At 37.7% G+C, this 114,390-nt stretch overlaps 5 protein-coding genes and 1 gene segment (V, D, J or C); 3 read left to right on the plus strand and 3 right to left on the minus strand.

Annotated features, from left to right (window-relative positions):
* Positions 1-9,898: 9,898 nt before the first annotated feature.
* On the plus strand, positions 9,899-10,523 carry LOC135744867 (immunoglobulin lambda variable 5-52-like). The segment is given in 2 exon segments: positions 9,899-10,040; positions 10,125-10,523. Coding segments are annotated over 2 exon segments (477 nt in total).
* Positions 10,524-14,472: 3,949 nt separating this feature from the next.
* LOC135744897 (immunoglobulin lambda-1 light chain-like) lies at positions 14,473-25,414 on the minus strand. Its single transcript, XM_073814162.1, has 4 exons — positions 25,258-25,414; positions 24,851-25,173; positions 15,903-15,939; positions 14,473-15,232 (listed from the first exon to the last, which is right to left on the minus strand). The coding sequence occupies exons 1-4, from the start codon at positions 25,394-25,396 to the stop codon at positions 14,913-14,915; spliced, it is 819 nt and encodes a 272-aa protein (XP_073670263.1). The 5' UTR covers positions 25,397-25,414; the 3' UTR covers positions 14,473-14,912.
* A 44,257-nt stretch (positions 25,415-69,671) lies between these two features.
* On the minus strand, positions 69,672-72,518 carry LOC135744904 (immunoglobulin lambda-1 light chain-like). The gene is made up of 4 exons (XM_065263291.2): positions 72,398-72,518; positions 71,993-72,321; positions 70,799-70,832; positions 69,672-70,157 (listed from the first exon to the last, which is right to left on the minus strand). Exons 1-4 carry the CDS (start codon positions 72,477-72,479, stop codon positions 69,835-69,837), a joined length of 768 nt encoding a protein of 255 aa, XP_065119363.1. The 5' UTR covers positions 72,480-72,518; the 3' UTR covers positions 69,672-69,834.
* Positions 72,519-78,840: 6,322 nt separating this feature from the next.
* Positions 78,841-83,590, plus strand: LOC135785294 (immunoglobulin lambda-1 light chain-like). The gene is made up of 4 exons (XM_073814076.1): positions 78,841-78,974; positions 79,051-79,379; positions 82,155-82,188; positions 83,087-83,590. The coding sequence occupies exons 1-4, from the start codon at positions 78,893-78,895 to the stop codon at positions 83,404-83,406; spliced, it is 765 nt and encodes a 254-aa protein (XP_073670177.1). The 5' UTR covers positions 78,841-78,892; the 3' UTR covers positions 83,407-83,590.
* A 1,502-nt stretch (positions 83,591-85,092) lies between these two features.
* gsg1l2a (gsg1-like 2a) lies at positions 85,093-100,321 on the minus strand. The gene is made up of 5 exons (XM_065263374.1): positions 100,021-100,321; positions 99,814-99,861; positions 97,394-97,546; positions 85,705-85,816; positions 85,093-85,376 (listed from the first exon to the last, which is right to left on the minus strand). The coding sequence occupies exons 1-5, from the start codon at positions 100,319-100,321 to the stop codon at positions 85,118-85,120; spliced, it is 873 nt and encodes a 290-aa protein (XP_065119446.1). The 3' UTR covers positions 85,093-85,117.
* An 11,726-nt stretch (positions 100,322-112,047) lies between these two features.
* rcvrna (recoverin a) lies at positions 112,048-114,084 on the plus strand. The gene is made up of 3 exons (XM_065298118.2): positions 112,048-112,704; positions 112,984-113,095; positions 113,189-114,084. The coding sequence occupies exons 1-3, from the start codon at positions 112,324-112,326 to the stop codon at positions 113,305-113,307; spliced, it is 612 nt and encodes a 203-aa protein (XP_065154190.2). The 5' UTR covers positions 112,048-112,323; the 3' UTR covers positions 113,308-114,084.
* The last annotated feature ends 306 nt before the right edge of the window (positions 114,085-114,390 follow it).

Raw genomic sequence — 114,390 nt, forward strand, 5'->3', positions numbered from 1 at the left:
ATATTCTGATCATATATCTGGTATTTTGGTGTTTGTAATTAACAATCATTGTACATAATGAAATAAATGAAATATAACCTGACTTTAATCTATAGTAAACTCAAATGACACACAAGATGTTATGTTAAGATCTCAAGAGACAGTTATGATCCTTACACACTTCAGTCTGTTAGATTCATCTGCTCAGTACACACTTGATGTAAACTGTGAAGTTTCTCACTCAAGATGAAAACAAACCGACTCAAACCCACCCAGCTAAAGCTTCACATGACAAACATCTAAACAACATTAAGATTTCCAGACCTCTAGCCAACAAGGAGTGAAGGGGTGGGCAGCAGGGTGGGACAGGACAGGATCATCTCAAATACTCACAGTAACAGGGTGAGTGAGTTCAAGGGTGAGGATATGGGTGACAGCTCCACAGTAAAGTCTATAATCCAGCGCTCCTCAGCTTGTGTGTGGACAGACCAGCAGGTATTTGCTCAATGATTGAAGGTTTCTGGTTCTGGGACAGATATTGTGGCTGATTCAGGCTGTGGGACAGACACTGTAGGAGGCTTCTGGTCTCTGTTTATTTAATCGTCTGGTTAACTTTAGTGTCCACTGGCCCAAGACTATACGAAACACCGATTTGTGGCAAATGACTTACCGGTGTCCCGTTGAAGGGGAGATTGTGAGACGGAGATGGACCTGTTTAAACCGATAGATAACATCACCAAACAAGCACTCACCTGGAATCCACAAGAGAAAAGAAAACGAGGAAGGCCAAGAAACACCTGGCGCTGTGACCTTGAAGTAGACATCAAAGTGACTGTCCTGTCCTGGGGTGAACTGGTCAGATTAGCACAGAATTGAAAGAGCTGGAGGGAAGTAATCAATGGCCTATGCAGGTACAATGGGCCTAAGTAAGTAACTTTAGTGGCTTAACTGAACTCTGTACAAATACCTCATTAAAACAAATAAAAAAACTTTGATTTGAACTAAGGCCATCTACTTGTTGGGAGACATTTATGAGAAGAGCACAGCAAGCGGAGTGAGAGAGACTTTAAATTGCAATATTTAAATGTCTTCCTAAAGTAAATGTGATGTTTCCTGACAATATTCTTTAAAATACCAAAGGGGGATGTAAATGATGTATGTTCATTTAAAGTGGTTATTTTATTTCACTGTGTGCAATGTGTTCATCTTAGGTCACACCATGCAGTATAGGCCAGTATTATAGGATGCTTTACAAAATGTATACGTGATTTGTAATATATGTGAATGTTTTTACATCTGAGAGTGTGAATGGTTGTCTAAGAGCTCATCTTAATGTGAGTGATTTCAGTTTTTGCTTCCTGTGCTCTGTTTTTATTTGAAACCAACAAAACTTTGTGTCCATACAGTGGAAACAAAATAAATGAACCAAAAGGTTTTTTTATATCAACAAGCCACCTTCCTGCCCAGTACGTTCACCCAGTCTACACAAGCCCACGTGAGTGCAGTTGTACTCATGAAAGTTGGTGGTTTTTCAATAGAGATGAGTCTTTGGATCACATGTGCCTTGCCAACCAATCATATAATGGCCCTGAGGTCTACTGACCTGACTCAACTATTACCAGATACCACAGATTTGGGGTGCGTTCCACTCCAGTTTTAGACACACACTCGCGAACTTCCCTAAGCACTTCCCCTCGGGGGAATCCCTGTCGCCATTTTGAAGTGCGTTCCACTTCGTCAAGTGGACGAGGGAAGTTTGTATGGACAGACCCTCGCTCCCTCGATTTTGACCGAGGGAGCGAGTCTGCTTCATATGTACACTTCATGCAGCTTCATATCCCACAATCCAACACGATTGTGACGTCACTTCAGCAACTCGCGCTTTGCACATGGAGGGGGCGGTCTCCACTTTTCATGTGATCAAGGGCTTAGGGCGATCCATTTGAACCCACTTCAAGTGTTCTAGCAGTAGTGGGCACTCGTACAACGTAAGCAATGACGTACATCCGAGTGAACGAGACTGAGGGAAGTTAGCGAGGGAAGTTCATAAAAAACCGAACTGGAACGCAGGGTTAGTTAGGTATTAAGCCCGAGTGTTGGGTCGGCTCACATTGGCTTTGTCTCCAGATTTGCCCTGACACACCAAGCTGACGGTTGACCAAGTAGTATGTGAATATAGTTGGTATTCATTACTTAAAATGGGAAACCAGAAGAGCTAGTGAGTGACTAATGAAATACAAAACATAAACAAAGCGACGCTCGCTTAGCAGTTTCACACAAATCTTACTCATCACAGATGGATTCGTCATGACTGTAATGTCTGGTAAGTTGCAAGTGGCACTGCCGTTGTCAGCCCACAAAAGAGATATCCAAAAATAAAAATGAGATCCTCTTGACTTTGTTGTTTGCTTCATCACTTTATTTTTCTTCTTGTGCACTGGCTGGCTAAGTCGAACAGCCAATCAGAATAATCGGACTCTTCTAACCACACCAATAAAACTATGTTAGACAGCTGACCATTGGCTTGGTGTGTACTTAGCATTACCTGTGATTTCTCAAATAAAACAGCTGTTTTTGATGTAGTATACTGTAGTCTTCCTCTTTTCGTGGTTTTCCTGTACGCTTTCCCTAGAGGAGCGACTCTGACCACAGTGACCATCAGCAATGCGTTGTAGGTGTGTCCAGTGATGCAACAAAGTTGCGAGAAGTTGAACTTTATGCAAATGAGCAGCGACACAGCGTAGCGACTACCAGTAGGATTGAAGACACTGGATGTGATTCGTCTTCTGTGAGATACTGTAGTTAAGAACGTTAATACAACGACCTGGACAATGACCCGTCTATTAATCGCTGTATGTGTGAACCCCCACTATTACAAGGCAATACAGAAAGACCCAGGACTAAATAAAATGTTTAAAGGTTCAGAATGAAATATTTAATCCTATTCCCACAGAAATGATCTCACATTTAAACACACCTCATGCTCACAGTATTGTTGTAGTTATTTTAAGAAGATGAAACACTTCATAGCATAGAAATCATGAGCATCTCAAATCCAGATCATCTGTGTTTCATTCATTTATTAGTCTGGTGATCTGATGACTTCTTGAAATGCTCTCCGTTCATTTTCTTGTGACGTCTGATGAACTGAAATCTGAGTAGATGAGACAAACACATACAGATCATGGATCTACTCTCAACAGTACTGTGTGTCCCATAAAAGGGAAGAAGATTTTGGGGCCAATAATATAAAGAGCAAAATGTAATGTATGATTTAATAAAATGGGCATTGACTGTTGAATGAATAGACTTCTGTTAAGTGAATGTATTTACTGTGACATTCATGAATGAATCAACGTCACAAACTAAAAGAATGTAAGAATGTTGCATATGACGTGATGCTCTTCAAATACAAGGATAAAGATACAAAACTAACATGTCTGCTTTTATTCTTGCTCTCAGAGTGTCCATATTTCCTCATACTGTATAATATTAGGGTATATCAAAACTATCATATATTTTAGCTAATTCTTAGTACCCTGACCATTATCTTAACCAACTTCAGGAGGTGCGTGGTTTTAATAGGACAAAAACACTACTGCACTCTCAGAAATAAAGGTACAAAATTTGTCACTGGAACAGTACCTTTCTAAAAGGTACATATTTGTACCCAAAAAGTGCATATTAGTACTTCAAAAATACACACTGGCAGTTCAAAGATACAAATTTGTACCTAAACATTGCATCCCTCCACTCAAAAGGGGGAGAGGTGTGACAGTCAAGTTATTAAATAAAAATTAAACAGATTGAACTAAAAGAAAAATGGGTCCGTGTACCTTTTGATAGTTTGTTTTTCAACTTCAAATGAAGTAAGCAGAAACGAGAAAACGGCCCCTTTTTTCGTTTTTTCGTTTTTTACCGAAAGTCAAAAAACGAGATTTCGGGTTGATTTTTCGGTTTTTTGTTTTTTGGTAAAAAACGAATAAACCACTCTAAAATTCGTTGTGACGTGTGGGCGGTCGCTAGACGCACCTCTCCGCCAATTGGTCAACCAAAATGTGAATATGTGACATCATCCGTCGTTCCTCAAGTCTGTTCAACAAAATAAAAGTCATCCGCTGCTGTAGCAATAGGCTAATCTTTAAACTTTACAGGTCAGGTCTTAAATTGTGCTTTCTTCTCTGTAACTTAACGGGTTTCGGACCATTTTTTTTTTTCATAAATATTAATCTTCACCTGCATGGTTTTATTTTATTATTTTATTTTAGATATTTGGTGAAGCCGCGCTACCCTTTATAAACAGCGCAGATAGGATAGGGTTTCCCAAAAGCATCATAAGGCTAATTTGATCGTAAAAACCATTACGAAAATTAAGCATGGTTTTATTGTGGTAAAACTGTAGTAACCATGTTTTTGGTAAATGGATTCCTATCAGCAAAACTATGGTTTTACTACACTAACCATGGTTTATGGTTTTTAAAAACCATAGTTGTCAAAACCATGCTATTTTGTGGTTACCATGGTTTTACTACAGTAACCATGGTTTTTTAGTTTTAACTGTCGTAAAACCATGGAGTATTTTCGTAAGGGAACGATCGTACGAATCATCTTAGAATTTCCCAAAAGCTTCGTAACAAGCACTTGAAAATCATCGAAGATCTACGAGTGGTCTGGAGTAATCGTTAATTCTTAAGTGCATCGTAAGACAACAGAGTTACAAGGACACCTGCAGGACAACCAGCAAATTGCACTCCTGCAATGACGATAATGTAATGTTTTAAATGTAGGCTATATTTATTTATTGGGTTCTTATTTGTTTATTTTATATTAAATATATAATATAATCTATTAAAAATTCAAATGAGAAATCAAATTTAAACGACAAAACATAAATTAATAAAGAAGTAAAACGTATTTGGCTCAAGTTGGTAAAAGTTTTTTTTTTGTATAAATATTTATTATATTTAATATATTAAATAAAGATGCGAGCGATCGTTACGTGCATCTTTGGGAAACGCAAATGAACCACAAATGTTCGTTAAGTAGCTCGTAGAAAGCGCTCTTAAGTGCAATGTTCAACCAAGTGTAAATACGTACCTTTCTTCAGTTTTGGACAAGAGATAAAGTTTGATTTATACGACAGATATGAAAAGTTATTAAAAATACAATGTCATGTGGTAATTTTGTTGAAGTGATGATTTCGGTTTGTCTTCGGTTGATTTCTGTGTGCGCGCTTTTGTTTTTTAATAATGAACCACAAATCGCGTTCTTGTGAAGAGGAAATTATCTTATTTTTAACCTGTTTATTACAACTAAAATAATATTTTTTTGTTAAATTTTTACTTCATGAATGTAAAAGCAAGTAATTTGGTGGATGCTTCAACACAGTGCAACAGAAAGCTTTGGCACATTTTTGCCGGATTTATTTGTTTTATGAAGAATTGATGTTGAATCAAATCAATATTGGATTGATTCAATCTCTTACAGTACACGTGATTTAATAAACACACGATGATATTTGCTGTGTGGTGAATAACAAGATCTAACAGTAAATAATAATCAATATCTAAAAAATAGAGAAACTCAAAATAAGAGGACAGAATACGACAAGCAAGTTCTGCCTAATGCAGAAATGCTGATTGAGCTTCATGTTTCTTTATTGAGATAACGCGCATTGGCTTGGCTTATAATGATCGAACTAAGCTCATTGCTGGTAAGAATGATGATAATTATTAAGACATTATTAATTAAATAGATTTGTAATAATTGTTCATTTATATTTATATTAATATTGAATGTTAGACCTATTTATAAAAAATATATATAATAATAATTAATTAATAAATAAATATAATAATTTTAGATAAATTTATTTGTATGTCTCTAATTTTAGTGTTAGCACCAACAAAAAAAACATGAATGAAAGATACATTTGCAAATTACATGGTACATTAACAAGCGGAATTCACGCGGTACAATATTTGCCATGGCTATACTCATGAGTACTTTTTAAATGGCTTCTTTTTAGTCAAAGATTTGTATTTAGTACAGTCACACTGCATGTTTGGGAAGTTTGACAGTACTTTTCAGTCGTTAGATTTTTTTAGTATTCCCACTCATGCAAATATGACTATTGCACAAGTAGCCTATCTTTTTAGATTTCCCCATAAACCTTCGAATACTAACAAAAAAATCTGCTATGATTTCAATACATAAAATTACATCCTAACCCAAACCCCAAATCTAACCCCAACACCAAGCAATAATTTAAAAATAAAATAAACAGGAAAAACAATACTTAAAATAACATTAAAAATAAAGTCGTGCGAGCCGGGCGGGACACGAAAAACTATTTATAGAAATAAATGTGGTCACACGAAAAAAGCAGAAAAGCGTGTCCATGAATACGAATAAATATAAAATATTTCGTAATTATACCACATAATGCCTTGAGGTAGGGTTGCAACACCAACTGATAAGGAATATAATGAATAGTTTGACATTACTTATAAAATGTATTACAATAAATCTTTATAATCTTTTCTCTGGAAATTATGTTTTGAATGTTTTAGGTAGCCTAATTGGCTTCGTTTATTGACTATTTATTTATATATTTATTAAGGCATTCTAACATCTCTGAGTATATTCATGGCAAGAACCGGTTAATCTATACACAAGTTACAAGGTGATCTACACACAGTCGAGAACAATTTTGCAAAAATGTTTCTTATTTAGGCCTGTGTTTTATTGCTCTGAGTTTGGGAAATAGAATTTGTGGAATTATATGAAAAATATTAAAATATATTTCAATAATAAATATATCATATATACGTTTATTTTAAAAAAATTGTTATTATTCGAAGGTTTATGGAGAAATATAAAAATGTTGGCCTACTCTCTATTATATCTGCAAGAGTCATGTTTGCAGGGGTGGAAATACTGAAAAATCTACTTACGTAAAAGCATTGTTACTTCCCAAACATGCGTGACTGTCCTCAATACAAACATGTGACTAAAAACAAGCCATTTTAGTCATGTACTCATACACCCAGTAGCAAATATTGCACTGTGAATATTATTCTGCCTTGCTAAAAACTTGAGATCTGCCCGAAGCCGAATGCGTTATATAGGCCTATATAATATAAAATAGATAAAGAGCTTAAATAGATTAAAAAATATTGAAATTTACAATTTTATGAGCAAAAATGTAAACTGTAGGCAGTTACTATAGATCTATTTCGACGAAATTGTTTTCATGAGGATGTCTTTAGAAATATGTATGCCTCCTTCGTGATAAATTTTAGCCAAGCCAATGCGGGTGATCTCCGACAATAAAGAAACGTGAAGCTCAATCAGGAGAAGTTCCCTCGCAGAACTGTTTCTGTCTGGATATTTTGAGTTTCTCTGTTTTTAGAAATTGATTATTTACTATGAGGTCCTAATTATTTTCTTTGTGTGTTTATTAAATTTGTGTACTGTATAAGAGACGGTAAGATTCTGTACACATCAATTATTTATCTAATAAATAATTCCGGACAATCCTGTATTTTATGTGCTATGTGGCAACGCTAGCTGTTGCTGCAGCATCCAAAAAACTTTTCACTTTTACCTCCATGATTTTAAGAAGTTTAAGAAAAGTTATGACTGTATTACACTTGGCTGAACATTTATCTACCTCCTCTAGTCGCCGCTGTATATGGGAAGCGCGCTTTATCAAACATCTAAAATAAAATAACATAATAACATTAAACAGTCCAGAAATAAATATTTATTCAAAACTTAGGTTACACAGAAGATAGCTCAATCTGTACATTTAACAGATCAGTAGGCTGTAGGCTACAGCAGCGGAGGACTTTTATTTTGTTGAACAGACTTGAGGAACAACGGATGATGTCACATATTCACATTTTGGTTGACCAATTGGCGGAGAGGTGCGTCTAGCGACCGCCCACACGTCACAACGAATTTTAGAGTGGTTTATTCGTTTTTTACCAAAAAACAAAAAAACGAAAAATCAACCCGAAATCTCGTTTTTCGTCTTTCGGTAAAAAACGAAAACACGAACAAAGGGGCCGTTTTCTCGTTTCTGCTTACTTCATTTGAAGTTGAAAAACAAACTATCAAAAGGTACACGGACCAAAATGTCACAATTCTTTACTTTGTGAAATTACACAACTGTTAATCCAGATAAAGAAATCATATTCATATAAACATGACATCATTATTTATTGTAATTATATTAAAACATATCAAAACAAAAACACAATTTATGATTCTGTGATTAAAATGAATGCCTGATGCACGAGTCAGTTTTACATAAACAGATTTTCTGTGTTGCCAAGACAACGATGCTTTTTACAAAGTAAAAGTCGTCTTATACTTCCTGCTACTAATGGACTTCAGTGGTGCATTACTGCCATCTACAGCATTATAACATTATAGCAGTTCATATACAAGGAAGACCGGGGCTAGTTGTCACACTTTTACTCCAAAGAATATTAGAAATGTCTTTACTGTCATTGCTTATGGAAAGTAACTTAAATATAGACTTTACAACAAATGTAAATAATGAACCAATAAACCTGTAAAAAAATGACATTTTCCTTTTAATCATACTGATGTCTAATCAGTGGAAATCTTTATCAAAATAACAAGACGAGATTACAGTTTATAAATGCATAAACTGTCACTGGTCACATTCACTAGTAATGTATTACAGCAGATAATGACTGAAATGATTTTAAAGTTTTATTTAAAAAAATATCAGGGTTAAAACTCACCAATGAATAAAGTAAAATATCTGTGGACATCACTGTGTTTTAATAAAATCACAATGCAATTATAACTTCTGACCAATATGAGTCGCTGTTATCAAACTGATATGAAGCAGACAGGATGTGGTGACATTATGATTACTATGAAATAATTTACTATGAAAACTTAAATAAATTAAATAACATGTCAGTTCTTATGTAAAGTATAATATTAAGAAGAGAACTCATGATATGTGTAGAAGACAAAGACAGAAATATTTCTGTGACTAAAATGTCAGTATCTTTTATGTTTGTTAATATCTTATTACAGTAGTAAGTTAATGATCGTAATGATTTACTAATTGTGTTAATACTCTTATTGAACATTTCATATAAAGGATCTTGTTTAAGTCAAATCTTCATCACATCTTGAATGTCTTGTGTCTACAGTACATTGTGATGATGTGTTTGGGTCTTATAGTGTTTTGTGTTTTTAGCTCCTCCCTTCAGATCTCTTGAGTCTCTTAAAGTTTCTCTGTCTGATCATTTCAGCATTATTCAACATCATCTGCTCATCTTTACACAAAACAAATCACAAAATGATCAGAATATTCTTCACTTTCTTCACTCTTCTCACCTGTGAGTTTCTCAGATCAAGCGTGTCTTCAGTTTGAGATATATGAGATCTTTCATTTCAATCAGATTCAGTGATGTGTGAAGATTTTCTTCAGGACAGAAACTTCTTTAGTGACACGCAGGAAACATCTGCTGTTATAACATTCATTTACTTCAGCTCTATGTAAATCATCACATCTCTTTATTTGATCTTTTTATCTCTTCAGTTGATGTTCACTCAAGCAGACTTTTATTTCCAGGTTTGACTGAAGTATTAAAGAAATATATTTATAAATAAATGAAAAAAATGACATAAAGTGAATGACAAAAACTAGTGACAGACAACAAATACAAATTAAAAATCTCTCCAAATAATAAATAATAAACATAAAAAGGGACAAATAAGAGAGTGAGATGACTCAAAGTGAGTTAATAGTCATCATGAATATCAATTTATTTTTTACAGTATTTAATAATCTCAGATTGAAGAGTTTATATATGAACTAGTGTGATAGTCTCTCATTCACTGATTCTTAACCTGATGTTGAATAATGATGATGATGATGATGTTTGGTGAAGCTCCTCCCTCTTCATCCTCCTCAGTGTCTTATAGCTCCTCTCTCATCTCTCTCCTCACATCACACACTGACATCATGCTGATCATCTTCATCATCTTCATCATCACACCATCATGTAAGATACATCAGATGAACATTTAATATCATCAGATACAGATGTGAGTTATTGTGTATCATTAAATGTGTTTTTATTCATCAGGTGTGAGTGGAGTGACTGTAGTGACCCAACCATCAGAGCTCACGGTGAATAAAGTAAATAAAGCCACAATCAACTGTAATCTGGGATCTGTTACTGATTCAGCTGCTCGATGGTATAAACAGATTTCAGGAGGAGTTCCTCAGTATGTGTTAAGATTTTATCATGGCGATAGCTCACCTTACTATGGATCTGGTTTCTCTGCTCCTAAATTCACATCAACATCTTCATCTAAATCAGATTATAGTTTGATCATCAATAATGTAGATGTGAGAGATTCAGCTGTGTATTACTGTAAGACATGGGACTACTCTGCTAAGGAGTACGTATCACAGTGATTCACATCATGACAAAAACCTCCTCACTGTTCACAGTCACTTCTGCTTTCATATAAACAGAATGAAGGACATGAACACATTTATGACAATCTGACAGTAAATTATGTCTTGTTTCTTTATGAATGTTCACAGTACACAGGAAAATCCCCAGTGTTAAATTAACTCTACCAGTGTTAAATCAACACTATTTGGTGTTTATATAATCCACACCAAGATCGGTGTTAAAATATGGAATGTTTTTTTGGTCTTTTTTAAATTAATTAATTAAATTATAAAATAATTAATTAAATTATAAAATAAAAATAAAATTGCAAAATATGTCCCAAATTTGAAAATTAAATGCTAAAATAAAAATTAAAACATTATTTCATTTTCATTTTTAACGTGATGAAGCATCATTCCGGCCAAATTAAAAAATAAAATTTAATTGATGATTTGACATTTCATTTTCAATATAATCTTGAGTCAAGACTGACAATATTAAAATAAAAAGGCAAGCTTGAAAAGGAATCTGTAAATACATTTTTTAAAAGGCTTTTTATTCATGCCCAAGCAATAATAGGGACAAAATTAAAATGTAAAGTTCAGTTTTAATTTTATGTTTTGTTTAAATTATTTGATTTCATTTTCTTTTTCGTTTTCATTTTCTTTTTCGTTTTCATTTTCATTTTCAACTTGTATGCAAATTCAATGTTAATCAATGGGTGGCGTTTACTTGCTTAAAAAAAGGGGATTGGCTGAAGCAGCGTTGCCAACTCAGCGACTGTGTTGCTAAAATAGCGACTTTATTGCTACATCTAGCGACTTTTAGGCCCATTTAGACAAACTTAGCGAATGTTTGGATGAATCTTAGCTTCACATCTGTACAGATAGGCTACTGTGTCGCTTGTACTGGCCCACGAGTGCCGGGTGGCGCTGTCCCGGTGAAATGTGCGTCTGGTGTCTCTGTGCATGGAGCTGGGCAGTGTAGGAGCTGACCCGTGGATGAGATTCGCGTACATTGTTTACATTTCAAAGGAGTAACAAACTATAAAAAGTGTCTGGTCCGCTGTTATATATGTGCGTATTTTCACACATCTGGTCCGGTGAGGCGTAAGTTTAACGAGCTGATACACCGACCAGTCACTTACTTTTAAATGAACATTATCTGTTTATTTAGCCTATGTGTTGTCTGTACAAGTATCAGAACTTGCGTCCTCTGTGAAATGCGAGTCTCTCGGAGTCTTCTGTGTACACTGCACTGGACACAACATACAGTTCTTCTGACCATAGCTGAAGCGTGGAAGACGAGCTACGCACATAAGGGCTGTGACGATATCACAGTAATACTGCATCACTGCTGTAATAAGATGCCAGCTGCGGTGATGTCACGGCCGCAACCTTATAAAGCGCGTCATGCCCAAGTGCTCTGATTTCTTGAACTGTACCAACTCACTCCCTGGTTTTAAACCCCTGCGCGAATAACAACATCTCTGCAAGGAAATGTCAGAGCCATGCCCATGAAAGTTCATGTGCAAGGAGTCCGAGCCACACGCATGCTTTCTCGTTCAAGGAGAAGCAGGCACTGTGCTGGTGATGATAATGATAGCATAATAATAATTTAAAACTATAATGGGCAAACATGACAACTTATGAAGCCAGGAGCGCGTATACTGACAGCACAACTCGTTATTTGGTTGAATGCTGTGCTTATATCTGGAGCTACTGTAAGCGAATTTCTGAAAGCAATGATTGGAGTATCCATAAGTTTTGTGCAGTTATTTACGTAATGATGCAATTGTCGATTTCGTTTTGTAACCACTTTGAGAAAATCTAATTAAACATACTAACAATAATAACATTAAATGATGTTTATTTTCGATATCTTTTGAGTTTAATATCAATTATGGAACAGTTTTTGTCATTGTTTGTAACCCATTTTTTGTACAATAAATTATTAAGAGTTTCAACATGTTTGGAGAAGTGTGTTTCTATTCACGGAGAGTTTACCGAAAATGAATGTCTAAAGAAATAGGAATCAGGTTTTGCACAACTCATCAGAAACAATCTTAAACTCTGCATGTTCTTTCTGCAGGTTTTCAGGTTGTTATTCTATGAAATGTATTGTATAAAATGGGTTATAAACGATGACATAAAAGGTCTATAAATCATAGTATATTCAAAAGATATAAAAAACAAAAGTTAACATATAGAAATACATATTATTTCACATTGTTATTGCTAATATAATTTGTTGTTTTAATAATATGGGGTGGGTTGTTGTGCTAACAGTCTAACCGCGTGATTCTGTTGCTTCTTCACCACGGTAAAATACAATCCCGTACGGTCACAGCCCTACTCACAAATCAGCGTTACAAATGAGGACCACTTATGCCACAAAGGCTGAAGGTCTGCTCTGCCAGTGTGCCCGCTGCAAAAGTAAGTGACTGGTCACTGTATGTCCATTTTCATGAAATGCATACAAATAACACGCAGTGTGATTATAGTGCTATATATACGCAAATTTTGCGAGCTTATGATACTCCAGTCCTTCACGGATTTTGGCATAATTATGCATTGCACGATAATCACACTGTGCTATGTGTATGCATTTCATGAGAATGGCTGACGCCTCACTGGATCAGATGTGTAAAAATACGCACATATATAACAGCGGACCAGCCACTTTTTATTGTTTGTTCCTCCTTTGAAATGTAAACAATGTACACGAATCTCATCCACGCGTCAGCTCCTACACTGCCCAGCTCCATGCACAGAGACACCAGACGCACATTTCACCGGGACAGCGCCACCCGGCACTCGTGGGCCAGTACAAGCGACACAGTACTATCTGTACAGATGTGAAGCTAAGATTCATCCAAACATTCGCTAAGTTTGTCTAAATGGGCCTAAAAGTCGCTAGATGTAGCAATAAAGTCGCTATTTTAGCAACACAGTCGCTGAGTTGGCAACACTGCTTCAGCCAATCCCCCTTTTTTAAGCAAGTAAACGCCACCCATTGATTAACATTGAATTTGCATACAAGTTGAAAATGAAAATGAAAATGAAAATGAAAATGAAAACGAAAAAGAAAATGAAAACGAAAAAGAAAAAGAAAATGAAAACAAATAATTTAAAGAGAACATAAAATTAAAACTGAACTTTACATTTTAATTTTGTCCCTATTATTGCTTGGGTATGAATAAAAACCCTTTTAAAAATGTATTTACAGATTCCTTTTCAAGCTTGACTTTTTATTTTAATATTGTCAGTCTTGACTCAAGATTATATTGAAAATGAAATGTCAAATCATCAATTTAATTTTCTTTTTTAATTTGGCCAGAATGATGCTTCATCACGTTAAAAATGAAAATGAAATAATTTAATATAATGTTTTAATTTTTATTTTAGCATTTAATTTTCAAATTTGGGACATATTTTGCGCTTTTATTTTTTATTTTATAATTTAATTAATTATTTTATAATTTAATTAATTAATTTAAAAAAGACCAAAAAAACCTTCCATAGTATACCAGATACATAATCATAATATATAAATGCAAAATACAGCTGCATCCACTAGGCTATGAATTAATCAATCTTAACTTTTAAGAAATAAAAAATGAAAATCTTTAGATTGTATAATTCTGTATTTGAATATAATGGAAAGACAACATCATAGACAACAATAAAGTTTATCTGAATGATCTTCACTGGTTGGATAAACATCAAGTGATAATAAAGATAATAGATGATATAATGTATTTACATATGTAGTTAAAATAAATGAGTGTTATAACAGCAGGTGTTTCCTGTGTGTCAGAGCAAAACTTCTTCAAAAATCTCCACACTTTACTGAATCTGCAAGAAGAGAAACTTCAACAATGCCTGATGAACTTTAATGACTTTATTCATCTTTATTCTCAATAATATTCAAGATATTTACACTCAAAGCTTTTTCATGATGTTTTCATTGTAACTTAACTACTTTTTTTTTAATAATTCAGTAAATTAAACATCTTTCATGAACTCTTTATAGTTTATTTTCTGGTCATGAGACTTCATGTGAAATTCAGTTCTGTTAACTACAGTTTACTCTTCTCTTATTTTAAAATGCAGGAAACAGATAAGCAATATATTAATGACAGAGATTTCTGTACTGTATATTTACACTGAAGATGGTTTATTACAATAATTAATTTCTTTCTTTTAGGCTTAAATCATTAACTAATTAATATTTCTTAATTTAATCAGTTTCCCCCAAAATCAATAAGATTAAAATGACAGTTTGTTTGATTATCATGAAGTTTATTCAAATTTATTAAGGATTGAAATAAAAATTACAATAAAATCAAAAGCTGAAATGTTTGCAGAAATTAAATGTCATACTTAAACTATGTTTCTATAATCATTATTTTTGCAGGAAAAAATATAAATGCTTTTATGAAAACAAACAACATAATCTTTGCATTTATTAATTGCATTCAGATATCTTGATCTTTGTGTTTGTGATTTTTCCAGCAGCAGTCACTTTACATGTGATATCTTTGTCTTTCTCCCACTCTGATCTCTCAATGGTTAAATAACTGCTCAACTTGAATTTCTCATTCGGCTGCTGTTCAGCAGATCCGGTGAAGACGCCATCAGTAACTGAGTTTCCACACACAAACCAACTCACATCAGCAAATCCCACAGACATGTCATTGATCAAACACACCAGAGTCACTTTACTGGAGCTCACATCTTGACTGGATGGAGGGAAAATCTTCACAACAGGAGGAGAAACACCTGAATCTACACAACACAAATCATGAAGAAAGATGAAGAAATAAATGCACTTTATCACAAAACAATAAGCGTTGAAACTTTTAAACATTTCACAACATTAAAGTCTCTCAGGATTAAAGATTAAGTTTCATTGGTTAATTTACTGATATGTTTTGTAAACAATATTTAATAACTGTGTTTATGTTAATTTATGTAAATCCATCCCATTCCAAAATCCCATCCAAATGTATTATTAGTCTAGGACTTGACTTATTTAAACAGGTTAGTTGGTTTTGTAAAGGTTTATTTCTAGTGAACTGTAAATTAATATAATCATCTATACAATGTTTTTATCATTTTTGTTATTAAAGTTAATGTTTAACAGGTGATTAAATTGAACAAACATTAACTATCATTCATGTAAATGTAGAGCAGATCAAATTGTGTGCTGTTAAAAACATCTTTTAAGTTACAAAATACATAAATTCTGGATAATTAATAATAAATGAAAAAAGGAAGCACATAAAACATAAATCCAGGAAAAATGCGCATGAAGCCTTTTGAATTGTTGAATAAGCAGTAAAATGTTTCTCCAAAAATGAATTCCCCCAATTATAATTTATTTTATTTTATAAATATCTCTACATACATATAAAATATAAAAACAGCTTAGTATGTGAGTAGAAAGATGACTTACCGGTCACAATGAGTTTTGTTCCTTGTCCGAATACCACAGTGATAGATTTCAGATCTTCAGTTGTACAAAAACCTCCTCAGTCTCTGAAACAGAAGTGAAACAGTCACTCAACTTCAACTTCTCTCTTTCTTTTAGTTTTAATTTTGAAATAATTTTAAAATGATTCAAACACTTTATTTGATAATCATTGAAACTTGAAACTGATGTGCTGAAGAAAATGTATATAATAAACTACAAAACAAACCTGTTCACATTATTTATAATCCACACTTTAAAACTGCCTGGGTTATTTTTTCTTAATTAGTCATGCTGGGTAAATATTGGACACAACGCATGCTGGGTTAAAAATTACCCAATGTTGGGTTGTTGTAATGCAGCCATGCACTGTAAAAAATAAATTGTTGGCTCAATGAATTATTTTTTAGTAACTAGTTCCACAGAAATTTTACATTCACTCAATTTCTGACTCCAAAGTGTTACCTGGATTGTTGTTTTTTAGTTGGCCCAAACTTGACTCAAATATAAAAAAGGATGTTTTCTCAACTAGCTTTATAGTTCATTCAACTAAAATGTTTTAATCAGTTGAATCTTTAAAAACTTACAGCAAAGACTCTGTCAATTAAAATTTAAGTATTTAGTCAATGTTTTATGTGTTACTTCAATTAATATTTATTATTTGGGAATTTTTAATAAACTTTTTAAAATGATTTATCAAATAGTTTATGCTGGTGTTGTTAACAAATAATTAACTTCAGTCACATAAAAACAAAAGCTTTATTCACTTATCATAGAGACTGAACATATAATAAGTCTTCTCTAAATAGAGGGCATAAAACAGTCCAAAAGCCCTCCAAAGTCAGTCAGAACATCTCCAGGGCCATTTAGGAGAACTTCTTTCGCCATGTAACCCTCTGGTCTGCCTCTCCACATCATCACACACACATACATAAATACATGTTTAATATAATAAAGCTTGACGGTGAAAGACTTTATACCCTAAAATTGCCACATTTCCCACAGACATCACACGTAATTGAATTAAACAATATTGGGCTGTTTTCTCAGACAGGACTTATCACTGACTAAAATACTGACATCTCTTAACATATGAGTGCTATTGTTTTGTCTCAAAATGAACGCCAGTACTGTATTTTATAATGTTTGTTTGTAAAAATGTCCCAATTATAATTAAGACGGAGTAAACCCTGTCCGGTAATCTTAACTAAAATAGCTCCACTTTAACTCGGACACATAACATAACACACCTTTATATAACTTATATCTTTACAAAAACGTTGAGTATTTGCGTCTTTGCCAATTAATATAGTAAAAAATTAACATTTATTTACAAACACTTACCTGACGTGAATTGAGGAAACGGCTGATGACTTGTGTCATGTGAATCAGTACTGTAAGTGATTATGGCTGTTAGGTGCGGAGTGATCTCAGATGAAATGACCTCTGATCCAGATCCTTCCGAGTTAAGACATTTTAAATTAAAAACTCACGCACATACTGTACATACACTAACGCGCGCAATGCTGGAATTTGTTTTTTGTAGGACTTCATTAGACAGACGTTTGCCAATCTTTGTTTCCAGTGTAGCCAGAACTAAAGAGGGCAGGGTGTTTGATGGAACTTCAGATGATCCTGAGGCATTGCAAACTTCATATCCACTGCTTTTCTTCTCAGCTTGCTCCCAGCACTGTCTCAGCTGATGTCTTCTAGCAAGTGTTTTGGTGATGTTCTTGAAGTTGCAAACAACAGTGGACACCTTCTTGAAATACTGGTGCTTTGCCTCAAAGCGCATACAAGATAAATGAACTAATGGACCATATTTCAGCAAAAGTGAAGAGTAGTGCACTAAAAAATGCATTTTTGGAGGGAAACCATCAGGAAAGATTGTTTGAAATGTTGATAAAAATGCAGAATTTTTTTCCTGTAGATATGATATCCATGATCTTCTAACCACTGGGGCCATGATAACATCTACCACTTCTCGCAGTAAAATATAGCAGTTCCAGTACTTTAGTGATGTTACGTTCGTGAACGAATCGTTCTTTTTGAACGAATCTTTTATGTGAACGAATCGTTCTCGTTCACGCCATCCATTGACTGATATTTCTCGTTCACTGAAATTTCCCTCCCTTCTTGAGGAGCACGGACAAATGATGCGCGGCTTTCTTTCCGCCTTCAAAGTGTGACAAAACTACGAGCCAATGGCAATCGAGTATAAGCTGTGGCCGAGCATATGATTGGCTCAACGTACTGAATGAATACGCCCTTCACCGACCGAGCCGCTGTTTTGAGTCTGAACGAACGAGAGAGAGATAGAGAGATCGCGTTCTTAAACAAACTGAATGACTGGTACAGGTTACAACCTAATGAATGAGAGAGATCGTATAGATAGCGAGTGCAACGTAAACAATCTTGTGAAAGAATCATGTGGTTTTATTTTAATAAAGTTATAGTAACCATGTTTAGGCGGACTATTTACCTTAATACAAATGATAAGCAAGGTAATTACTGTTGAAAAAATTGGTATTTCTGTTTAATATAGTTTTATATGTCTATATAGTTTAATCCACCCTTTCACCGAACTTAAATCAGTCATCTGCGTCTGAACGAAGTCTGGAACGACATGACCGAAATTATATGATTCGTGAACGAGGATCTGATGACTGACTGAACCAGAGGAGGCATGCACGGGAGTCTTTATTTACAAAAAATCTAGATTAGATGTACTATGAATGTACGTGTGTCTTAATATATTCGGTAACTTGATAAAATTATGCTTAGTATTTCACAATTTGAGCTTTATTAAAAACTAATGAGTTTTTGCAAAAAGTCATTCATTGTCTTATAACACATAATGACACACATCTTCGCCACCTATTGGCGTATTTTTGTAAAATTAAGAAATGGTCACTGAACGAATCAGTGAACGAGTCTGAACGAATCATTTTGGTGAACGAACTGAAAATGAACGAGTCACCTAAATGAACGAAAATTTCCATCACTACAGTACTTATTTGGAGCAGAGGTGTAAAATCCATGTGCCAGGAGTAAAAGTCCTCTCCATTATTTTGTTCCAATCACCTGGATTTGTTAATTAGCAAAAGCCTTCAAGACAGCGCTGCCTGGAAGCCACTCCCCATCCCCCAAGCGTTTCAGCCAATCACAGCACTGATGCTAGATATTGAGCCTTCCGCTAGCTTTGTGAAAATGCGGTAACACGTCCCTTAAACGCTCTAAACATTTCAAGCTAAATTCAAACACAGTCACATTCCTATCTTACCATATCTACACTTCTCACCTGACCAACGGTGAACTCGAACTGCCAGAAGCTGGTGGAAGGCTCAATATCTATCACCAGTGCTGTGATTGGCTAAAACATTAGGGGCACAGGGAGTGCCTTCCAGGCAGCGCTGCCTTGAAGGCTTCGTTGAGGGTTTAAATGGCATGAAAATGAGACTTTTTCCATGTTTAAGTGCTATAATTGGGTCCCCAGTGCTTCTATCAACCTAGAAAATGTGAAAAAGATCAACCCAGTAACTTAGTTTTGGTAAACCATTCTCTACAAGCACATACAAAAATAGGTCGTTGAAATTTGGCCCTCTTTATGATGTCATAAGGAGCTCTTATTAGAATAATACTGCCCCCTTAATCTGCACTATCCAATCACAGCACTGCCATTTAGTGCAGAGAAAAAGAGGGAGAAAAAAATAATTCACAGCACAATTGAGTTTCAATTGCAACAAACCACCATCATTGTGATCAGTGATTTCACTTCATCTGCTCATTTGCATTTTAAAGGACACACCCAAAACGGCACATTTTTGCACACACCAACAAAGTGTCAATTTTAACCTGTTATAATAAATTATCTATTTGGTATTTTGAGCTAAAACTTCACACATGTGCTCTGGGGACACCAAAGATTTATTTGACATCTTAAAAAAGTCTTGTGCCATGTTTCCTTTAAAACACCAACGAGCCAGGAGGTCATCTCCTGCTGAAAAACTGTGCTAATTAGCAAATCCAGGTGATTGGAACAAAATACTGGGGAGGACTTTTACTCCTGGCACATGGATTTTACACCTCTGGTTTGGAGAGACATACGATCCAACCATCAGTGGTAACAGTCGAAACAGTGTCCAGGTTTCTGAAGCTTTACCAGATAAATGGGTTCGCAGCATTCTCTCAGTGAGGGTTTGTGGCTTAGATGATTTGTCATTTACAGAATATGAAAATTTTTCAATTTCAGAAGTTAGGTGATTTGCTTATCTCGAATAAGCTGATAAAGAGTCAACCTCAGAACTTTAGGGATGACTCCCTCCAAAACATCATGGATCACATCAGGTGGAAACAAGTGAGTTATCAATGAAGGGGCATAGTTTAGAGATGAAAAACAGCACTCTCTCAGCACACCATAAACATTAGAGATGAAAAACAGCACTCTCTCAGCACATCATAAACATTTCCCAAATCAGGATGTTCACAGACAGCCTGAAGATGGTATTTGTAGTTGGCGCTGTCTCTTAGAGTAAAGTCTTCTTCCCTGAATTTGACGGTAATGTTGTCTTTTGTAGCCATACAAAACCAGCATATTCTTCCATGTGAAAAGTTTCTTTTCATCCCAATCAAAGAGTGAGCTGAAAGATTATCTGCTGATATGGTGACTATTGTTCCATAGAATCTTCTGCTTTCACCATTACATGACAGAGTCACTCCTTCAGTCTCTAAGTGCCTGACTTCCTCAATCAAGGGCTGGAAAAGATTGTTGTAGTTGGTACGGTCTTCTTCAATAAACCGATGTCTGATTAAAGAAGATAGGTAAATATTCTCAAGTTTTGATGTGTATTTCTTGTCAATGTTTCCAAGTTTAAAATATACAGCCGTCAATTTATGTTTTCCCATTTTAGAGCCTAAAGGGTTAACAATTTCAAATTCATCAATATAGAAATGTAGCCGTAGATTGGATAAGGAAGTAAGATCACTACTTTTGAACTGGTCACCATTAGTGTAGTCCTCCATAATATCCTGATGTTTGGGTGCTACCTCTTGGTTAAGCATCGCCCACACATCCTCATTCTGTACAATCTTACTCAGCAGATCCTGCAGAGGTATGTACTGAAAATGTGCACCATGTTGTTCTGTTTGATTTAGAGGAACTTGCACTGGTGCAATGTATTCAAGTTCATCTTCACAGGGGCGCTCAGTACCACCATTTCCAAATATAGCTGTTGAGCATACCACCACCTCTCCACCCAGCTAACAGAAAAAAGTTCTAAGAACGTTCCCTGAAAGTTCCCAAGGTTCCCAAAAACGTTCTGCCAACGGAAAAAGTGTCCAGTTTTCTTGACGTTCTAAGAACGTTTTTGTGTTGTCTCAACGTTAGAGGAATGTTACATTTTACCATTTTTAAACGTTATGACAATGTCAAGTTTTAATGTTCACACAATGTTTAAAACAACAACTGTTTATTATGCTGACTTGTTTGACTGTTATGTAAATATTAGAGAAACATTGCATTTTATTATTTTATAAAACATTATTTCTGAATGTTCAGTAAATATATTGCTGTAGAAAACACAATTCACTTATTAGGTTTAGATGTTGGTGTTGTGTTGTGTAAGTCACCATTATTGTGATTAGTGTTTGTTATAGTTGGACTCTTGACTCTTGACTTTTTGCTTGCTAGTTTTTTCCCTGGTTGTGTTAACTTTGTGTTAATACACCACATTTGTTATGAACATGTAAAGGTAATAGTTAAATTCTGAGGTAGTTGGTACATAATGGTAAAGATCATCACCTAATTAATTTACTAATCAAAAGTGTATTTTCTGTCAATGATGTCAAGATCCAGTACTTTCAGAGCAGTTTGTCATTAAGGAGTTTTAGAAATTTAACACAAAAAATATCTGCTGTATAATTGGGACACACAAACCTCAAGAATCAGAGTATGAATCTCAACCATGGTGACAAATAAAATTGCAAAAAAAAAAACATTATTTATCCATGCTGCAGTGCATGCTGGGAGTCCTGAATGAGATTTGTAATTTGTTGATACCCAGCATGCATTGCAGCATGAAGGTTTTCATTTATTTGTCACCATGGTTGAGATTCATACTCTGATTCTTGATGTTTGAGCATCCCAATTGTACAGCGGATATTTTTTGTCCAAAGTTTCTAAAACTCCTTATTGACAAACTGCTGTGGAAGTGCTGGATCTTATTTACATTATTGACAGAAAATAAACTTTTGATTAGTAAATTAATTAGGTGATGATCTTTACCATTATGTACCAACTACCACAGAATTACACTATTAACTTTACATGTGCATAACAAATGTGGTGCATTAACACAAAGTTAACACAACCAGGGAAAAAGCTAGCAAGCATCTGGCATACTCCAAACTTGGAGTATGATTTACTTATATTTTCACATTGATATTATTTGAGTAAATGTAGGCAAAAAATAAATTAACAATAAGTAGAACAAATGTCAATTTTAAACAATCACATAGCCAACGGTTTTTAATCAGCAACAAAGAAACTGCGCCTTTTGCCGATGACAAGCACCTCAGAAACTCCTCGAATTTATGAATATTTACACTCACAATATGATTTTATTTCCTTGCTACAAAAGTATAACATATTATACAAATTTTCTGTGAAATTTATTAAACACCATTGCATACTTTTTATCGTGTTTAATTCCATGTAAGGGAAACATGATAATATAAAAAGTAGCAGAAAAGCGCAACACAACCATGTTAAAGCTATTAAAACGTTCAGATGCAAAAATGAACTAAATGTAAAATTAGATAAACTAGTTAATGATATTGCGTAAATGCGCTCGGTCTCTTCAAAGGTCTTCGCAAATTATTATTTATAAATTGTATTTATGATACATCACGTCTCTTCTACTGTAAGTACACAGAAAAAATAAGACAAATGATGCGTGTTTGAGTCGGATTTTTAAGAAGAATATGTGACTGTTTATGTAACTGGCAAAAGAAAACTTCGTCAACTAAATGTTTGCCAAAAAGCATGCATTTGTATGACATCAAAGTCTATCACCTAAACAGAGATAATCCATGTCATGTTACTTCAATATCATACAGTATACGCTCAACATGAAGTTGAGCACACAAATTGACATCAGTATGGCCTACTAGAAACACAACTGCCATCTACAGTTTTTTGTATTACCTGCTTTCCCCCACCAAACCCCCCTTCTGCAGGATCTTGCAGAGTTTCAGAAGTGCTCACGGCATTCTGCTCTCAGAGATACGCATTTTTAAAGGCCACATCTGTAGCTTTCCTTAGATCAAGCTTTTCAAATTTAATTGTTAAATACTTGTTGGAAAGCTTGTTTTTTTTTTTTGCCTCACGTGCAGATATCATGAATCACCCCATTAATCGCCACAATGGTGACATAATTTATGTTGCAATGCATGATGGGAGTCATGAGTTTTATACTATGGTGGATCCCAGCATTCTTTGCAACATTATGTTTGTCACCATGGTTCCGATTAATGGGGTGATTGATGATATCTGCACATGAGGCAAAAAAGTATTACCAGCAAATATTTAACGATAAAATTTGAAAAGCTTGATCAGGGGGAAAGCATGTTACTGAAATCCAGTAGAGAATAATATATACTTGATCAACATCTAATTTTCTATGAATACTGAATTTTTTGACTCTGTAAGCAATTTACTTAAATCTATAGTCACTGTTTTAAATCTTTATAAACTTTGTTTTAACAACCTTTGAAACAAATAATGTGTTCAATAAACACTGTTGCAAAGACCTCAAAGGCAGAAACAAGAGTCAACCCACCCATCTAAAGGAACCACTGATCACCATAATGGTGACCAAACAATTTCAAAGTAGACAAAAGTCAGTCTGTTTTGTAATAAGAGAGATGTCTTTTCAGTTGATTTTATCTAAGGCAGTGACTGGAAGTTGTAGTTGTAGTTCGGCTCATTATCACCAGGTGTCTTCAATAATCAAATAATCACTCAAATGATTGCTAAAGTATCTAATTAACTCTTACACTGCTTCGGTGTTACCCTGCTGGTGGTACCCATATAAACACCGAGCCGGTGTTAATTTAACACCAGGGATTTTGGGATTTTCCTGTGTGGAAATATTTTTCCTCATGGAAGATTTGCATTTAAAGACAGATCATACTGTTACAGGTCTACGAGGAAACGCAGGAGGCCAAACAGCATAGTATAGATAATGTTTGGGACTGTTTGGGTGTTCAGTTCATCTATTATCACGCTTGTGGTACTTGTAGGTTTTGACAAAGACAGTCTGATATTAAAATTAAAAACAGAATGCAAACATATGAACTATCTCTGTTAGCAGTTATTTTCATCATCTAAAACTTGAAACCTAAACTCTTCCAGCAACGCTCTTATTACACTGCCATTATATGTAAAAATGAGTTTACAGTGTTAAAGAAATCTTACATTTGATTTTACATATTTATTTCTTTTAGGTTGTATTTTAATTAATTCATCTTAAATAATTAATCCTGTGAATAACTGAACAAATGTAAAAATAAATCAAAATGATGGCATCTCAGAGACACTAAACTGAAACTCATTACAGTTTTTTCAGTGATTAAATATTATGACAACATACAACTCATACAAACAGAAATATATGCAGTGTTTGTTTATAATTGAATGTGTTTTAGTTTGACTGTATAATAATAAACTTCTTGAATTAATTTAATTATTTTACTATCAATCTGATCACTGAATGCTGAGTTTGTAATTACTGTGAACATTTATAAAGAAACAAAACATCATTTACTGTCAGATTGTCATAAATGTGTTCCTGTCCTTCATTCTGTTTACATGAAAGCAGAAGTGACTGTGAACAGTGAGGAGGTTTTTGTCATGATGTGAATCACTGTGATACCTCCTCCTTAGAGCCGTCATATGCCTGACAGTAATACACAGCTGAATCTCTCACATCTACATTATTGATGATCAAACTATAATCTGAATTAGATGAATGTGTTGATCTGAATTTAGGAGCTGAGAAACCGGATCCATATGTAGGAGAACTGTTTGGATGATAAAAATATAAGACAAACTGAGGCACTCCTCCTGAAATCTGTTTATACCATTTAGCACCTGTATTAGTAACAGATCCCAGATTACAGTTGATTGTGGCTTTATTTCCTTTATTCACTGTGAGCTCTGAAGGATTCTGGGTCACTACATTCACTCCACCCACACCTGATGAATAAAAACACATTTAATGATACACAATAACTCACATCTGTTTCCGAAGATATTAAATGTTCATCTGATGAATCTTACATGATGGTGTGATGATGAAGATGATGAAGATGATCAGCATGATGTCAGTGTGTGATGTGAGGAGAGAGATGAGAGAGGAGCTATAAGACACTGAGGAGGATGAAGAGGGAGGAGCTTCACCAAACATCATCATCATCATAATTCAACATCAGGTTAAGAATCAGTGAGTGAGAGACTATCACACTAGTTCATATATAAACTCTTCAATCTGAGATTATTAAATACTGTAAAAAATAAATTGATATTTATGATGATCATTAACCCACATTGAGTCATCTCACTCTCTTATTTGTCCCTTTTTATGAGTTTTTGTTATCTGTCACCTGTTTTTGTCATTCACTTTATTGCAATTTTTTCATTTATTTATAAATATATTTCTTTAATACTTCAATCAAACCTGAAAGTAAATGAATGTTATAACAGCAGATGTTTCCTGCGTGTCACTACAGAAGTTTCTGTCCTGAAGAAAATCTTCACACATCACTGAATCTGATTGAAGTGAAAGATCTCATATATCTCAAACTAAAAACACACTTGATCTGAGAAACTCACAGGTGAGAAGAGTGAAGAAAGTGAAGAATATTCTCATCATCTTGTGATTTGTTTTGTGTAAAGATGAGCAGATGATGTTGAATAATGCTGAAATGATCAGACAGAGAAACTTTAAAGGGGTCATAGCATGAAAATGTTAGCATTGCCACTTTGTAGGTTTGAGCAAAAATGTGTCGTTTTGGGTGTGTTTTTTAAAATGCAAATGAGCGGATGAAGTGCAAACACTGATCACAATGATGGTGGTTTGTTGTAATTCAAACTCAATTGTGCTGTCAAGTCCTTCTTTTCTCTCTCTTTCTCTCTGCACTAAATAGCAGTGCAGTGGTTGGATAGTGCAGATTAAGGGGGTGGTATTATTCTAATAAGATATCCTTATGACATCATAATGAAAGCCAAATTTCAATGACCTATTTTTGCTCACACCTACAAAGTGGCAATGCTAACATTTTCATGCCATGGCCCCTTTAAGAGACTCAAGAGATCTGGAGGGAGGAGCTAAAAACACAAAACACTATAAGACCCACACACATCATCACAATGTACTGTAGACACATGAGATTCAAGATGTGATGAAGATTTGAGTTAAACAAGATCCTTTATATGAAATGTTCAATAAGAGTATTAACACAATAATTACAATCAGTAAATCATTACGATCATTAACTTACTAATAAAGATACTAACAGCAAATGAAAACTTGACATTTAACTGTTTTATCACACATAATCATTTTAGTCACAGAAATCTTTCTGTCTTTGTCATCTACACACATCAGGAGTTTTCTGGATTTTTAAATGTTTGGCTTTGATTTATATATATATATATATATATATATATATATATATATATATATCATAGTCATTATACAGTACATGAGAATTGACATTTTATTGAACACAGAGAAACTTCATGATTTCTTTCAATTTTATAGTAATTTACATAATCATCATGTCACCACATCCTGACTGCTTCATATCAGTTTGCTGACGGTGACTCATATTGGTCAAAACTTATAACTGCAATTGTGTTTTTCTTAAAACCAACAAATGCTCACAAACTCACACTCTTAGAAGACAATGAACCTTTAGAGTTAAAAAAAGGACTTAAAAGTTCAAATATGAACTTACAGTTATTATAAAGGTTCAAAGTTGAACTTACGGGTTCTATGAATATCCCCTGGTTATTTTAACAGTTCTTTTTAGAACCTTTGTTGTGGCCAAAGGGTTCATTTTAGAACCTGGCCTGTTGTGAAGGTTCCTTTATGAATTTATTATTTTTATTATTTTAACATTTTACAAAAAGGATATTTTTGTTATGTTTACTTTATGCCTTAGTTACATCAGCTATGAATAACACTACAGCATTGATCACTCTTAGTTCATGTTAATAAAATCAAAAGTTGTAACTGTTAAAATGAGTTGATGCACAATGAACTAATGAACAATTGAATTGACATTAGCCTCTTTCACACAGTAATACTGGTAAATTACCATGAATTTGGGACATTATATGATTTGATCAGTATAAAACATTTTTAAAAAATGCATTATTTTTTACATTTAATTAACATTGATATGTAGGCCCCACGTGGGTCCCATATGGGCAACATGGGTTTCATGTGGCCATGGGCTTAACATGGGCAATATATATGGGTCCCATGTGGGTTGGCTATGTGGGACCCATATGGGACCTACCCAGCTAACGGAAAAAGTTCTAAGAACGTTCCCTGAAAATTCCCAAGGTTCCCAAAAACGATCTGCCAACGGAAAAAGTGTCCAGTTTTCTTGACGTTCTAAGAACGTTTTTGTGTTGTCTCTACGTTCGAGGAATGTTACATTTTACCATTTTTAAACGTTATGACAATGTCAAGTTTTAATGTTCACACAATGTTTAAAACAACAACTGTTTATTATGCTGACTTGTTTGACTGTTATGTAAATGATAGAGAAACATTGCATTTTATTATTTTATAAAGCATTATTTCTGAATGTTCAGTAAATATATTGCTGTAGAAAACACAATTCACTTATTAGGTTTAGATGTTGATGTTTTGTTTAATTTTAAGTCATTATTGTGATTAGTGTTTGTTTTAGTTGGACTCTTGACTCTTAACTTTTTGCTTGCTGTTTTTTCCCCTGTTGTGTTAACTTTGTGTTAATACACCACATTTGTTATGAACATGTAAAGTTAATAGTGTAATTCTGTGGTAGTTGGTACATAATGGTAAAGATCATCACCTAATTAATTTACTAATCAAATGTTTATTTTCTGTCAATAATGTAAATGAGATCCAGCACTTTCACAGCAGTTTGTCATTAAGGAGTTTTAGAAACTTTGGAAGAAAATTATTCGCTATATAATTGGGACGCACAAACATCAAGAATCAGAGTATGAATCTCAACCATGGTGACAAATAAATGAAAAACTTCATGCTGCAATGCATGCTGGGTATCAACAAATTACAAATCTCATTCAGGACTCCCAGCATGCACTGCAGCATGGATAAATAATGTTTTTTTTACAATTTTATTTGTCACCATGGTTGAGATTCATACTCTGATTCTTGAGGTTTGTGTGTCCCAATTATACAATGGATATTTTTTGTGTTAAGTTTCTAAAACTTTTTAAAGACAAACTGCTGTGAAATGCTGGATCTCATATACATTATTGACAGAAAATACACTTTTGATTAGTAAATTAATTAGGTGATGAACTTTACCATTATGTCAAGTAGTTTTTATTTTTTATTTTTTATTAATGAACAATTATTGTACATACATATGAATACAACATACAATTGGTCACAGGAACATACAAGGGGAGGGAAGGGGAGGGGAAGGGGAGGGGAAGGGGAGGGGAAGGAGGTGGTATCAATAAGTCAGTTCATATCAAGTTTGTGTAGTAAAGAGTTCATCGTAGAAAGTAAGAAGCATCATGTTTTTTTTGTTGTTAATTCTTCGAAGTGTGGATAAGAGGTACTGGAATTCAATGAGAAACATTTTAAATATAGGTTTTTCTTTTTTGAATTTCTGTTTGTGAATGTAATGTTTGGATACAAGAATAAAAAATTTGGTAACAAATTCAATACATTTCTGTTTGTGTGTAAAATAAAAAACTATATCTCTTTTTGTTAAAGTGTAAGAATTATCAAGAAAACCAAGGTGATTAGATAACATCAACCAGAAATGACGTACATCTTCACATTCATAAAAAATATGCAAAATGGATTCATCATCTTTGTTACACAATGAGCATTTTTGGTCAATGTCTATGTATTTGGAAAGCAATAAATTACAGGGGTATATCTTATGAAGTATTTTAAACTGAGTCTCTATTATCCTGTTGGAGATGCAAAACTTGTATGGTAACAACCAAGTCTTTTTCCAATCAACATCAGGAATCAGATTGTCCCAGAAAAATTTCCCTCGAGGAGAGCTCTTATTCTTACTATGTATCACATTTCTAATGAATTTGTTGTTACATTTTCTATCAGTTAGCAAATATCTATCAATGGTGAGTGTAGGATTATAACAACTCTTTTGTAAATATGAAGAATGACATTTCATAAGTTGTAAAATACCAGAGGGAATGGCTTTACAAACAGTAATAAATTCATGAGCACGTATGGGAAAATTAAAATAAGACATGAAGTTTTCATAAGTCAAAATGTTACCATGCTCATCAAAAAGGTCAAAGATAAAAGAAACACCGTGTGCATGCCAAGTAGGAAAGAAGATGGATTTGTTTTTAACAGTGATGTCTTGGTTATTCCATAAAAGTGATTTGTGGGGAGAAAAGTTATGAACATAGATCAGTTTCCAAGATAATAGAGCTTGTTTGTGGAATTTGGATAAATGGAGAGGAAGTTTAGAAGGGGAGTAGTTACATTTAAGAAGAAATTCTAGACCGCCACATTTTTTAAATATATTGTGAGGAATAAAATACCACAATGATTTTTCACCCATTAGTAAACATCTTTTTAACCAGTTAATTTTAAAAGTGTGGTTTGTATCAATAAAATTAATGATTTCTAGGCCTCCATCTGACCTATTGTTTGACAAGACAGATTTTTTAAGCTTATGTTGCTTGTTTCTCCAGAGGAAGTTTAAAAAGATACGATTTATGTCATTACAAGTGGAATCTGAAACAAAGAGGGATAGAGAAGGATATACAAAACGTGAAAGACCTTCTGCTTTTGATAGAAGGACTCTGCCAATGATAGAAAGGTCCCTTTGGAGCCAGTTGTTAAAAATGCTTTTTGTGATATTCATTCTGGGAATAAAGTTCAGTTCTTGTCGCATTTTAGGATTCTTACATATGTGGACACCTAAATATTTTACAGTGTCTTTTACAGGAATGCCATGTGTAAATTGTTCATTTGTGCTATAAAGGCAGAGGGCCTCATATTTACTTAGATTTAAATTTAGACCAGAAGCCTGAGAGAATGACTGAATATTTTGAAGTACAAGGAATTTGTTGTTATTAATGATCACAGAGCTGTTAATATCTTTGTAGAACATCTTAACAGCAGATATAAACTTAGGACCAAAACCAAAGATGTTTAACCCATTTAAGCCCACCGGCAACTATAGTTGCCACAGTGCATAGTTGTCATTTTCCTTTTTTAAAGAATTTCTTAGATGTTATCCATGTTTTATTTCTCAATGACATGCAAGCTAACAACCAAATAAAGGATTTAAAAAGAAAAGAAAACGTATTTATCTCCTTCCTGTCACATGAGGCTGTCAACTTCTTACCTCTTCTTCCAAGAAACATGGCGAAGGCAAATCCTCCCAAAGAAAGGTAATTTTCATTTTACTAACAAACATTATTGGTTGACATTTATGTATCTACATAATCATGAAGGTCTCTAGAGTCATCTAAACAAAACAAATCTTACAAGAGATCTATAGTTTTTTATATACTTAGTCAAAAGTCCAAGCGGCAACTATAGTATCCGGTGGGCAAATGCCTTGTAAGTACATATATCATGGGGAAATGGTGTATACTGTGTCAATAGGTTAATAATCAAGGTTATTGGTCTTTTTTAGTGCTTTTTTCTTTCATAATATCATATCTAAAACCCTTTAACTAACATCTCTACTGTCCATTAGACCTTAATTTGATAGGGAATAAAATCCATTCATACAGGTCATTTAAAGAGGGAGACAGAGATCTCCTCTTCTTCCAAAGAATGGTTGCCCATTTTATTGATTGATTTTCATATTATTTTCATTAAAAGACAACTCCGGAGAAAAAATGAACCTAGGGGCAATTAACACATGGTTACAGAGTAGATCGTTCTCTGGGATGCGTTTTCATGATAATCGAATGTAAAGAGTTTTTTATCAATAAAAACAGATTAGCGTATAGCGCTATATGTGGGGCAAAGAGTAAGTACAAGTAAATCGCTAGTTAATACCAATAACAAGGCTCAAAATAGCCTCACACTACCACAGTAGCATAATGAGGGTCCTTACATGCAAACCGTAGCATTGAGAACTGTTTAATTGTACAAACAGTTTAATAAGAAGCTACTTTATAAAGACAGCACATTACGCGTATTCAGACAGCAGACATCTTGAAAAACAGACTCGACAAGTCGAGCCACGAAAGATGTGCTAAGTGATATAAACCAGTGTTGGGCAAGTTACTTCCAAAGTGTAATGCATTATAAATTACAAATTACTGTCATTTGAAAGTAATTAGTTACATTACAATATTACTGACTCTGAACTGTAATGAGTTACACTACTTTTGAGTTACTTTCATCAAAATAACAGAAGTATGACTAGGCATTTTAAAATGTTAAAATGTAGTTTATCGATGCTTATAAATCTAGAAGTTATGTGTTGGCCCTCGAGCTTTGAAAAGGCACAGTGAAGACTTATGGCAAAATACAGTAAAAATGACTGTCAGAATCATAAACATAGACAAATGATCTGTTAAAAGTCTGGTAAATGATGGTACACATACCAAACACAATAAAGCTAGAGCCCACTATAATGCAACCTATAGACTAATAACATGGCAAGACACGCAACCTATTTTCATTTCCATTCTTTAATTCACTTTAAATTCAGAATCACAGCACAAACCTGGCATGCACTGGGTTGACACAACTTATCAAAAAGTGCTATTGGAGGATCAGGCCTCAAGGAATACAGCTAATTTCAGTACAATATAAGGATTACATGTAGGTTAACATATAATTGCTTAATAAAACACAGACAAACAGAGGAACACTGCTTTTTGCCAAACAATGAATATAGGCTCCCATACAAAGGCTGGTAAAAACTTTAACCAGTGATGTTTAAATGTACTATTTAAATAACCATGTTTAAGTCTACATTAATGTTATGTTGTAGTTTAGGTTGCTGTTTGTAATAAAACTGTAGATAGCATAGGAATAACCTAGCAATCTATTATGTATATGGACTGTAACCATAGCAACGTTAGCTTACCTTGTCATTGCTGGTGTGGTGAAATGGATTTTACTGGCAAGATTTCTAAAAGTCTCTTTACTTCTGAGGTTCAAGCAGCACAGGAGACCGATAGAAACTTTCTGTTGCTTTTACTTAGTGCTCTCAGTCGAAGAATTTTGCGTGTGCCGCGCTACCGGACCTGATTGCGACCACTTTAGTCAATGCTTATACAGCCGCGGACTTCCCAGATTCGGCAAATACAAAATTAAAGTAAAAATGAACATGCTGCATACAGCACCTGGAAACAGACATACGCTGCGTCCCAAACCGCCTACTTCCATACTATATAGTAGGCAAAGAGTACGATAAGTAGTGCTTTTCGCCTACTATATAGTATGGAAGTATGCTGTTTGGGACGCAGCCATTACTATTTTACCCGCAGCTTTTTCCTGTGTGGATGCTGGTCGCGCGCATTGGTCAAAATGGTCGTCTATTTTTGAAATGCATTGTTGTAACGCGCTCGTTACTAAGACTGTAACGAGTAAAATATTACCAACATTTTATTAGTAATGCGTTATATTACTGCGTTACAGCAAAAACTAATATATTACTGTAATATATTATATTTTGTAATGCGTTACTCCCAACACTGATATAAACTAAGTGATATGAACTGATTTGGAGCTGACATATGGTCCGTTGTTTCTGGAAGAAAGCACTGAATGCAACAGAGAAAATAAATAAATAAAAATAATAATAAAAAACCTGAACAAGTCACAGTTTATATCACTTAGCACGCGTTCGTAAATCTAAACTTAAGACATTATTCTTTAGCAAAGCATTCACATAAAATGTCCAGTAATTGTACTTGTTCCGCAATAGTTATTTTGTCTAGAACAAAGCACTCACATACCTCATATGGGTAATATACTATTGCTGCAATAGGTAGCCTGTCTGGAACCGAGCGTTTTTAAACCACAATACTGCATGACATTTGCGTTACATGCGACCGGCCCCTACGCTAATAGATTTCTGTTTCTCTCTCCCTGTCTCGTCCTCGACCCTGAGGACAATGGGTCAAACAGACCCAGTTCCTGTTGCTGTGAAGGTCATCACACCACTGATCTACTGGCTGTCCTTCAACGTGATGCCCAGCCGATGCACGACCACTGGCTGAACCAGTTTAATCCACTTACCCGCTTCCTATACCTACCCTGTTCATATATATAAATATATATATTAATTTCTACCAAGGGTTTTTGTCCTTCTAGGATGTTTTCCCACAGGGTTTTCTCCTAGGGGGGTTTTCGTCCCCGGGAGAGTCAGCAAACTTTGGCTTAACTTAGCACTTTACTGTATACTTTACATTATTAATACGCTCGCTTGTACGGTTTATCCTTAGCTGCTAAATTCTACTTCTTATATTATCTATTGATTTTCTGTGTTTTCCCCTACATCTACTCATGTAAAGCTGCTTTGCAACAATTAACAATTGTGAAAAGCGTTATATAAATAAAATTGAATTGAACAAGAGATTATAAGATAGATGCATTTTTTTGGGGAGGGGGGGTTCAATGTTCTTTGACTGTTATACATAATAAATGTGTTTATGAATAAAGGTTGATCTGTTGAAAGCCGTTATTTTGAGTAAGATGCCAAATGAATTAAAATTTGACATTAAAGGGGTGCATACAACCTTTTTGCCCACCGGCAACTAAAGTTGCCGCACATTCAAATATGATTTTCAAAAAAATAAAAATACAAATGGGGAAAATAAATGCAGAACATGTTTAAAGAGGGCACTATTAACACAATTATGTGCATGAAACAATTCAGAAAAATTTGGGCACAAATGGGTTAAGGACGCAAAGAGGAATTCATGTTCGACGGTGTCGAAAGCTTTGTAGAAATCTAAGAATAAAATAATGGCATCTGAATTAATAGAGTCTGCGTAATCAATTAAGTCTAACACAAGTCTTATGTTGCAGCTAATATGCCGGCCTTTCATAAATCCAGTCTGTGTCTCATTGATAAGATGGTGTAGTCCTGTTTTGAGTCTGTTTGGCAAGGCAAGGCAAGGCAAGGCAAGTTTATTTGTATAGCACATTTCATACACAGAGGTCATTCAAAGTGCTTTACACAGAAATGAGAAAACAATATATAAAAAAGAAAAAGAAAAAGTAAAAATAAGATTTACACGATAAGATCACAATAAAGACAAAGATACATGAGAATTTAAAATAACAATTAAAGAAAATAAATGTGATTTTAATAAAACAGTTTAAAATGTTAAAAAGAATAAAACAGGAGTAAAAGTGACTTGAGTTAAAGGTGCAGTCAGTGTGAAGCAGCACAGTGCTCATTCAGTAAATGCAGAGTTAAACAGATGTGTTTTTAATCTAGATTTAAAAGTGTTTACTGTTGAAGCACATCTGATCTCTTCTGGAAGTTGATTCCAGCTAGAGGTGGCATAAAAGCTAAATGCTGACGCACCTTGTTTTGAGTGAACCCTTGGTATTTCTAACTGACCTGATCCTAATGATCTGAGTAATCTGTTAGGTTTATATTCAGTTAGCATATCTGTCATGTATTTGGGTCCTAAGCCATGAAGTGATTTATAAACGAGTAACAATACTTTAAAGTCTATTCTAAATGTAACAGGAAGCCAGTGTAAGGACCTGAGGACTGGAGTGATGTGCTCAGATTTTTTGGTTCTGGTCAGAATTCTGGCAGCAGCGTTCTGTATGAGCTGCAGCTGTCTAATGGTCTTTTTGGGGATCCCAGTAAGGAGTCCATTGCAGTAATCCACCCTGCTGGTAATGAAAGCATGAACAAGTTTCTCTAAGTCCTGTCTTGAGACAAAACATCTAAGGGCCAATCCCATTTCTCTGTCTTACCCCTTCCCCTTACCCCTACCCCTTAGTTTTGCACGTTCACGTGAGAGTAAGGGCTATCCCAATTCTCGTTTTGATCAAGGGGTAGGGCTAAGGGCAAGTGGTAGATACCCCTTAAAACCAAGAATTTCCGCGAGCTTACTTGAAACCAAGGGGTACCCAGAATACACTGCGCAACCGGCAAAAATGGCGCCCGGAGCGTCCAGAGAGTCCCATAAATGTAAGTATTTTCGGCTTAATAATTAATTTAAAAATTAGTAACGTCTTGTTTTGTGCTCTACACAGTCGTGTTCATATATATTTGAATTATGTTCTTAATTTAAATGTTTTAAAATTTCGCTAGTTTGCTACGCTAACGTTACGTTGCTGATTTGCACAATTCCCGTATTTGCTGATTTGCACAACATTCCCGTATTTCTCTAACTAGCCATGAATGGACTGCATGCTTGTCTACAGTTTTAACTAAATTCCATTAACGTTAGCAGCGAATTTCGTTTGATATCAGTGCATAACACTACTTGCTTTGGAGACATCGGTACGTGCTTTACGTATACCGTCCTGTATCACACAGGGACGCCAGAAGAAACTCGGCGGCTGATTCACTGATGACGTAACCGTAAATATTAAGCGGTGTCTCATTTCATAGGGGTATGTTTTCACCCCTAGCGCTTAACACTTGGTTTTGAGGGACAAGGGCTAGGGGTAAGACGAAGTGGTAGGGGAAGGGGAAGGGGTAAGACAGAGAAATGGGATTGGCCCTAATTCTGGCAATATTTCTGAGATGGTAGTAAGCTGATTTGCTTATCGCTTTCACGTGACTACTGAAATTAAGGTCAGACTCTAAAATTACACCAAGATTTCTGACTTTATTTTGTGTCTTTAGACCCCTAGAGTCAAGGTATGTGTTAACTTTGAGAGTTTCATCTTTATTTCCAAATACAATGACTTCGGTTTTGTCTTTGTTTAACTGGAGGATGTTTTGACGCATCCAACAGTTAATTTCATCAATGCATTTACATAGAGAGTCAATGGGGCTGTAGTCATTGGGTGACAGGGCTAAGTATATATGGGTGTCATCTGCATAGCTGTGGTAAGCAATTTGGTTCTTTTTCATTATTTGACCAAGTGGGAGCATATACAAATTAAACAGAAGCGGTGCAAGAATTGAACCCTGTGGGACTCCACATGTCATGGATGTCCACTCAGATTTATGGTTACCTATGTTCACATAGTAACCTCTTCCTTGTAGGTATGTTTTAAACCATTTGAGAACCATCCCAGAGAGCCCTACCCATTTTTCCAGTCTATGTATGAGTATGGTGTGATCTACTGTGTCAAAGGCAGCACTAAGATCTAGTAGCACCAGCACTGATATTTTACCTGAATCAGCGTTTAAGCGAATATCATTTATTATCTTTATGAGCACTGTCTCTGTGCTGTGATGCTGACGGAAACCAGATTGAAAGTTGTCCAGATAGCCATTTGAGTTTAAGAATTTGTTCAGCTGATTGAAAACAACCTTTTCAACGATCTTGCTTATAAACGGAAGATTTGAGATAGGTCTGTAGTTGCTAAGTATGGTTTTGTCTAGATTACTCTTTTTTAGGAGAGGCTTAACAACTGCTGTTTTTAATGACTCTGGAAAAGTGCCTGTGATCAGAGAGGTGTTTACTATTTTTAAGAGGTCAGTTTCTAAGCAGTTAAGCACCTTTTTGAGAAAAGATGTGGGGAGAGTGTCAAGGCTGCAAGTTGATGCTTTAAGATGTTGTACTGTTTCTTCCAAGGTTTTTATATCAATTATGTCGAATTCTGAGAGAATGGCTAATTTCTGAGGTTGTTGCAATGATATCTGACTGACCACAGTACAATTTGAGGTCGTATTGATTGCCATTCTGATATTACTGATCTTCTCAGAGAAAAACTTAGCAAACTCATTGCATTTGTTGTCAGAGAGCATTTCACTAGGAACTTGATTTGGGGGGTTTGTTAGTCTCTCTACAGTAGCAAAAAGAGTGCGAGTGTGGTTTATGTTGTTATTTATAATATTGGAGAAGAAGGTCTGTCTAGCTGTGCCTAGTTCTACATTGAAAGCACGAAGACTGTCCTTATAGATGCTATAACGTACTTCAAGTTTTGTTTTCCGCCACATACGTTCAGCTTTTCTGCATGTTCTTTTCATGTGCTGTACTGCTGTTGTGTTTCTCCAGGGTGCTTTACGTCTGCCAGGGATCACCCTGACCTTTACTGGAGCTATATCATCAATAGCATCTTTAACTTTTATGTTAAAGTTTTCAAGGAGAACATCAACAGAGTCAGCGGATATGTTTGGCAACATTGACATAGCATTCATAAATACCTCACTGGTGTTCTCATTTATGAACCTTTTTTTGATATAGACAGATCTAGCATCAGTGGCAGGACAGATCAATAAATCAAAGTAAACACAGAAATGGTCAGATAGCGCTTCATCCTTGATTACAGTGGATGAAATGTTTAGACCCTTGCTAATGAGCAGATCAAGAGTGTGTCCCCGATTGTGTGTAGGACCTTGCACGTGCTGGGTCAGATCAAAAGTGTTTAAAACATTTAACAGTTTAATCGCAGTATTGTTTTCTGAATTGTCTATATGAATATTGAAATCTCCAGCAATAACAAAATAATAAAATTCAGAGGAAATTGTTGATAAAAGTTCTGTGAATTCATCAACAAATGCTGAGGTGTATTTGGGAGGTCTATAAATAATTGTAAACAGAATGCGTGGTGTACCTTTTAGAGCAATACACAAATATTCAAAAGACTGGTAATCGCCAAGTAACACTTGCTTGCATTGAAAGGCATCTTTGAATAAAGCAGCTATTCCTCCACCCCTTCTAACAGCTCTACAGACATTTATAAAGGTAAAGTTGGGTGGGGCTGATTCATTGAGGACTGTAGCACTGCAGCTGTCATCTAACCAAGTTTCATTTAGAAACATAAAGTCCAGGTTGTTAGTGGTGATAAGATCATTAACTAAAAAGGATTTGTTCTTTAGTGAACGGATGTTCAGAAGTGCTAACTTAACAGTAACTGGTTTTGGAACTGTATCAATCTCAGAATGACGTATAATAGGCAGTAGATTAGATAGAATTGCTGTGCGGCTGGAGACGGCCTTCATCTTTCTATCACATGTCAGGACAGAGATAGGGAAAGCTAAAGGGACATCGGGCGCCCGCTTGTTCTTAAAATATTTTTGATTGTTACTGCTGACGTAGCGGGAACCCAACACACATCAGTTACCAGTGCTGTTCGCAGATGAGGGCTGGTGTGATCCCTGACGTTGAGGCAGAGGTCGGAGTGCTCTCTGAGATGGAGGGGGAGGGCGGGCTGGGCCCGAAGGCTTTGGTGGTTGAGGAGCCCGCCGTTTCTTGGTTGATATTTGGGGACTCGCAGCAATAGAGTGGGAGAGCTTTGTTCCAGCAGATACCAGTTTTTCCATTTTCTCTGAAAAGCCCAGAAGTGGTGATGTTGGAGAGAGGGAGAGAGAGTGTGACGACATCAGCTATGATTCTGGTGTTCCTGAAGGCTGGGAGGGAGTGTTATCATTCCTCTGGTCATTATCAACAGAAACGTCCTTGGGTGTTGATTCACAATCCAGCTGTAGCGAGGTCTGTGGGCAGGGCTCAGCCTGAGCTGTGTCTGTGAACAGTAGTTGTGACTGCTGAGTTTTATCCTTGTCATCTGAATGTCCATCCAGATGCTGGTGTAAAATCCTGTGGTCATTTCCGCTGTTCAGTAGTGGACTGGCACACTCAGCTGATGGATGATCCATGGAGAAAAAGATATTGTCTTTAAGCAACCTAGCACCTAGTTTGTTTGGGTGGATACCATCTGTGTTAAAAAGTTGCCTTTGACTCCAGAAGATATTGAAATTGTCAATGAAATTCAGTCCTCTCATGGTGCAGGTTTTTTGCAGCCATGAATTTAAGCTTAGTAGACGAGAAAACATATTTGTTCCTCGGGCTGGAAGAGGTCCACTGATGAAAAATTGAACTTTCAGTCTTGTAAGTGTTTCAAAAAGTTCATTGAAATCCCCCTTAAGGAGCTCAGACTGCTCTTTTCGAATATCATTCTTTCCCACATGTATGACAATCCGACTGACAGACTTATGTTTCATCAGAATGTTGCAAAGTTCCTTGTTAACATCAGAAACCGTTGCCCGAGGAAAACAGTATGTACGGGTAGCCTTGCTTTCAAAGTTTCTGATAATATTGTCACCCACTATCAGCATGTTTGGCTCGGCTGCTGTCTGAGCGGAGCGCCGCTGCCTATATGATGTTGAGCGTCTGTTAGCTCTGTAAGCTACAGGCTGACGTGATCTGTGTCCATTAACATTTGGGGATTCTTCACCCAAACTCATTAGTGCTTCAAATCTATTTTCAAGCCGTACAGGGGGTGGTAGAATACCAATATTGGCTACTCGAGTTGTACCCATATCTGGGGTAGATGATGCTAATGCAGCAATTTGTGACACTCGTGACAGTCTAATGTCTTGAGCACTTTTGGGTCTCGCACCCTGTTTATGCCATCGGTTTGTGTCCTCAATTTCTTTAGGTTTCTCTGAGCTCACTATGACCTGTTTAAAAGCATTAGGTTCACAGGACTCACCAGCTTTATGTTGAGAAGGACCACGATGAAGCTCCGCTGTATGTTCTGGCAGGGTCGGCAGCGCCACTAGTAACTTTGTTTCGAGAACTGCAATCTTTTGTAAAAGTCTGTGGCAATTTGAGCAGCAGGTGGATTTATATCCAGAAGAAGGCATTCTTTCTTCTTTTCTTCTGTTTGAGTGTGGGCAGCTGTGTTGTCCTGTTTTAGGATTGTCAGCTGCCGGCAATAGCAGACTGCTAGACCGCTTTGACAAAATCCCCAAGTTGTTGAATGTTCCAAATATCAATATAGTTCCAGGAATTTGTAGTTTTAGTGTGAGTGCCCAATTATTTAGTTTGAGCACTGTGCTGAACTGCTGGTAGTTGAATCAAAAGATAAAAGCGAAAAAGCAAAAGCGCAAAGCACAGAGCGCAAGTAAAAGCGTCCGAACAGTAGCGAAGCAGGAAGTAAAAATCAAAGCAAAAATCAAAGCATAAATCAAAGTAAGTAACTTGTATTCGGTGGTAAGCAGACTTATTGGACGCCAGTTATCTATAAATAGGGGGTCTTTCCCAGGTTTTGGAATTAGGGAAATCACTGCCTGCTTCATTGTGGCCGGTGATCATTTCTTCATTTTTAACACATTCTTTGAAGAGATTATAGATGGGTTGTTCTAATATGTTCCAGAAATGAAGATAGAATTCCACAGGTAGACCGTCTATACCGGGACATTTGCCCTTTTTCATAGTTTTTAACGCATTGTTTAGTTCAGATATGGACAGCTCTGCATCACATAAAGATTTAAAATCATCGTCAGCTTTAGGTGTGTGCACATGTAACTCTTGTAAGAAGGTTTTACAGTCATCTTCATTTAAGTTTGATTTGTATAGATTTTCATAGAAGGTAGAGACAAAGTCAGATATTGTTTTGGGATCTTTAGAGACAACATTATCAATTCTTATGGAAGACAATGACTTGCGTTTATAATTTCTTTTTTCAAGAGCGAAAAAATAGCTAGTATTTTTTTCGCCCTCCTCTATCCATTTGGCTCTGGATCTTATAAAAGAGCCTTTGGCCATGTCAGAGTATAATTTATCGAGTTCAAGTTGTGTAGCTTTTAATTCAGTCAAATCATTTTCAGAGAGATTGTTTGTTTTCAATAATTTGTCTAATTTACTCATAAGGAAAGACTGTTTTAATAATTTATTCTTTTTTAATTCTATGCTACGTTTGATGGCAAGAGACCTGACGTTATATTTGAAGAATTCCCATTTGTTCCCAATAGAGTTCATAGGAGAGTTTGTGGGGGTGTTAAGGCATTTATCTAGGCATTCTCTAACAGAGGCATTAAACACATGGTCATCTAAAAGAGTAATATTAAGTTTCCAATAGCCACGAGATCCATGCTGTCAGGATATGAGACGGGGAACAAGAGAACCCAAGCGCAGGCGATGTCAGGGAGTGAACAAAGAACATTTATTGACACGACAAGAAAACAAAAGCCCACGAGGGGGCAAAACTCAACATTAAACATGAAATATCAAATACATACACAACTTGATTAACAAGACTAGACTAAACTGAAGTACAACATGGCAAACAGCAACAAGGCACGAATGAACAATGATCCAGCACTAGACAAGAGACAAGAGGAGCTTAAATAGGGAAACTTAACGAGGGTAACACAGGTGCACGGGATGAACTAATAATGAATAATTAACAGGTAGAACAAGGGGGCGGGGACTAGAGACGAGACACCAGAGGCACATGCCACAATAAACAAGGCATGGCCTCCACATGAAACAAGAGACTGTCAGAACTCTGCCATCACAATAAAACATAAATATAAAACCAAACTCTCGTGGCAGAGTCCTGACACATGCAGGTAGTTAGATGTAGATAGTTTCAGAGAAATCATTTTGTGGTCAGTTAATGGGGCATGGGAGTGCTGGACACATATAATATGCTGCAATAGGGAGGGTGAAACAAAAAAAGGTCTATTCTAGATCTTAGTGTTTTGGGACCATTAGACCAAGTAAAGTCTTGTGCATTGTTGTTAAAAAAGCGCCATGCATCTGTCACAGAAAGAGTGTCACATAGGGCGGCAAGCACGCCGTTTAGACTTGACTTTGGGGAACGGGCTGGAAGTCTGTTTATACAATTGTCAGGAGCTTCATTGAAGTCACCACCAAAAATCAGTTTAGCATTAGTGTATTTGTTTTGAATTTCTATAACTTTGTTGGAGAGGTCAGAGAAAATTTCCCTATTGTCACTCTTAGAATTGTAACCATATATATTACACAATAGAAAACAAGTATTATCGAGTTTAAGTATCAGTATTTGCCATCTTCCAAGACCGGAAGAGATGGATTCAACTACCTCTCCTTGGAACTTATGCATTAATATCATAACACCAGCAGAATGATTAGAACCACGGTCAAAGTAAATGGAGTTACCCCATTGAGATTTCCAGAATTTACAATCTGTCTCACAAGAATGAGATTCTTGAAAAAGTACCAGGTCTGCATCAGTTTGTTTACTAAACAAAAAAAGTGCTTTTCTTTTAGTAAAGTCTCTTATACCTCTAACATTTAGGGATATAACATTAAGGGAGTTGAATTCAAAGTTGTGCATAGATACCACGGGGGGAGTATGAGGGGGAAGAGGAGGGGGGAACACAAAAAAGCTTGGTTACCTGTGTTACCTGAGCTTAGAAAGGGGCTGTCCCAGAACATGACAGCAATGATAAAGATTTCCGAACCAGAAATAGATTCAAACATCAGGAATAATATTGCTTACCAATAAAACATCCATATCAAAATCATTTTGTAAACATAGAACTTGTTAAGTGCAATTTCGTTTTCAAACGGAACCATAAGAGAGCAGTTCAGTCAGTCAAGGCTTTAGCTCTTCCAGTGTAATTCTTTGGCCATCGATGTACGCATGGGGGCCTTTGAAAGACGTTTTCTTTCCTTCCTCTTTAGCTTTTTTGACAAGTGACCAGAGCTTAGCTCGAGCTGCTGCATCGTCTGGGGAGAGGGCTTCAGTGATGCGCAGGTTCTTGCTGAGAAGATATGCGTTGTTCTTCGCTGCTTTCCAGACGTGGTCTCGATAGTGCCTCATGGAGAATCGCACGATTGTTGTTCGATGAGAGCCGTCCTTCCTTTTCGCGCCCAAACGATGTACTATGTCGACTGTGCTGGGAATATGGTCGCAGATATGCGGAGCAACTTTAACGAGAACGCCAATGACAAGCTCTCGAATGTTTTCATCGTCTGCCTCCTTTAACCCATGAATTTTCAAATTCCAAAGCCTACTGTGTCGTTGCATCTCATTCATTTTCAATTTCAACTGGGTGTTTTCTTGTTTAAGCTTTTCTGTCTCAGAGTCTATTTTCTGTATTTTTTCACTGTGGATAGATACTTGATTTAAAAGAGACTGTACTGTTGATGTGAGAGTTTCCAAGGCGGTAGCAGTGGCATGCGAAGCCTTCTCGATCGACGATAGTTTCTCGAGGATAATACCAGTAGTTAAGTCATTGTTGTTGATGGCTCTGATTTTAGATGGAGGACTTTTGCTTGGGGTCGGAGGTAAAGGTGATGATTTGATTGAAGAGGTGGCATTTTCGCAAGAGTCCATGTCATCAGGAAACGTTAGCTGCGACATATTCCGCCGTTTGTTGTGATTCTTGCCCATAAGTGGAGGATTACTGCATACAAAGAGTTCCGTGTAATATTAAGTAAGCGTGATGAACTGGTTCGTTAGTAAGGTAAGGATATATGTAAAGTTCACATCATAAACTGCCAAACTCCGGGACGTGTACGAATACATCCGCTCACGCTGTAGCCATCTTGGATTCATTATTATGTCAAGTAGTCCTCGCTGCAGACTGTAGCGCGGTGACATCACGTACTGACGTCACGTATGTCTTCGGTGCACATGCGCAGAGTGACGCATGGTATGTCTTTAATATTCATGTCTTTTAACGACATGTGACACGCCTTTGAGACGCATAAATACAATTATAGGAAATTACAGAGCAAACTCAGCATTATCGGTTGTATTTTAAAATTACTTTGTTTTTTATACGCATGTGTACAGAGCAAAATCTATTTTATATAACAGTGAACATTAATGACACCTTATATATATTTTAATCTTCCCGCTGTCATATGGTTCTTTTATGGGTTTTATATTTTGGGGCATATTTGTTGCCTTCAAAAAAAAGTTAGACATTTATGGTAAAGTACTTTAAAGTTAAATCAACTACGTACAGTATGTTTTCAGTCTCCTTGTCACGGCCAAGGGGCTGGCGCTACTATGCTAAGCCACGCCCCTTCTCAACTTCCACCTCGAGGAGGTCCCCAAAGCCAACCCAATGACCAGACAACACGAGAAACAGGTGAGTATTAAAACAATCTTTATTAAATATTTAAAAAGTAGTAGGGAAATGGGGAAGGGAAATTAAAACTAATGTCTATCTCTGCCCTCCAGGTGGGCCACGGGCAGGGAACAAGGGGGCAACGGAATGTCCAGGACACTGAAGACCAAGGGGGGGGACGTAGGACTCAGGCTCCAACCTGGTCTAGACTACCAGTGGCGCGCTCCTTTGTCCTCCTGGAGGCAGAATCAAAACTAGATGAGTGTTGTAGATCTTTATTTATGCTGCGTACCTGGGTCTCCCTGGTGTGGGCTCTTCCTCGCGTTTTCACAATGTTTCGTCGAGTCACTCAATGTTTCTCCTTTCTTCTTTACAGGTAACAACTTAGGCACAGAGCACAGTTAGTTGGCTTGGAATGGCGCTCACCTCTCAGCTGAACGCAGCGTACCATAAGTACAAGTCTCGTTCCGTTACTCCTCAGAATAATCACTCTCTCTCTCCTCTTCTCTCCACAGGTATCGACTTGGACACAAAGCACAGTTAGTTTGCTTCACAATGGCTCTCACCTCTTGGCTGGACTCAGCGTACCGTAAGTACAGGTCTCGTTCTGTTACTCCTCAGAATAATCACTCTCTCTCCTCTTCTCTCCACAGGTATCGACTTGGACACAAAGCACAGTTAGTTTGCTTCACAATGGCTCTCACCTCTTGGCTGGACTCAGCGTACCGTAAGTACAGGTCTCGTTCTGTTACTCCTCAGAATAATCACTCTCTCTCCTCTTCTCTCCACAGGTATCGACTTGGACACAAAGCACAGTTAGTTTGCTTCACAATGGCTCTCACCTCTTGGCTGGACTCAGCGTACCGTAAGTACAGGTCTCGTTCTGTTACTCCTCAGAAGAATCACTCTCTCTCCTCTTCTCTCCACAGGTATCGACTTGGACACAAAGCACAGTTAGTTTGCTTCACAATGGCTCTCACCTCTTGGGTGGACTCAGCGTACCGTAAGTACAGGTCTCGTTCTGTTACTCCTCAGAATAATCACTCTCTCTCTTCTTCTCTCCCCAAGTATCGACTTGGACACTGAAACACAGTTATTTGACTTTGGTTGATGCTCACCTCTCAGCTAGACACAGCACACCGTAAGTACAGGCTCCTTCGATCTCTCCCCAGGTTATTCACCTTCTCTGTCCTCCCCTCCACAGGTATCCGCTAGCAAAACGCCTGATGGAGTAAGCCGTCCCTACGTGGGGTCGGGGGCGAACCCTCTCGACGGCTGTGCGGTGGCAGGGGGGTGGGAATACTCAACGTCTCACCGGGCCGAGCGCTTCCCTCTCCTCGCTGCCGTCGGCGTTCGAAGTCTGGGCAGGGGCGCCCCTTTGTAGAGGCCACGGGACGATGGAAATCCCTTCACCTCGCTCTCTGCAATAATAAACTCGCACAGGATACAATGTTAGTTGTCACAAATCGTACTCACGATGCTGCTGCTTCTCCAGCTCTTCGTAGGTGCTCACACCACCCACTCAATGTCTAGGCGGGACAGGATCGTCTCGGGCGCCGTGTAAATCTCAAACTCTGAAACACGCTCACAACATATGCAGGATTAAATTCAGCTAGGGCCAACAGCCTCTTGGTCTTTTTTTGGCGAAGTATGTGAAAGCGGGGGTCTGTCAGACAAGACACACAGCAATCCACAGCAACCCACAGCAATATACAACACCACGTCAAACTTAAAGGTTTTCACAGCACAAAAGACTCACCCACCACGCTCAGTGCACAAAAAGGACTCCCGTCTTTCTTCACTTCACTTCAGCCCGAGCGGCGATGGATAATGTGGCCCAGCTGATAATGTCGTCGTTGTGTCTGCTTCAGTAAAAGGAAACCTCCACTCGGCTCACCCACCACGCTCTAATAGGGGTAGGGCCGCTCCTTTTCTCCTGAAGAGAGTTTTAGCATACACCAGGTCAGTATAACAATCACTTGCATTTGCTCTGGTACTCACAGCGTTTGTTGATTTAAATATCCCCTTTCACTTCGTCTCAATCTGTCATGCGTTCGTTCTTCTTGTCACCTTTAAGGTTTGTAATGTCCTCAACATTTACTGTTCAGCCTGTGAGAGAGAGAGAGTTTAACAGCCACAAAACATAACGTGCCAGCGGGCACAACACAGTGCTTACACACACCCAAAAAGAACTCCTGACTGTGAATAAACTCAGCCTTATATACTGCTGTGTTTGGCGTGTCTTCCAATCAGTTCCCGCTGTTTCTAACTAGGCACAGGTGCATCGAATTCCCCAATCTTCTCCGTTACGGCGCTACCGGAAGTCCGGTGTTCGGTTCTTCCGGTCTGGGCGGAAACACTTCCGTGCGGAACCAAACTTTCCCAACTTTGGTTCCGCCCCCTAAAGATCGTCACCTTGTGACATCCTCCCCCGCCAATGCGTTCTAGTCCCTAGAACGTCTTCGAGTCGTCCACTCACCGTAACGGGCGGGAGCTCGACCTCGATTCTCCCGCTGGGACCGCCTTACAGGCGAATCGGGCTCAGCCGGTTCAGGGGCCGCTTCTGGTTCTCTCGGGGCGACCGGAGGTGGTGGGTCGTCCTGGTATCACAGCCCACCCTCCAATCCAGGGGGCCGTCGGTACGGGCTCCGTGGGAGTTTCTTCCACAGCTTCGGGGTAATTTGGGCAGGGGCGGATCATATTGCGGTGTACCACCCGCTCTGGGCCCGGCTTGCCTTCAGGCCGGATGGTATATACCGGCTGTCCCGGTCTCTGCTGCCTACAGACCACATACACAGGAAAATCCCCAGTGTTAAATTAACTCTACCAGTGTTAAATCAACACTATTTGGTGTTTATATTATCCACACCAAGATCGGTGTTAAAAAAGACTGGTGTTAAAAATATAACTCTGAATCAGTGTTAAAGTTAATGAGATAATGAAGTGATGATTAAGACATTAATGGTGAACACCTGCTGGTCATTCAAATCAATTACATTTTGGACATTTTCCTGTCTCTACATTTTTATTTTGATGACTCGTTTTCTGGAGGAAATAATACTAAAATAATGAATAAAGACAAATTATTAAATGCAATAGATGAATACTGTTGGGTGTATGCCTCCAAAAGCTGCAATCTTTCACATTTGCCTCTCTATCAGCATCTCTGTTTAAAAAATTAAAATGATAACTTGCAGAGTAATTTTCTAAATGGATAAGTTTAACTTCTAAACAACTGTCAGAACAAAATACAAGTGCTCAACTATTCCAGCATCCACCCGCGTGATTTAGTAGACAAATCTTTTTTCTGACGTGATGTCTCACAAGTCAAATAGACATTTATCACAAAATGTATCACATTAAATCTTAAGTTTGTGTTTGTTATGAGTTCATTTGAAGTCACCATTATTGTGATTAGTGTTTCCTTTAGTTAGGCATTTGTCCCTTGGCCTTCATTGATCTAACTCTCCTCTTTTAGCAATAGCAACAATGTTTTTTTAAGACCACTTGTTCATTGCTTCATGTAGAGGGAAGCCCTCCCAGACCTTCTCAGATTGTTTATTTTTATTATATTGTACTCTACAAATCATTGAAACGTTTGATCACAAATTAATTAAGAAGAAACAGGCATATAAAAAAGCTCTATACAAATGACATTGTATTGAATAAGACTGCTGTCATGCTTTAGTGTTTTTTTGTTGTTGTTGTTTTTTGCTTAAGAGAGACTTCATGATTTCTGATACAAATCTCAACAATGGTGACAGTTAATGGTAAGAAAGTTGCAAAATTTTTGTCATGTTGCAATGCATGATGGGATTTATGAATGAGTTTTCTACAGTCCTGGTACCCAGCATGCATTGCGGCATGAAGCTTTGTTGTTGATTGTCACCATGATTGTGTTTTATAGGCTGATTGTTGATGTCTCAGTGTGTCTGTCTAACACCACAGATTAGATTTGGGTAAACAATATTTAACTCTTCAGGGTATGTGGATTTTACAGGACTGTTGGATTTCATGGGAGATTCGCAGGGTTGGCAGAACATATATTAAACACTTATATTCAGTGATTACTTTTTTATGATATCATTGAATCCCAAGACTTATACTTTCATAATAATTAACATAGTAACAGTTACAGACTTCATTTCTCTCATCTTCCTCTGCTTTAACAGATGTGTTTAATATACACACTGCCACAATGAGCAGAAGAAAACTAACACCAATCTTCAAGACCCAAGTACCCAACTAATGGAAACACTAATCGGCACAATGGTGACTTACTTTATTAACCAGATTTACAGCAGTTCTTTAAAAGTTAAACTTATCATCCATGTAACTCTGCAAGCAAGTTGTAATTTTAGTTTTCAAACACAGATGATGATAGTGTTCATTAAACTCTAGTCATTTTGTCTATTGCATTTAATATTTTGGCTTTCTTCCTCATTTTAGTATTACTTTCTCCAGAAAAAGAGTCAACAAAATAAGCATTTTAAGACAGGAACAATTCCAAAATTTTGTTGATTTGACATGGAATGACCAGCAGGTGTTCACTATTAATGACTCAATCACTTCATTATCTTATTAACTTTAACACTGATTCAGTGTTTTTTTAACACCAATCTTGGTGTGGATTATATAAACACCGAGCAGTGTTAATTTAACACTGGGGATTTTGCTGTGTAGGGGGTGGACTCCCATCGGTCGCTCAACTTGCCCTTCCCTTGCCGACGATTATCCCGTACCACAACCCTCTCACCTGGCAACAGGGGGGCGTCTCGGGCGGTTCGGTCATACAGTCGCTTATTCTTTTCCCCTGTCGTCCGAATCCTTCTTGACACCTGTTCATAGGCGTAGTGTAGTCGCTGATGGTGGCGTCCCACCCACTCGGTCACATTCCCCTCTTCCTGACCTGCTGCAACTCCTAGGACTAGGTCAATGGGCATACGCACGTGCCTGCCAAACATCAAATAGGTCGGGGCATACCCCGTCGTACTATGTATGCTATTATTGTAAGCTTGGAGAAGGTTTGGTAAGGCACTCACCCAATCACTCTGCTGCCGTTGGTCCAGGGTCCCCAATAACCCCAATAGGGTCTGGTTGAACCTCTCGCAGCCACCGTTGCCTTGGGGATGATATGACGTTGTATGGGTTTTTGTACAACCATACAACTGGCATAATTCCCGGATCACTCTAGATTCGAAGTTGGCTCCCTGGTCAGAATGTAAGAACTCTGGGCACCCAAACGTCTGGAGGACGACCCGCCATAAGGCTGTGGCGGTAGTGTTTGCTGTCTGGTCGAGCGTAGGGACTGCCCAGGCGTACTTGGTGAACAAATCCGTAATTATCAAGATATTCTGGTATCGATCTTGAGGCCGGCCCAGCATCAGGAAGTCCATCGCCATGATGTGCAGGGGAGCCTTTGCGTGGATAGGCACCATGGGTGCTCGAGCCTCTCGCCTAGACTTGAACAGCAGGCACCTAGGGCACGCTTGGATCAGGCCGTGTACCGAGGCTTCCAGCCCTGGCCAGTAGAAGAACCTGCGCAGCAGAGACACAGTTCTTTCTTGGCCTTGATGTCCTGACTGGTCATGGTATGCTGTAACTAGTGCTGTCACCTGGTCTGTCGGTACCACGATCTGGCGCACCTCCTCCCCTAGCTTTGGATCACTGATCTTCCTGCACAACACTCCTTCTTGCAACTCCAGCCTGTCCCATTGTCCCAACAGCCGCCTTCCAACATCAGTCTGGGCCACTCGCTCGGCCGGTGTCGGCCGTCGGCCTCGCTTCACCCACTCTCGCACTTGACAAATGTCCCGGTCCTGGGCCTGTCTCTCCGCCCACCGGCGGGGGTCCCACCCCCAGTTCTCTGGCACGGTTTCTGGTCGACTGCCTGGGGCGTCCACTGCCCCCACCATGTAGCCTTCCTCACAGCGAACTGCAACCGGGTCGGCCCGGTCCCTTGAGCCTTCTGTCTCCTGTAACCTGGAGAGCACATCTGCATTCGTGTGCTCCCACCCAGGGCGATACTGGATCTGGAGGTCATAGTTAGCTAGCTGGGCCACCCACCACTGCTCCACGGCACCTAGTTTCGCCGTCTGCAAATGTACTAAGGGGTTATTGTCAGTAATCACCGTTACCTTGGCACCCCAAAGGTAGTCCTTAAACTTCTCACTTACAGCCCACTTCAACGCCAACAGTTCTAGTTTAAAGGAGCTGTAGTTCCCGTCGTTTCTCTCAGCGGGGTGGAGGCTCCGACTTGCATACGCGATCACTCGTTCCGCTCCTTCCTGCTGTTGGGCTAACACCGCCCCCAGTCCAAGGTTGCTGGCGTCTGTGTATAGAACAAATGGCTTGGAAAAGTCAGCGTATGCTAGGATGGGGGCCTGCAATAGCTCCTGTTTTAGCTTACGGAAAGCAGCCTCGCAGCCCGCGTCCCAGTCAATGGAGGGTGACCCCCGACCTCGGTTCCGACCTGTACCAACTAGTAACTGGTTAAGGGGTTTGGCAATCTTGGAGAAGTCCTTTATAAACCGTCTATAATAACCCACAAACCCTAGAAAGGATCGTACCTGTTCCACTCCTCCACCGTAGACACTTTCCCCGGATCCACGGCCACCCCTGCTGCACTGACCACATGACCCAGGAAATGAACTTCCCGTCGCAGCAGGTGGCATTTGTCGGGCTGCAGCTTCAAGCCATACTTTTCCATAGCCCGAAAAACTTCCTCAAGGTGTCGGAGGTGAGAATCGAAATCTGGGGAGTAAACGATTACATCATCCAAGTATACCAAAACTGACTCCATCAACTGACCTCCAAGGCACCGCTGCATCAGGCGCTGGAAAGTGGCTGGAGCGTTACAAAGCCCGAAGGGCATCCGATCCCACTCGAATAGTCCGAAGGGGGTCGTAAAGGCGGTCTTCTCCCGATCTGCTTCAGCCACCTTCACCTGCCAATAGCCACTGGCCAAGTCCAGGGTGGAATACCAGGCCGACCGCGTGAGGCCAGCCAGAGAGTCTTCAATCCGGGGTAGGGGAAACGCATCCTTCTTTGTCACTAGGTTGAGCTTACGATAATCCACACAAAATCTCCATGCCCCTGTCTTCTTCTGGACGAGCACAATGGGCGCCGCCCACGGGCTACTACTCTCCCGAACGATGCCTCGCCCCAGCATGCCCTGCAGAAGAGTGCGCACTTCGGTGTATAGGGTGGGTGGGATCGGCCGATATCTCTCCCTACTAGGCCCAGCGTCCCCGGTGGGGATGTGATGTTCCACCACCCCGGTGCACCCATAATCTTCATCATGCGTGGCGAACACATGTTGCCACCTTCGGAGGAGTGCCTGTAACTGTTGTGTCTGCGCCTGTTCTAGGCCCTCTCCCTGTAAAGACTCGCCTCCCAGGTGGGTCGGCACACCCTGTCCAGGCCTTCCTGTTGGGACATCTACCTGTGTCAGGGCCACCTCGATGACAGTGGGGCACACCTGACGAAAGCGGACGTCTCTCTCCTCCCTCACCTGCTGGGGCGCTACCACCGTCAACCGGGCCAGCCGTTGGTGTCGATGTAGGTGCACTGCGTATGGGTGTTCGTTCCGCACTCGCACAGGGATCTTCCCACGGTGAACCGTTGCCAGGCCCCGTGCTACCTCCACTTGTGGGCAATCCACGTGGGGTTCGACCAACACCCACTCCTCTGGTCCAGGCCCCGGGGCGGCACTCGGGCCCACACAATGGCCTCACTCCTAGGGGGAATAGACAAAGCAAATCGACAGGTTACTCTTCCTACCTCTTCTCGGCCCTTACGGGCCTGGTTCATCTGCACCCGTCGGCAATCAGCCACTACACGCTCCCACTTGGGCCTCTCAGCAGGCGCGATCCTTGGGCCCGGCCTAGCCCGAAACAACTCTTCCCAACATTCGGACAGGACATTCATGCCCAACAGAGCTCGGTGGCTACCTAAACATTTATCCTGTACAATGATCACACCTTTCTGGGGGACCATCACCCCGTGGATTTCCAGGTCTGCCAGTAAGTAGCCGAGGTAGGGAATTTCCAGGCCGTTTGCGCCCTTCAGGGTCAACCAGGGGGCCTCCGCTCCATGCGTCCCTTGTCTACCAAACACTTCCCGGGACAGACTTTCAGCAAACAGCGTAACTTGCGAGCCTGTATCCACCAGGCACGAAACCGTCTTGCCACACACTCTTACCTCCGCCGTTGGGCTATGCCCGACCATCTGGCTCCTAGAACCATTTTCTCTTCTAGGGTCTTCTCGAGGGGTCCCGGTCACACGACCCACTGTGGCCGGTCGACTTAAAAACCCCCCTCAGATGCCCTGCGGGGCCCACACTGGCGACTATAGTGACCCGGCTTCTTGCAGCGGTTACAAATTGGTCTCCCCTGCTCGTCCCACTCAAAACGGGGCCGATTAACATAGTCTGTCCGTCCGGGGGGCTCTCGGCCCCTCTCGGAGTACACTCGTTCTCTGGGTACCTGCCTGGGCTCCTCTCGCGCTCGTCCCTGGCGCAACTCTCCCAAGAGGGTTCTAGATAACTCCGACATCTGGTCCCTGACATCTTTGAGAAGTTCCGCCTTCAACATTTGTTTCCAGTCAGGGCCCTCCGGCGGTGCCGGCGTCGCTTCACTGACCACCGCACACACTGGGGGCTCACCCAACTCGGTCTCGTCGCCTTCTAGAGCTAACGCCTCTTTCTTCAAATCTTCGAACGTGAGGCCTGGGTCTCTTCTAAACTGCACTCGTAGGCTCTGTCTCACTGGGCCTTCCTTCATGCCCAACAAAAACTGATCGCGCAGCAAGGCTTCCCCGTCTCCCAGCCCATGATCACGTCGGGCTTGTAGTCGTGTAAACTGTTCTCGCAGCCTTAGGGCGAAAGCTCGTATTGGTTGGCGGGGACCTTGCTTGCAATTAAAAAATTGAGAGCGGAGGACGGCTACAGGGGTGTGATCCCCATATTGCTCAGTGAGAAACTGGAATATCGATTGGGCGGTAGCTCGAATAGCTTCGGGGGCGGGCTGTACTTCTCTTCGTGCTTCTCCGTCCAGAGAATTAAGCACGAATTGGAGCCGCTGGGCTGCACTAAGGCCCTGCAAATCGGCCAGGTACTCTAACTGAGCTTTCCATTCCGCTAATCGTACCTCAGACTCGGTGCCTCCGTACTTCTGTATCCATGGGCTACCCATAAAAACGGGCGTGGCCCGGGGTTGGGCTGCCGGTGCGGGCATGGCCCGGGGTTGGGCTGCGGGTTCCGCGTTGTCGGTCATTGGGTGACCCTGGTTACTCAACTCGAGGTGGGGCCCTGCCGACTACGCCAAAATCTGTCACGGCCAAGGGGCTGGCGCTACTATGCTAAGCCACGCCCCTTCTCAACTTCCACCTCGAGGAGGTCCCCAAAGCCAACCCAATGACCAGACAACATGAGAAACAGGTGAGTATTAAAACAATCTTTATTAAATATTTAAAAAGTAGTAGGGAAATGGGGAAGGGAAATTAAAACTAATGTCTATCTCTGCCCTCCAGGTGGGCCACGGGCAGGGAACAAGGGGGCAACGGAATGTCCAGGACACTGAAGACCAAGGGGGGGGGACGTAGGACTCAGGCTCCAACCTGGTCTAGACTACCCGTGGCGCGCTCCTTTGTCCTCCTGGAGGCAGAATCAAAACTGGATGAGTGTTGTAGATCTTTATTTATGCTGCGTACCTGGGTCTCCCTGGTGTGGGCTCTTCCTCGCGTTTTCACAATGTTTCGTCGAGTCACTCAATGTTTCTCCTTTCTTCTTTACAGGTAACAACTTAGGCACAGAGCACAGTTAGTTGGCTTGGAATGGCGCTCACCTCTCAGCTGAACGCAGCGTACCGTAAGTACAGGTCTCGTTCCGTTACTCCTCAGAATAATCACTCTCTCTCCTCTTCTCTCCACAGGTATCGACTTGGACACAAAGCACAGTTAGTTTGCGTCACAATGGCTCTCACCTCTTGGCTGGACTCAGCGTACCGTAAGTACAGGTCTCGTTCTGTTACTCCTCAGAATAATCACTCTCTCTCCTCTTCTCTCCACAGGTATCGACTTGGACACAAAGCACAGTTAGTTTGCTTCACAATGGCTCTCACCTCTTGGCTGGACTCAGCGTACCGTAAGTACAGGTCTCGTTCTGTTACTCCTCAGAATAATCACTCTCTCTCCTCTTCTCTCCACAGGTATCGACTTGGACACAAAGCACAGTTAGTTTGCTTCACAATGGCTCTCACCTCTTGGCTGGACTCAGCGTACTGTAAGTACAGGTCTCGTTCTGTTACTCCTCAGAATAATCACTCTCTCTCTTCTTCTCTCCCCAAGTATCGACTTGGACACTGAAACACAGTTATTTGACTTTGGATGATGCTCACCTCTCAGCTAGACACAGCACACCGTAAGTACAGGCTCCTTCGATCTCTCCCCAGGTTATTCACCTTCTCTGTCCTCCCCTCCACAGGTATCCGCCTAGCGAAACGCCTGATGGAGTAAGCCGTCCCTACGTGGGGTCGGGGGCGAACCCTCTCGACGGCTGTGCGGTGGCAGGGGGGTGGGAATACTCAACGTCTCACCGGGCCGAGCGCTTCCCTCTCCTCGCTGCCGTCGGCGTTCGAACTCTGGGCAGGGGCGCCCCTTTGTAGAGGCCACGGGACGATGGAAATCCCTTCACCTCGCTCTCTGCAATAATAAACTCGCACAGGATACAATGTTAGTTGTCACAAATCATACTCACGATGCTGCTGCTTCTCCAGCTCTTCGTAGGTGCTCACACCACCCACTCAATGTCTAGGCGGGACAGGATCGTCTCGGGCGCCGTGTAAATCTCAAACTCTGAAACACGCTCACAACATATGCAGGATTAAATTCAGCTAGGGCCAACAGCCTCTTGGTCTTCCTTTGGCGAAGTATGTGAAAGCGGGGGTCTGTCAGACAAGACACACAGCAATCCACAGCAACCCACAGCAATATACAACACCACGTCAAACTTAAAGGTTTTCACAGCACAAAAGACTCACCCACCACGCTCAGTGCACAAAAAGGACTCCCGTCTTTCTTCACTTCACTTCAGCCCGAGCGGCGATGGATAATGTGGCCCAGCTGATAATGTCGTCGTTGTGTCTGCTTCAGTAAAAGGAAACCTCCACTCGGCTCACCCACCACGCTCTAATAGGGGTAGGGCCGCTCCTTTTCTCCTGAAGAGAGTTCTAGCATACACCAGGTCAGTATAACAATCACTTGCATTTGCTCTGGTACTCACAGCGTTTGTTGATTTAAATATCCCCTTTCACTTCGTCTCAATCTGTCATGCGTTCGTTCTTCTTGTCACCTTTAAGGTTTGTAATGTCCTCAACATTTACTGTTCAGCCTGTGAGAGAGAGAGAGAGTTTAACAGCCACAAAACATAACGTGCCAGCGGGCACAACACAGTGCTTACACACACCCAAAAAGAACTCCTGACTGTGAATAAACTCAGCCTTATATACTGCTGTGTTTGGCGTGTCTTCCAATCAGTTCCCGCTGTTTCTAACTAGGCACAGGTGCATCGAATTCCCCAATCTTCTCCGTTACGGCGCTACCGGAAGTCCGGTGTTCGGTTCTTCCGGTCTGGGCGGAAACACTTCCGGGCGGAACCAAACTTTCCCAACTTTGGTTCCGCCCCCTAAAGATCGTCACCTTGTGACATCCTCATCCTTTATTTTGGAAAACACATCAAAATCTCCATGATAACACAATGTTGCTTCGTTTTATAAACACGACACATGAAACGATATACAGGATATAATACACCGCGTTCCAAATGATTATGCACATGCCATTTGTGTTTATTTTTCCAATAAAGCCAGTAAGTTTTCAAATTGTATTTCACCCTCAACAGTTATATGACAGTGTGGATGCTGTTATATTTAAATGAAAGAAAAATGTCAAAAGATATTTTAATACTTTGAAAAATATGCAAAATATGCTGTTCCATATTGTAGAGCAAGTTGTGGTCCTCATACAATATGGGTATAAAAAAAGTGTGCATTATCGTAAAAAAGCTAATTATTTCGTATAACAATTTATATTTGGTGGACCTAAACAGAAATCATTGAACTATTATAAGATTCATGAGTGATTCACAGTACAGAAAGATTTGACTATAAGGCTTTTTAAAATATATTTTTAGGAAAATATTAGAAAAAGGCATCATTAAAAAACACAGTTAAGAAGCAAACATGTACTTAACACTCTGGGGTCGGCTGCGGCGCGGGCGCCGCAAACTCTTTATATTTCGATCACTCCCCAAAGAGACTTAGATAACTCTGCTGATTTTTGACATACAGATATGATTTATACATCATTTAAAACGTTAAATTGTCTAGTTTTTTTCTGTCCACTCCCAATAAAAACAGCATGTTGTGCTTTTCGCAAAATTAAGAAAATAAACATGATGCGCGTTTTGTTCTCTCTCCCTCAGTGAAGTCCTTTCAGAAACACGTCAGAAAAATTTACTCTAACTTAACGAATATTTGTCATATAAACAAAAGATAAATGTCTACATAATGCTTGGAATGTCTGCTTTTGGAAGATGTAAGTGAAATCGAAAACAAATATTGTAATTCGTTGTTAACTGTATTAGAAGAGAGAGATGTACCGTCTTTCTTCTGTTTCTTCATTATCTATAATGAGCCACGCCCCGCTCCATTGAAGAAAAGAGCAGAGATCATCCATATTCATTAGGCAACCCCACAGTCAATGGACATTCCATTCCGTCTCTGCAGCCATTCACTGCTGTGAATGAGTTTTAATCCGAGTGCTGGAAACATGACATCTACTTGTTTACTCGTGACTGTAACTAAAGTTATCTCCAGACGCGAGTGTGACTCGATCGACGTCCAAACGCACACACAAACACACAATGCCTCATATTTGAAGCGCTTTGTGGTATCATTATAAAAGATGCGATTACACACATCACATACTTGTTTACTCGCGCCTAAATCTCCAGACAGACGCGAGTGTGTGTGCTTCGTCAGTGTGACGGGATCGATGTCCGACATATAAATCCTTATTTACTTGCGGATGTGTGTATCTCCAGACGCGAGTGTTTTCTTTGTCTTCCGTCAAACAGCTGAGGCGACGGGAACGCACATACACAAACACGCGAGTCAGGAAACTCGACGCGCTTTTTGGTATTCTTATAAAATACGCGATTGCAAACAGTACAATCCTTATTTAGTTGGGTCTAAGCGCATATCTCCGCACAGCAAGTTTATTAAACACAGGATCACTCGCATGTGCACACATTCACTGCTTTCATGATCAACACGTGAGGTAATGGCGGCGGCTGTAAACAAACATTGATAAGTTTATCACGCGTGTCCCTGGTTGTGTTTCTACTATAATGATTACAAAAACACAAATAGGAGTCCAGACAACGATAGGCAGTTGTTCTTTTGAGCTTTTTACTGCACAAAAGTAAACCTCTCGCTGGCCAACCAAACACAAACCCTGTGTTCACTTTATGATGGCCAAACAGTACCTTTACCATGATTAGGCTACTATGGTTTTTAAAAGGTAACTTATAATTGTGATATTAATAGAAAATATTTCAATAGAAATATATATATATATATATATATATATATATATATATATATATATATATATATACAGTGTGTGTGTGTGTGTGTGTGTGTGTGTTTACATTGTATTGAAAAGTAAACCTTATCATGGTTTTACTGAGGGTTACATTCCTGTTGAACATCCCCACAAGGCTCATTAGTGGCTCATTATTCAACTCTTTTGTCTCTCAGCTGTCAATCACTGATTATTCAGGAGCTTTCCCGCCTCCACGCATACAGCCTTTACCAAGCAAAAGTGTCTTAGAAATTGTAAATCAATGCATTGCTTTATGTGATTGAGTAGGCCATATGATTTTCACATCATTTTGAAGAATAAACTCTAGACTACTAGATCCTGTTTGGAAAGTCTTGGGAAAACATGTTTAGAATGAGTTTTGTGGAGTTATATCAGTGACTTAAAAATTTTGCTTTTTCAAAAACCACGCATAAACATTTTTCTCTCAAAAATACAAACATGTACATACATGTTGATTATATGATATTGTAGCCCAGTTTGTGATGAACACAGTGTTATGAGACTTTTGCCATTAATATGTTTTCAAGCAACTGAAAAAAGCACAAATGTCAGTGCAGGTCAAAACTTCCCCAGGGCCCTAAAAACCCCTTAGACCCCAGAGGGTTAAACCTGCTGGTGTCGGAATCCCAAGAACCTCTCGATACAGGAACCTTCAGTGCATAAAGCTGTATTTCTACCCCTCCCCAAACCAAAACTTGCAAAAATAATACATTTAATGTGAGCTAAGAATACACAAAGACTATTTTTTAACAGTTTTATTTATTGACATGCAAAAATACACTAAATATTATAGATGAATGTCATTCTGGATTATTGGTGAATAGCCACTATGTTCAAACAAGACTGTAACATTAGGGAGAGGTGGCAGAGTAATGATTTTGACTGGAATATTGGGAAGTAAGATTGTAGGTCCCTGGGGGGTGTCAAATGGACATCTAGAAGATATGTAGAGTTCCTAAAACATAGTTTTTTACTATGAGATACAAGAATTATGTCTTCTGAAATAAATTTACTTTCATGGAGGATAATATACCATCCTGTACTGCAAAAAGCATCACTGACTATTTTAATTATTATGGGCATAAAATATAAAAAAAGAAATCAAACAATATGTGACCCACATCATCATCTGACCTAAGTCCTATTAAAGAGCCTGTTTAGCATTAGAATATGAAAGATCTGTGAGGTGAACTGCACTTTAATTCGAAACATCAACTTAGGGATGCAATACTAGCATCAAGTACTATCAAGTGAAATAAAGACAAAACCTATACTTGTATACTTACAAGTTTTAATGAATAGGAGAATTAAAGTCATGTCAAATATATGCTCGTATATTATTATGTAACTTGTGCAAATATTTTTCCCCAACATTGCCAGGTGGGCAGTCTTTGAAGATTATTCCACAGTGGAAGCATTGAATCAGACAGTAGGGCATCCGAAACTGTTGTCTGTAGAACACAATCCAGTTCTCATGACCTAATTTAGACAAAATACAGATCAAACCATATTCAATTATTATAAAGAACGGCATTAAAATATCATGTTAACATAGTCATATAAGGAAAACATTTTAAATGAGATTAATTTACACATGCTAGACAAAGATATGCTTAGTACAATTTAAAGTTCAGGGTACTTTTCTAGCTGAAAGTTGAAAGGTTTTGAAGGCAATACAGTCTACCAGAGAATAAAGATGTAGACAGACAAAGAGTTTTCTTTAATAATTTTTAGAGTACTCCACATTATTAAGGATTTAAAGAAATTACTGTCAAGCCACAAAAAGTGAGCCTGTTCTTTAAATTTGGGCTCACTGACAATGTCCCTAAACATCTAGCATTTGAGAGCAAGCCTCAAGACAGCCACATCGCCATCAACCTTGACTACTCCCATCAGGATCTGCCACAGGATCTGAGGTGACATCTGTCAAAAATAGCCAACAGTCAGTTTAAAATGCAACTACATTAGACAATAAAAAGAGAAACAGATAGATTGACAGTTTATACCTTGGTCAAGTAACCAATATACCTGTGGTTCAAGAAGATCCTTCACTACCGAAAGACAAGCATTAACAATCTTTTAATATTCAAAGAAGAATATTTAAAAATCTTTTAACATTCAAGGGCATATTTAATAGTACACATACTACAGTACTGTACTTCACTGCATGGGTAAAGGGTAAAAGGTAAAGATACAGATGTATGCTTGCTGTTACTTACTGTTACTTCTACATCCTGAAGCAGTCCTCAAGTAAGGAAGCCTTCCTCCTGAGCACTTTGGTTCAAACAGATGGCATAAATTCATTCTCTGGTCCGGTTTCCTTTCAGGGATGTATTAGTTAGAAAATAACAGAGGTGTATAAAGGCGACATATTATGAAAATCTGACTTTTTTCATGATTAACTGCTATAATTGTGTCCCCAGTGCTTCTATCAACCTAGAAAATGTGAAAAAGATCAACCCAGTAACTTAGTTTTGGTAAACCATTTTCTGCAAGCATGTGAAAAAATAGGTCATTGTAATTTGGCCCTTATTGTGATGTCAGAATAAGGTAATACCGCCCCCTTTATCTGCACTATCCAACCACAGCACAACCATTTAGTGCAAAGAGAAAGAGAGAGAGAGAAAATAATTCACAGCACAATTGAGTTTCAATTGCAACAAACCACCATCGTTAGGTGTGTTCGACATCGGCTGTGGCTGGATGTAACCGATCGGCGAGATTAGCCGCGTGCAGGCGGGGAGGAGCTGAAAACGGAGACGTGAAATCGGATGCGCTGTGGTTCCCGTAGTTTGCGGCATTTACGTCAAGCATGGCTGATCACGTGCCTTTTGCTTGCTTAATCGTATTAAACATGATTGAAAAATGTAAACTACATAAAAAGTGAATTATACTGTTTTGAATGTCCATGTATGAGCATGAGTGGAACTGAAGAGGCTTACAGCATCTGTTTTTACAAGAATAAAGTTCAAAATAAGCATAAATTATTTAAATACCAATGTAGTTGGGTCTACGTTTTTTATCCATTTTATTTTGATGAAGATGAAACAATATAACATCGCGACTACATGAAAATAGCTTTAACTGTTATAAAAATACAGATTTGTGAGCAGTTGTGGAACTGAGGGCGTGAAAATAAGCACGAAACACACGTGATTGTTGTCATGTGGTGAATCTGACCAATGGTGAAACAGCTGTGTCGTCATTACAGCCCGTGCAGCTCCTCTTCGCAAACTGCGCTGGCTGACTCAGGGGGCTGATCTCGAATCGCTCTCGCGGTACTTAAAAACCACATGACACAGTCACGTGCCTGCAGCACCAGCTTAAGTCGGACAAAAGTACTAACCGGAATGCACTGCTTTAAGTCAGCCGCCGATCAGTCTGCACAGCGCTGCATGAAGTCGAACACACCTAACGTGATCAGTGTTTGCACTTCATCCGTTCATTTGCATTTTAAATGACACACCCAAAACGGCACACTTTTGCTCAGACCTAAATTAAGGGTTAGTTTACATCTTAAAAAAATCTCATAATATGTCCCCTTTAAGTATTTTAGTTACGTTTTTCAAGCATCTGTGCTTTATCAAAGTGTTTGTGTAGGAAAAAAAATTACTTTTCTTTACTAAAAAATGTTCACACCATTCTAAAGCATAGAATCATACTGTGTATTCCTTTTATATTGCATATTAAAATTGATTTAATGCCTAATTACATAAAAAATGTGTACTTTTACTTTCTTGAGTAAAAGTACGAAAATAATTTTTACTTAAAGGAATAGTCTACTCATTTTCAATATTAAAATATGTTATTACCTTAACTAAGAACTGTTGAATCATCCCTCTATCATCTGTGTGTGTGCACGTAAGCGCTGGAGCGCGCTGCGACGCTACGATAGCATTTAGCTTAGCCCCATTCATTCAATGCTGCCATTTAGAGATAAAGTTAGAAGTGACCAAACACATCAACGTTTTTCCTATTTAAGACGAGTAGTTATACGAGCAAGTTTGGTGGTACAAAATAAAATGTAGCGCTTTTCTAAGCGGATTTAAAAGAGGAACTATATTTTATGGCGTAATAGCACTTTTGGGAGTACTTCGACTCGCCTGAAAAGTCCGCTCCCCTTCTCACTCTCATAATGGGAGAGGGAGGGTGTTACTGCGCCAAGTCGAAGTACTCCCAAAAGTGCTATTACGCCATAAAATATAGTTCCTCTTTTAAATCCGCTTAGAAAAGCGCTATGTTTTATTTTGTACCACCAAACTTGCTCGTATAACTACTCGTCTTAAATAGGAAAAACATTGATGTGTTTGGTCACTTTTAACTTTATCTCTAAATGGTACCATTGAATGAATGGGGCTAAGCTAAATGCTATTGTAGCGTCGCAGCGCGCTCCAGCGCTTACGTGCACACACACAGATGATAGAGGGATGATTCAACAGTTCTTAGTTAAGGTAATAACATATTTTAATATTGAAAATGAGTAGACTATTCCTTTAAGTAAAAATACATAAAATTACTAGATGTTTTATGTACTGTAGTACTTAAATATAAACCAAAAACTTGAAATTATGAAATATAGTGGAGTAAAAATTACGATAATATGTTTTGGAATGTATGTTTTCCAAAGAAAAACACTATATATAAAATATCTCACATAAACAGGTTTTACCCATCACATGAACGTAAATGTTCTTTGATAAATATAGGGAATCTCAATTCCTCAACATGATGTGTGAATGTAAAAAACTACTAGGGAGAAACAAAATGAGTTTTATAAGCAAAAAAGTTTGAATGTACAATTTTGAACAGAAATAATGTTTAATAACAACTAAAAGCAAACATAAAGCATAAATATTTATTTTATATAATCGACTTACAGCAATCAAATTAATCCCTTTTGAGAAAACGCTAATCTAGAATTGCAGATGAGAAAAACTTCTTCTTCGCTGTATTATTAAGGTTGGCATTAAACTTTTAGGCGCATTACCGACACCTACTGATTAAAGTGAAATATTTTGTACATGCGCATTAAATACATACGATACGTAGAACATACCTGACGTCAGTACGTGATGTCACCGCGCTACAGTCTGCAGCGAGGGGTGTCTCCATTATGTACCAACTACCACAGAATTATACTATTAACTTTACATGTTCATAACAAATGTGGTTTGTTAACACAACCAGGGAAAAGCAAGCAAGCAAAAAGTCAAGAGTCCAACTAAAACAAACACTAATCACAATAACGGTGACTTAAAATTAAACAAAACAAAACATCAACATCTAAACCTAATAAGTGAATTGTGTTTTTTACAGCAATATATTTACTGAACATTCAGAAATAATGTTTTATAAAATAATAAAATGCAATGTTTCTCTATAATTTACATAATAGTCAAACAAGTCAATATAATAAACAGTTGTTGTTTTAAACATTGTGTGAACATTAAAACATGACATTGTCATAACGTATAAAAATGGTACAATTTAACATTCCTCTAACGTTGACACAACACAAAAACGTTCTTACAAACGTCAAGAAAACTGGACACTTTTTCCGTTGGCAGAACATTTTGGGAACCTTGGGAACTTTCAGGGAACGTTCTTAGAACTTTTTTCTGTTAGCTGGGGTGGATCAAGAGAAAAAGACAGAAGTGAGGAAAAAAGAAAAACAATCAAAAAAGAAACACACTGTAAAAAATTGCTGTTAAAAAACAGCCAAATTTAACAGTATAATTCTGTTTTTTAACAAAAACAGAAGTATACTGTTAAATTCTGCATTCTGTAAAAAAACAGTTCTCAGAATAATGTGAATTTACAGCCCTGAGAGTCCACCGTTAAAGACTGCGTCCCAAATCACACCCTACACCCTCATTCACTATTCCCTACATTAGTTTCCTAATGATCCACCTGAAATCAAGTCAATGAGTTCAGATACTGAAGCATTAATGATGGACACCTGCTGCTAATAAACAGAATCACTGAAGAAAAGATAAATAAAAAAAGAGAAGAGATGAGCAGAAACACTTACAGACACAAAGACTTAGATGAACATCAACTGAAAATAACAGAACACAATAAATCTCTCCATATATCACCAGATGAGAATTAAACATTTCCACAAACACCATTACCATCTTCACTTATAAACCACTTTGACTTTATTTCTGTTATACATCTACAACAGTTCTTACTGAGAACAAACAGGTGTTTACTAGACTTTACAAGCATTTTCTTTAAAGTCACCATTATGGCGATCACTGTTTTCATTAGTTGGGCTCTTGACTTGGTTTACAGTCTGGTTGCTATAACTGTGTCTTTATGATGCATGTTTGTTATGGCAAAGAAAACCAAGGGATGATAGCATCTTGCGAGGTTGGATGTCTGATTATTGATCAGTAGTTTGTCTTACCAGCCTTATGAAGCTGAATCATAACAATTATTAGTACTTAGGGATGTTTATGACTAAGTATTTATATATTTGAAACAAAATCATTACAACAATTATTAGTATAACAGTAATCTGATATCTTGACAGAATTGTATACATATGGACTTTGGTGAACGTGAAACCCTAGCCCTCAGCTGACACTCACAGACATCAAGAATCAGCCTATGATTCTCAACTAGGGTGACAAAAGAAAATGGGAAAACAGTTCATCTACATAATTTATTCATGTTGCAATGCATGCTGGGAGTCATGAATGAGTTTTGTACTATGCTGATACCCAGCATGCATTGCAGCATGAAGCTTTTCATTTGATAGTCACCATTGTTGAGATTCATAGCCTGATTCTTGATGTCTGTGTGTGTAATTTGCTTGTGTTTTTAATTTCATTTAATCCCAATGTTTTTAACTTTCCTCTGGCTACCTCAACACTCAGTTTCTCTCACATTATAAGACTAACAAGGAGTTTCGTATCATATAACCACTTATGAGCTTCTGTTTAAAGTCAGTAAATTACTTTTAACTCATGACACCAACACCATAATGGTCATTAGACAGTGATAATACTTTATTTATACTTTTTAGCCATATTCAATGCCTTTCAAATCACATTGATAAGGCATGAATAAATATAACAGCAAAGGGCAAACCCAAGGATCAAGAGTCCTACTAAAGCAACCGCTGATCACAAGAATGGTAACTATTATTTAGGGATTAGACTATAGACTAGAGCAGTCCAAACTCAAAACAACTTGCACTGACATATCTTAAAATACATCAGTGCCCTTTGTTTGCCTGAAAATGGACAGAAGTAATGTTAGGCATGTTTTTTAAAACTAGTTATATTTTCTAATTAAACTATTCCTGGTTTAAGATAATACCTGTTTAGGAAACCACACCCTATGATTTATTTCTCAGTAAGAGCTTATGTACATATAAAATAAAATCTAACTGGTTTGTAATAAATGAAGATGTTAATGCTGTTTGTGGAGTTGTTTGATGATCTTATTGTGAGATCTTAGGAAATCTGAGTAAGTCTGAGTCTCATCTCTGTAAGTTGAGTTTCTGCTTGTTTTCTCTTTTATTCGGTTCTTGTTCATCTTTCATTCAGTGATTGTGTTTGTTAACAGCAGCTGTTCATCATTAACTCAATCATCACTTCATTATCTCATTAACTTCAACATTGGCTCTGTTTCTTTTACTTTTTGTAGTGTGGACACATTAAGCAGTGTTCTTTGACACCAAGGATTTTGCGATGGGGTTTAAAGGGTTAAATGTGTAAGATATAAAAACACAGAATGCTAATGTTTTTTTAACAGTCCGAAAGAGACCGTAAAAAAACAGTATCTTGCTGGCAACCAAGCTTCCAGTTGATTACTGTTATTTAACAGAATGTGCTGTTAAAATAAAGAAAACTTAACAGTCAAATTTGCATACAGAAATATGTTAATTTCACACAGACATTGGAGAAAAGTCCTTGTATTTTGTTTTTTAAATCATGTGAACTTAAAAACTGATCAGGGGATTTACACAAGATGATAATGTGAGAGATCTCTTAGTGTTTAATGTTTTGTTTTGTCAGGATTTGATTCAGTTTTGGGGTTACCATTGTGCTGAAGAGTAGTGTGGTTGTTTAGGTCAAGGATGGGCAGTATATAATTGATGTTATGCTGCCTGTTGTTTTATTTTAAAGCAGTAACTGTGTAGTTTGCTCGTGATGAACTACATGAGATTTGTGTGAAAGTTTAAATGTTTGCAGTTCAATTTTAGAAGTAATTTTTGTGTTCAATGGACTCAAATTAATTAAGTTAATAATACTAACACCACCATATAAATATATATATATTTATAAACTTGAATGGGTCAATTGGTTTCCTAAATGAAATGAGTTTCTTTCAGGGCATTATAACATTAACATACTGTTAAAATAGGGGAGCTGTAAATTAACGGAAGTAGAACTGTATTTTAAAAGAGGCAGAACATTAACATTATCTACAGCTGTATTCTATAGATAACACAAACAGTACCATGCTGTTAAAATAACAGTTGACTGCTGTAGGTAACAAAACAGTATCATGCTGTTTTTCCTAATAACAGTATCCCGCTGTAAATTAACAGTGCAATGCTGGCAACCACAGCTTCCAGCATAATACCGTTTTTTTACAGGGAAATTTTTTACAGTGCAAGACCACCACCATAAGGACAGACAGATCAAAGATAAATACAGACAACTAAAGCAATGTACACAGTTTTTAAAGATTTTTTTTGCTTCACATTACAATTAATATCAATATAATAAAAAATATTTACTGTGTTTGTGGGATCACAAACAAAACAAATGTTTCCATTATCTTTTAAATGTTTCTTAAAATGTTTTGATTTTCATTGGATTATTATTTACATTTGTTGTAATCCCTAAACTCTCAGAAATAAAGGTACAAAACTGTACCTTTTCTGTCACTGGGGCTGTACCCTTTCAAAAAGTACAGCTTTGCACCTAAGGATTTAATTTTAGTACCTCAGAAGTACATACTGGGACCAAATAGAGCTTAGTAGTACCTCAAAAATACATATTAGTATCTCAAAGGTACATATTGGTACTAAATGTTTACATATCTCTACCTAATGGTCCATGCATTTGCCTTCTTAAAGGGTGCTGCCCCACTGACAGCTAGGGTACATATTTTGACTTTTTTCTAACAATGTAGATCCTTAAGGTACAGTAATCTACACAAAATTGTATTCTGTTTTGTATTCCTGTAAAGGTATCAAACGGAAACTTAGGGTACAGCTCCAGTGACAGAAAAGGTACAGTTTTTTACCTTTATTTCTGACAGTGTATAGTTATGTAACTTTTCCTGATCGATAACAGTAAGGACATTTCAAATATTCTTTAAAGTGTGTCAGGTAACCCCGTGTATATAAACTGATTGCATATAAACTGCCGTAATGCTGTAATACATTAGATGGCAGTAATGCACCATTGAAGTCCACCAGTAACAGGAAGTAGAAGATGAAGACTTTTACTTTGTAAATAGCATCATAGCTCGTTTTAATAAAATTTACCACCTGCATGTTTGCATTATATTTTTGCATACACTGCTTAAAAAAGCAAAACTGTAAATAATGATGTCATGTTTATATGAATAAGATTTCTTTATCTTAACAGTTGTGTTAAAACACTAAATTAATACATACGTTTTCTAGATGATGATGTCTAGACTTTATGTACAGTATTAATCATCAAAGAATTGCTTTATAGTCTTTTCCCTGCCATAACAAAGATGTCTTAAATACACAAAGTTATACCAATCAAAAGACTGAATAAGGTAGGAGTCAAGAGTTCAACTAAAACAGAAACTAATCACAACAATGGTGACTTCAAATGAAACAAAACCTAAAGTTAAGAAAATGACTCTACAAATAAGATGTAAATGCAATTTTAGGTTTCAGACAGAGATGGTGAGAAAGAGGATAACAGAGTTTTTATTCTGCTTCAGTGTTACTTTTTAACATTCTGTAAGATTGGGACAATATATACATCCAGCAGTGTGTATTTAACTCTGGGTATTTTGCTGTATAAGGGCCTCCTGGGCCACTGTAGGGCCGTCATTCTTCGTTGTATGTGGGCCGAGGAAAACTGGTTGTGTTGGCCAGAGCTGGGCCGGAACAAAATTGCTATGTGGGCTGCTAGTCCCAGTCTAAACTGCATGTTTGAGTTGCCTTAATTTAAAAACACCTTATTCTGACATCTCTTAACATATATCAGTGCCATTGTTTTGTCTCAGGATGCACACTTGTGTTGTTTTTGTAAGGTTTGTTTGTAAAAATTACATATTTATTAATTATTACGTATTAATCTAAACCCTGTCTGGGAAACCACCCCATATTTAAAATAAATGAGTGTTATAACAGCAGGTGTTTCCTGTGTGTCAGAGCAAAACTTCTTAAAAAATCTCCACACTTCACTGAATCTGCAAGAAATTTCAACATTGCCTGATGAACTTTAATGACTTTATTCATCTTTATTCTCAATAATATTCAAGTTATTTACACTCAAAGCTTTTTCATGATGTTTTCATTGTAACTTAACTTCTTTTTTAAATAATTCAGTGAATTAAACATCTTTCATGAACTCTTTATAGTTTATTTTTCTAAACATGAGATTTCGGGCTCTATCTTACACCCGGCGCAATGCAGCGCAAAGCGCGACGCAAGTGTCTTTCGCTAGTTTCCACCCTAATTTTCACGTTTAGCGCCGCGTTGTTTAAATAGCAAATGCATTTGCGCCCCCTTTTGCGCCCATGGGCGTTCTGGTCTGAAAACGAGGTGTGTTCAGGCGCATTGTTGGCGCGTTGCTATTTTGAGGCAACTAAAATAGACTACGCCATTGACCAACAAAAACCTGGTCTAAAGTCTAAAGTCAATGGCGCAATGTGTTTTATGTTATTTAAAGAGCGCATTAGTAAAATGCGCCTATACACGGGAGGACAACGCGGGTTTGCTTATCACAAGGTACATGAATGCGCAGCAGCACAAAAATGCTTTTAAATATGAAAGATTAAAGGATTGAATGTAAAAGATTATTATTGAGTCTCTTGGACATAAATGAGGAGGACTAATTATGAGACGTTAGAAGGCGCAAAGAGCTGCTTCACCTGCAGCCTGGTAAGTAAATAAATGCTTTGCTTTGAACAAATGCGTCTGTTTTTAAATGTTTTTTAATGCTACCTCACGGATTTATTGTATATGATGACTCTGTATCTGTGGATATGGTGAGATGAGAAACATTTTTAAGTCATGCTTAAAAAAACTCTTTGCTAAAAAAAAAACGCTGTCCAAAGTGCTGAAACGTGAGGAGACGGGATCTTCTTCCTCCGCTTAGTTTTTCAGTTTACAAAGTCCGTCATCTAAATAGGGATTAGACATAACGCCAGCGCAACTGGCTTTTAAAGGGGATGAGAGCTGTGACTCTCATTGGTTTACTGCACGTTACGCCCAAAATACTCCCATTACAATAGGACCTACCCTATTCGACCATGCGCTCGGCGCAAAAACCATTTTTCCCGTCGTTAAATTAGCAAAAGTGGATTCGGACACGCCCATTTAGACGTTGCGCTGTGCGCTTTAGACAATGCGCTTAGATCGTTAAAATAGGGCCCTTCATGTGAATCTCAAATTTACATGTAGTTCTGTTAACTACAGTTTACTCTTCTCTTATTTATCTTTATTTTCAGAAACATTATAGTTTAAAATATAAAAAACAAATAATCAATAAATTAATGATATAGATAATGTACTCTATATACAAACTAAAGAAAGTTTCTTTCATAGAATCATTTCTTTCTTTTAAGTTTAAATTATTAACTAATAAATATTCTTCAGTTTTATTAGTTTCCCCATAAATCAATAAGTAAACTGATTGATTATTATGAAGTTTTTAAATTTATTAAGGATTGAAATCAAATTACAATAAAATCAAAAGCAGAAATGTTTGCAGAAATTAAATCTCATAGTTAAACATTAAATTGTTTCTATTAACACATGCTTTCATAAAAATAAACAATTAGCACACAATAATCTTTGCTTTTATTCATTACATTGAGATTTCTTGATCTTTGTGTTTGTGATCTTTCCAGCAGCAGTCACTTTACATGTGATATCTTTGTCTTTCTCCCACTCTGATCTCTCAATGGTTAAATAACTGCTCAACTTGAATTTCTTATTCGGCTGCTGTTCAGCAGATCCGGTGAAGACGCCATCAGTAACTGAGTTTCCATTCACAAACCAACTCACATCAGCAAATCCCACAGACATGTCATTGATCAAACACACCAGAGTCACTTTACTGGAGCTCACATCTTCACTGGATGGAGGAAAAATCTTCACAACAGGAGGAGAAACACCTGAATCTACACAACACAATTCATGAAGAAAGATCAAGAAATAAATGCACTTTATCACTAAATAATAAGTGTTGAAACTTTTAAACATTTCACAACATTAAAGTCTCTCAAGATTAAAGATTAAGTTTCATTGGTTAATTTACTGATATATTCTGTAAACAATATTTAATAACTGTGTTTTGGTTAATTTACTTAAATCCATCACATTCCAAAATCCCATTCAAATGTATCATTAGTCTAGGAATTGACTTATTTAAAGAGAACTGAGCAACTGTAAATTAATACAATCATCTATACAATGTTTTCATCATTTTTGTTATTAACATTAATGTTTAACAGGTGATTAAAATGAACAAAACATTAACTATCATCCCTGTAAATGTAGAGCAGATCAATTTGTGTGCTGTTAAAACATCATATAAGTTACAAAAAACATAAACTTTGGATCATTTATAATAAATAAAATTTGTGCAAAAAACATAAATCCTGGTAAAAATGCACATGAAGTCTTTCTAAGTGATGAATAAGCATTAAAATGTTTCTCCAAAAATGAATTGCCCCAATTATCATTTATTTTATTTTATAATATCTCTACATACATTTAAAATATAAAAACAGCTTAGTATGTGAGTAGAAAGATGACTTACCGGTCACAATGAGTTGTGTTCCTTGTCCAAATACCACAGTGATAGATTTCAGATCTTCAGTCGTACAAAAACCTCCTCAGTCTCTGATGTGATACAAACAGAAGTGAAACAGTCACTCAACTTCAACTCATCTCTGTCTACTTTAGTTTTTATTTTGAAATGATTCAAACACTTATTTAATAATCATTGAAACTTGAAACTGATGTGCTGAAGCAAATTTATATAATAAACTACAAAACAAACCTGTTCACATTATTTATAATCCACACTTTAATACTGCCTGTGTTATTTTTATTAATTATTCATGCTGGGTAAATATTGGACACAACGCATGCTGGGATTAAAATGACCCAATGTTGGGTTGTTGTTTTAATGCAGCCATGGGTTATAATAACTCAGCATTTGGGATAAAACTACCCAGTCTCACGAGGTTTCGTGATATAAAACCACAGAGCATGGCTCAATTATAACCCAGCAGTGTTCTGTCAAATATTAAATAATTGAGACATGAAGAGTCACATCAGAAAACTTCTTCAGTGAGTTTATTATAAATAAAGAGTACACTGTAAAAAGATTCCGTAGAATTTACAGTATTACTGGCAGCTGGATGCCAGTAACTTACTGTAGATTTAAATTTATGTTAATTACCTGCAACAGTTTGTTCAAAGTTAAATGAAAATTAAACATTAGCAAGTCTGTATCTTTACAGAATAAAACTAAAATAACAGCCTCAAGCAAAGCATTCTGGGAAACAAAATCTGAAGGAAAAACACAGAAAAAGGTTGATGAGGATTTTTGGTTCCCAGAATGCTTTGCATGAGGCTGTTATTTTATATTTTTATTCTGTAAGACAAAGACTTGTTAATGTTTAATGTTCATTTAACTTTGAACAAACTGTTGTCAGTAAATAACATAAATTTAAATTTACAGTAAGTTACTGGCATCCAGCTGCCAGTAATACTGTAAATTCTACGGAATCTTTTTACAGTGTAACTCATATACAGGGATTTTAATTTTAAGTCAAGATTTTACTGTTTAAATTATTATGATTTGTGTTTTATTCATTTCTTCAGTCAGTTACTCCACATATTTTTAATAATAATGTTTTGATCAGTAATAATAATGTCAGTCAGCTCTCAGAAGTGACTGTGAACAGTGAGGAGGTTTTTGTCATGATGTGAATCACTGTGATACGTCCTCACTAGCAGAGCCATCCCAGTTGTCACAATAATACACAGCTGAATCTCTCACATCTACATTATTGATGATCAGCTGATAGTCAAGATTTGACATTTTTTTAGATGTGAAACGGCTGGATGAAAAACTGTCACCATAATCGCCAGGAGAGCCATCAGATGCTCGGGAACGCAACACAAACTGAGGAGCTGCACTTGGAATCTGTTTATACCAATAAACAGAGTTGCCATGATTTTGTCCAATATTACAGTCCATAGTCACAGATTTTCCTTTTTCTTCTGTCAGTACTGAGGGTTTTTGTGTGACAACTTTAGCTGAACTGACACCTGAAATAACAAATGAGAAAATCCTTCATTTCATGTCCATGACATCAATATGTTAAGAGTGAAATGTGTAACTTACATGAGAGAAGAGTGAAGAGATTGATGAATATTATCAGCATCTTGTCTGTGTTTGTGAAGCTGTTTGAGTTTAGTGAAGACATGAAGACAATTTGATTCTCATATAGAGATTTTGAGGAAGAGAAACTCTGGAAGAAAGAAGTTCATTCAAATTCAGCCAATCAGCTTCACTTCCTGCTAGAGAGTAAAAGAGTTTCATCAGTCTGCCTGCAAACATCAATCTTCAAATAAATGTTATGTAAAATATCAAATGCAATAATGTACCAAAAAAAGTTGAAATATAAAATCATATTTTGTTGCATCACATCCATAATTTAATACTGTATGGTATTGAACAATAATGTTTTATTTTATTTTATTGAATTTAACTGGGCACCAGGATTTCAGCACACAAATTAACCTTTAAATTATTTGTATGTGTGTTTTCAATGTAAGTTCTAGTTAAGTTTTTTTTCAGTTTCCTACTATAAACCAATGCCAAACATTTAAAAAAACTGAAAACTCCCGATGTGTGTAGATGACAAAGACAAAAGGATTTCTGTGACTAAAATAGTCATTTGTGATTAAACAGTTAAATGTCATGCTTTAATTTGCTGTTATTAGTAAGTTAATGATCGTAATGATTTACTGATTGTTATTATTGTGTTTATACTCTTATTGAAGATTTCATATAAAGGATGTTGTTTAAGTCAAATCTTCATCACATCTTGAATCTCATGTGTCTACAGTACATTGTGATGATGTGTGTGGGTCTTATAGTGTTTTGTGTTTTTAGCTCCTCCCTCCAGATCTCTTGAGTCTCTTAAAGTTTCTCTGTCTGATCATTTCAGCATTATTCAACATCATCTGCTCATCTTTACACAAAACAAATCACAAGATGATCAGAATATTCTTCACTTTCTTCACTCTTCTCACCTGTAAGTGTTCATAATATCTCATCTCAGATTTAATCTCATATATTTAAAGTGTTTTTAAACACAATCTGATGTTAAAGGTTGTTTTAATTCATCAGGTGTGGGTGGAGTGACTGTAGTGACCCAGAATCCTTCAGAGCTCACAGTGAATAAAGGAAATAAAGTCACAATCAACTGTAGTCTGGGATCTGTTAAAAATTACGCAGGATGGTATAAACAGATTTCAGGAGGAGTTCCTCAGTTTGTGTTAAGCTTTTATCCTGACTGGAGGGATGGACCTAAATATGGATCTGGTTTCTCTGCTCCTAAATTCACATCAACATCTTCATCTAAATCAGATTATAGTTTGATCATCAATAATGTAGATGTGAGAGATTCAGCTGTGTATTACTGTGTAATACTGTGTAAGACATGGGACAGCTCTGTTAGAGAGGGCGTATCACAGTGATTCACATCATGACAAAAACCTCCTCACTGATCAGAGTCACTTCTGCTTTAATACATCAGGAAAAAAATCTGAAGTGTGTTTCATGCTTTTTAAACTAAACTGAAATATGTAAAATTTTAACCACATACCATTAAAGTATTTTTCAGGTACAGACACTGATCATATTCACTGAAACCGAGCTTATGCTCTGATAGAACAACATAAATTAGACTGTTTAAGAAAAAAAATCTGCACTTCTACCTCCAACCTAGAGCCTGTTGTTTGGTTTGCAAAAATTCACCGCTCCCGGTCAATCTGGTCCAATCAGCGCAGGGCTGTGTAAAATCTGCCTGTCAATCACAGTTCCTGCACGCACCACAGATCCCCCCTCGCGCGGGTTAACTTCCGATTCCTCGGTTAACAACCAGAGCTAAGAGAACAACCAATGAAAAGAAGGAAACAAATATAGAAAGCGACCGTGCCCGATATAAAACTAGGATCAATATCGGACCGTCATTTGAAAGGTGGAGGAATCTATATGAGATTTTAAAGGCTTCAAGCTGGATGCAGAGCTTGCCATATTTCTTCTCGACAGGTAATTGTGCTTTATCAACCATTGATTGTATTTCTGAGTGTTATGTAAGTAATCTAAATATTCTTGCTAAGTATGTGTTCACAAAAATACTGGTGCACACGCACTGACAAGAGCTTGAAGGGAGGTTGCTCGTTGGTAGTGTGGGAGGGGCATAAAAAATGTAAACATTCAAATCAACCCAATCCTCCAGAGCTGCCTACTGTGCTTTAAAATGAGACAAACAACCAAAAAATCTATATATTTCTTATTGTTTTGCTTCTACCCATACAATATTTTATTGCATAGAAATAGAGAGAAGGGGGGCTTCTTGTGGTTAAATCTGTGTTTAACTTCAGACAAGGCTGCGTAGACCCATTGGTAGATTAACTGAGAGCATGGTGACATTAAAAGATTGATGTGTTGTGCCCATGAGCTGTAAAAACCTGGTTGTGCATTTCGTTGTTTGTCATGGATGCAGGGTGCCCCCATCCAAATGCCAACCTGGTCATCTGCCCTTGTCACCCATATATAAATCCACCTCTGCATGTTTGTAAAGAGTGATTTACTAGTTTTTCAAGTAAGGGATAATGTAGAGGCAGCCGGTAGTTATTGGGAAATAAGCCCCGACAGTGTGATCAGGACCCGACGCGAAGCGGAGGGTCTTGTATCACACTGAAGGGGCTTATTTCCCAATAACTACCGGCTGCCTCTACATTATCCCGCTTATTACACGGCTACTTGCCACATAAGAAAAAAAACTGGACATGAATATGAATTTGAAACATTTTATTGGCATATTTGTTTTAAATTAACATTTTTATCCTTCCGCGAAACTTTGCACAGATGCATAAAATGATCGTAATACCTTATTAAGATCCTCTGCTTCATACTTGTCTGTCTCCATTTTTTTCTCTTTAACCAGTCTTTGAGAAGTTTTAATGCCCATTCTGTATTTTTTTGTGTGTTGGCTTCGTAGCTGTCATGCTCTATTTTGTCAAGTTCAGTCTCAGTAAGCTGTCTGTGTCTTGTCGTAGTTGTCGAGTGTTTGTCACAAGATGGCGCCAAAAAGACAGTAATCTTTATTGATCTTTATTGGCGCGGAGCGATTTTACTCGTGCAAGTAGTCCGGCTATGCGTTATTATTTTGGAGCGGTTATTATTTGAAAAGAACGAACCTGCAAATGTCTCAACTGACCAATCAGAATCAAGCATTCCAGAGAGCCGTGTAATAAGATGAAATAACAACTAGAAGAAATTCTAAACTTGCAGATCGCACATGCAGGAGTACTGCTCATGCTGTCTCAAGCAGTCACAGTATTTGATCGCAGACTGAAGCCCTTGGTGCCCCTCGATTGGCTGGTGCCCCCATTGGCTGGTACCCCAGGGCACTCGCCCAATCTTGTCTAATGATTATCCGGCCCTGGATGTTTCCATTTGGTGATATGTTGCTGAGAGGTTCATATAGTTTTCACCCTGAAAATTGCTCTCAGTGTGCCACGAACCAAAATAAAACTCCATAATGATTTTTACTTTTAGCCTTTAACTGTGTTTCTCAAAAGCATCATAAATCAAATGGCCTTACTCACGTTATACTGCAAAAAAAAAAAAAAATAATAATAATAATAATAATAATAATCCACAGGTTTAGATAATTTTAGGTCATTTTTTTCACTTCTAAAACACAACACAATTCAACACCTAATTAAAAAATACAAGTATACAAAAAAGAAAATGTATGTGGTAAACAATGTATAGGACATTTATAATAATACAATATTGGGGGAAAATCACAGACTTCACTAAAGGTTTTTGGGCAGCTGAACACTTCTGTCGTTTTAACGACAATCAATGTGGAAGCGTTGATGTGCTTTGGTTGCTATAATACAAACATTATATTGTCGATGAAAACAACTACTGTCTTATAAGTATCTGATTATGCAGATCAATTGTTAAATCCATGCGTATTATTGTGGTAACACAGGCTGTTATATAAATGACCATTTACATTAACCTTTATGTTGATGTTCTGAAGTAAAGGTAGGATGTTCTTGTTGGTCGTGTAGTATTGGTTTTGTACGGTGGCCCTGAAGTGCAAACCACAACAACAAATTACTAAACAACAACAACAAATTAAAAAACACCACAACAAATAAAAAAACACTACAACAAATTAAACAACAACAACAAATAAAAAAAAACACTACAGCAAATTAAAAACCACTACAGCAAATTCAAAAACACTACAACCAAAATAAAAAACACTACAACAAAATAAAAAACAAATACAAAATAAAAAACACAACAGCAAGTTAAAAAACATTACAGCAAATTAAAAAACACTACAACAAATTTAAAACACAACTACATTAAAAAACACAACTACATTAACCTACTGGAAGAGGTAGGTACCAGTGGGCCATAGACATTATATACGTGGACACCTCTTAGAGTGAGCTGCCTATTGGAGCTGACGTATCGCGCGGCCGCCATCTTGGATGGGTCTCCTTGCATTCATTTCTAATGAGGAATAATCATAACTCCCCTAATTTAATTACTAAAGTACTTTTTACTTAAGTAAAAGTAAAAAAGTAGATGTTTAATGTACTTAAATATTAAATATAAACCAAAAACTTGAAATTATGAAATGTAGTGGAGTAAAAATTATGATAATATGCTTTGGAATATAAGTTTTCCAAAGAAAAACACTGATAAAATACAGATACTTGCAAATTTACTTTTATGTAGACGGTAAAATACTTAAGTAGTGTCTGCCCCTGTCAATATGCTATACTTAAAGAGCATAATACAAAGTATTTTAGCATGAAAGCAGTATTTTTTAATGTGTGACAGCGTCCTGTATCATAACTAAATCTCTCCCGCTTATAACAGCTCAAACCGTGTGAAAATCCGGTAAAAATTAGGGCAGTTATGATTATTCCTCATTAGAAATGAATGCAAGGGAGCGCACTGGAGACCCATCCAAGATGGCGGCCGCGCGATACGTCAGCTCCAATAGGCAGCTCACTCTAAGAGGTGTCTACGTATATAATGTCTATGGCCCACTGGTACCTACCTCTTCCGGTAGGTTAATGTAGTTGTGTTTTTTAATTTGTAGTTGTGTTTTTTCAATTTTTGTAGTGTTTTTTATTTTGTAGTTGTTTTTTATTTTGTTGTAGTGTTTTTTAATTTGTTGTAGTGTTTTTTTTTTACTTGCTGTTGTGATTTTTATTTTATGTTTTTTATTTTGTTTTAGTGTTTTTAAATTTGTAGTTGTGTTTTTAATTTGTTGTAGTGTTTTTTAATTTGTAGTTGTGTTTTTTAATTTGCTGTAGTGTTTTTTTAACTTGCTGTTGTGTTTTTATTTTGTACTTGTTTTTTATTTTGTTGTAGTGTTTTTTAATTTGCTGTAGTGGTTTTTAATTTGCTGTAGTGTTTTTATTTGTTGTTGTTTTTTAATTTGTTGTAGTGGTTTTTAATTTGCTGTAGTGTTTTTTAATTTGTTGTTGTTTTTTAATTTGTTGTAGTGTTTTTTAAATTTGTTGTGGTGTTTTTTCATTTGTTGTTGTTGTTTAGTAATTTGTTGTTGTGGTTTGCACTTCAGGGCCACCGTAGGTACGGCCTCTCCTCCATTACCATTGGATGGTAGGATTAAAAGTGACTTTTCCGAGCACCACATTTTGATAAATAAAAATATTATGATCAGATTAACAATTGTTTACAAAGTAATGTACATAAATGTATATATTTGTTTTTCGAATATTAATTATTTTGTAAAAAATGTTTTGCCAATGCAGCAAACTCTGTCTGTGCCTAATGCTAAAAGCAGAAGTGACTGCGATCAGTGAGGAGGTTTTTGTCATGATGTGAATCACTGTGATACCCACTCCTTAGCAGAGCTGTCATATGTGCTACAGTAATACACAGCTGAATCTCTCACATCTACATTATTGATGATCAAACTATAATCTGATTTGGATGAATGTGTTGATGTGAATTTAGGAGCAGAGTAATCAGATCCATAGGTAGGAGAACTGTTTGGATGATAAAAAAACAAGACAAAGTGTGGCACAGCACCAGTTGTCTGTTTATACCATCGAGCAGCACTATCAGTAACAGTGTCCAGATTACAGTCCAGTGTTGCCGTCTGTCCTTTATTTACTGTAAGAACTGCAGGATTCTGGGTCACTACAATGACACCACCGACACCTGAAAACACAAACACAGTTAAAGACTTTAATTACAATGACCTGAAACACATGCAATAATCTCAACATCAGGAGGTTCATACAAATCCAAGCAGTGAAGAGAAGGAAGAGTTTGATGAGCATGTTTGTAGATGCAGATCAGTCTGTTCTCATGATGAGAGATCAGTGAGAGATTATACACTAGATTGAGTTTGTGGGAGGAGCAGCATTTGATATTTTACATAACATTTATTTGAAGATTGATGTTTGCAGGCAGACTAATGAAACTCTTTTGCTCTCTAGCAGGAAGTGAAGGTGATTGGCTGAATTTTAATGAACTTCCTTCTTTCAGAGTTTCTCTTCTTCAAAATCTCTATATGAGAATCAAATTGTCTTCATGTCTTCACTAAACTCAAACAGCTTCACAAACACAGACAAGATGCTGATAATATTCATCAATCTCTTCACTCTTCTCTCATGTAAGTTACACATTTCACTCTTAACATATTGATGTCATGGACATGAAATGAAGGATTTTCTCATTTGTTATTTCAGGTGTCAGTTCAGCTAAAGTTGTCACACAAAAACCCTCAGTACTGACAGAAGAAAAAGGAAAATCTGTGACTATGGACTGTAATATAGGAACATATCAGGGCCATTATGTTTCTTGGTATAAACAGCTTCCAAATGCAGCTCCTCAGTATGTGTTGCGTTCCCATCCAACTACTGGCTCTGCTGATGAGTATGGTGCCAGTTTTTCATCCAGCCATTTCACATCTAAAAAAATGTCAAATCTTGACTATCAGCTGATCATCAATAATGTAGATGTGAGAGATTCAGCTGTGTATTACTGTGCGACATGGGACAGCTCTGTTAGTGAGAGCGTATCACAGTGATTCACATCATGACAAAAACCTCCTGACTGTTCACAGTCACTTCTGAGAGCTGACTGACATTATTATTACTGTTCAAAACAATATTATTAAAAATATGTGGAGTTAACTGACTGACGAAATGAATCGATATTTATGAAACACAAATCAAATCATAATAATTTTTACATAAAATCCTGACCTGAAATTAAAATCCCTGTATAGACCGTTTCATCGGGCGCACGTGCGCTGACGCGATACACATCTGGATCTGAACTTTACTTCTGGATTTGTTTTTTTAATTGTCTGATTAGTTGCTAAACTGACCTCTTGAACAAATGCCTCCTCGAAAATAACAAATGTTTTGGTTTCCTAGGTAATGTGTTGTTTTTTTGCTTGTTATATAAATAAACTACACAGCAAAATCCCCAGTGTTAAATTAACACTGCTCGGTGTTTATATAATCCACACCAAGATTGGTGTTAAAAAAACACTAAATCAGTGTTAAAGTTAATAAGATAATGAAGTGATTGAGTCATTAATAGTGAACACCTGCTGGTCATTCCGTGTCAAATCAACTCAATTTTGGAATTGTTCCTGTCTTAAATATTTTATTTTGTTGACTCTGTTTCTGGAGAATAATACTAAAATGTTGAAGAAAGCCAAATTATTAAATGCAATAGATGAAATCACCATATATAGTTAAATGAACACTATCATCATCTCTGTTTGAAAACTAAAATTACAACTTGCTTGCAGAGTTACATGGATGATAAGTTTAACTTCTAAAGAACTGCTGTAAATCTGGTTAATAAAGTTAGTCACCATTGGTCCGATTAGTGTTTCCTTTAGTTGGGTACTTGGGTCTTGAAGTTTAGTGTTAGTTTCTGCTGCTAATTGTGGCAGTGTTTTTAAAACACATCTGTTAAAGCAGAGGAAGATGAGAGAAATGAAGTCTTTAACTTTTACTATGTTAATTATTATGAAAGTATAAGTCTTGGGATTCAATGACATCATAAAAAAGTAATCACTGAATATTAGTGTTTAATTTATGTTCTGCAAACCCTGTGAGGCTCCCATGAAATCCAACAGTACTGTAAAATCCACATACCCTGAAGAATTAAATATTGTTTACCCAAATCTAATCTGTGGTGTTAGTCAGACACACTGAGACATCAACAATCAGCCTATAAAACACAATCATGGTGAAAATCAACAACAAAGCTTCATGCCGCAATGCATGCTGGGTACCAAACTCAATCATACATCCCATCATGCATTGCAACATGACAAAAATTTAGCAACTTTCTTACCATTAACTGTCACCATTGTTGAGATTTGTATCCGAAATCATCAAGTCTCTCTTAAGCAAAAAACAACAACAACAAAAACACATTAAAGCATTACAGCAGTCTTATTCAATGTCATTTGCGTAGAGCTTTTTTACATGCCTGTTTCTTCATAATTAATTTGTGATCAAATGTTTCAATGATTTGTGGGGTAGAATATAATAAAAATAAACTGAGAAGGTCTGGAAGGTTTTCCTCTATATGAAGCAATGAACAAGTGGTCTTACTAAAACATTGTTGCTATTGCTAAAAGAGGAGAGTTAGATCAGTGAAAGTCAAGGGACAAATGCCTAACTAAATGAAACACTAATCACAGTAATGGTGACTTCAAATCAACTCATAACAAACACAAATGTGATACATTTTGTGATAAATGTCTATTTGACTTGTGAGACATCACATCAGAAAGAAGATTTGTCTACTAAATCAAGCGTGTGGATGCTAGTTGAGCACTTGTATTTTGTTCTGACAGCTGTTTAGAAGTCAAACTTATCCATTTAGAAAATAACTCTGCAAGTTATCATTTTATTTTTCAAACAGAGATGATGATAGAGAGGCAACGTGAAAGATTGCAGCTTTTGGAGGCATACACCCAACAGTATTCATCTATTGCATTTAATAATTTGTCTTTCTTTATTATTTTAGTATTTTCCCCATTTAGAGACAGGAAAATGTCCAAAATGTAATTGATTTGAATGACCAGCAGGTGTTCACCATTAATGTCTTAATCATCACTTCATTATCTCATTAACTTTAACACTGATTCAGAGTTATATTTTTAACACCAGTCTTTTTTAACACCGATCTTGGTGTGGATTATATAAACACCAAATAGTGTTGATTTAACACTGGTAGAGTTAATTTAACACTGGGGATTTTCCTGTGTACGATTAAAGAACTTTGTTATTATTTATTCTTAGCGGAGTTAACCGGAAGTAACGTGCGGACCACGACAGCCGCTTGTTTATGTTGTTACTGCTGAAACCATCTATATAAGTTACTCTTGATTTATGAAGAGTTTGAAGAAGTTTACTGTGACTAATTTTGTACAGAACAAACTGCTGGGCTAAAAATTAACCATGCTGGGTTGTTTTATCTCAAATGCTGGGTTATTATAACCCATGGTTGCATTACAACAAGCCAACATTGGGTAATTTTTAACCCAACATGAGTAATTATTAAAAATAACCTGGACATTTTTAAAGAATGGATTATAAATGATGTGAACAGGTTTTTTTTGTAGTTTAAAATATAATTTTTCTTCAGCACATCAGTTTCAAGTTTCAATGTTAATTAAACAAGTGTTTGAATAATTTCAAAATAAAACTAAAGGAGACAGAGATGAGTTGAAGTTGAGTGACTGTTTCACTTCTGTTTGTATCACATCAGAGACTGAGGAGGTTTTTGTACGACTGAAGATCTGAAATCTATCACTGTGGTATTCGGACAAGGAACAAAACTCATTGTGACCGGTAAGTCATCTTTCTACTCACATACTAAACTGTTTTTATATTTTAAATGTATGTACAGATATTTTATAAAATACAAAAATTATATTTGGGGCAATTCATTTTTGGAGAAACATTTTACTGCTTATTCATCACTTTGAAAGACTTCATGTGCATTTTTACATGAATTTATGTATTATGGACTATACCAGTTTTTATTTAATTTCTTATACATTATCCAGAAGTATGTAGTTTTGTAAGCCAAAAGATTTTTAACAGCACACAAATTGATCTGCTACATTTTAGGGATGATAGTTAATGTTAATGTTTTTTTTTCTATTTAATCACCTGTTAAACATTAATGTTAATGACAAAAATGATTGTGTACATTGTATACAGTAAATGGCATTTATTTACAGTTATTCCAGTTCTCTAGAAATAAACCTTTACAAAACCAACTAACCTGTTTTAATAAGTCAAGTCCTAGACTAATAATACTTTTGAATGAGATTTTTGAATAGGATGGATTTACATTAACTCAAACACAGTTTTAAAAGAATATATCAGTAAATTAACCAATGAAACTTAATCTTTAATCTGAGAGACTTTAATGTTGTGAAATGTTAAATATTTAAAATGTAAACCGGGCGGTTTCCCGGACATGGATTAGACTAGTCTTAGAGTAAAATAAATGTAAGAGCTGTCCAAATTGAAAACAACTTGCACTGACATATCTTAAAATACATCAGTCACCTTTGTTTTGCCTCAAAATGTTTTTAATAAGGCATGTTTGTTAAAACTAGTTATATTTCTTAATTAAACTAAGGTCTTGTCCTGTCTTAAGTTAATCCCTGTCCGGAAAACCACCCCTTATTATTTTGTGATAAAGTGCATTTATTTCATCATGAATTGTGTTGTGTAGATTCAGGTGTTTCTCCTCCTGTTGTGAAGATTTTCCCTCCATCCAGTGAAGATGTGAGCTCCAGTAAAGTGACTCTGGTGTGTTTGATCAATGACATGTCTGTGGGATTTGCTGATGTGAGTTGGTTTGTGAATGGAAACTCAGTTACTGATGGCGTCTTCACCGGATCTGCTGAACAGCAGCCGAATGAGAAATTCAAGTTGAGCAGTTATTTAACCATTGAGAGATCAGAGTGGGAGAAAGACAAAGATCTCACATGTAAAGTGACTGCTGCTGGAAAGATCACAAACACAAAGATCAAGAAATCTCAATGCAATTAATAAATGCAAAGATGATGTTGTTTGTTTTCATAAAAGCATTTATTAATATTTTCTGGCATAGTATAATAGAAATAATGCTAATAGAAAAAATGTTTAAGTGTAAAACATAGTTTCTGCAAATAATTTTTCTGCTTTTATTTTATTTGAAATTTGTTTTCCATCCTTAATAAATGTGAATAAACTTCATAGTAGTCCGTGGTGATTTTCTTATTGATTTTGAGTAGTAACTGATGAAATTCAGAATGATTTCTTAAAGAAAGAAATTAATGAATTACTGAAATAAACCATCTTCATTTGCAGTATCTAAATCTCTATCATCCATGTATTGCTTATTCATTTATTGAAATTATAAACTAATGTTTCTTTAAAAAATATAAATAACTGAATAATATCAGAGAAGAGTATACTGTAGTTAACAGAACTGATTTTCACAGACTAAGATTCAAATGATGTCTCATGATGAGAAAATAAACAATAAACAGTTCATGAAAAATGTTTTAGTTACTGAATATTTAAAATAAGTTAAGTTACATTGAAAACATCATGAAAAAGCTTTGAGTGTAAATATCTTGAATATTATTGAGAATAAAGATGAATAAAGTCATTAAAGTTCATCAGGCAGTGTTGAAGTTTCTCTTCTTGCAGATTCAGTGAAGTGTGGAGATTTTTGAAGCAGTTTTGCTCTGACACACAGGAAACACCTGCTGTAATAACACTCATTTATTTTAACTACATATGTAAATACTTTATATCATCTATTATCTTTATTATCACTTGATGTTTATCCAACCAGTGAAGATCATTCAGATAAACTTTATTGTTATTGTTGTCTTGTCAACATATTCAATAGAATTATACAATCTAAAGATTTTCACTTTTATCATTAAAAGATTAGATTGTTCTGCCGTTATTATGATTTTACTAGTCAACATATGAAGTGGATCAAAATAGTTAATCAAAGTTGAGACTTGAACGGGTAAACATCTTTTATGAAAGGTTTTGAGTCACTTTAAATGTTGGTTAGTGTATATTTTACAGGGTTCACAGTCACAATCATTGATTGTCACTGTTATTGTTTTCTTTATCTGTGAGAGCAAAATAAATTAAATATAAGATGGCAGGTGTATCTAACAGGCTGAAGTGTTTGAGGATCATAACTGTCTCTTGAGATCTTAACATAACATCTTGTGTGTCATTTACTATGAATTTTAGTCAGGTTGTATGTAAATTGTGAGGTTTCTCTGTTTTCACTCAGGATGGAAACAAACCGACTCTAATAGTCCTGCAATTGTTTCTGAGAAGGGAAAACAGCAATCATGTATGATATATAGTACATAAAAAAACAAACAAATGTTTAGTATAGATAAAACCTTTTTTTGTTGAATTGTAGTTATGCAAATTATAGCATGTTTTATTATACATGAAACTTTTTCTTTTAAAGAAAATGTTCTCATGATATTATCTCACTTATTTAATCAAAGATCCAATAAATGAAGCTCAACCTTTCAACCCCTCAAATTTCATTCAGTAATTAGCAAGAACAAAGTCATGCCAAGATGTATAAATAAGTATAAACTTTCCTTAAAACTGGCACACGTGTCAGTAACACAGTGTCTATTCAGAAGATGATTTAAATATCCATATTCAGCCCTGTTGAATAGAAATGCACTGCAGGTTGTGGTTTGAAGAGGAGCGAGGTCCATCATTATCTTCACAAGTAATATTCTCCACTGTTGTAAGATGTTTCGATGTCATTAACAGAGAAAACTGTGTGTTGGTCTGCTTGCTCCTGTAATGAAGTGATGTACCATAAGTCTTCAGGTACCTCCAGCTCCAAAATCTTCTGCTTGATGCGCAGTTTCTTCTCGATGCTCCGTCGCTTAAATTTAAACTCGATGATGGTTTTGGTGTATTGGTTTAAGGCCGTGACTGCCGAGCCCATGCAGGTGGCAAATGAGCCCCATGCCAAACTGAGAAAGAGTAGACGATCTAAATTAGTTTTTATTGTTTGCATTTATATCAGTCTATTTTAATGCATTTACATCTCTTGATTGATCAAATTAAAACAAACATAACAAGAATAAAATATTTTTTGGCACATGGTAGTGTAGTCAAAACATCAAATGAACACGATATCAATGATCTGTCATAATGGTCTTGCAAAATGAATTCATAAAGTGCACATTTATTATACCATACAATTAACAGAAATTTAGATTAAAGGTTATTGATTAATACGTGTTATAAACTTTGCTTACAAATTTAATTATAATACACTGTAGCACTTCTGAGACTTACAGATATGACCAACTGTAGTCCCATGTCTTAGGTCTCCAATCTTCTGGACCCATACTGACAGCCAGCTGGAAAGCTGTTGTGAACATCATATGGGCAACCATGCCCAGAAGGCCTAAAGTGTACAGAAAAATACAATAAGATCCCTTATTGTGCACATACTGTATTTATTTAATTTATCCACAAGATGGCAGTGGGGTTTGCTTTTTTGACTCACATTAAACAAAGAAATGCATAAACGTGAACAGTATTGGTTTGTTCATAATCCCAAGTATAACATAACAGTCCTCCCATGTAATTAAACTTATCTTCCATTTGATGCTACATGGTTTATGGTTTTTATTAGACTAAAATCATATAAACTGAGTTCTTGCGAAACTTAGCATGTAACCTAACATGAAGTTTATATGACTGGAATGTTACTCAAAAAAAAACGTTACATTTGAAGGTGTACGCATACATTTTAAATTATTTTGCTACACATAAATGAAACTGTGACAATGTATTAATTATTTTCATAACAAAACTTTACAAAGAAAAGTGTTGACTTGGACTGAGAATTAGAAAGCATCCAATAAGAGCCCAGAATGTGAATTTCAAAAGCATTTATGAGACCTCAAGAAACTATTGATAAAACACTTTACAACAGTAACAATGTTAAAATGTAACACATTCGGTCAAGTTTGGCTTTTTTGAAGGTCACGTTCTTCCCATTTTTCAAACTTTAGTTAGTGTGTAATGTTGCTGTTAGAGCATAAATAATACCTGCAAAATGATAAAGCTCAAAGTTCACTGCCAGGTGATTTATTTTCTTTAACAGAATTCCCCTTTCAAAGCCTACAGCGAATGGCCGGTTTGGACTACAGCCCTCTACTTCCTGCTTTAATGACATCAACAAAACAGTTTTCACTAAACTCCGCCCTCAGGAATACGTCAGTCGCCAGGTATGGTATCGAATCACAACACACTAAACAAACTACACAATCAGATCTGGATACGTACTTCATAAAACAAGAAAGACATTAGCCTGTTTTTAGGACAGTGAAAATAATCAGTTTTTTACAAGTGAAAAAATGAACACATGATATATTGCGCACTGTAAACACAATTAAAGCTATAAAAAAACAAAGCTTCAGAAAGAACGAGACCTTAAAAGTGACACTGTTCCCGCAATACAATAATTTAGGGTATGGGCTGATAAATCGGCCAATGATGTTTGCTATGCTACTCAATGAATAACAGTGAAATGCTGCTACATCCAAAAGCAAGAGAGCGCTCTCGTGCAGAAACTCAGTATGCACTGTAGAAGAAGATCCATTGACACACGCATCTCCGTGAATGGCTTTTTTCATGAAAATTATTTTTTAGTAACTAGTTCCACAGAGATTTTACGTTCACTCAATTTCTGACTCCAAAGTGTTACCTGGATTGTTGTTTTTTAGTTGGCCCAAACTTGACTCAAATATAAAAAAGTATGTTTGCTCAACTAGCTTTATAAATCATTCAACTAAAATGTTTTAATCACTCGAACCTTTAAAAACTTACAGCAAAGACTCTGTCAATTAAAATGTAAGTATTTTCTCAATGTTTTAATGTTTACTTCAATTAATATTTATTATTTGTAAATTTTTAATAAACTTTTTAAAATTATTTATCAAATAATTTATGCTGGTGTTGTTAACAAAATAATTAACTTCAGTTACATAAAAACAAAACGCTTAGGTTACTCACGTAACCCCGGTTCCCTGAAATAACGGGAACGAAGCATTGCGTCAGTTAGCTGACGCTATGGGGGGAAACTCCTGTTTACTCCGTGACTGAAGCCTATTGGTTAACGTCTGTACAAAGTACAGACCAATGACGTTTGAACCCGCGCGCGGGAGGAACGCGTCCTTATATAAGCGCGGTTCAATCGTCAGGAGCTCATATTATTCGACTGAAGCGCGCAGCCGAATAACACTCGCTGCGTAGACGTTTGTAGCACGGCAAGAGACGCAATGCTTCGTTCCCGTTATTTCAGGGAACCGGGGTTACGTGAGTAACCTAAGCGTTCCCTTTCAATACGGTTCACTTCGCATTGCGTCAGTTAGCTGACGCTATGGGGGAACGTAATCCCATCACGCCGTGCATACACAACGTACTGAAGTGCCTTACCGGAGAGACACTGCGTGTGGCCCTATACCCGGCATATTCACAGCTTTAAAAGCAAATGTGTAAGCACCATATAAATTGTTGAAGCGCACACGGTGGGGTTTTAAACGCACCGGGGGCACATAACATAGCACAAGACGGCGAGGTACCGAGCGCGCCGCGGCTGTGCGAGATAAGTAAATTCAGAGTCACGTTGGTGAGCTCGCTGAGCGCACCGTGGTGTACACATAAAACGCATGAGCGTGCATGATTGAGCCGAGAGAACCTGCGCTCGTAGGGCAGGGACGTCTAAGCTGTACAATCTGACAACGTAGACGGCGAAGACCAGCCGGCCGCGTAGCAGATATCAAATATAGATATAGATACCCCTGTAGACCAAGTTCATGAAGAAGCCAAACTCGCACAGAGTGGGCTCTATATAGGACATAGCTCATAGAGGGGCGTGAGCCAGTGCGATGGTTTCAACGATCCATCTAAATAACCACTGTTAGCAACAGACATACGTAGTGAGTGATCTGCGAAGCTCACGAACGGCCGATCTGACTATAATATGCGGCAGAACGGTTCGTAGCGTGGGATTATACAGATACCACAATAGTGTGAACCCAGGTGCACCCTCGAGCGCATCGGGATGCATGTAGGTAGTATTATAGTGCACAGATCGGTGAGCTTTCCAAGCGCGCCATAAATGTGTATTGACTATAAATTGCACGGGCACAGGTGAACACTTGAATACATCGTGAATGCATATCAGAGTGTTATAATGCACAGGCCGGCAAGATTCTCGAGCGCGCCGTCATGTGTTCTGATAATAAATTGTGCGCACACGGGTGAACTCTTCAGTGCACCGTGAATGCGTATAGATAAATCAGTGCACACAACGCGCCGTGAATGTGTACAGATATGATTGATGAACGTAACGGTGGGCACCCAACGCACCGTGAACGTACACAGATGAACAACAATGTATGTGTCACAAAGCATAACACAGCTGTGTATACAGGTGAGCTTTCCCAAGCGCATCTTATTGTATACCAAAATGTTATAGCGTGTACATGTGAGCTTCTCTAAGCGCACGGTGGACGCATATAATTAAAAACCATATCGTGCATACAGGTGAGCTAATGGGCGCACCTTTAATGCAACAAACCTCAGTAGTGCGCGAAGCAGGGATGTCGAAGCTGTAAACGGACAACGTGGACGGCGGGGACCAGCCGGCCGTGTCACAATTGTCAAATGAGAAACCTCTAAGACCATGCCCATGCTCTAAGACAAGTGAGCATAATTGTCACGGGAGGTGATAACGTCAACGATCCATAAATAGCCTGTATTGACAGGTGCTCTAGTGAGTGATCTGTGACGCAGATGAACAGCTGATCGTCTGATGTACGTCAGACGTATCTGTCATCCAGGACCTTGGACAGTTCCAGAGCGCTGTGCCTCGGGCACCGTCCGCATCTGAGAAATGACAGGCTTATGAATAAAGTGAATGGCCAGCCGTAAAAGCATGGTTCGCTGTTACCGCCGCCGTCCGCATCTGAGAGATGACAGGCTTGTGAATTAAATGAATGGTCGGTCGTAAAAGCGTGGTTCGCTGTTATCACGGCCACATAGATATAGGTAGGGGAGAGAGCCGCCGTGCCTCTGTAGTGAGGAGAAAAGTGTTCCACCCACGATTCGCGGGGGGTATTGACTTTCAAATGTCACTAGACAGAATGGATCAGACTGTGCATAAGGACGCCTCGTGAAAGGGGTCCTAGCAGCTTGTGTCAATGTGTCATAAGGCACGTAATGTAGGTCGTGTCCCACGGATGCCATCTCCGCACGCCCATCGTAATGGGTTAATATTGGTAGTTTAAGCATGAGATGCGTATCACTCTGATTGAACATAGCTTATAAAGCGATGCAATGAGTTTATAAAGGAGATGACTCGTCAGCTTGTTCAGGGGGCGAGATCTCAGTCTGGTTCGGTAAATAATGAAACCACCGTAGATTGCCCGACCGCATTATCACAATAACACGGTCGAGAGTGCTGCAGTGCTAAATCATCCTCTTAATGTACCGTATTCACAGTACAAGGTGATTTATATGAGACAAACGGCGTTCCACGCGCCGAAGGCTGATTGCCGTCGTAAAGCGTGTTCAACCCACAGCAAATGCTGGGCTAGCTCGTAATGACAGCACTTCATGCAGCAGTGTGTAACTTAAGCAAGCTTCCCGGCCGTCAGCTCGGGGCGGGATCTTTGCTTAGTCAAACTGAAGTGGACTTATGAACAGAATGCCACGATATTCAGCTTTCTGAGGCTCGTTAGAGGGGTACGTGCGCCCGTCTTAAACGAGATGCCGCGCGCGTCTGACTGTGCGCGCGCTTTAAGCTTTGAAACTTATTGTGGCGGGTAGCAAGCTCACTTGAGGTTGATATTACCCTTAATATCTCCGAGTATTGGAGCGGAGGTGTGAGCGTCTTCGGATCCGCTAATATAAATCAGCTATATGGCCGAAAAACGTCATAAACCGCTTGGCTGTAAGCCTTTGAGTGGCCGTCCGGAGAGGGCGCGATTCAAACGCTTGGAGCCATGCAAAAGTCTGAGGCTGTCCTTTCTCTAGGAAGAGAGAATAACAGCCGTAAGACCGTGCTCGTTTGCGCCATCAGCATCGTAGCGGAGAAACTGAGGTGGGCTGCGAGCGAATTTGGCAGAAAGGTGTTAGAGACACCGTACAGTCGTGGGGTGTCAATACACAGTATATGGCCAAACCGGGTTTTTTTTTTCGGCTAGCGTCGATAGAATTATGGACAGCGGGCCGTGTGTGCGTATTACTGATTGCTTGTCAGTAAGGCGATAAAGTGTTTAGAGACACCGTACAACCGTGGGTGTCAATACACAGTATAGTAAGCACGGAAATTACTCTTTTTAGAGGAATCAAATACCGTTCGCCACTATAGTGAGGTCGCATAGCCGACAGTATTACACAGTATGTTTGGATAAACAGCACACAGAAAACATTTCAGGGCAGTCCAGCCGAGGCGCGACATAACCCCTTTTTCCCAGACAGTTTCGTTCTCTGTTGATGCAGCTATGCTGCGGAGACCAGAGCTCAGCCGTTCAGGTGCACAAGCCTCAGTAGTGACGGTGACCGAACGGCTCACGGAGCAGGGTAGTATGTCTAGGTGGTTTAATGTCAGACTGAACCCATCGCAGAGAGGAAGTCTGCCGTGAGGCCCGCGGTTTTGCCGTTTATTAAAAGGGCAGAAAAACCGGGTATATATAAGAATGTACCAATATTCAGCGCACTGATATAGGACGGGACTGAATAAAGGGAGGTATTCGGGCCTCAGTATATTATAAACAAATTCGTTCTGCCTCTGATTCCGTCTAAACCAGAGAGAAATTACCAGGCAGACGAAAAATGAGCTATCTGAAGTGAGATCGGCTCAGGCCAGTAAAGCTCTATAATAAGTGTTTTAGCGCTCCAATAGAGGCGTGTCCGCCTTATCGAGCAGACGAATGAGATCGTGCCGCTCCAGGAGGGGAGGGGCATGAAGCTCTCTTATAATGAGTGTTCTTGGTGCTCCAATAGCGGCGAATCGGCCCTATCGAGCAGACGAATGAGATCGCGCCGCTCCAGGAGGGGAGGGGCATGAAGCTCTGTAATCGTTGAACACTGGACAGCTGCATTTAGAGGCAGCGAGCCGTAATACCGCGTGCTAGCTAAGCCGTTAAGCGACCTCACCACTGTGGGGAAAGGAGCGAGGGACTCCGCAAGCGTGGAGCACGAGTGGCTGTGCTATGACAGAGACAGGGGCAGACCGCCCGTGTTTGCTTGTCGTATGCATCTATCCAGGTCTACGGTTCCCCGCTTGTTCATCTCAACAAGAGAGGAACGGCAGAGGGGAGCAGCAACACAGACAGAACAGCCATGCGTCGTGACGGTATCACCCGATGCACTCGGGGGATTAATATATGTGCCAGAGATCTCGCCACTGAATGTAAGGAGGAGCGAAGGGACTCTGTAAGCATGAACGGTTGCGGTGTGACAGAACACAGGGGGAGTTAGTCCGTGTGTGCTTGTCTATGCATCCATCTAGTCTCATGGCTCGCCGTGTGTTCATCCCGGCGAGAGAGGAACAGCAGGGGGAGCACGAAACATGGATAAGACAACCAAAGCATAAGCGCGGTCCCGGCGTGGGAGGTGCCAGACCGGTAACGCGCTCGGAGGAAATTCATAGCAGAGAGGCTCACCGAGCCGCTGTGCTGGACGCTATTACAACAGCGCCTGCTCTTTTAGCTTATAGCTTTATATTAAAAGTATTGATCTTACCGGGCGGCCGCAGGGGAGACCTCGTCAGGCGTGTGTCCGCTGCACAGGGCTCGTACCACGGCAAGCGAAGGCTATCTTCGGTTCTCGGCCGGAAAGCGGCAGGGGAAGACGCTAGACCTGGACTCTGCTATCTTCGGTTCTCAGCCGGAAAACGGCAGGGGAAGACGCTAGGCCTGGACTCCGCTGCAGGGCTTTTGTCAACGGCGAGGTAAGGCTTCTTCTTTTTCTTCGGAGCAGCGAGAGGTTCGCGCTGAAGGAGAAATAATATGAGCTCCTGACGATTGAACCGCGCTTATATAAGGACGCGTTCCTCCCGCGCGCGGGTTCAAACGTCATTGGTCTGTACTTTGTACAGACGTTAACCAATAGGCTTCAGTCACGGAGTAAACAGGAGTTTCCCCCCATAGCGTCAGCTAACTGACGCAATGCGAAGTGAACCGTATTGAAAGGGAACCTTTATTCACTTATCATACAGACTGAACATACAGAATTAAGTCTTCTCTTAATAGAAGGCATAAAAACTCCAAAGTCAGTAAGAACATCTGAAGGGCCATTGGCACTATATTTTTGCTTGTTTTAAGCACAAATTCACTTAAATTGTATATTTTTTGTGTAATTTTTTTTATCTTATTTTCTTAAGTCATTTTGCTCATCAAGAAAATACATCTTAATTTAAGAATTTTTAGATATTTCTACTGAAAACAAGACAAAAATACGAAGTAGAAAGTCAGATTTTCAAGAAAAAAATTCTTAGTATTTTTGTCTTGTTTTCAGTAAAAATATCCAAAAATTCTTAAATTTAGATGCTTTTTCTTTATGAGCAAAAATCTAGTTTTTAGACCAAAAATATCAAATTTAAGTGATTTTCTGCATAAAACAAGCAAAAAAAATCTGCCAATGGGGTAAGCAATTTTTTCTTGAATTTTTCTTCAATTTTGTGTTTAAGAAAAATGTTCAAGATTTTTTTGCTTACCCTATTGGCAGATTTTTTTGCTTGTTTTATGCACAAAATCACTTACATTTGGTATTTTTGGTCTAAAAACTAGATTTATTTTCTTAGGTCATTTTGCTCATCAAGAAAAAGCATCTTAATTTAAAAATTGTTTTTATATTTTTACTAAAAACAAGACAAAAATACAAAGAAATTTTTTTCTTGAAAATCATTTTTGCAGTGTACGACTGGTTTTGTGGTCCAGGGTCACATATGTTTTCTTTTATATATATAATGAATTTCATTCTAATCATTGACTTAATGCACTGCTGTTTTCTACGGTATGGTGCTTTGGCACTGTTCTGTTGAGCTGGTGTTTCAGTGACTGTTACATGTGCAGTCGACATTGTTGAGGGTTTTATGCTGAGTATTTTTGTGTTGTTGACCGGCCTACACTATGCCAATTTTTGATGCGCCGTTTTTCAATATTTTTCCCGTCCTGTTGTAATGTTTTTTCATCTGATCTTTTGTCCCCACCACTTTTCAACACAAACTGACGCCCCTGATAGCGTCTATTTAAAAATGTGCTCAGACACTTTCGAACGAAGATGAGCTCCAGATGAGCTCCAGATGATCACCGTCGCTCAAGCGCTCACACCCCGCCCAGCGCAGCCTTGCCTCGGCAAGCCCATCAGAAATCAACTGCTGGCTCTGATATCTCTGTGGCGTTTACACGTGATTTAATTCATTTTAATTTCTCATACTTAATAATGAAAGGGTTATGTTTTAAATCATATTTTAAGATTTCACTTAATTGATATCGCTGTTGAGTGATGTTTCATATCTTTTACATTTGTTATAACCGTGCTGCCTGCGAATTTGTACTTCAGAGCTGAAGGAGCGGGTGGAGAAATAGTCCCAATATCATAACAATCTTAAATAAAACTTCTAAATATACCCGTGTGTGTGTGTGTGTGTGTGTGTGTGTGTGTGTGTGTGTACCTGGTAATTATCACGTTGCGGGGACCAATTGTCCCCACAAAGATAGGAATACCAGTGTTTTTGTGACCTTGTGGGGACATTTTGATGTCCCCATGAGGAAACAAGCTTATAAATCAAACAAGATGATGTTTATTGAAAATCTAAGGTACAAGAAAGGTTTTTGTGATGGTTGGGGTTAGGGAATGGGGCAGGTAAGGGGAATAGAATATACAGTTTGTATGGTATAAAATGCATTACGTCTATGGAATGTCCCCACAAAACATGGAAACCAGAATGTGTGTGTGTGTGTGTGTGTGTGTGTGTGTGTGTGTGTGTGTGTGTGTGTGTGTGTGTGTGTGTGTGTGTGTGTGTGTATGTGCGTATGTTTTGAATTTAAAATGTCTTAACTTGGAAGGATCTGGATCAGAGGTCATTTCATCTGAGATCAATCCGCACGTAACAGCTGAATCACTTGTTTCACACAACGACACAAGTCATCAGCCGTTTCCTCAAGTTCACGTCAGGTAAGTGTTTGTAAATAAATGTTAATTTAAGACTATTTTAATTGGCAAAGACGCAAATACTCTACATTTTTGTAAAGATATAAGTTATATAAAGGTGTGTTATGTTATGTGTCCGAGTTAAAGTGAAGGTATTTTAGTTACGATAGCCTGGATATAGGGTTGGTTTACCGGACAGGGTTTAGGACTCGGTCTTAATTATAATTTGGACATTTTTACAAACAAACCTTATAAAATACAATACTGACGTGCATTTTGAGACAAAACAATAGCACTCATATGTTAAGAGATGTCAGTATTTTAGTCAGTGATAAGTCCTGTCCGAGAAAACCGCCCAATAGTGTTTAATTCAATTACATGTGATGTCTGAGGGAAATTTGGCAATTTAAGGGTATAAAGTCTTTCACCGTCAAGCTTTATTATATTAAACATGTATTTATTTATGTGTGTGTGTGTGTGTGTGTGTGTGTGTGTGTGTGTGTGTGTGTGTGTGTGTGTGTGTGTGTGTGTGTGTGTGTGTGTGTGTGTGTGTGTGTGTGTGTGTGTGTGTGTGTGTGTGTGTGTGTGTGTGTGTGTGTGTGTGTGTGTGTGTGTGTGTGTGTGTGTGTGTGTGTGTGTGTGTGTGTGTTTGTATTTATATTCCTCTGTTTATCAAACCAGAGCGGTGATGATGTGGAGAGGCAGACCAGAGGGATACATGGCGAAATAAGTTTTCTTGACGTTCTAAGAACGTTTTTGTGTTGTCTCAACGTTAGAGGAATGTTACATTTTACCATTTTTAAACATTTTACCATTTTTAAACGTTATGACAATGTCATGTTTTAATGTTCACACAATGTTTAAAACAACAACTGTTTATTATGCTGACTTGTTTGACTGTTATGATAGAGAAACATTGCATTCTATTATTTCATAAAAAATTATTTCTGAATGTTCAGTAAATATATTGCTGTAGAAAACACAATTCACTTATTAGGTTTAGATGTTGATGTTTTGTTTAGTTTTAAGTCACCGTTATTGTGATTAGTGTTTGTTTTAGTTGCATTCTTGACTCTTGACTTTTTGCTTGCTAGTTTATTCCCTGGTTGTGTTAATGCATCACATTTGTTATGAACATGTAAAGTTGATAGTGTAATTCTGTGGTAGTTGGTACATATTGGTAAAGATCATCACCTAAATTATTTACTAATCAAAAGTTTACTTTCTGTCAATAATGTAAATGAGATCCAGCACTTTTACAGCAGTTTGTCATTTAGGAGTTTTAGAAACTCTGGACAAAAAATATCCGCTGTATAATTGGGACGCACAAACATCAAGAATCAGAGTATCAATCTCAACCATGGTGACAAATAAATGAAAAACTTCATGCTGCAATGCATGCTGGGTATCAACAAATTACAAATATCATTCAGGATTCCCAATATGCACTGCAGCATGGATAAATAATGATTTTTTTACTATTTTATTTGTCACCATGGTTGAGATTCATAATCTGATTCTTGAGGTTTGTGTGTCCCAATTATACAGCAGATATTTTTTGTATTAAGTTTCTAATACTTCTACACTGTCTGTCTCTCGCTCTTTGATGCATTTATTATTTTTCTAAAATATATTTTAATGGAATAAGTAAGCAACTTTTATCAGGTAGTGTACATGCATCATATGAATGTAGGTACCGAGAGGTTTTGTTTTTTATCAGCAGGTGCTGATGTGCATAGACTCCCTGAGTGAGCAATCCTAACAGTCAGGATTAGTCAAATTATATGGGGGAGGGAGGATGGTCTCTTCTGGTCATGTCACATACCAAAACCACTACCCCCTTTGCAATCCGATTACAGCACAAACCACCAAATCCCCACGCTGCTGGGACAGATCCCACATTCAGAATGGAGCAGAGAAGCTGTGTTCAGTTCAAAACATTTCAATATCTTTCCCACCATTACACACACACATACACATATATTATGTCTATATCTGACAAATATACTCATAACAATTTCTAAAGCGTTTGCAAAATGATGAAATAAGGGTATTTAACAAGAAATTATTCTAAAAACAAAACAAGGATGACTTTTGGTGTCTTATAGTAAATTATGTAATGTATAATGCTTGTGTAATATTATTCGGGTGTTTTCTGACCCATCACTGCTCTCTGTGAAGGGTTGGAAACATGTGGAGCACTGTGGATTTATGGTATATAATCTCATGTCATTTCTGACTGGTTGGAGTAGAGCTAGCAGGATTTTCTGTTTTGGCAAATGAGCTTTCAGCAGAGACTGCTGAAGACGTGGACTGTAAGAATTAAGCAATATCCTCTTATCATGCCGGTCTGAGAAATGAGAAACTCAATGTAGGTACTTTAAATGAATAGTCATCTTAGTCTTAATAAACAATAATAACGCTGCATGTCTCATTGTTTTAAGCAAATACTTTTGTAGATATACTCGGTTAAAAAAGCTATGACTTTGTATTTTATAATAGTTGAGATCTGATGTTACCCCCTCGATTATAAATGAAAAACATAGATTAGGAAAGCAAAAATGTATGTTTTTTTTTAGTTCTGCTTTGAGGCCATCCATGCTCTTCTACTCTTATACTTCTGAAGAAAATAATGTTTAATTGATTTGCATTTTAAGATTATAAACTCTTGAAAAACAAGATCCAGATTATGGATGAATATCAATAATGTCAATGAAAGCTATTTAAATGAGCATGTTCTCCAGCAGCACATAGCAAAACTAAGTTAAGGTGTCTAAAAATAACAGAAACAGTGCTGAAATATTGTTACCTGAGAGAGCAGTGCAGACAGCTGCAAAGGCATTAAGCTTGAGTTTGTTTATCAAGTTAAAGCAGGGACACATCTCTAACATCAAGAGAGATCCACCCGTGAACAGCAGAGCTATATACAGACACTCGGCCACAATACACAGCCACAGCACCCCTAAAAAACACACAGAGAGAAAGTTTGTGTCAAATAAATTAAAATGTTGTTTAATTTATTATCTAAGACATTTATATAAGTGAGATGGTTCATTTCACATTTTTAGCTATGTAATATTGTATCCAAAAATTATAAAACAGTATTGATTTTTCTGAAATGAGCTATCAATGCAGGTTAATATATATCCCAACAAATGTTAGATTAAAGAACACTGAACATGTTTTACAGTATGTCTGTATTAAACTGTAACTTAAGGCTTGGGACCTTGATGTGGTGCTGAAAGGCTTATCTATGGTAACCTTTTTAGTCTATTTCTTGCAGTTAAGATTGTTTCTTTTGGCTTTCACATTTCCTAAATGAGTAGAACATCTTTTGGCTTTCTTAGCATCTTCTAATTGTCTTGAGATTGCACCGGATGTGATTAAGGCTTTTCTGTACCAAAGGCCCAGATAGATACTTGCTAATGTGCCCTGGGCCTGCCCTTGAATGGCATGTAGATATGTAAGAGGGATTGGAGGTATGTTGGTGCAGAGCCAGTCACCGATCTGAATATAAGTAGCAGTGACTTAAACTTCATGAAGGCAGCAACTGATAGCTAATGGTGAGTAATGAGTAAACATGTGAGATGTGCTCCTACGGTGTCCTGGAAGACCAATCAAGCTGCTGCATTCCGAATCATTTAAAGCGGTTTGATTGACAGTGCAGGTAGACCAGTTAGCAAAGCCTTGCAGTCTAGACTTAAAAAAAACGGGGCCTGGACAAGAAGTTGTGTTGCATGCTTAGTTAGAAAAGGCCTAATCTTTCTGATATTATATAACCGGAATCTGCAAGACCGCTATGTCTTTGCAGTGTATTTCCTGAAGATCAGCTGGCCATCAAAGACCACACCAAGGCTGTTCTGATATGGTTGAAGTCCCAAGTTGGATGGTACAGTTGTGTGGCACTGCAGGGTGGGGCAAGAAGTACAATCTTGACTAGGCTGAGCTGATGATGGTGTAAGCTAGGATGTCTTTCCAGGCAGGCTGCAATGCAAGCCTCAACAAGAGGGTCGTCTGGTTGGAAAGAGAGGAAAATCTGGGTATCATCATCATAGCAGTGGTAAAAGAAGCCATATAATTTAATGGTTCCTATGGATGTTGAATATAATGTGTATGGATGTGTAATAATGGAGAGTAGAAGTGGTCCAAGCACTGGTCCTTGAGGGACTCCAGTGATAATATTATGTGATTCGGACTGCTTTCCTTTTCAAAATAACCTGAAGGGTTTGTCTGAGAGGTATGGTTCAAACCAATGTAATGCAGTTCCTGTGATTCCTAGTGATGATAGCGCTGATAAGAGGATCTGGTGATTTGCTGTGTCAAACACAGCTGATCGATCTAGCAAAATGAGGACAGAAGATTTAGACTCTGCTAGCTGTGAGGCATCAGTGACTGTGAAGTAACACAGAAGTGAGGAGAGTCCCAGTGAGGAGGGAATAGTGGTTTTGTTTGCCCAAAAAAGGTTTTCCAGCAACCAAACAAACTATTAGAAATGGATAGCTGAGGTAATCATTTTAGCTTACAATGTCTTTGAATGCCCCTCACCTTCGAGCACATTCAACTAAAAGTATGGCAGCTTCTTAAGCCTTATGATCGGTTTGTTTCAAAGGGGTATGTGATGTGGCATGCTGGTCCTCTATCCTCACTTTTTTGAGATTTTATGACTTGGACCTGGTTTCTACACCAGATTTGCAGGTCCTTCCATCATAGTTGTGCTCGTAAGATATACACATACAGGCACTTGGAAGTCTGGTGTTTTGGGTATACCATTCCCAAAGCATCACTACGGTGATGCAGCTTGAGTTCCCTCGAAAGGGAATGTCTCGGGTTATGACTGCAACTCTGGTTCCCTAAGAAGGAACGAGATGCTTGAAATGTATTATTAAACAGTATTATTTAACAGACAATTTGTTTAACTAAATTATTAAGCTATTAAAAAATAAACTGTGTACTAAATATCACATATTTATGTATTACTTTATTGATAAGATGGGTTGCAGATTATTGTTCGAATAATTGTTTGTTTATAGAGTCACACTGAGTCATATTGCTTTACTGAATGTCAGCATGCACCCTGATACCTGCTGTCATGACTATGGCCAAATCACAGCTGTGATGTACAACAAAATGTAAGTGAATGTCAGCTGGTTAATTAAAATACATTTCACTATTTTAAAATGTAATTGTAATTTTAGTATCATTAATCAGATACACTATGTACTTACCCACCTCTTTCATGATCAGGTGCTATCTCTAAAAAACTTCTACAGTCAAATCCTATAAACAAAGAAAGTACTGATAAAACACTTGATCCACTAAATATAAAAAATATGCACCTTTTTTCTCCAAATATAGATACAATCCTTGTCAGAATTCAGAATAAACTCTAATTTATCTCAAACAGTGCTAATGAAAGATTCACTAATGGTGTCTTACCCAGTAAGTCGACAGTTTGTTCACAGGAGAACCAGATACCCGTGTGAAACTTCCTCATGAGGAATTTTTCCTCTCCGGTCTCATAGATGTACTGCACCAGGCGTGTGTCGTTGATGTTGGAGCTGTTAAACCGGATACAGTACGTCTGCTTGACTGTCACTAGCCCAGTGCAGAAGGGCTTTGCCACCTTCCTGGTCCCTTCACACCAGTAGCTGGTGGTGACAGCCGACACAGCCATGGCAAATGCCACACAATTGAAAGTAAAAGCCAGGTATGCTCTATGAGCTCGCCGTATACCCATAGCGCTCCAGGATGCACAAGGAGATGAATAATCCTTGCTTCAGGCAAGTGACTGATGGGTTCCTTGTTTCAGACATTCAAACTTAAGTTTTGTATCATTTCAGCTGTATTTATTATAAAAGATGCTCCTATGTCCCATCTGTGGTTTCTGCCGTGTGGAAGTGCAATGCTTTGATTTGATTCAAAGATGACAGCTGCTCTCCTCATGTCTGTTTCTAATGCTATCAATCTCTTTATGTTTCGCTCTAACTCATCCCTCCCCTTCAAAGTCTTCCCTTCCCCCCTCAACATTTTCTACTCTTATCATTTCAAAGGGCAAATTACACACAAGACCTTAGTTTGCTTGTTCCATTTAAACCCATAGCTTATTTCTGCATGCGTAACAATGAAAAAAGATTATCAATCAGATTATAATTCAATCGGATGCCGGGATCTCTGGCCACCTGTATACTTCATTTTCAAGACTACATTACATCATACATTTATATTATAATATAAACATAAAAAATTAACGTCGGTAGTTTACTGAACAATGAATTTTGTGTGTGTGCGTGCATGCATGTATTTGTACAGCTAATTAAGTGCACTAATTTTTGTAAGAGCATCAGAGTGAGGACAGCGAGAGTAAAGTGAGGTCATTTTGACCAGTCCTCACTTTCTGGAACCCCTGTTTAAGACTAGGATTTTGGATTAGGGTTTGGATTGGGTTGGGTTGTGGTTGGGGTTAGGTTAAGGGTTAGGGTTAGGCACTCAGTTGTTATGGTTGGAGTTATGGTAAGTGTGTGTGTCTGTGCGAGCGTATGTGTGTGTGTGTGTGTGTGTGTGTGTGTGTGTGTGTGTGTGTGTGTGTGTGTGTGTGTGTGTGTACCTGGTAATTATTACGTTGTGGGGACCAGTTGTCCCCACAAAGATAGGAATACCAGTATTTTTGTGACCTTGTGGGGACATTTTGATGTCCCCATGAGGAAACAAGCTCATAAATCAAACAGAATGACGTTTCTTGAAAATGTGAAGTAGGAGAAGGGTTTCTGTGATGGTTGGGGTAGGGAATGGGGTAGGTAAGGGGAATAGAATATACAGTTTGTACAGTATAAAATACATTACGTCTATGGAATGTCCCCACAAAACATGGAAACCAGAATGTGTGTGTGTGTGTGTGTGTGTGTGTGTGTGTGTGTGTGTGTGTGTGTGTGTGTGTGTGTGTGTGTGTGTGTGTGTGTGTGTGTGTGCACAAAGCAAATCCTGTATGATTTGACAGCTTAATGATTGATCTGGGATATTGGCAAAAATATGTCAAATGCTCATAATAATGTTTTTAAATATAAAACAAATTGTTGCATTTTCTATTTATTTATTGTAACATGTATTTGTTGAGATATTGTGTCTTGTGTTTCCCCACAGCCCCAGCAGTGAGACTTCAGTTTCTTATCTTTAACATTCACTAGACATTTCTGTAATGTCACATTATTGCAAGAGAATATTTATCATACTGTAGCTTTAATACTTTGCACAGATAAGATCAGGTAAAGAAAGACACATTAATAAAACAAATAACAGGAAATCACAGAACTGGATTAAAGCTCTTTATATTAAAGAGTAATGCAGGGTGCTTATGTAACATGCGATTCTGAGATTTACCTCTTTTTGGATGCTTACAGTACATAAAGTCTGAGATGCTTAAAGTACAGACAGTGTTTCATTTTAGTCAATGCCATAGTTAATTTTATTTTGTTTTCACTTTTTTAAAGAAGATTAGCCGATATCGGAGACATACAGACATAGAGGGGTATTGTAAAAAATAGCAAACTCAAGAACATTTAATATGTAATCCGTTTAATATGTAATACCTTTCCTAAATGTTTTAGAATTCTCCCTTTATAAAGTACATGCTAACACATTATCCAGCAAATAAGTTGAATCAGTTGTTCTATATAAGGAGAAATCTAAAACATTTGGGGGACTGGAGTGGGAAAACGGTAATGTAACATATTTGTTAAAGTTGGATCTAACATTTTCAGGTTTATTTCTGGTGTAGTTCGGCATGCAGTGTTTGTCCTATTGACCTACTATAACATTTCTGAGAGGGTGTGTTTAATCAGGTTTTTTAGATGAGAGAGACATTATACATTTGCAGGACTATGGGTACTCCAGGACAGGTTTGAGAAGCCCTGGTTTAGACCACAATGAAATTTTTGTAATAAATTACTAGTAACTATAATAGGTGGCATAATCTCAACCCATTTAGCATTTCCAGATCCAGACAAATGTACGTGCAAGTTACAGCGGGTAAAATAAGTATTTGACACATCAGCATTTTTATTAGTAAGGGGATTTCTAAGTGGGCTATTGACACAAAATTTCCACAAGATGTGGCCATCAAGGCGAATATTAAGTTCATACAAAGAAATCAGAACATTTAAGTATACAAGTTGAGTCATAATAAATAAAGTGAAATGAAACAGGGAATAAGTATTGAACACATTTTATTCAATACTTTGTAGAAAAGCCTTTTTAAGTAATTACGGCTTCTAGACTCCTCTTGTTTTGAGAGACCAGTCGTCTGCACTGCTCAGGACTTATTCTGGCCCATTCTTCCACACAAATGGTCTTTAAATCTTGAAGGTTCCTTAGGCCTCTTTTATGAACTTTGATCTTCAATTCTCTCCATAGATTTTTTATGGGATTTAGGTCAGGTGATTGACTGACCACTTCATTGTTTTCTTGGCCCTGCGTTTGGGATCAATGTCTTGCTGAAATGTCCACTCTCTTTTCATTTTCAGGTTTCTGGTAGATGGCAACAGATTTTTATCCAGAATGTCCATTTCTCCATTCGTCCTGCCTTCAATAATAAGTCTGTCAGTACCCCTTTCTGAAAAGCAGCCCCAAACCATTATGCGTCACTGTTGGTATGGTGTTCTTGGGGTGGTGGGCAGTGCCATTTCTTCTACAAACATGGTTTGTAGAATGACTGCCAAAAAGTTCAATTTTGCTTTCATCTCACCACACTTTAAGTCTCCCAATAATCCACAGGCTTCTCCAAATGCTCTTTTGCAAACTTCAACCGAGCCTCAACATGCTTTTTGTTCAGCAATGGAGTCTTGCGTGACGCGTGCATGGATGCCATGGCAGTTCCGTGCATTGCTTATTGTTTTCTTTGAAACAACAGTACCTGCTGATGCAAGGTCTTCCTGAAGTTCTGCCCGAGTTCTTCTTGGAGAACTCTTCTGATTATCCTTTAGACTCCTCGAACAGGGATCTTATGTGGAGCACCTGATCGTGGCCGGTTTATGGTGAAGTGATACTCTTTTCATGTCCGGATAATGGCCCCCACAGTGCTCACAGGAACATTCAGCATTCTGGAAACGTGCCTATAAACATTCCCATCAAAATGCTTTTCAACGATAAGATTACTAAGATCTTGAGAGAGTTCTTTGCTTTTCCCATCATGAAGTCTTTCCTGTGTGCCTCCTAGGTAATGAGAAGCATTTATCGGCTATCAATTAGGACTAAAGCAGCTAATATCAATTAGTACTGATAGGGGCAGGGTTTCTCTCTCAGTACAGACCGATTTCAGGTGATCTTCTGGCTTTCTATGCCATTTTGCGTTCTTCATGTGTTAAATACTTATTTCCTGATTCATTCCACTTTATTTATTATGACTCAACTTGTATACTTTAATGTTCTGATTTCTTTGTATGAATATAATATGTGGCTTAATGGCTACATCTGGTGGAAATTTTGTGTCAATAGCCCACTTAGAAATCCCCTTACTGATAAAAATGCTGATGTGTCAAATATTTATTTTTCCCCGCTGTATCTAGTCCTATGAAGGGTTGGATGTTGGCCAACTTTCTCACTCTAAAATATGGGACAAAAGATGGCCTGCCGCAGGAGTGCAGATATGGTTTTGTATACAGTGTGTTTAAGATGTTTGTCAAAATGATAGCTAATCTCCTAATTAAATATTAATTTATAACTCTTATGCTTTGTCAACATATGGTAGGCTTATTGATAGTTTGTTCATTTACAGCAGTTACTTTTAAAACAGTCCTTTAATTGAACCATTACCTTCAATATCTGTCTAAAACAAAACACTTGTGCCCTGCACTAAGGGTTTAAAAATGTTATCTTCTTCATGTTAATCTTATGTGTGACAAACTAAATCTAACATATATTCTGTAAGCTGTAGTTTTGCAGAGTCAACATTAAATATTGTCTGTGAATCAGAAGCGCAATAATTTCCTAGCAAAGTTGGAAATGTTTTGAAGTATTTCAGATTGATGCATTTAAGGCAGGTCTGGATCAGCAATTTCTTCAGAATTGAGACCAAACTTTTAACTATGCAGATCTTATACATGCACAAACAGCTAAATAACCCACTATATAAAAAAGAAAACATGAAATCATATTATTTGACCCTCCTTAAACGTATACTGGTTGTGTTTGAAGGGGTCTTTGATTGGATGAAATGTGTCAAAGATAATTTTAAAGCCTGTGATCAGCACTGCTGCTGTTGCTGCTTGTGACGACACAGGAACTGACAGGTGGATGACATCAAAGTTTCCAACGCAAGAGCATTTCAATAGCAATCTCCTCTGTATGATTTCCAAATCACTCTTGCCGGATTTTGATGTTATCTGCCTCTCGGTTCTTGTGGCACCACATGAAGTCGAACAAGCCTGTTGTATCAATCCCTGGTTAGATCAGCATAGCAGTCAAAATACGGGACGTGACGTCCCAGGTAATACGTGACTGTTGGCAACCCTAGTCCTGTAATGGACGTACTGTAAGATCTGAGGTATAAAGACAGTATTCATGTTTAAATGTCCAGTTTTCTTGTTGTCTATATGATGTTATTTAAAAGTCCCATATTTCAAAGCTTTCTAGAGTTTAATTTTAGGTTATGATGTCCTTAAGAATATATATTTGCATATATGTACAAAAAAACAATCTCTATATATTTTTACAGCTCCTCTTAAACTTTATTTTCACAAATAAACATTCATTGAACATTTAATTTTAAAAATACAAAAACAATAAATATTGAGTTACTTTTTATTATTCAAAGGTTACAAAAACATTTCAGAGCATACCGCTAAAATTATATTTTTTTATGTATGTCTTACTACTGCAAATTATTTCAATTATATTTATATTGAGATTTTCACAATTGTTCATCATACCAACAGAGCTGTACATAAAATAGACACTAAGTTTACACTGAAAAGCAAAGAACAACAAAGTTTTAAGTACAGATTAGTTATTTAGTTACATGGAGTTATTTCTTAAATAATGAATAATGTAATAAGTAGTATTACAAGCATAGTCTACATGGAGGTATTCAATTTTGTAAGTAATTGAACAGTACTGTATAGTATGTTGTACTCCAATTCCAAACTATAACAGTAAACATAATATTAAAAGATCAAAATACAACATACATTATGTCCTAAATTTAAGTATTAAATAATTACTCATTTACATTTATTATAATACATTTACATTTAAGGTACATATCCTTCACATGTTTTTGCAAAGATGATCAAATTGAGAATTTCTGCCCTCTGACCTGCTTCTCAAACACATCTGACGAGGACAATGGCCTACATATTCTTCTTTGCTGTATGTATTTAAAGGTAGGGTAACAGATTTGATCCTGAAACATTTTTAGTTATGCTGGTTAAAATTCTCCTCACATCCTGATAGCAATCACTGTGTTAAGTTGTTTAAATGTATTTGTAAAAATGTATGTCATCTGTGAAAGGCGTAGGACAAAAAATTTTCAACAAATCATAGATTTCGGTCCGAACGGACGTTTCCTTTTTTGTCCCTCATACGTAAGCGTAATTTGAATTCCCACCGCGCAGCGAGTCCACGCAGACACCATACGTCATTGTATGGTGTCCCAGGATGTCCTTCGAAAAAGAGTAGGGGTGTGCCCCGGCATCCTGGCCAAACTTGCCCATTGGCCTACTAATCATCCCCTCATACTAATTGGCTATATCACTTGGTCTCCTCTCCACTAATAAGCTGGTGTGTGGTGGGCGTTCTGGCGCAATATGGCTGCCGTCGCATCATCCAGGTGGATGCTGCACATTGGTGGTGGTTGAGGAGATTCCCCCATTCATATGTAAAGCGCTTTGAGTACTGAGAAAAGCGCTATATAAATGTAAGGAATTATTATTATTATTATTATCGGCGCGTTCACGTGTGCTCTGTCTGTAAACAGCGAGAACACCAAACTTTTCTGCTGAATTGACAACATACACAGGAGCAACACAACTAAAGGCATCTTTTATAACAACAACAGCAAAAACTGCCTGGATCAGCAAGAGCAAAAACCCAAATTAACATCGGTAACTTTACTGCACGAGATGCAAACAGCTACAGGAGGCAAAGGGTCTGAAAGGGTCGTTGCACTGTTTATTTTGGTAAGGTAGGTACGCGATATTGTTTGTTTTGAGATGGATTCAGATATTCTACTTTGGTGAAACGTTGTGTTGCATATGAAATTTGTGTTCGTTTACGGATTAGCGTAACGATATAGTTACTACGTCTACACAACCGAACGTGTGCTTAAACTAATTCTGATGTAAACCAGTTGTTTATGTTGGTTATTTTGGAAGTGGTATTCACTTTGTACTGCAAAGTTTTCTCACTGGTGAATGAGACATGAGACGTGACCGTCTGATCTGTGCGTGTTCTTGTGTTTTTAAAGAGGCGTGACTTTGGATGGCGATTTGACTTGAGGGTGGGATCGGGATTTCATTGCTAGGCGGCTACCGTTAGCATTTTTCAAAATGTGTTACCCTACCTTTAAGATGAAACATTGTCATGGCAGTTGTCAATGCTATGCTAATGCCATGGGAAAGTATACATAACAACCCAATATAAAGATCATAATAATTCTAGCAATAAACATTAACATATTACCATGTTCCTTAAAAATAAACATATATACATTAATATGATACATGTATTAAACATTTATTAAACTTAGTTTATATGTCAAATGTATTAAAGTGTTTTGTAATGAGTGGTTTAAGTTTTGTTCATACTGTATGGTTCACTCCGCATGCAGGTTTATTTCAGAGTTAATCTGTGCATGAGGTTAAATGTTGCAGGGCAGAAACAGAGATTTAAATCACAGGACTCCATTGCCAGCTTACTTACTTTGCTGTAAGTACCAGGAAAAGAGACGCTGAACCATAAAACTGCTTTATGTAATCCTTACCTGCAACTCCAATGCCAAAGTTAATTGTTTTTGTGTTGTTACTTCTATACTGTACAGCAGTGGATCTTAATCCTGATCCTGGTAGGTTTACTACTGTAACATACCTGATTTAAAACATCCGTTCATTTACAAAGAGGTCATCAACTCATCTGAGTGATAGATGATAACAGCCGTCTGGGCCTACCAGCCCCCATATTTATAAGCTTATAACCTCTGATAATGGCCATTTAATAGAGTAATTTAACATTTTAAAGCGGGTGCTGTATTTGTAGTTGTCTATGCAAAATAATAAATTAAAGGGGACATATTATGAGATTTTTTAAAGATGTAAACTAAGTCTTAATCTAGGTCTGAGCAAAAGTGTGCTGTTTTGGGTGTGTCATTTAAAATGCAAATGAGCGGCTGAAGTGCAAACACTGATCACAATGATGGTGGTTTGTTGTAATTGAAACTCAATTGTGCTGTCAAGTCCTTCTTTTCTCTCTCTTTCTCTCTGAACTAAATGGCAGTGCTGTGTTTGGATAGTGCAGATAAAGGGGCGGTATTACCTTATTCTGACATCACAATAGGAGCCAAATTACAATGACCTATTTTTTCACATGCTTGCAGAGAATGGTTTACCAAGGCTAAGTTACTGGGTTGATCTTTTTCACATTTTCTAGGTTGATAGAAGCACTGGGGACACAATTATAGCACTAAAACATGGAAAATGTCAGATTTTCATAATATGTCCCCTTTAAGTTATGTTGACATTTATGCATCTTGCAGACACTTTAATCCATAGTGACTTGCAGTGCATTAAAAGGTGTACCTTTTAGTTTGTGTATTCCGAAGCCATATAGTACAATGAAAAAAACCTTACGACAAAAATTGAAGGTTTAAAAGAATTTTGAAACACCAGGTATTGTTTGACGACTTCTAGTGACTCATGTTTTATTTCCTCTAGCAAATAAAAAAATAGCATATGGCTTGGCAAACAATATTTTTGAATACTATGTTCCTCTACCATTCCAAATGAACTGTTACGTGTTGAAAAAAAATCCTTTCCCTTGTACCATGTGCTCTCTGATCTCTATGATGCCTCCTCCTATCAGGAACAATTGCAGCCATTTTGAGTGGAAAATGGTTTAAGACATGCTTTTTTGATGATTGGTGATTTGATGGTTTGATGCTGATGGCGCAAAGATGGTTTTTGCTGGCGCAAGCTGTTAATAAAGTCTGGCCATAAGTCTGTGAAACACTGAATGTTAGTTTATTAAATTTGGTCCTGTTAACCCTTACGAAAATTAACCATGGTTTTACTACAGTTAGCACCAAAAAAAACATGGTTACTGTGGTAAAACCATGGTAACCACAAAATAACCATGGTTTTGACAACCATGGTTTTCAAAAACCATAGTTAAACCATGGTTAGTGAAGTAAAACCATGGTTTTGCTGATGGTAATCAATACACCAAAAAACCATGGTTACTACACTTTTACCACAATAAAACCATGGTTAATTTCTGTAAGGGAAATGAAGAACTAATCGAAGTTAACTTCTCTTAGATCAGTTTTGTATTAAAGGCTGACTTATCTCAGTATACAGACCACAACTTTGAATAAAAAAAATTGAAGAAATCCTATAGGTCCACATGAACAGGGTTGGATGGGGAGGATGTTGATAGACAAAATGTTGCTCATTATACAAGACTATACGTTCCGGATTGGACCAGTATAAATCTTTTTTTTTTTTTAGGCATGGAGATGTGCTTAGCGTCTGACATAAGCTCACGTCCACTGACGCCATGATGGTTAACCCATTTAAGATGTGTTAAAGACCATTAGATCTGCCTGTGATATTGTATGATGAATTAATTCCTGTTTAGTCGCCAAACCCATCACACAGTCACAGTCGACTGATATATATGATATACTGTATATCACATATGATATCATACTTTAATGTATTCTATATATGACAACTTCCTTATGAGACCAGCATATACTTGTATTATTTTTTATAGTAGAGAAAAAACAGGATATAGATAAACAGGAAATAAATTGTTTTACTAACCAGTTATAAATCAAAATACATTGAACATATTATCACTACAATTATTTTCCCTTTTATTGGCTGTTAAGCTGGTTAACAGTGCAGCGCTGACCTCTGTGTCACAAATAGGCAGTGTGTGTTAATGAGGTTAGAGAGGTCAGTGGCTCAGGCTGTGGACAAAACAAACAGAGTCCCATCAGTTCAGCTGCGATCCAAATTAACTGCAGCCTTTTAGTATGTTCACACATTTGGCAGATATCCGATGCTACTTTGAGGTACACATTTTATCAATATGTGTTTCTATAGAAGTCAAACCCAAAACCTTTTGCTCTGATATTGTAATGCTCTACCAGTTGAACTATAGGAGTGTGATCTTTAAGACGTCTGAGCGGGCGGCACAGGGGCTCAGTAGGTATCACTGTTCGAGCCCCCCCTAGGTTAGGTGGCCTTTCTGTGTGTACTTTGCATGTTCTCCCTGTGAAAGCATGGGTTTACTCCAGGTACTCAGTTTGTCTCCCACAGGCTAAAAACATGCAAGTTAGGTTAATAGGAGATACCAAATTGCCCCTCCCCCAACCTGTGTATGGATTAACTTGTGTGGATCAACTTGTTTATGGATGAACCGTATCTCACCATGATTATACCCATAGAAGGTGGAATGCCGTGAAGAATAAATAAATAAAGACAGAAAGACATCTGAGCTTTGTGACATGGCACATTATCTTGTTGGAAGTAGCCATCAGAAGATGGGTACATTGTGGTCATAAAGGGATGTACATGGTCAGCAACAATACTCAATGCTCAATTGGTACTAAGGGGCCCAAAGTGTGCCAAGAAAATATCCCCCACACCATTACACCACCACCAGCAGCCTTAACCAATAATAGAAGGCAGGTTGGATTCATGTTGCTTTCCAGAATGCTTTCATGTTGTTTACGCTAAATTTTGACCTTACCATTAGCCTGGTTAAAACCAGACCATTATCAGTAGTTACTGAGTTATGGTCTGGGAAAGCTACATAGACAAATAATTTCCAAAGGGGCGTCACCAACGGACCTCGCTCAAATCCCTCTGGGCGCAACTGGATAGACCTAAAAACAATCAGAGCGAAGAAGGGGATGACATATGCACCACTACCAGAGGGCTCGCCACTCTCGCTAAGACCCATTCATTTAGCCACCAAAGTTGCAAGCTGGTAAAACAGACTTTTGCCAAATCCAGTCAGTAAGGCAGCGATAACATCTTTTTTAGATATGAAGGCTTCGAGTGTTGTTCTTTGCTCGGGTTTTAAAGAAAAGGAAACGTTTAAATCGCTTAAAACAGACGCAATAGCTGATTAGAACGAGTGATGTTTCACAGCGGAATCCATCTGTGTAATGTGCTTCACCGTTGCTGCTGCGTTAGAAATGGGCTTGAATGGCCTCTTTGCCAGACTACTTTCAGAGCAAATCTAAATTTGCTGGAAGTTGTCTGGGTTTTCCCGGCTATTGTACCATCTGAATGTCGCAGCTGAAATCGATACTCATCAAACCAGGCAATGTTTTTCCAATCTTCTATTGTCAAATTTTGGTGAGCTTGTGCGAATTGTAGTCTCAGTTTCCTGTTCTTAGCTGATAGTGTGTCACCCGTTGTGGTCTTCTACTGCTGTAGCCCCATGCTTCAAGGTTTAATGTGTTGTGCGTTCAGAGATGATATTCTGCATACCTTGGTTGTAACAAGTGGTTATTTGAGTTTCTGTTGTCTTTATATCATCTCGAACCAGTCATCAACAAGGCATTTTGTCTGCTGCTCACTGGATATTATCTCTTTTTTGTACAATTTTTGTAATCCCTAGAAATGGTTGTGTGTGATCCCAGTAGATCAGGGGTTTTTGAAATACTCAGACCGGCCTGTCTGGCACCAACAACCATGCTACGTTCTAAGTCAATTAAATCCCCTTCCTTTTTCCTATTCTGATGCTCGATTTGAACTTCAGCGAGCCGTCTTTACCACATCTAGATACCTAGATACAATTTGTTAACAAGCAATTGAACAGGATGGCTGAAAAACCTCAGCTGATAGGATGACAGAATGGATGACTATGTATTTCTTGTTGTCTCAAAAGGCATCATGATTACAGATCCTCATCAATAACTGTAAAACACCAAAATACAGAACAATTTCCTGAACAGCCTGAAGAGCTTGGATTCACAGTTTTGTCTCATTCATAAATGTGGCAATTTAGAGAGAAACTATAACACATTCGCAATTTTTAATCACTTACTGCCATTCTAGTCCAATTACTATAACAGTAGATGGTCATCCCCCATGTAGAGCGCCATGACCCAGTCATGCCACAAAGACCTGTTGTGTTACTCATCTCACTCTATGATTCAAATCACTTCAGTAGCAAAGAGCAGCATTTTGTTTACAATCCATTTCCTGTAATACCTCATCGTAAGGAGCCAATCAACATAACGCAGCACTCACAAGAAGAGATGTGACGTAACAAACTAATCTTTCAAAGCCTGTCTGGATTTAAACAGAGATATACATAATCCCATTCAGCACTTAGAGGAGCTGTCAGGGGGATTCGAGCCCAAAGAGGGGCATTCCAACCGAGATAAAAGAGCGACAGTCCGCAATCCTGTAGTTCTGGTTGCAGCAGAAAACACAGTGAGGCGGGAGTAAAAGACAAGAGGGTGTAAAAGAAAAACTTCAGGAGGAGTTCAATAGCCGATAACATCTTTGGAATATGGGAAACACCAAGAGCGGCGCCTTGTCCAAAGCCATTCTGGACGATCTGAAGATGAACACCAAATACACAGAGGAGGAACTGTGCGCTTGGTACGCTAGCTTCCTTAAAGAGTGCCCTACGGGACGTATCACCAAAGAACGGTTTGAAGGCATCTACGCAGGCTTCTTTCCTGATGCTGACCCAACGGCCTACGCCCGACACGTGTTTCGCAGTTTTGACACCAACGCAGACGGCACGCTGGACTTTAAGGAGTACATCGTAGCTCTGCACCTCACCTCTTCAGGCAAGACGATGCGCAAACTCGAGTGGGCTTTCGCTCTGTACGACGTAGACGGCAATGGGACCATCAGTAAAAATGAGGTGGAGGAAATCGTACGGGTGTGTATCATTGATCGTTGGATTTAAAAAATGTTTATGCATCTCATTACACATTTCCTGTTAAATATGGAAAATAGACTCATGACCTTGTGGATAGCAGAGTTTTTATTGGCATTCACTTTTTCATGTGTTGTTTCACTACTAGTATTCACTTGTAGCATTGCCCAGTAACATTTCACCAATTGCAGATGATAAATCAGATAGATGACCACATGAACATCACTTGAGTGTATGGGATGCTTGCATGAATGTTTGATATTTGTTATGCTCTCTATACAGTCAATATTCAACATGATTCCTGCTGAAGACCAGAAAAATCTCCCAGAAGATGAGAACACACCAGAAAAGCGAGCAAACAAAATCTGGACCTTTTTTGGAAAAAGTGATGATGGTAACAATTGATAATATGAGAATGTTTTTTTTCTGTAGATCTTCTCGCCCATCACATCATGGTAGTCATTCACAATCTTCACTGTTTTCACAGATAAGATCGGAGAGGGAGAGTTCATTCAAGGTGTCATGGACAACAAAGATATCTTGAGGTTGATACAGTTCGACGAGCCAAAGAAGATTCAGGACAAACTCAAGGAGAAGAAGCACTGAATGCCCTATTCCTGTGAGACTGATCATTCATTTGAAACCCACATGAACCAGGCTGCTTTTTTTCTGGATACATCCAAAAACACAATCCTTAACACAAACCAGATAAACATAGCTTTTTATATGAACTTCTATCCTGGACCATCACCAGATGTTGAAGAAAATTTGACTGAAGTACTGGCGATTGATGTCACCATTGCTGTTAAAGTCCAATTTATTAAGAGCAATTAGGCTCATGTTAACAGTCCTACTGTAGAAATCTCAATCCTCTTAGGATATGAAGGTCGGGCAAGACAAATCCTCAGGGTCCAGTGACTCTCCTCTTTTAGATCCCTTCAGGGTAAAGGTGATTTAAGCTTTCAACATGTATTCATCAGACTGTTTAGCAGGTAACAGGATGAATTTATTAGGATGAATTTCTTGTACTGTTTTTTTTATGTGTAGAGCAGGTGGAAAATATCGTAGATTTTTGTGAGCTTTTTTATGTGAGCAGTTTGGAAATAGCATTATGAATTAATGGGATCACAAAGCATTGGCAGGAAGGCATGTAAAACGTTTCTGCCCTGTTTAATCAAATGCAATTTAAAAATTGTAATGTTTCTAATAGTGTTTTAGCAGTACTTACATGTTGTGGTTATCGTAATTACCAGATGAAAAATCGTAATATTCTGACAATTTGTTTATGTCTTCAAGATTATACAGATTTACACACAAATTGTTCAAGTCAGAGCAATCAAAAATGTCTGAGTTTACAACTTGTAATTAATTATGAGTGCGACAAGCATTTTTCGACCGCATACGTCATCTAAGATTATTATTATTATTAAAGAAAAGCAACTGTTACATCTTAAGGTAAGAATTAAACTACGATTGTTTTCGTTATGGTTTTAACTGGTCAACAAATACAACTTCCAGAAGATGCACTGAAATTCTGGCCAGGACGAGTCCGTGAAGAATGGCACATATGGTCACCCTAACATTAATCAGTCACGTGTTGTTTCTATTAATGTACCTGTGTATTAATTTACCACCATGTGCATGTTAGATTAAGACAAGAGCATTTATTTGTTTTACTGATGATATGGA

This window comes from Paramisgurnus dabryanus, chromosome 3, assembly GCF_030506205.2.
Source record: "Paramisgurnus dabryanus chromosome 3, PD_genome_1.1, whole genome shotgun sequence".
In the NCBI taxonomy this organism is placed as follows: Eukaryota; Metazoa; Chordata; class Actinopteri; order Cypriniformes; family Cobitidae; genus Paramisgurnus; species Paramisgurnus dabryanus.

What these genes read in the sequence shown, in the direction of transcription:
- LOC135744904 (XM_065263291.2), bottom strand. Translation starts at nt 72,479, where the DNA reads ATGTCTTCACTAAACTCAAACAGCTTCACAAACACAGACAAGATGCTG. An exon ending in TCTCTTCACTCTTCTCTCAT is followed by an intron (nt 72,322 to 72,397) that starts GTAAGTTACACA and finishes TTGTTATTTCAG; the next exon opens with GTGTCAGTTCAGCTAAAGTT. An exon ending in ATGGCTCTGCTAGTGAGGAC is followed by an intron (nt 70,833 to 71,992) that starts GTATCACAGTGA and finishes TCTATCACTGTG; the next exon opens with GTATTTGGACAAGGAACACA.
- rcvrna (XM_065298118.2), top strand. Translation starts at nt 112,324, where the DNA reads ATGGGAAACACCAAGAGCGGCGCCTTGTCCAAAGCCATTCTGGACGAT. An exon ending in AGGTGGAGGAAATCGTACGG is followed by an intron (nt 112,705 to 112,983) that starts GTGTGTATCATT and finishes CTCTCTATACAG; the next exon opens with TCAATATTCAACATGATTCC. An exon ending in TTTTGGAAAAAGTGATGATG is followed by an intron (nt 113,096 to 113,188) that starts GTAACAATTGAT and finishes CTGTTTTCACAG; the next exon opens with ATAAGATCGGAGAGGGAGAG.
- gsg1l2a (XM_065263374.1), bottom strand. Translation starts at nt 100,321, where the DNA reads ATGGGTATACGGCGAGCTCATAGAGCATACCTGGCTTTTACTTTCAAT. An exon ending in ACAAACTGTCGACTTACTGG is followed by an intron (nt 99,862 to 100,020) that starts GTAAGACACCAT and finishes CTTTGTTTATAG; the next exon opens with GATTTGACTGTAGAAGTTTT. An exon ending in TGTCTGCACTGCTCTCTCAG is followed by an intron (nt 85,817 to 97,393) that starts GTAACAATATTT and finishes TGTACACTTTAG; the next exon opens with GCCTTCTGGGCATGGTTGCC.
- LOC135785294 (XM_073814076.1), top strand. Translation starts at nt 78,893, where the DNA reads ATGTCTTCACTAAACTCAAACAGCTTCACAAACACAGACAAGATGCTG. An exon ending in TCTCTTCACTCTTCTCTCAT is followed by an intron (nt 78,975 to 79,050) that starts GTAAGTTACACA and finishes TTGTTATTTCAG; the next exon opens with GTGTCAGTTCAGCTAAAGTT. An exon ending in ACAGCTCTGTTAGTGAGAGC is followed by an intron (nt 79,380 to 82,154) that starts GTATCACAGTGA and finishes TCTATCACTGTG; the next exon opens with GTATTCGGACAAGGAACAAA.
- LOC135744897 (XM_073814162.1), bottom strand. Translation starts at nt 25,396, where the DNA reads ATGATGATGATGATGTTTGGTGAAGCTCCTCCCTCTTCATCCTCCTCA. An exon ending in CTTCATCATCACACCATCAT is followed by an intron (nt 25,174 to 25,257) that starts GTAAGATTCATC and finishes TTTATTCATCAG; the next exon opens with GTGTGGGTGGAGTGAATGTA. An exon ending in AACAAAACTCATTGTGACCG is followed by an intron (nt 15,233 to 15,902) that starts GTAAGTCATCTT and finishes TGTGTTGTGTAG; the next exon opens with ATTCAGGTGTTTCTCCTCCT.